A 144,179-nucleotide genomic window follows, 5' to 3' on the forward strand; every position below is an offset into this window, starting at 1 on the left:
ATATCCCTTCGGGCTTTTGTGCCCACAAAAAAAGACAAGAGACTAACAAGAAAGTTAGCACGTTCAGGTGTTTTGTTCTCTCAGTAATACTAGAACAGAGGAGACACCAAGGTCTGACTTCCACTGAATGGCATGGCCCAAATTGTCTTTCTACCCTTTTTGGTATCAGGTACTTTATGTTTTTAATGTATCTTTTATACGCTTTGACCTTTGGTGGCTGTGAGTTGCCAATGACTTAATCCATCCAGCTCTTGTTAATTCCTTTCATCTGCAATCAGGTGACTGTCTATAGAGTGTGGCATGGTTTTGTAGGTCCATCCATCCATTAAAACATCTGGGTATTTTTATTTTTTTTAAAAGGTAAAAAGAGTTAAGTGTTTATTGTTTAGTTTTCTTTTTCGTGGAATTAAAGCTGAAATTGTACAATAATCCACACCTCAAAAGAGGGTCTTAAAACAAAACCCTAAATAAAATAAAAACTCCAAAACAAATAATTACATCTCAAAGTTAGAGAGGGAATTCAAAATTCCAAACAAAACCAAAACAAAGCCAAAACAAACCAAGAGGCTTCTAAATCAGTGTTAGTCAAAATAAAATAAAACCAAAACACAGGACTCTTCAAAAACAACCGAGCTACAAACAGGTTCTAGTAGCGCCTTCAGAACATACAAAAAACATAAGAAAAGTCACAGTCCAGCACAAGCTAATAAAGCTATCCAAATAATCAAACACCCAGCAAGGAGGCAAGCTGTTCACACCAAGGAACCTAGTCACACCTTCTGGTAGGAAGTGGAGAATAGGAGAATAGGGAAGCCTCTTCAGTGATTGATGGAGTCATCAAGGTGAAGTACCAATCAGAGCAGGAGTAGGCCTCAACAAGGAAGTGCCAGGAGTAGAACTGCATCTAGTTCCCTCAGTGGAGACAGCAGGCAGGAACCTACACTTATACAGAAAAAAAGAAACATACAAGGCCACTGGCCGTAACAGATCGGTTCAGAGAATATAAACCCAGCAGAGCTCTTAGATCCAAGGACTCAGGTCAGCTGGTCCAGTCCAGAGTCCAGACTAAACATGGAGAAGCAGCATTTAGCTGTTATGCTGCAAACAAGTGGAACAAACTGCCAGTGGAGATTAAACTTTCACCAAATGGAGACATTTTTAAATCCAGGTTAAAAACATTTCTGTTCTCATGTGTCTATGTGAGAAATGTGTCTTGTTTTTAACTTCATTTAAATTATTTTATTTGTTTCTCTTTATATTCTTTTATGTATATTTAATGCTTCTTGCACTCCCTGCTGCAATGCTTTTATTTAATGTAAAGCACTTTGAATTGTTTTGTACATGAAATGTGCTATACAAATAAATTTGACTTTGACTTTGAGAGATCTTTCTTGATAAACACAAAATTACATAAGAATCTTTCATTGAAACAAAAATCTTATACTCACTTAGAATAAAGACTCAGTACTGATGAGACCATAGATGGTGACCAGGAATGACAGCTGATCAGTGATCAGCTGGCCAGTCTGCGGCACAACTTGTTAGCATAGGACGCACAATACATAACATCCCAGAGGTCCTCGTTTGGTCACATGTGGCCTATGTCGTGCACTAAGAAGAACCCCGGTCCCACCACACCAGTATAGGTTCTGAAAATGGGTCTGACCTCAGACTTAGTGTGTTTCTCTGTAAAGCAAGGGATCTATTTCAAAAAATAAAATAAAATTCCAATCTTCTGAAACACTTGAATGCAATTCTTTTAAAATGTTATTTTCAGGGAGAAAAGACACTGCATATTTATGTCCAACACAAATGCATTTAACAGTTAGCTCTCAGTCATTAAAGTAGTAACAGCATTAGAAAAAATGGATGGAAATTCTGAATTATTTATGTTGTTAATCTGCACTTCTTCACACTTGCACTTTGAATGTAGGCTGTAGCATACAGGCTGAATATGTAAAAGTTATAAGATATATGAAAGACTGTAACAAAAGAATGATCTGTTGTCCATTATTATGCACATGTCATTGGGGCACTGTGACTTGGAAAATTACCAAATGACTCTAATATGATAATGCTGGCTCTGCAGGCTGTCTCCAGCTCTGTATTATTTAAGCCTGCCTGTATAATTGGTGGCATTTTGCGCATTGAGTGTTCTGCTCTAATGACCATGAGGGTAAAATACTGTAAGAAGTCATAAAACTAGACTGGTCATTCCATTGGAACTATTTTCACATGGTATGATCAGGTTGGTTGTTGATATTCGTGTTTTATCTTTACAGGGTTTGACGATAAAAACCTTGCAGATACAATCAAACCTTCCTCTTCATTAATATCCTTGGCATTTAACATAAAATAATTAATCAACATAGAAATGGGAAATATTTTCTATTTCTGAGTTATTCAGAAAATGTGTTTTTTTTCTTCTGACTGCCAGAGAAATCACAACCTAATAAACAGTTTACTGAAAAATGATATCCCTGGAGTGATATCAATTCAATTCAATTCATTTTTATTTATATAGCGCCAAATACAACAAATGTCATCTCAAGGCACTTAGATAGTAAGTCCAATTCAAGCCAATGGGAATTCAATTAATTAATAATAATCATAATTCATAAAATAATCCAATTCGTTCATATAGAGCCAATTCAAAAACAATTTCCTAGCTAAGAAAACCAACAGATTGCACTGAAAACTTCTTGTTTTTCGGTCCAATCTCCCGGCCTGAGCGTGCCTGAGGCGACTGTGGAGAGAAACGACTCCCTTTTAACAGGAAGAAACCTCTGGCAGAACCAGACTCAGGAAGGGTGGCCATCCGCCTCGACCAGCTGGGGTTTGAGAAGACAGAAAGGGGGGGAGGGCCGCGGCGGCGGCGGCGGCGGCACTGTAACACCATTCAAAGGATATCTGTTGGAACAGGGAAACACGAGTTAATGACCACAATAATATCACATATACATAAAGAGAGTAAAGTGAGGAAAGGTGTGACAGATGAGGCCCCCCAGCAGTCTGGGCCTATAGCAGCTTAACTATGGGATGTTTCAGGATCACCTGAGCCATCCCTAACTATAAGCTTTATCAAAAAGGAAAGTTTTAAGCCTGGTCTTAAAAGTGGAAAGGGTGTCTGCTTCCCGGACATTTACTGGCAGCTTATTCCACAAGAGAGGGGCCTGATAACTGAAGGCTCTGCCTCCCAAACTGGCAGCTGGTTCCACAGAGAGGGGCCTGATAACTGAAGGCTCTGCCTCCCATTCTACTTTTAGAAACTCTGGGAACCTCAAGTAAACCTGCAGTTTGGGAACGAAGTGCTCTGTTAGGAAAATATCTTACAATGAGATCTTTAAGATATGATGGAGCTCGGTCATTAAGAGCTTTATATGTAAGGAGAAGAATCTTAAATTCTATTCTGAATTTAACAGGGAGCCAATGAAGAGAAGCTAAAACTGGAGAAATATGATCTCTCCTGTTAGTTCTCATCAAAACTCTGGCTGCAGCATTTTGGATCAGCTGGAGGCTTTTCAGAGAATATGTGGGACAGCCCAATAATAAAGAATTACAGTAGTCCAATCCTGAAGTAACAAATGCATGGAGCAGTTTTTCTGCATCACTCTGAGACAAGATGTTCCTGATTTTAACAATATTACGAAGGTGAAAGAAGGTAGTCCTAGAAACCTGTTTTATATGCGAGTCAAATGATAAGTTCTGGTCAAAAATAACTCCAAGGTTCCTCACAGTAGAACTAGAAGCCAAGGAAATACCATCTAGAGTAACTATATAGCTAGACAATTTCTCCCTGAAACGCTCAGGTCCAAAGATAACGACTTCAGTTTGTCTGAATTTAGAAGCAGACAGTTCTGAGTCATCCAGGTCTTTATGTCTTTAAGACATGCTTGTAGTCTGACCAACCTATTGGGTTCATCTGGTTTTATAGATAAGTACAGCTGGGTATCATCAGCATAGCAATGGAAATTTATGCCATGCTGTCTAATAATGTTACCTAATGGAAGCATGTATAAAGTGAAAAGAATCGGTCCAAGCACAGAACCCTGGGGAACTCCATGACTTACTCTGGTGTGTGAGGAAGATTCTTCATTTACAAGAACAAACTGAAATCTATCAGATAAATATGACTTAAACCAGCCTAATGCAGTTCCTTTAATCCCAATAACATGTTCAAGTCTGTGTAATAAGATACTGTGATCGACCGTATCAAATGCAGCACTGAGATCCAACAGGACAAGCACAGACAAGTCCGCTATCAGAGGCTAAGAGGAGATCATTGGTAACTTTCAGCAGTGCAGTTTCTGTGCTATGATGCACTCTGAATCCTGACTGAAACTCTTCAAACAGATTATTTCTGTGTAAGTGATCACAAAGCTGAGCTGCAACTAGCCTGATAAACCAGCCTAAATGGATTGGATGTCTAATTTAGTCTGGCTCCGATGAATGGATACAACGGAACATTGTTGATGAGCACAACCCGTTGTCTTTCAAACCGTGTCTGTGCCTATAGGCCAACGCTCTGACCCTCTGCCCCGCCCGCGTTGATTCAAAACACATCTCTGCGTTGTGATTGGTTTAGTTGCCATCTGCCAGATTCAGGGCAGTATTTTCAAAATGAAAAGTGGTTCGAAGCCAGACCCAACCGCAGGCAAAACATTTTGCCGTCCAGCAGTTGGCGCTGGTTTTCCAGGCTGAGCTGCAACTATTTTTTCAAGAACTTTAGACATAAAAGGGAGATTGGATATAGGTCTATAATGAGCCAACACTTCTGAATCAAGAGTAGGTTTTTTAAGTAAAGGTTTAATTACAGCAACCTTAAAAGTCTGAGGTACATATCCTGTCAACAAAGACAGATTGATCAAATCCAATATGGAAGTGTCAATTAATGGGAAAACCTCCTTGAACAGTCTGGTTGGGATTGGGTCTAAAACACAAGTTGATGGTTTAGAAGAGACTATTGCTGTTGTTAGTTCAGAGAGATCAACTGGACAGAAGCCGTCTAAATACAAATCAGGTTCTAAAGATACTTCTAAAGCTGCTGTACTTGATGATACATCACTGATAATAGTGGGAAGGACTCCATCAATCTTCTCTCTGATAGAAACAATTTTATTAATAAAGAAGCTCATGAAATCATCACTGCTGAGAGTTAAAGGAATAACTGGCTCAGCAGAGCTCGGACTCTTAGTCAGACTGGCTACAGTGCTGAAAAGAAACCTGGGATTGTTCTTATTCTCTTCTATCAATGATGAATAATAAGCAGTTCTAGCTTTACGAAGGGCTTTCTTATACATTGTTAAACTATCTTTCCAGACTAACTGAGACTCTTCTAAATTAGAGGAACGCCACTGTCTCTCCAGCTTTCTTGCAGTCTGCTTTAAAGCACGCAGCTGTGAATTATACCAAGGAGCCAACCTGTGACCTCTGACTGATTACCTTCCTTTTCAGAGGGGCAACATTGTCCAGTGCTGTACGCATTGAAACTATAGTGCTGTCAACAAGAGAGTCAAGTGCTGCTGGAGTAAAGTTTAGGTAGTCGTCCTCTGTCATATCTGCACATGGCAGTGAAGAAAAGGATGATGGAATTAATTCTTTAAATCTGGTTACAGCATCCTCTGATAGACACCTTCTATACGTACATTTCTTCTCAGAAACTGTATAGTCAAGTAATGTAAACTCAAAGGTTATCAGAAAATGGTCAGATAAGACAGGGTTATGAGGGAACACTGTTAACTGTTCACTCTCAATGCCATAAGTCAGCACAAGATCAAGGGTGTGATTAAGGCAGTGAGTCGGTCTGTGAACACTCTGAGAAAATCCAATAGAGTCTAATATAGAATTAAAGTTCATATTCAGGCTGTCATTTTCAACATCTACATGAATATTAAAGTCACCCACTACAATGACTTTATCTGTACTCAGCACTAACTGGGATAAAAACTCTGAGAATTCAGACAGAAACTCAGAATAAGGGCCAGGTGGACGATACACAACAACAAACACAAGAGGTTTCTGGGATTTCCACTTTGCGTGGGAAAAACTGAGAATCAGAGATTCAAAAGAGCTCAAACTAATCTTGGGTCTGGGACTGATGAGTAACCCTGATCTGAAAATAGCTGCCACTCCTCCTCCTCTGCCTGTGGTTCCAGGAACGTGAAGATTTAAACAGTCAGAGGGAGTTGCTTCATTAATGCTAACATGATGCTAACATGATGCTAACATGATGCTAACATGATCCTCCTGCTGCAGCCAGGTTTCTGTAAGACAAAATATATCAATATGATGATCACAAATCAACTCATTCACTAACAGAGACTTGGAAAGGAGAGATCTGATATTCAGCAAACCACATTTAATAGTTTGATGGTTTTGTTCAGTTAAAGTTTTTGTTTTAATAATTTCTTTTTGCACAAGAGGATTTGCTCCTTTTGTGTTAATCAATATCAATATCAATATCACACATATAGATTTGATCCACTGAATAAAAGTGAAACGTCATGGTCCAATTCAAACTCAATCATATTGAAAATAACTAAGTTGTGGGCTTTTGGACAATTTTGTAAAGGAAAAATTTGGCAATCGAGATAAAGACGGGATACCTGAAAAATACATTGAAATTTTCGTTAAAAATATCAGTGGAAAAATAAAGTACATTGTTGGTCTTTCCACCCTGGCCAAAAATAAATTTGCATTTGCGACTTCCCACCAACCTTTAAATCCTTATTTCAGGCAAAAGTGTCTCAAAGTGGAACACAGTGCTCCATTTACCACTGACACCAATTTCAACTTCCTCCTTCAGCCCTCGGTTTTTTTCTTTGTCTTCTTGTCTTCCTTCTCCTTGATGTTGCTGTCACATGGAATTGCTACATCTATCACTGCTGCCTTCTTCTTTCATTTGTCGACCAGCACAGTGTCCAGTTGGTCAGCCATCACCTGTTTATCAGTCTGGCTCTGGAAGTCCCACAGGTTCTTAGCTGTGTCATTCTCCATTACCTTTGGACTTAGTCATATCTCAAGTAGGCAGGTGGCCTAAGGAGGTCTTGCCAAAGGATCCCTACTGGAGGTAGTACCTTTCATGTAGGGAGAGAGGTCAGTATTTGAACTCCAGTCACCCACATGAAGGGCAGCAATCCTACCATTACACTATCCAGACTAATAGTGTCCAATACATTGTAATCATAATCAAACCAAATACAATTAATTCAATTCAAAATGAGTCCAATTCATTCATACAGAGCCAATTCAAAAACATTTTCCTAGCTAAGTAAACCAACAGATTGCCCCGAAACTTGTCTTCAGTCCAATCTCCCGTCCTGAGCGTGCCTGAGGCAACTGTGGAGAGAAACGACTCCCTTTGAACAGGAAGAAACCTCTGGCAGAACCAGAACCAGGAAGGGTGGCCATCCGCCTCCACCAGCTGGGGTTTGAGAAGACAGAAAAGAGGGGACCGATCCTTCCAGGCTGTTGCTCCCAGGCTTTGGAGCGGTCTTCCGCTCTCTCTACGTTCAATGGAGTCTGTGGACGCCTTCAAAAGGAAACTTAAAGGACAAGATGGTTTTTTTGACATTGGGCCCTTGATTTCACATTATAACATGATGTTCTACTCACCCCTGCTTGTTGTTGGTAATTTGGAGCTGTTCCGAAGATATTCGAGAGGCGTCTGGCTGCTCTCTTGAGATATTCGGCCATGAAACGGTTTCCTATGGGCAACGTTATACAGGCACAAACTATGCTGTTTATAATTTATTACTTACTGTACACTAGCACTGATAACGTGGAGGTGCGTCGCTTACTTAAAAAAATCCAGGTTACTGTAATTTTGAATTTTTGTCGTAAAGTGGGTCTGTGGGCTGTCTGTGGTAGTAGCACGATGATGACGTCAGTAACACTCACTTTACGACAAAAATTAAAAATTACAGTAACCCGGATTTTTTGAAGTAAGCGACGCACCTCCACGTTATCAGTGCTAGTGTACAGTAATTAATAAATTATAAACAGCATAGTTTGTGCCTGTATAACATTGCCCATAGGAAACCGTTTCATGGCCGAATATCTCAAGAGAGCAGCCAGACGCCTCTCGAATATCTTCGGAACAGCTCCAAATTACCAACAACAAGCAGGGGTGAGTAGAACATCATGTTATAATGTGAAATCAAGGGCCCAATGTCAAAAAAACGGTCTTGTCCTTTAAGACCTATTTATTTGTTCAGGTTTTTTGCTTAATTGTCTTGGGGCTGCTATGATTGTTACTGAGTTGCCTTGGCCTTTTAAACTTATACTTGTATGCACTTCCTAACTGTGTATTGTTTCTGTTGTACTGTAAAACGCTTTGTGACCCTGGTCTGTGAAGGGTGCTGTACAAATAAAGCTTACTTACTATGTTGCTGAGGGACTGGGTAGAATAAATAAATCAGAGCTACCAGGAAAGTTGAAGCTGCGGTGTCTGCAGTGTGGATTGTTTCCTAGGTTGATGTGGCCACTGTCTGTATGAGATTCCATTATCTGTTGCAGAAAAATGGAAAGATTAGTTAGCTTTTTATATTAGGAGTAAAAGATGTGGTAGTTAGTAAGGTGGTTCCAAACCCAACCAAGGGGAGGAAATGGAATCCAGGAATGGCAGTTCAGGAGGCAGAAGCAACTCTTAGACATTGTGGGTAATGTGCAAATAGGCCGGAGAGGCTTGGGGCTTGGCCCAGGCAAACCGGTGTGGAGTAGAGCAGGTCCCAAGGAGAAGAGAAAGCTAGTTGTTGAGCAGGTTCATAGACAGGAGAAAATGTTATGGGGTACAAAGACAGTGGCTCAGGCTAAGCAGGGAGGGTGGTTGAATTGGGAAGGTGTAGAGAAGAAAAAGCTTAGTTGGAAAGTGTCAGGGTGGGGTGAATGGAGGACACGGATGCGGACTTTTGCGAAAGGAAAACTGGATTTATTGAACAAAAACAAAGTAACAACACAAGGCCGGATTCAAAAACATAACTATAAAAAACAAACAAAAAGACTTGGCATGGCAAGGAATAAATAAATACTTAGCTTCGTGAAAATGACAAAGAACATGGGAATCAGGTCAGGAATCAAAGGCATGAATGACAAACAAAGATCTGGCAAACTGAGAGGGGAGACTGGAAACTAAATAGGGAGTGAGAGCGATTGGGGAGTGAGTGCAGCTGAGGGAAAAAACACAGGTGAAGTGAGTGAAACTAATGAACTGGTAAGTGACGTGAGGGGAAAAAGCAATGGCAAAAACTAAAAACCAAGACATGAACACAAAAACGTAACCTAAAACATAAAACTAAAAACGAGAGTCCATGGGCGTGACAGAAAGAACTGTGGAGTATGGACGAAAGGAGTATTAGATTTTTGATAGGGGCAACATATGATGTATTGCCAACTCCCCAGAACCTAAAACTCTGGGTAAATGGAGACCCGTAATGCTCGTTATGTTCAGGTACTGCAACTCTAAGGCATATTTTGTCAGGTTGTAAGGTTAGTCTGTCACAAGGCCGGTATACATGGCAACATGACCAAGTATTAAGAAGCTTAGCTGCAGGTATTGAAGATAAACGAAGGCAGGTAAACTTAGGAGGGTCTAAGGTGAAGAGAGTTGCAATTCAGTTTGTTCAAGAGGGGGAGAAAGTTAATAAGACAATAAGGAGGAAAGGCAGCTTGGAGGATGCTTGTGATTGGGAGATGCAGGTAGATTTAGGAAATAAGCTTGTTGTTCTCCAGGAGATAGCCTCTACAAATCTAAGGCCTGATATAGTCTTGTGGTCTAGGAGTAGAAGCTGACTGTTCTTTGGGAGGACTTAGTAGCAGAAGGACTTAGTAGCAGAAGCATATGAAAGGAAAAAGCTTAGATATGTGGAGTTGGGGGCAGAAGCAGAGCAGCGAGGATGGAAGGTTAGAATCTGTCCAGTGGAAGTGGAAGTAGAGGATTTGTTCCAAAGTCTGTTGTCTCATTGTTGAGGGAGCTGGGTGTAAGTGGACAGAGTGTGAGGAAAATAGTGAAAGAGCTGTCAGATGAGGCAGTAAAGTCCAGTCAGTGGATTTGGATTAGAAGAAGCAATAGCAGCTGGGGGCCCAGTAGGGGGAGCACTTAGGGAAAACAGACTCTTGGAAGAAGCAAATAAGAAATTCCTCAGGGTTCTGTGCTTGGACCGATTCTTTTCACTTTATACATGCTTCCATTAGGTAACATTATTAGACAGCATAACATAAATTTCCATTGCTATGCTGATGATACCCAGTTGTACTTATCTATAAAACCAGATGAACCCAATAGATTGGTCAGACTACAAGCATGTCTTAAAGACATAAAGACCTGGATGACTCAGAACTGTCTGCTTCTAAATTCAGACAAAACTGAAGTCGTTATCTTTGGACCTGAGCGCTTCAGGGAGAAATTGTCTAGCTATATAGTTACTCTAGATGGTATTTCATTACGTTCTAGTTCTACAGTGAGGAACCTTGGAGTTATTTTTGACCAGAATTTATCATTTGACTCACATATAAAACAGGTTTCTAGGACTGCCTTCTTTCATCTTCGTAATATTGTTAAAATCAGGAACATCTTGTCTCAGAGTGATGCAGAAAAACTGCTCCATGCATTTGTTACTTCAGGATTGGACTGCTGTAATTCTTTATTATTGGGCTGTCCCACATATTCTCTGAAAAGCCTCCAGCTGATCCAAAATGCTGCAGCCAGAGTTCTGATGAGAACTAGCAGGAGAGATCATATTTCTCCAGTTTTAGCTTCTCTTCATTGGCTCCCTGTTAAAGACCTACAGAAAGGTGATTTTTTTTTGCACAAAACTGAAATAGCAGATCGATTCCTTATATACCATGGATTTGTTTTATGATTTTAAAATAATTTTAGGCCCCTGGATAGTCCTGATTAGGCACAATAAACTATCACCACATTTGACTCGAATTTGGCAAACCGGAAGTAGCAGACGACAGGTGCGTGACGTCTCGAGTGCCAGCTGCTGGAACAACCCCCAACAATCAACAGCAGTTTGCCAGACCTGGACAGCTTCTTCACGGCAAATTTCGATTCGAATATTGTTGATGACAATGAAGAAGACAATGAAGAGCCTGAAGAAGAAACCGAGGAGGGATTGGGGCTAGAACCACAGATTCTCTATTACTACCAGATTCGCAACTCACGGTGCATTTCCGGTTTCCAACGAGGCGATTTTTGTTGCAGTTCCACCCTCTTTCCACGTGGGGCGCTCAATTTTTGGAGACCAGAATGAATGGAGTCCTATGGAGCTATACGCCCTAGCGTGCCCTTATCTCAAGATATAATTTTTTCTCTAGTAATTCGAATGTTGTGTTCGAAAGAGGATGTTTAGAAAATACCCATGGCTGAGTTTTAGATTTTTAGAGCCACTCATTTGCTTAAAAAAAGGATTTTAAGTGTATATGACGTCATACATAGCTTACGACCGGAGATGCCGCTTTAAGCAAAGTCAAATGAAACTGACCGTAACTGCGGAAAAGGTTTGGAAGAGCAGAGGTAACATAAGCGGAAAAAGTCCATCTTAATTCTGTTGTCGCTTGGTATGGAGCCAGCCGTCAAGCGGTGCCTCTGGTCGTAATTCTGGTCGACCAGCTGTCATTAGCACAATGCTAGCGCGTTGTGGACAACAAGAAGCCAACCTGTAAGAAATCAAAGGGATATATGTACTCGTTCAGTAGATTTTTGACTTGAAACCCATGTTGAGCTCTCAGAAACTACATTCAAATCTGAGCGCTCTTGAGGAGACTTAGGTGAAACTGACCATTTGTAGCATCTAGCTCTATTGGGCCCAATTCATTCTGGTCTCCACCGACGCGCCCAGTGGAATTCTGGTGGAACTGCAGCCAAAAAGCCGATACAATGGGGCTTAATAGTAAGTTGCAAGGCTGTTAGATAGGGCTGTGCTAGAACCATACAGGTTCGAGCCAGCCATTGCCAGTGACAGTGGGTCGGAGTCCGAGTCCGAGAGCAGTGGGGACGATGATGGTGATCATGGTGATTTTGGTCGTCTTCAGAATGCCGATTGGTGAGCATACACTGTGTTTGGTCTAGGCCACGAGTCACAAAAGCAGCGTGTAATTGTGCAGCTATTTCCACCGCTGTATACACAGCTGGACTGTTTGGCACCAAAGCAGAAGGAACAAAAAAAGGTCACCGGTAATAAAACATAACAGTCCATTAGGCTGCAACAAAGAGACAGAATCCCATAACGCCCTCCTCTCCATTTCTGATAGATAACACCACTGTTGCTACATTTGCGGCACTGAAACCTTGTCCAAACACAAGTATACTCCCACTCACTTTCGTGCTTGTAAGTTCCCCATGTGTGCCGCGGGACGTCGCTTGGAAATATAAATCAGCCGGAGCCATCCCGCCGTGTTCAGCTCCCTGCGGTGCGGACACTCAGGTGGAGAGTGGAAATCAGCCGGCAGAGCGATCATCAAGAGCCCCGACGATCGCTCTGCCGGCTGATTTCAGGGCAACCATCCCGAGGTGTGTCCGCTCTCCGCCAGGTGGATTCCCCCTGAGCGTCCGCACCGCAGGGAGCTGAACACGGCGGGATGGCTCCGGCTGATTTCACCAGAGAGGAGGCAGGCGAACAGGGAGGCACAGACACAAGTTCCGACCGCGGGTCTCTCTGCTTCCTCTGTCCCCGGTGGTGTGAGCTGCTGAGGGCAACACACGCACCCACAGCACTTCGTACATCTACTCGCAATAAAAACTGCACTGAAACCAACCTTTTATTGCCTTCACCACTCAACAAGCATACTACAATAGCGGCAGCCAGGAAAAACCATGGCACATGTGACGTCGCACGGAAGCCCCGCCCCCAGTCTGGAATTCCAGGAAGGATTTCCAAGCGGCAAATTCAAAATCGCAAATTTCATGCGTTTATGAAATGTTTTGGTGTAGGGTCCAATGATCATTATTGTTCCTCTGTGTATGTATTATCATTATGTATTGGGTGTAGTGTCAGCTTTCTGTAGGCCTTTAAATTCAGAATAGAATTTAAGATTCTTCTCCTTACATATAAAGCTCTTAATGACCGAGCTCCATCATATCTTAAAGATCTCATTGTAAGATATTTTCCTAACAGAGCACTTCGTTCCCAAACTGCAGGTTTACTTGAGGTTCCCAGAGTTTCTAAAAGTAGAATGGGAGGCAGAGCCTTCAGTTATCAGGCCCCTCTCTGTGGAACCAGCTGCCAGTTTGGGAGGCAGAGCCTTCAGTTATCAGGCCCCTCTCTGTGGAACCAGCTGCCAGTTTGGCTTCAGGAAGCAGACACCCTTTCCACTTTTAAGACCAGGCTTAAAACTTTCCTTTCTGATAAAGCTTATAGTTAGGGATGGCTCAGGTGATCCTGAAACATCCCATAGTTAAGCTGCTATAGGCCCAGACTGCTGGGGGGCCTCATCTGTCACACCTTTCCTCACTTTACTCTCCTAATGTGACATTATTGTGGTCATTAACTCGTGTTTCCCTGTTCCAACAGATATCCTTTGAATGGTGTTACAGTGTTTGTTGTCCCCTCTTTTCTGTCCTCTAAAACCCCAGCTGGTGGAGGTGGATGGCCACCCTTCCTGGTTCTGGTTCTGATGGCCACCCTTCCTGGTTCTGGTTCTGCCAGAGGTTTCTTCCTGTTCAAAGGGAGTCGTTTCTCTCCACAGTCGCCTCAGGCACGCTCAGGACGGGAGATTGGACTGAAGAGACGTTTCGGTGCAATCTGTTGGTTTCCTTAGCTAGGAAATCGTTTTTGAATTGGCTCTATATGAATGAATTGGATTATTTTTAAATGAATTATGATTACAATGAATTGAACTCCAATTGGCTTGAATTGGACTATATTATTTAAGTGCCTTGAGATGACATTTGTTGTAATTTGGCGCTTTATAAATACTGAAAATTGAATTGAATTAGATATCAAATAAAGATGTTAATTAAATCTAATTAAACCTGCGAACTAATATTGATGTTTAATGACCATTAAAAAAGTTTATTATCTCATTGCTCCGACTTGATGAGCGTACCTTACATTATGGAAGCTTTTCAATCTTTTTCCTAGTCGCTAATTTTCTTGATGTGGATAGATGGCAGGTTTGCCTTTTTGTGAAGTCATTATAGTCAAGTTACTTAGAAGATATTTGATGTAGGGTTGTGGAATATTAAGACAACAACAGCATATGAGCTCACTGTGCTTGGTTGAATTCTCCCCCCTGGTCTCCAGGGAGTAGGGGTGTGGACGGGGGAGAGCAGACAGACAGCACCTGCCGCCCCTCGGCTGCCCCCCCCCCCCCCCGACCACCGTCGGGCCCACAACAAAAGGAAAGGCAAAGTGCCTCCTTGCGTCTCAAGAGCTGCATCAAGTCTCCCAGAACACTCAGACCATTACCGGAAGTTAGCTGGCTCTACCTTCAATGTAAAAGCTTTTATTTAATGTGAAGGCTAAACTCAATGCATGCATGCATACAATTTGTTAGAAATCTTAAAAATGAATTCAAATGTAAGTAGTAAATGAAATTAAAAAAGTCTACTTAGTGAAGAGTTCAAATAAAATGTTGGAATGAGAATTTTTGGGGAAGTAGCCCGTCTTAGCCGGTGGAAAGAACCACAGAAAGAACCTTGTGTTGCTGCTTTACATGAGAATAAAAAGAATAAAAAATGAATAAGAGTGTCAGTGATGTGGATCATGATGATGCATCATAAGCTCTCATTTGTATTCATAATTTTGCTTTCTGGAGGCCGGATGCTGTTGCTCATTTTCGCCGACCTGACAGTTGTGAGGGCGGACAGAAGGTGCTTGAAAGAAAGGAGGGAGAGGGCGGGAGTACCAGCTTCCCTCAGATTTTTTTTTATCACAGAAGAGGAGAGGAGTGGACAAGGTGTCAAAGCATCCAGCTTCGCCTCCATCATCTGCACCACCCTCCGCGGCTCTGCATCACCGTTGGGACCCGCATCTGAGAAGGTAACCAGCAGCTTCCACCCCTGCTGTCTCCGCAGTAACAGCCGCTGCTGGTGGCTGTTCGGGGCTGTTTTTGAGGTTTCGGGGCTGATGCAGTATCCCGTTTCATGCCCTCTTTGACGCAGTTTCCTCCGCGCTAGGGAGCAGATGCTTTGCTCCGTGTGAGCGGCTGACTCAGGTAAGGTGCTGTGTTTGTTCTGGTCAAAGCTGATTCTCCGAACACAAAAAACTACGCCGATAGTTTGGTGAGACGTTTGTACACCGTTCATGCTCAAAGTGGTGCGCTCCGGGTCCACAGGCCCCCACAGGCCCCCCTAACACCGCAACAACGCGAGGAGATCTGCTGCTCCACATATTGGTCCAGATGTTTTTCAGCTGCATTCAGTCTGTAATCATTCTGAACATGAACTCTGTAAAATAGGTTTCTTAAGGCCAGAATTGTTTCAAATTTCATGCCAATAAAGTTAAAGTGTAAATTGTCTCCATACCAAGAATTTTGATTTTAGTCAATTAAAAGAAAAATAACAGTTTTACACAGTTACACAGTGTAACCGTGTAAAATAGTTATTTTTCTTTTAATGTAGTGTAACTTACACTAAACTGGTTTTGATATATATTTTACAAGAGTTCCACAGTGTTTCAGGGACCACTTCCTCACACTATTGAGAAGGTATTTCAAAGTTGAAGTTTTCTTTCTGTGATTTGCTGTTCTGTTCTGCAACAGATCAGTATGGTATGGTATGTTTTTATTTGAAGATGTTCTGAAGATGCAAAGCTTGAACATGTCTGCTGGCAGATTCAGGGAGGAGGAGCCAAGTTGGTGTGTTGGGTTTCCCAGCAGTCACAGAAAATCATAGTTTTGCATACTTAGGTGAAGTTAGTTTTAAGTTGGATATTCGACAGACATTCGCAAGCCACTCCAACATTTCAAGTGCACCCGTATCGCAGACTTTACAGTAAACACACGGAGAGGACGACTGCAGCGTGTTCCAACTTCCTGTTTTCAAAATAAAAATGTGGGATATTTAAAGCAGAGATAAGGTACTGTGTTTATTAATTTATTGAAAATTATGAACAGATGTAAAATATAAAAATAAAAGGTGTATCTCACGCAGCCAGTGTAGTTACATGAGCCCACATTGGTTTGGAGTCAATTGATCACATGACCTGGAAGCTATTGATCTAAAATGCTAATATTTACATAGAAAAATTAAAAAAAATTATAAACAGATCTAAAATGTAAAAACGTAGAAATAAAATAAATAAAATAAAAAGGGAAAACCTCGGAAAATAACATAGCAAAGGACACACGGATAAAACATGATGAAAAACAAGCAAAAAACATGAAAAATTCGGCTTTCTCGGAGCTGCTTTAAAGGGATAGTTCGCCTCTTCTGACATGAAGCTGTATGATATCCCAAACTAGCAATATCGTGCATGAACTATAGGTTAAGAAATTAACCCCGGTTCTCTGAAACATGAGTTTCATGAGTATGGAACATGCCCCCTGCGCTTGTCCCCAGAAGCAATTTTCCACTACGTCAGTCCTGACTGGCAGAGAGACGTGACGCTCGCTCCTTGGAGGAGGGACTTCCTCCTCCTTATAAGACCGGGGCGTCATGTCGTCTATTCAGTTTGAGCAAAATACACCTCTTCCTCACTCCAGGCAAGGAGGATGATCTGGTGAGATATCTCACTGATGTTTCAGAGAACCGGGCTTAATTTCTTAACCTATAGTTCTCTTTCAACATTCGTTTCGGTATCTCACTATGGGATATAGAGACTCACGTATTGCCAGAAAATCATACCTCAAGGACCAGTCATCAAAATAACCACAGTCACATAGGTAACCCTATATCTGTCGCAGAACCCATGCGCAGAACTGTGTGAGCCAACGTGGGTACCGTAACATCCAATCTGTAAAATCTGGAGAAGGTGTGAGGAGTAGTCCAGCTAGCAGCTGCACATATCTCCCCAATAGAAACACCTTGGAACAATGCCCATGACGCGGCCATCCCACGAGTGGAATGAGCACGCAGCCCTGAGGGGGGTTGAAGCCCCTTGTTCTCATAGGCCAAGGCAATAGCCTCCACAATCTAGTGTGCTTCGTAAGAGGCTTCCCCAAGTGTGGTGCAGCTCATGACACAATTAGCTGTTCTGATTTCCTGAACCGAGCTGTTTTGTTCACATAGGCGCGTAATGCGCACACCGGGCAGAGACTATTCAGACGTTCGTGCTCCTGCGATGAGAAGGGAGGAGGACAAAATGCAGACAGTTCAATAGGGCCATATGGCACTGCCGGGTTAAAAACCTTCGGCACAAACGCAGGGTTAGGCTTCAGTAGAACCTTAGAATCCCCCACTGAAAACCGCATACAAGCCGGGTTCACCGACAGATCATAGATGTCACTCACACTCTTGACCGAAGCCAGTGCCAGTAACAGAGCCGTCTTCAAAGAGAGAAGTCTGAGCTCCACCAGAAGCAGCGGCTCAAAAGGAGGACCCGACAGCGCATCCAGCACCATGGAAAAATCCCATGGAGCAGCCAGATCCTTTGACACCGGTCGAAAGCGCTTGGCCCCTTTCATAAACTGACAAACGAGGGGGTGCTGACCTGCTGTTTTGTCTCCAAAGCCCACGTGAGATGCTGATATAGCGGCTACGTACACCTTGACAGTGGAGAACGCCAAGCCCTTATCCAGCAGCCCCTGCAGGAACGTCAGGGTAACCGGCACAGGGCGCTGAAAAGCCAACACCCCCGCTTTTACGCACCAGTCTTCAAATGCGGGAGCCCGGCGGTGGTCAGATTCAGCCTTTCACAGGTCATGCCCATAGAGCCATGCGTTCCGGATAAGGATGAAAAATCTCCCCGTGAGCCTGCAGGGTGGCCGCAGGTTCTTAAAAAGTCGTAAAAAGTCGTAAATCAATTTTCCTGAAAATAAGACCTTAAAAAGTATTAAATTGTCTTAAATTCAGATTACATGGGTCTTAAATATTTGTGTTTTTTTCTTTTTGCTCTAAAGGAACAGTATTTTTTTTTTTTAATATATTTACTTGATTTTATAAGCCTTTGTTCATGGGACTAAAATGTTCTGTAAATATTGTAATAAATTTAATTTAGGACAGTGATGACATTTTTGTGATCTTTTTGCATGACACACATTTAGTCGATGTTCTTAAACTCAACCGTCATTTTACCATACTGTCCGTGTGTTTACTTGGAAATACTTGGTATTTCCATCGTACGTTTGGTCTTAAATTTCATTTAGAAGTGGTATTAAAAGGTCTTAAAAAGTCTTAAATTTAACTTGTTTATACCCTGGCCTGTGTCAGAAGGTCCCTGCGCAGAGGCAGAGATGGGTGATCATGGGTGACCGCAGGATTAGAGTCAGATGCCTCTCCCGCACCCTGGCGAGAATAGGAGTGATCAGCTCTAATGGAGGAAAAGCATACAGGAGGCCGCGGGGCCACTCGTGCGCCAAAGCATCCAGCCCCATCGGGGCTTTCCGGTCGGTGATGGAGTAGTACAGAGAGCACTGAGCATTCTCCTCTAACGCGTACAGATCCGCTCTCGCCTCGCCGTATCTCTCCCAAATCTGGGCAACCACCTCGCTGTGGAATTTCCAATCCTTGTAGTGAGGGTGGCCCCTGGAGAGTAAATCCACCCCCAGGTTTAACATGCCTGGCACGTGAGTGGCTCTCAGCGACAACAGGTGGAAGCTGCTCCATGTTATCAGTCTGTGTGCCAATTTGTGCAGATGATGCGAGCGCAGCCCGTCCTGTCTGTTGATATACACCATAACCGTGGTATTGTCGGTCCTGACCAGAACATGTTGCCCTCTCAGGAGAGGCAGGAAATGTTTCAGGGCCAGCGGCACAGCCTGCAGCTCCAAGCAGTTTATGTGCCATTTGTTATCCTGCCCTCGTAAGTGGCTCCCCAGCCTGATCGAGAGGCATCCGTGGTAATAACTTTTCTGGCCATGATGGTTCCCATGGCAATCCCTGCTGCAGCACCAGGACGCACGGCATGGAAACTGAAACCTGATGGTGTCCGTGGCGCGACGGGTTCAGCTTAAGTGATGCGACCCACCGGTGAAACGGCCTCATGTGCGGGCGGCCGAGCGGAACCACCGCTAGGGCCGACACCATCAGACCCAGTAGCCTGAGACACATCCTGAACTTTAGCCTCGTCCTTCTGCGAAAAAGTGCCAGACAGGCCTGAAAGGCCTCCACTCTCTCCACTGACAGACGCGCTCTGAATGCGGTCCAGAGACCGATAAACCTGATGTTCTGAGTCGGAATCAGAACACTCTTCTCCCAGTTCACCGCAAAACCCAAGGCGGCCAGATGTGACGTAGGCAGTGTGGCATGAGCCTGGGTTTGTTGCGGGGACTGAGCTGCCAGGAGCCAGTCTTCTATGTACGTAGCCAAGCGCAATCCCCCCTCTCTCAGGGGCGCAATGGACACCTCGGTGCATTTCACAAACAACCTCGGGCTTAGTGAAAAGCCGAACGGGAGCACCAAATACTCGTACGTTATGCCCCGAAAAGCAAATTGGAGATATTTTCTGTGCGGGGGATAAATAGGGATTAGAGACCGACCGATATGGGTTTTTCTAAAGCCGATGCCGATACCGATATTTTTGGGCCGATTTTTAGGGCCGATATGCTATCGTATTATCCTTAATTGGCATGCAAAAAAACATACTAGTGAGAGGAGGCACAACACTTGTAAACTTCACACGATTTATTGAAAATTGAACAACTGTTGAACAACTATTGTTGAAAAAACAACATATGAATTAAATATTAAATAAACAAATACCAACTATAATAATATAGTTACTATATATATATAACTATATATAATCAACATGAAAATAAACATGAAAAAAATATATATTAGTGCTGCAAACACACTAGCAACATAAAAAATGTAAACAAGGAGGTTCAATTTTTACTATTTCAGTTTCACAGGCATGTTTTATGCTTCTCGTTCCTATATGTTAATGAAAAACATTCATTTTATTTAGATTTTATTATCCATAACATATTTATTTTATTAATTATAAATAACATATGTTCTTAATATACATTATATATTCATGTATATAGGCCTAGTAGAAATATTATGTAGGCTATTATATAAAAATGACTGTAGGGCCTACTCATCGATTCATAACAAGAATTAACAAATGTATGACTTCTTGCAGTCTGTTAGTCTATTACTTATCCATTTTAATGTGTTTAACGGAGTGCAAGAAGACTTCCATGATGTGACAACTTCAGATAGTTACTTCAAAATGGCAGGTTATACAGTTTCACTGTGGAACTTCCATGCCTTAACGTTCCTATGTTTGCACATACACTTTCCTATGTTTCAACAATATAAAACTCCATCTCCCAGCATGCTGTGCAGGAAACCGGAAATAGGAACTAGAGAACATCCGTTTGATCGCTCTCAAATTCACAATCAAATCAAGCGATATACATCGCGAAAAACAAATGGACATGGGATGACAATGTTTTAAAACGTTCACTTGTTATTTGTGCGTCCTCTTTTTGTTAACATTTCACTTAGATTGTCCGTTACTTCAGTTTAGATCGTAACATAGCAGTCCCCAGCAGGGCTCTAAATTAACTTTTTTTCTTTACACTTCCAGCCAAAATGGCTAGTGGATATTAATCTTTCTAGCCAAACACACACTCACTAATGGGTCGAAGTGGCTAGTAAGTTTTATTTTCTACCAGCCAAACTGAATTTTCACCAGCATTTGGCCGGTTGGCTGGTGTTAATTTAGAGCCAGCGTTGAGGGGGCTTGCATAGTCGGCGCATTCCCAACGCACTCGTAACCACAATGCTAAGCAACTTTCATTTCTTCTTCAACTCCAATGCAGTTGAAAACAAATGGACATGGGATGACAATGTTATAAAGCATTCACATGTTAGATTAGCATCCTCTTTTTTGTTATATTTCCACTTAGATTATTGTTACTATAGTTTAGAATGTAAACATTGATGCCTTACCTGTTGACAGTCTTGCTCACTCTTGAAACCTCGCGCTGCGTTCCAAGTAGCTGCCCGCAGATGTGCCTGACTTAAAAACGGCGCGGCCAAATAAGAAAATCGGCCGATGCCGATTGATTAAAAAATAGCAAAAATCGGCCGATTAAATCGGCTGGCCGATCGATCGGTCGGTCTCTAATAGGGATGTGAAAGTATGCTTCTCTTAAGTCTATGGACATGAACCAATCCCCCCGGCGCACAAACCGTAACAGAGCCGTGTGCTTCAGCATCCTGAACTTGTCTCATGTATCTGTTCAGAGCGCGCAGGTCCAATGTGGGCCTTCGGGACCAGGAAGTACCTTGAATAGAAACCGTTCTGTCTCTCTTCTGAAGGCACTATCTAGGAAGCTCCTTTGTTCAGCAAGGAGTCTATCTCCTGCTGTAATATGCAAGCTTTGTCCCCCTGCGCCCCTGATTGCAATGCTCTGTTGGGCGGAGTGGACGCGAACTGGAGCCTGTAACCTCTGGTTACGGTCTTTAACACCCAATCTGATGTCACGCACGCATGGCACTGCTGGGCCTGCTCTGCCAGCGGACCTAACAGTGGTCAGTGCACCATGTCGGGCCGGACAGAGGCCGCCTTCCCTCATATCGAGACGTGGAGGTCTTGGCATGGGCTTCCGGCCACTCAAAGCCCAGCTTTGCAGCCGCCCTCCTGCAGACGTCGTGCAGGTCAGTACCGGCGGGCGGGTTTGGGGAGCCGCCAATCGCCTCCTTCCTGGGGGGCCGGTTTTGCAGCCGACGAGGGAGCAAAGGAGTAGTCCATGTCTGAGTCGTCCTCGGACCCCAGGCTGATGGACTCGTCCCCTGAGTCAAAGCACTCCATCACATCCACGATGTCCTCCTCTGCTACCAGCAGGCATGCTCCGGGTACATCATGGACTGACAGCGGGGCGACTCCATCAAGCCGGTCGCACCAGCTTTTGCCTTTGAGGATGGTGTCTCCCCCGGGGCACTCCGTCTCTGACTCCTGTGGTGGGGGGTTGGGTACCCCCAACATAGGATCGGTGGTTGACAGGCTGGCCAGCCGCGCCAGTCTGCTTCGGCGGGTTTTATTTGAAAACCGCACACAGCGCCCGCAAGTTACCAGGGTTGCTAGGGCGGCCTGAGTGTGTTGCAGCCCGAGGCACGCCAAGCAGGTGGAGTGGGTATCCGCCCCAGAAATTTTCTTGCTACACACGCACCCTTTGGTTGCAGGTGTGGACCCCTCCATGGTGAAAAACCAGCGGCTACTGTTTGGGGACAGACTAACTCTCACTGTTGGAAAACAGCTACTGTTTGGGCACAGTCGAGCCGGCTCTCGTAGCTTTGCAGCTGCAGGGGAGCTAACACGTTCACAGTCGGCGACCGAGTTGTGAGCTCACTCTGTGACCAGTTAAGCTAGCGTTAGTCAAAACCTGCGTCCGAGAGTTGCTTTTTGGAGCGAGAAGATGTTTAAGACTGAATAGACCAGGCGTTCCCAACGACCGGGCCCCGGACCGGTACCGGGCCCCGGACCGGTACCGGGCCCCGGACCGGTACCGGGCCGTGGGTCGTTAAGAACCGGGCCGTGAAAACCCATTCAGAAAAAAGAGGGTATAATTGCCATAAATGTACTGCATTGCATTTTGATAATTAGCCTATTACTTTAAAAATCAAACCTCTTCATCACTATTACAAGGCAGATTACTTTATTTTTAATTGTATCGTTATAGCCTATATGTCATGTGTCAATGTAAACATTCTAATTGGAGGAGGTGAGGGTCACATCTGCATGAGAAACGGCCAGCAGCCAAGGACATTTGCCAATTACTCGTTGGTGAAGCTGCAGCAAATAAAGTTGGACACGTTCCTCTCTCCAATAACACCGTTAAAAGGAGAATAGATGAGATGGCGGAGGATGTTGAAAGCCAGCTTTTGGAAAGATTAAACGCATCCAAGTGGTATGCGATTCAAGTTGACGAGTCCACGGACGTGGAAAACAAGGCGGTTTTACTCGTTTATGTCAGATATATCTATCAAGATGACTTGCAGGAGGATTTACTGTACGCCTTGAACCTGCCAACTAAAACTACGGGAGAGCAGATATTTAAGGCCTTGGATGAATACATGTCCGGTAAACTCAGCTGGCTGGAGTGTGTTGGTGTGTGCACCGATGGGGCCGCAGCAATGACCGGCCGCATATCTGGCTTTATCACCTGCGTAAAAGAGAGGGCTCCACACTGCGAAGCCACTCATTGTGTCATTAATCATGAAGCCTTGGCATGTAAGAGACTTTCACCAGAACTCAACCAGGTCATGAAGGACGTAGTTGTTGTTATAAATTACGTCACAACACGTGTGCTGAACACACGTCTGTTCGAACAGCTTTGTGACAGTATGGATGAGGACCACAAACGGCTCCTGCTACACGCGGAGGTCAGGTGGCTGTCCAGGGGCAAGGCTCTCAATCGTGTCTTCCAACTCAGCCGCTGTTGGTATTTCTGTCCGAGAGACACTCCCCGCTTCAAAGACCGCTTCAAAGACCACGACTGGTTGTCCAAACTGTCTTACATGTGTGACATATTTGCGCATTGCAACGAGCTCAACCTGTCACTTCAAGGTAAAACATCCACCGTGTTCAAAGTGGCCGACAAAATTTCAGCTTTTAAAGCAAAACTGGATTCCCGGGCTAAAAGAGTGGAGAAAGGTGTCTGTGACATGTTTCACACATACACGGAGTTTACTTCCGAAACATCATCTCTCTCATCAGCACAAGAGGACAAATTACTGTTAAAAAATGACGGAGGCCTCAAGACTTTATTTACACACAGTTGAGTCTCATCATTTTGGGTTAAAGTTATGGGAGAATTCCCAGGACTCGCTGAAATAGCGCTGAAGACACTGTTGTCTTTTCCGTCCACTTACTTGTGCGAGGCTGGATTTTCCGCTTTGACAGTCACCAAAACAAAGCAGCGCAGCAGACTGAGAACACGCTGCGCATATCACTGACAGACATAACACCACGTTATGATCACCTCGTGTCTGGAAAACAGGCTCAGGGTTCACATTGAGGGTGTGTTAAGTTTTGATGTAAATGTTGTTTAGGTTGCGTCATGTTTCTGTTTTACATGTTAACATGATACTAGTGGTGTGATGTCACGTAACATTCCCCACCGGTCCGTCTGAAATATTACAGCTGCGCTCTGGTCCGTGCAGTCAACAAGGTTGGGAACCCCTGGAATAGACGACATGACGCCCCGGTCTTATAAGGAGGAGGAAGTCCCTCCTCCAAGGAGCGAGCGACACGTCTCTCTGCCAGTCTGGACTGGCGTAGTGGAAAATTGCTTCTGGGGACAAGCGCAGGGGGCATGTCCCATAGTGAGGTACCTCACTCATGTTTCAGAGAACCGGGGTTAATTTCTTAACCTATAGTTCATGCACGATATTGCTAGTATGGGATGTGATACAGCTTCATGTCAAAAGAGGCGAACTATCCCTTTAAAGCAGCTCTGAGAAAGCCTAAGTTTTCGTGTTTTTTCCGTGTGTCCTTTGCTATGTTAAAGGTTTCCCTTTTTATTTTATTTATTTTATTTCTACGTTTTTACATTTTAGATCTATTCATAATTTTTATTAATTTTTCTATATAAATATTAGCATTTTAGCTCAATAGCTTCCAGGTCATGTGATCAATTGACTCCAAATCAGTGTGGGATCATGTAACTACACTGGCTGCATGAGATACACCTTTTAGTTTTTATATTTTACATCTGTTCATAATTTTCAATAACTTTATACACAGTTGCTCATCTCTGCTTTAAATATCCCATTTTTTAAATTCTATTTTATTTTGAAAACAGGAAGTTGGTACATGCTGCAGTAGTCCTCTCCGTGTGTTTACTGTAAAGTCTGCAATACGGGTGCACTTGAAATGTTGGAGTGGCTTGCGAATGTCTGTCGAATATCCAACTTATAACTAACTTCACTGAAGTGTTTTGCATGCCTTTAAGCCCAAGTCTGGCAGCAAACTGTGGTTGGAGCACCAAACATCCAGTTTAACTGTGAAGGGGACAGGGTTAGTGGTTAAGGTCGAAGCATAGATCTCTGCATTGGTTCCTCACAAACACATGTCTACATTTTATAGCTTTTTAACAGTTAACGGCTTAACAGCTGTCAGCTGCTCTTAGTTGTGTTGATGTTCTAGCTGGTCCTTTAGCTTTGCCCTGCTGTGGCTGCTGCACATCCACAGTCTTTAGCTAACTCTGCTGGAACATTAGCCTCAGATAGAGTTTATCCACAGTCTTTAGCTAACTCTGCTGGAACATTAGCCTCAGATAGAGTTCATCCACAGTCTTTAGCTAACTCTGCTGGAACATTAGCCTCCGATAGAGTTTATCCACTGGGCTCTGATATCCTCTGAGGCTGCTGCTGGATGGAAGATGCATGCTCCTCAGTGCAGCTGACAGCAGAACTAGGCCGTAAGGTGAACCTCGAAAACTCCTTCAGAACACCAGGCTTGTTCCACGCTCTCCGTACCAAACACGCTTCAGCTCATAAAAAGATTGAGTTATGTTGAGGTTTAAAAAAAAGTTTCGCCGCTCAGAACGCAGTACTTTTTTAGTTTGCAACGTTTAAAGGAATAACTAGTGCCTGGCAAGGCGTATGTACATATTCGGCAGGCGTAATAACAGTTTGGCTCGCGAGAGGTGCCGCGGTTGAGACGTCATCAGAATGGACGAATCGGATAGCTGGTATGTCAGCTGAGCTGGTAAACAGAAACAGCACCGCAGTAGCAGCGCGATCATCCAGCAGTACCGAAGAAGACGAAATTTCGACCGAAAGATTTGTTACATGCACATATCTTCTGTTAAGCATGAGGAAACACAGAATTTCACCTGCACAATGTGGAATGGAAGGAATCAGAAGGAACAAATAAAGAAGCACTTGCTGAGTTCTTATACGATGCGTGGCCACATGCTGATCTTACAGCAGTGGGAAGAAAGCTCAGCTTGTACATAGCACAGCAACACCAATGTCACTGTGTGACTGTACTGGAAGGTGTGCAGTCTGTTCATGCTGTGGAAGACCTGCAGTGTGACCACGAAGAATGTGACACTGGTGTTTTTGCATGCACAACATGCTGCACAGGAACATAAGACTGTCATTATTAAGAGCCCTGACACTGATGTAGCAGTCATTGCTGTGAGTCTGCAGAAAGTTTTGCCATGCAGCTTGTACTTTTTCACAGGGACGGGCAACAGAACACGCATAATGGACATTACCAAGGTGTCATCAGCCCTCGGAGCCAGTGTGTGTTCAGCCTTGATTGGGATCCATACATTCACTGGGTGTGACTCCACAAGGCAAAAAGAAGACATTTGCTGTGGCATGCGAGAGAGATGTCTACCTGAAGGCTTTCAGAAATCTGGGGACTGAATTTAACTTGGACCACTCTACATTTGCATTACTTTGCAAATATGTATGCCATTTGTACGATCAGCCAACCGCAGAAAACATCAATGAGGCTAGGTACAAAGCTTTCTGTATGGCATCATCAGCCTTGCCAGAATTATCTATCCCCCCAACAAGTGATGCCCTCCACCAGCACTGCAAAAGGGCAAATTATCAGGCTAAAATAATGAGGTCATGTGTAAAGCAAAAGATTGGCGCTCCATCTCCCACTGGACATGGTTGGCATCTGGAAGATGGAAATCTTCAAGTGACATGGATGACAAGAAATCCAGCCCCTGTTTTACATGTCATACACTGTGGTTGCAGAGGGAGTGCCTGTGAGACAAAGAGATGCTCCTGTTTCTCTGCAGGACTCTGTTGTACAGACTTGTGCAGGTGTTCCAGCTGTTCAAACACCACAAAGGAAACAGAGGATAAAGAAGATGACAGCTGCCCTGACACTGACAGTGAGGAATAGTGTGTGTGTGCGCGCATTTTTTTTTTTTTTACCTCTATTCTATTCCTTTTATTATGGTTATATATGTATATAAGTTTATGCCGGTTGATGTAAATGCCAGTTGATGTGTATGGCCTACTTGTTTTGACTTTTTTATGTGTTGCATAGTTATTAGTGAATAAATCAATAAATGAAAACCTGAATGGTCCTTATCATTGATAATTAGAATTATTTCCATTCATTAATAAAAAATGACAACATGAAAAGGTAACCTTATCATCCACTTGCACAATAGTTGTTTGTACTATAAATAAAGCACTGTTTGGAATTAATTTAGCCCACGTTACAAACACGTGGATGGTTATCAATAATTATTGGAATTCCATTAATTGATCAAAATGACAACATGAAAGGTCACTTGCATAATTGTGCTTCGTGCTGTAAATAAAGCACTATTTAGAATTTATTTGGCTCAATTCAGAAATACATGAATGAGCATTATCGTTGATAATTATTATTTTATGTTCACTTTAAAATTATATTTTGCGAGATTCCTTTCTGTAGGTTAGATTTGACAGCACCAGGCAGGTTGTCATTTTTCCAGTTTGTTGTCGTAAATCGGCAACGTGATTGGTTTAGCGCGGTCACGTGGTGTCTTGTGACGTCAAAATCGTCATTCAGCCGAGGAAAATATTTCTTCAGAAAACGTCTCGGTTTAAAAAAAGTACAGGATTCTGTGACACGTAACTTTTTTTATATGTGCAAAATAACTTTGTAATTTTTATCAGCTAACGGGCATGTAGTTCGGAGAGCACGGAGCGAGCCTAAACGAAAACGGGGTTCACCTTACGGCCTAAACATTTCCACCAGAAGCTGGCTTCATCCGTCCAGCAGGGTGGATGTGAGTGGGCGGGGCTTAGCAGAGGAGGTCAAATGAATTTGAGAAGTGATGTAAATTTATACACAGTAACGGGAGCATGATGTTGGAGACACTTTGCGTTGAACACACCATACAAGCTAATTTTCTAAACTTTATCAAGCTGAGATTTTGAATGTAACATAACTTTGTTCGTAAGCTGTTAAACTCACCAGGCCCTTGTGAATCCATCAGCTAAATGGACCAGACTGCATTTATAGTAGGGATGTCCTGATCAGGTTTTTTTGCCCCTGTGTCCGAGTCATTTGATTGTGAGTATCTCCCGATCCGATACTTCTACAGTACATTAAAAAAATGAAGAATAGCGAAGAAACAGATCCAGGATGTCCCTGATTCTTTAAAATGTTCTGCCGTGTTCTGCTTCGCTTTACGGCAGCAAAGGGACGTCATGCTGCATGTTTCTGTGTGGAGCTGAGACGCTCTGACTCTGTACCACCACATTACAGGAAATACTAAGCTGTTATTTTTTCCCATTTGTTTTGAAATATTATAGTTATGATTAAAAAAAAAAAAGAGAATAAATATACATATATAGACAGGCTATATATCTTATCCCTGATCGGGATGAAACGTCCGATTCCGATCGAGTCTGAAACCACGGGATCGGATCGGGGCATGCTTAATTTATAGTGTGCTTTGAGTTGGAGTAAAACAAGAACTTACACTTTTCTCATTTGTAGAAGATCCCTGTGAGTGATTCCAGTGTACTCAACAGCTCTTTGTGCTCTAATAAGAGCTGAGATCACATAGCTCAATCCCTCCATCTGAGAAAGATCTGAGCCTCAGCTCCCTGTCTGCTCTGCTCTGCTCCACACTGTCACATTGATAAGGAGATATAATACTCGCTGGGAGAAGAATTCTTTCTTCTGTTCAGTGAGAGCTGATCTAAGAGACCATCTGCAGGGGGAAGAGAAAGTACTGCAATCTGACATTCCACAGACAAACTTCTATTTCTTTCTCATACTGTTATAAAATTGGGTTCATACATTTTTCCAAAAGCATCAGACACGAGGACAGTTTCTGACTCTGCTCTGTCTGTTTGTTGGGGTATTTTTATGTGAAGACACATTACTGCTGTAGTTTTCTCAGACACCATTCAAACAAAAACAGCTCATTTTTAATTCATAACTAAAAATAAACAAAGTGAAATTGTTTTTGGTTGCACGAAAAAAAGAAATGCCAGATTTTGTTAAATAAAACTTTGGAGCTGAAGTATCTGGGACACTTCAGCTCCAAAGAACTCATTGGTTCATGGAGGCAAATACAGACAATATTTGTGCCAGTTTTGGGTGGAATGTTACCCAAAAAGTGATTTCTATGGTCTGAACAGGTGAAAGTTAATCTGCACTTGAAAGGGTCTGGTTTTCTGTAACCTGCCTCAGCTCTTACTGCGTAGTAAAGGTTGGGTGATACAGATATGTTTTCATTAGTGGTGGGCATAGATTAATTTTTTTAATCTAGATTAATCTCACTGAAATCAATCTAGATTAAAATGGCTCATTCAGAATATGCGTGCTACCCAAGTAATGACTAAAAATCAGTCTTTGAGATCGGGTTTCTTAATACAGGGGGTGCATTAAACCAGGGGCTCATTTCCTGTTTCCAAAACCCATCACTGATTGCTTGAGAAAGCTGTTCTACTTTGATATTTGGTGAAGAAAAAAAAAAAACATGCTCAATAAAATGTACTTGTGTTAAACGGTTTATTCAGTTAAACATGGAAATTAGTACGGTAAGCCTACAAGGTTTACATCAGTAGCTTTTTGTTAATCAGTCCAAGCGCTACTTTTCCTTCTTCCACCAGTCACTTAGGCAGACCAGCTTATTCACATGCATGGCTCCAGCAGTTTCTCTAGCTTCGCCAACTTCTCATATTCGTTGTTGGGAGGGGCAGGTGGTGCTGCTGTTGCGTTGTGTGCAGTGCGTCTCTGTTGCGCCTCACGCGCTTGATCATCTCGAGGGTGGAATTCCATCGTGTTGGAACATCTTGCACGAGCGGCTCCTGAACTTGCCCAAGGGAGGTTTGCTGGACTTTCAGCTCGTCTGCGTTGGCCGGACTGTGTTTGAAATGTCCCACCATTTTACAACACTTGGCAAGTGCAGCAGTGACATTACAATCGCTCTCTGTACAACATGTGCAACACACGGCAGATGCTCGAAGGGCAGTATCCTCCCTGCGGCCACCATATTAGGAGCGCTGTCTGTTCCAACAGAGCAGATTTTGTCAACTATCCCCCACAGATTAGCGACCTCCATAAACTGCCTAGCACAGGCTTCTGCAAAGTGGCATTCTTCTGTTTTCATCACACCTAACGGCAGACAAAGTACAGCCTACACTCGAGCTAAAATATCAAGGTAAAAGTCATCACAGTTTGCTTACCTATTTTGACCCAGTTCCCAACCCAACTTTGAGAATAGATTAACGGCGATATTTTTTATATCGCCCGATAAGACTCTCAAATTATCGCAGCACGTTAACGCCGATAACGGCCCACCGCTAGTTTTCATCAATGTTAGTATTCTTGCAGACCAGTAAATCAGAAGTCTAGTTTCGCTATAGGAGACGGGGGTATTAGCAGTTTGCATTGAGTGCAAGAGTAAAGAATTCACACAACCAACGGGTAAGTATTTACGTGGTATTTTGTATTGGTTTTAGAAAATGAAAGAAAACAAATAAATGAATGAATAAAAATACGCTGTCCTCTAATCAACCCACAGCGACAAAAAAGGTGAAAAATAATGACAAAAACGTCTAACTAGTTTGCTCTTTTGCTCAGAAAAGAAGTGCATGTGCAGCGAAAAGGTAGCATGCAGCTACCTTCACATCGGTCCGGTAGAGAGAGAGAGAAAACCAAAACACGACGCCTGATTGGCTACTGTCAGGGTGTGGTGTTAGGTAGGACACGGATGCGGACTTTCAAAAATAAAGGTTGATTTATTAACAACAAAACAAAGTGCAAACAAAAAGCGCAGTAACGCTGGATTCAAAAGACTTAAATTAGAAAAGGCAAACAAAAGACTTGGCATGAATAAATAAAATAAATACTTAACTTGGGGAAATGACGAGGAACATGGAACAAACAGGTATCGTAGCATGGATGGCAAACAGGGCAGTGTAAAGCAGACGAAGATCCGGCAAACTGAGAGGGGAGACAGGAAACTAAATAGGGAGTGAGAGTGATTGGAGAGTGAGTGCAGCTGAGGGAAAAAACACAGGTGAAGTGAGTGAAACTAATGAACTGAGTGCAGGGAAACTAAGACATGACTAAACTAAACATGGACTGAACACAAAAGCATAACCTAAAACATGAAACTAAAAACGAGTCCCTGGGCGTGACAGCTACGTTGCATCATGTGAACTCCTCATGTCACCTGGATCTTGTACACTTTGAGAAAGGCACATTCACCACACTTGAGATGAAACAAGAAAACACTTTTTTTTCCCCAGATCTAAATAAACATATGTGCATTATGTATTGTACTATTTATTGACATATTTAAGATTTTAATCCTAAATCATATTGATTTATTTCACCAATAAACTGATGACGGTAACCTGGGTTACATTTGCAACACATCCATTTAACAAGTTACAGCCATGAGTGGAAGCACTACAAGTCTTTTTCACCACCTGAAACAGAGGCACAAACTGCAGTATCAAGAGAAACTGCGCGCTGCAGAGCCCCAGCCGCAAGCCGTCCACAACCCGAAAAAGCTCCAGCTCCCAAACAAAGCTCACTGCAAGCTTCATTTTCCCGCAGTGCGCCTTATGAAAAGAAAAGTGACAAGTGAATCAGAATCAGAATCAGAATCAGAAAAGGTTTTATTGCCAAGTAATTTGTACATCACGAGGAATTTGACCTGGTCAGTTTGGTGCCATAAGAACAAAACAAAAAATATAATAATAATAGAATAAAGTAATAAATGTAAAAAAATTAAAAAATATGTGCAAAGTATTTGTAAGAAGAGTGCGTTAATGTAACACACTCTGTAATGACAGCGAGACAGAACGTTAATATAACGTTAATATATAAAGTGTCAGTGGGAATAAGGGGTCATGTCAGTGGGGTACAGCGGGCCTTGTTGGTGAGGCCAACTGCAGAGGGGAAGAAGCTGTTCTTGTGGCGGGAGGTTTTGGTCCTGATGGACCGCAGCCTCCTGCCAGAGGGGAGTGCCTCAAAAAGTTTGTGTCCGGGGTGGGAGGGGTCGGCCACAATCTTACCTGCACGCCTCAGCATCCTGGAGGCGTACAGGTCCTGGAGAGATGGCAGATTGCAGCCAATCACCTTCTCCGCAGAGTGGATGACACGCTGCAGCCTGCCCTTGTCCTTGGCGGTCGCAGCAGCGTACCAGATGGTGATGGATGAGGTGAGGATGGACTCGATGATGGAGGAGTAGAAGTGCACCATCATAGTCTTTGGCAGGTTGAGTTTCTTCAGCTGCCGCAGGAAGTACATCCTCTGTTGGGCTTTCTTGGTGAGGGAGCTGATGTTCAGCTCCCACTTGAGGTCCTGGGAGATGATGCTGCCCAGGAAGCGGAAGGACTCCACAGTGTGGACTGGGGAGTCTGTCAGGGTGATGGGGGTGAGTGGGGCTGGGCTCTACCTGTAGTCCACCACCATCTCCACTGTCTTCACAGCGTTGAGCTCCAGATTGTTCAGCCCACACCAGGTCACCAGATGGTCAATCTCCCACCTGTAGGCGGACTCATCCCCACCAGAGATGAGTCCAATGAGGGTGGTGTCATCCGCGAACTTCAGGAGTTTGACAGACTGGTGACTGGAGGAGCAGCTGTTGGTGTACAGGGAGAAGAGCAGAGGGGAAAGAACACAGCCTTGAGGGGAACCGGTGCTGATGGTCCGGGAGTCTGAGACCTGATTTCCCAGCCTCACGTGCTGCCTCCTGTCAGACAGGAAGTCTGTGATCCACCTGCAGGTGGAGTCAGGCACGTTCAGCTGGGACAGCTTGTCCTGTAGCAGAGCCGGGATGATTGTGTTGAAAGCAGAGCTGAAATCCACAAGGCAAGGCAAGGCAAGGCAAGGCAAGGCAAGGCAAGGCAAGGCAAGGCAAGGCAAGGCAAGGCAAGGCAAGGCAATTTTATTTATAGAGCACAATTCATACACAGGGTAATTCAAAGTGCTTCACAGCTACATAAAATCACAAGAAGGCAATAAAACCATCAAAAAGAAATAAAAAATAAAATAAAGAAATTAAAAACCCATTAAAATAATCATTAATTAATTAAAAAAGCAAAGAGTGCAGATAAAATACTTTCAGGTGTCATATGCACAGCTAAATAGAACTGTTTTCAGCCTGGATTTAAACATTGTCAGAGTTGAGGCCTGTCTCACATCTTCTGGAAGACTGTTCCAGATGTTAGGAGCATAAAACTGAAACGCAGCCTCACCTTGTTTAGTCCTGACTCTGGGCCCCAGCAGGAGACCCCTCCCTGAGGCAGGAGACCCCTCCCTGAGGTTCTCAGAGCCCGAGTTGGTTCATATGGCTCTAACATGTCAGAGATGTACTTTGGCGTTTGACCATGAAGAGACTTGTACACAAGCAGAGCTGTTTTAAAGTCTATTCTCTGAGCGACAGGAAGCCAGTGCAGAGACCTGAGCACTGGACTAATATGGTCGTATTTCCTGGTTCTAGTCAGGACTCGAGCAGCAGCGTTCTGGATGTACTGCAGCTGTCTTACAGCCCGTTTAGAGAGCCCAGTGAGCAGGCCGTTACAGCAGTCTAACCTGCTGGAGACAAACGCATGGATCAGTCTCTCTAAGTCTGCTTTAGACACTATTCCTTTGATTCTGGCAATGTTTTTTAGGTGGTAAAAAGCTGCTGATGTTACTGATTTAATGTGGCTGAGTCCAATATTACCCCGAGATTTCTAACCTGATTATTAAGTTTTAGAGAGAGAGTCTCAAGGTGACTGATAACACTTTCTCTTTGTTTCTGTGGGCCACAGACAATGATTTCAGTTTTGTCTGAGTTTAGCTGGAGAAAATTGTTTTGCATCCACACACTGATCTGTTCCATGCAGTGACACAATGTATCTACAGGCCCGTGTTCTCCTGCCGTCAGTGACACGTAGATCTGAGTGTCATCTGCATAGTTGTGGTAGGACACATTATAGCTGCGTATTAGCTGGCCTAATGGAAGCATGTACAGATTGAACAATACGGGTCCCAGGATTGACCCCTGGGGAACCCCACAGGTCATAGCCATTTGGTCTGAGACACAGTTACCAATTTCAACAAAATATTTTCTGTCCTCCAGATAGGACTTGAACCAGTTTAAAGCACGACCAGAGATTCCCACCCAGTCTTCTAACCTCTGTAATAAGATCACATGGTCAACTGTGTCAAAGGCAGCACTCAGGTCCAGCAGAACTAAGACTGTGACTCTACTTGCATCTGTGTTCAGGCGGATGTCATTTGTCACCTTGATCAGAGCTGTCTCAGTGCTGTGGTGGGGCCTAAAGCCTGATTGGAAAGTATCAAAAGCATTGTTAGACAGGAGAAAGTCACTAAGCTGTTGGTATACAACTTTTTCTAGGACTTTGCCTAAGAATGGCAGGTTTGATATGGGCCGGTAGTTATTCAGTACTGTGGCATCAAGATTGCTCTTCTTTAGAAGAGGCTTAATGACAGCGGTTTTTAAGGCATTTGGAAATGTTCCAGTCTGGAGTGAGATGTTGACTAGATGAGCGAGTTGTGGTAACAAACTGCTCAGCACAGACTTTAGGAATCTAGTGGGCAACTCATCAAGGCAGCACGTTGATGAACTCAGACTGCAGATGGTCTCTTCGACTGTTTTGTCAGTAACAGGTGTGAAATGTGTCAGCTCTAGGTGTCTAGCTGGCTGCAGAGTAGTTATTTGTGTTGTGGAAATTATTGCATTTTTAATGCCTTGAACTTTGTCATTAAAGAATATTGCAAACTCATTACACTTGGATGTAGAAATGAGTTCTAAAGGCAGTGAAACTGGAGGGTTTGTTAATCTGTTTACTGTAGCAAACAGGACACGAGAGTTGTTACTGCAGTTTTTGATGATTTCAGAAAAATAACTCTCCCTTGTTCTACGCAAAGTCTGGTTGAACACACATAGCTTTTCTTTGTAAGTCTCATAATGAACCTGGAGCTTTGACTTGCGCCATTTCCGTTCGGCTCTCCGGCACTCCCTTTTCTGTGCCCTGACCGACTCTTCTTTCCTCCATGGCGCCCTTTGCCTACTTTTAACCATTCTAACCTTGACAGGAGCAATGGTATCCAAAACATTTAAGAGACTTGATGTGTAAGAGTTCAACAGATCATCAACATCGGAACACAGGGTGTTCTCAAACCTAATCATTTCCATAAACTGCGTCCCTGTGCTGTCATTTATGAGTCTTCCCCGAAAAACTGCAGACCCAGCTGCTGATTTGGGTAAAGTAGATAGGTCGAAGAAAACACAGAAATGGTAAATCAGATAAAGCAACATCGACAACATTCACGTTTGAAATAACAACACCCCTTGAAATGAGCACATCTAGAGTGTGCCCTCTGTTGTGGGTGGGCTCAGTCACATGCTGAGTTAGACCAAACATTTCAAGGACAGCAGTGAGCTCTTTAGCTTCCTTGTTATGCGCTACGTCCACATGCACATTCAAGTCCCCTGTTATGACTAAACAGTCAAAAGCAGTGCACACAATTGAAAGTAGTTCAGTAAAATCATCAATAAAACAATTCTGTGGTGGTTTATAAATGGTGATATAAAGTATGTAAGATTGTTTTATCTCCATTTTGAATGACACATACTCAAATGATGAAAAAAACCCAAATGACAGCTTGTGGGTGGGTATATTGTCCCTGAACATGGCACAAACACCCCCACCCCTCTGGTTTTCTCGTGTTTCAGACACAAAATTGAAGTGAGGTGGACTAGACTCAATCAGGACTGCATTAGCTGTGTTTTTGTCGAGCCACGTCTCAGTTAAAAACATAAAATCAAGATTGCGAGAGGAAATAAAACTATTAATTAAGAATGATTTGTTACTTAAAGATCTGACATTGAGTACTGCGTGTTTGAGATTAGTTATAGTTGAACTGGACGCTGTGTTCTTGCAAGGGATATGGATAAGATTTCTCTGATTGGACAGTCTGATTGTCCCTCTCTTCACTCCATCCTTGGACCTCTGGTTGAGATGGTGTTTACCAACACAGAGGCCCTTACCGTCCTAGACAACAGCATTGACGCTGTTGGAAATGACAGCTGTGGGCACCGGTGGTGGGGGCCAAGCTGGGGGGGCTTTGGTTGATGGAGTAGGCTGGGGAGGGATAGGGGCTCGATGATTCTTTGAGGATAGAATTCTTGATCTTGCCATGTTTGGCGTGAGAGGAACCATTTTAATTCCCGATTTCACCAAGCTTTCAAGGTGATCAGGAAATCTCCTGGGTGACGGTGGAGAAGAGAACGATGGTGAAACATCTCTGGAGGGTGTAGATGCAGCAGGTGCACAAACAGGATCCTGGCGTAGGTTCCTGAGGAGTCCAGGTGCTGGAGGATGAAGTGGAGGGCCATGTTGACTGCGTCGTCTACAGACCTGTTGGCTCTGTAGGCGAACTGCAGGGGGTCCAGGAGAGGGTCTGTGATGGCTTTCAGGTGTGAAAGCACAAGGCGCTCAAATGACTTCATCACCACAGAGGTCAGGGCGACGGGTCTGTAGTCATTGAATCCTGTGATCCTTGGCTTTTTGGGGACTGGGATGATGGTGGAGGTCTTGAGGCAGGCTGGTACGTGGCATGTCTCCAGTGAGGTGTTGAAGATGCCTGTGAACACCGGGGACAGCTGATCAGCGCAGTGCTTCAGGGTGGAGGGAGAGACAGAGGCTACGGCTACACGAAAACGAAACAAGGGATTTTTTGAAAATGGGTACGAAAATTATTGCGGCCATACGGCAACGCTGCTGTAAAGACAGGTCCAGACGAAAACGATGAAAAACGATGAAACGATGCAGTACACACGAAACACCTCTAGGTGCGCTGTAAGCCACCCCCACTGGTTACACCAGAACAATAGAAGAAGCAATGCGCATGCGTGTACGCCCCTACTTCTACCAGCGCGAAGCTCACGTTGTTCCTTCAACAATGCCGCTGTAGTTAGCCGTGTCTGCAGCAGTGCTGCTATCAATGTTGTGGGGTCCATGATGATCGCTGTCTGTCCTTGTTGTGTTGTCTTCTTCTTCCGGATTTTGAATGGAAGCCGCTTTTTGTTCTGGTCACTGACGTATGTGTATACGTCACTGCGTTAGCCATGTGGCTATGACGCAGAAACGAATCCGTTTTCGCTGTAACAATGGAAACGAAACGACCCCGTTTTCAAATCTTCCCACTCTGGAACCCGTTCTCAAAAACTATCGTTTTGGGGTAGTGGGAACGCCGGCTCCGTGTGGCCGCGACAGCCAAACGATAAGAAAAAGTATCATTTACAGTGAAAAACGTTTTCGTGTAGCCGTAGCCAGAGTCTGGCCCAGCTGCTTTGCGGGGGTTCTGCCTCTTAAAGAGCTTGTTGACGTCTCTCTCCAGGAAGGAGAGAGTCGTTACTATGGTGGGGGAGATGGGGCTGGTGGGCTGGGGTTGGGGTATGGTGTCACGGGGGATGGTGTCAGGGCTGTCCCATTGTCTCTCGAAACGACAGTAAAACTCGTTCAGGCTGTTGGCAAGGTCAAGATTGTCCAGGGAGTGGGGGGTTTTCGGCTTGTAGTTGGTCAGATGCCTGAGTCCTCTCCAGACAGAAGCAGAGTCGTTGGCTGAGAACTGTTTTTGAATTTTCTCAGAGTACAGGCGTTTAGCTTCTCTCACCCCCTTGCTAAACCTGTACTTGGCCTCTTTGAATCTGCCTCTGTCTCCACTCCTGAACGCCTCCTCCTTCACCAGCCTTAGCTGTCTGAGCTTCGCTGTGAACCAAGGCTTGTCGTTGTTGTACCTCACTGTGGTGCGTGATGGTACACAACTGTCCTCACAGAAACTGATGTAGGACGTGACAGCCTCAGTAAACTCATCCAGACTGTTAGAAGTTTATCACGTTGCTAAAGATATGGTCCCTGTTGCAACTGTGGAACAAGTCGGATTCAAAAAGCTACTGAAAACTATGGACCTGAGATGTGAGCTTCCTATTCGCAACTACTTTGCACGAGAAGCTCTGCCACAAATGTGCACAGAAGTCTGGCACAGCCTTGCTGACCGGCTCGCTAACATGACCCATTTTGCCTTGACCAGTGATATGTGGTCAAGCAGGACATATGAGCCCTACACGAGCGTGACAGTTCACTTCATTGAAGACTGGGAGATGAAAACAGCGCGTCTCCAAACAAGTTCTTTCCCCCAGGATCACACTAGTGAACATATAGCTGAGGCCTTGCAAGACGCAATTCAAGCTGGAAACTCCAAGAAAAGCATCTGGTTGCTATAACAACCGACAACGGAAGCAACATGGTCAAAGCGGTTGAGCTGAATGAGTGGCTGAGGATGCAGTGCTTCGCTCACAGATTACACTTGGCTATTGGTGAGTGCAGTGTTGTAAGAAATCAACAAAAACATTAAAATGGTAGTTTTTTCTTATTTTCCTTTGTGTGTCTGTCTGCAGCTTTGGGATTTATGTTATGTTAAATTAATTGTTAAATAGAAGTTAAATAAATGAATAAAACAAAACTTAAAGTGCTAAAAGTAAAATCACTTACAATACAGAATGGCAGATTTCAGAACCATATTTATTAGATTATTAGATAAGAATTAGTGATGCATTGATGTGGTTACCACTTTAATGTTACAGCTGGTAAAGGTGGTAATTATGACTTTAAAATGCTGGTTAGCCTGTTGATATCATCAAGGTAACAGACATTTAGCTATCATGATAGACTATAGTTTTTTCCATTCATTTGACTTTGCAACTGTTCAACTGAAATAGCCGGTTTCAATAAAACCAATTGTGACATGTCATATTTGGCTTTGACTGAACATTTGCTCTCACTTTGCAGAAAAAATATCGGGATGTATATTGTATATCGATATTCAGCCTAAATATATTGGGATTTGACTCTTGGTCCATATCGCCCAGCCCTAGACATAACAGACTGTGCTTCTGGAGGAAGCTAAGGTCCTTCAGTGTCCTTCTATAAGTCTATAAGGTCCTTCTATAAGTCTGTTGTAGAGAGTTCAATCGTTGCAGCATCTGTCAGGGCAGCAGCACCAGAGACTCAAAGAAGCAGAACAAAAAGATAAAGAAGGCTGGCTCTGTGCTGGGGACTGCTCCGGAGCCCCTGGAGATGGTTGTTAAAAGAAGAACAACAACACTGACCATCCTCTACATAACATGGGTTGTGTTCGAAACCGCATACTACATACTACATACTTCCATACGGCATACTTCCATACAGCATACTTTCATACTACATACTCATCGATTAGCCAGTATGCAGAGCATTTACCCACAATGCATTTCGCTCCTGCCCGAGCCGAAATCAGCCGGCCTGAAGCTGATTTCACTTGAGCTCTAAACTCTGTAAACTTTAGCAACATTTGAAACATTTTCAGGTGAGAAAGTAGTCGTTTATATCCCCAACGTGTTGAAAACCTGACAAAATACCAGCTGTTTACAATTTTGTTCCCACGAAATACTCGTTGCCTTTTATCATAGGGAAAGCCATTACGATACAATTGGTGCTTTTGTTTTAAAAACAGGAAGTGAACCTACCCTCGTTGTAGCTAGCTTGAAACTGCCGTTTTGACAGGAAATGACGATCGGCGACGTCACGTTACGTTGCATCTTGGGTAGTTTCAGTATGAGTAGTAACCTCATGATGCATACCCAACATTTCGGAGAATCTAGTATCCGGGAACTTCTCACTTACTCAAACTCACTTACGAACTCAAAAAGTTAGTAGGAGTAGTAGGAGAAGTAGGAGAAGTATGCGGTTTCGAACATAGCCATAGTGTTGAAACAGAAGAGTGTGTTCAGCCAGAGGCTTCTTCAGTTCTGCTACCATACAGAGAGATGCATGGGGTGCTTCCTGCCAGCAGCAATAAGTGTTTATAATGAAAGCTTGTAATGGTTGCTCAAAAAATAAAGAAAGATAAATAAAGTAGTGTTTCCATTTAATTTATTTTTTCTTATATTGACAAAGAGAGCCAAACTGCTTCATGAAACTTTCCTCCACACATTCCAAAGATCAGTGGGGTTATGGTCCAGACTGTGGTGTTCCATCCAAGTATGAAAATGATTTTCATGCTCCCCGATCCAGCCACACAGTTTGAACGTCGTGAATCGTAACATTTTCATCTTAGATTTTTCTGAACCTCAGCCTGACCAGCTGAAGAAACGATCCAGGTGGTAGTTTTTGTTTAATATGTTTTTGGCCAAGCACAGCATGATCATTTGAATAATTTGAATTGAATAAAGTATTTTTCTATTCTATTTCTATTTCTATTCTATAAGACATTTGCTTCCAGGTTATTGATCAGTGCATGCTGTCTCCAGTAATCTGTTTCATGTGACATTTTAAATTCAACAACGGCTCTCTTGTAAGACAGTTTTTTGTGTGTGTCTGACATGTTTCAGCCACCCTCATATTTGATCTCACTTCATTTCTAACAAAGCGTATACAAGTGGACTGCGCTTCAGAAAATGGTCTTCAGTTTATCCAGACAAGAAGTGGTGAAATGAAATTGTAGACTATTGGTCTCTGACTCCTACAATGAAGGTGCTTTTCTGTGCTGCGATGACATCAGCCACAGTGTGCCTGACGTCATCCAGCTCACTGATGCCACACTCCTCTTGTTAGTGGATGGAACACTAGAATGGATGGTTCAGGAAGCAACTCCTGCAGTTAGCTGGGTACTGTGGCCATTTTCACAGTTCAACATGGGTCAGTATGATTACCCTTTTCCCCTATCTACTTAACAGGAGCTGTTGAACTGACCAGCATGTGGTCAGTCAGTGAATGGCTTAATTACCTACATTGGCTGGTGCCAGGCTCACATTGGAGTGCATATAAGCTGCTCCATATCTTTGCTGGACTTGTTTTTTGTTTTTAGATCTGAACAGGAAGCGTTTTGTTATTTTAGTCTGATTAATCCATTTTTTTATGAAGTACAACCCCAGAGCAGCTTTAAAGGACAAGACGTTTTTTTTTACATTGGGCCCTTGATTTCACATTATAACATGATGTTCTACTCACCCCTGCTTGTTGTTGGTCATTTGGAGCTGTTCCGAAGATATTCGAGAGGCGTCTGGCGGCTCTCTTGAGATATTCGGCCATGAAACGGTTTCCTATGGGCAAGCTTATACAGGCACAAACTATGCTGTTTATAATTTATTAATTACTGTACACTAGCACTGATAACGTGGAGGTGCGTCGCTTACTTAAAAAAATCCGGGTTACTGTAATTTTGATTTTTTGTCGTAAAGTGGGTGTTACTGACGTCATCGTCGTGCTACTACCACAGACAGCCCACAGACCTGCTGCCTATTTATTCATTCGGCTAAAATTCAGTTTGTGCCTGTATAACGTTGCCCATAGGAAACCGTTTCATGGCCGAATATCTCAAGAGAGCAGCCAGACGCCTCTCGAATATCTTCGGAACAGCTCCAAATTACCAACAACAAGCAGGGGTGAGTAGAACATCATGTTATAATGTGAAATCAAGGGCCCAATGTCAAAAAAACGGTCTTGTCCTTTAAAGGCATGACTCATTCCTTAGCTCAATCTAACAGCTACTCAGAACAGGGCCACAAGAAGAGCAAATTGTTGCTTTTGTAAAACAACTCAAACTGATATTACAGGATTTTATCTACCTCCCTTCAGCATGACATAGTGACATGGAATGAGTCTGTGTAACTTGGCCTATGCTGTATCATGGTGTTTCAGCTGTTGGAACCCACTGTGAGCTGTGTAACCACAGACGCGTCCTGTGGCTGATGTGTAGTCAAAATAAAGAAAAAAACTGTCTTTTGCAGAAGTGATGAGGTGTGGAAATCTTCAAAAAGTCTTGATCAAATGAAATTTTTGAGGTTTGACATCTGATGGCCCTGTTCTAAGTAGCTTTTAGCTGAAGCTCAACTGTGGGGGGGCCTGCAGAATCCTCGCTGGCAGGGTACACCCTGGACCCTGGGCTCAGGGCTGGACTGACAGTCTGGCATACCTGGCATTTTCACGGTGGGCCGACGCCCCTCGAGGGCCGGTGATGTTTTTTTATTTTTTTATTATTTTATCGGCAGTGACGGTAATTGCAACACAAAATGCGGCCATTGGTAGAATTTCTCGAAGATATGGGCTAGTCCAATGAAATCTCTCAGCACCTCTTTGGCCCGCCCCTCCCCTCACCGTTGACACAGGTCATCAGGCCTACCATTTGGGCTGAACGGACTAGGAGAGAACAGTCAAAAACCGAAATGGACAAACAACAGAAACGAAAGGGTGGTGCACAGAAGCTGCGAGATTAAAGGCTAAAAAGCCTACAAGCAGCAAAATGTGCGAAGCTTACTGACATGTTTGCAAGTGCTTTCACCACGACCACAGCACCGGGTGCTGGGCCATCAGGTGCAGGGCCAGGGCCGTCAACATCAGCAGCCCCCAGTGCACGAGTGTCTCCGTAGAACAGTGTAGGCAAAACACAGGAAGAAGCTATTGAGGTGGATTCAGAGGTGGAGGAGAAGGAGGAGGAGACAGATGTGACCCAGGGACAGATTGAGGAGGTCAGAATAGCCAGCCCGGTAAGAAGTAGGCTAATGTGAGGCGAAATGTTAGCAGAATGACGACATGTTTTTATAATGGGAGGACTGAGGGCTCTCCGTGTGCGTGGAGACTTAAATGAGGTATTTATAGATAAACGACTGGTAGGCTACATCTTCACTACATCAGTATGGGGGGAATTGATCATGCTGAAATTCTTACTTATTTCATCCAGTCAGGCTGGAACACGAATAAAAAGCCAAGCCTGTTTTTTGCACAACCTTGTTGGTTAGGAGGTGGTCACCGACTGTGGTGTGTGTGTGTGTGTGTGTCTGCGCGTGCGCGTTTCTGTCACAGAGATCATTCAGTCTTTATTTTCAACTAATGCTATAAGTAGATTTACTTTATTTGAAGGTGTAAAAGTGACATGTGCCTGTCATTAGCATTACAGTACTTAAACCATCATTAATGTAGGCAAGGCTATAACGTATCTAGTGCCATTCCATTTTGTAGGCTTATGTAAAGTTGACTGGTGTGCAGATATTGCAAATACCCAATGACATTAATGTTTATGACTCTCTCATGTAGACACCAAAGTGTTCAGTGTTATTTTAGCTTGTGATAACTATATTGTTTGCAGGTGTTACAGGTTACAGTTGCCCATGTAATATTAGTGAAACATTGCTTTGCTGAAATGGATTGGTAGGTAACCGGAGAAATACGAAATTAATATTCCTGCCTCGGTCATTTTCGGTCATTTTCAACCCTCCGCTGTATCAAACACAGACTGAGGAGTTGCCTTTCTGCCAGCAAACTGGAAGTCTTTATGTTGATGGCCACCGAGAAAGATGTTCTTGTGTCCCTTGATGCTGACACAGTGATTGACAGAGTGGCAGAGAAGAGCGATTTAATGAAAAAACTGCTTTTGTAAGGTGAGGAGATTTATTTAAATGAATACATTAGTGTTAGGATTTAATTGCATTTTTCACAGAAAGTGATGAGATTACTTGTGTGATCGTATAACTATTCATGGTGGGCCGCCATGGCCAAAAAATGCCCGGGCGATGTTTTGGTCCCAGTCCAGCCCTGCCTGGGCTCAACTTTCAGGGGGTTAAGAGGACAGGACAATCTGGAAACTACACTGAGGCTACGGCTACACGAAAACGTTTTTCACTGTAAACGATACTTTTTCTTATCGTTTGGCTGTCGCGGCCACACGGAGCCGGCGTTCCCACTACCCCAAAACGATAGTTTTTGAGAACGGGTTCCAGAGTGGGAAGATCTGAGAACGGCCTCGTTTCGTTTCCATTGTTACAGCGAAAACGGATTTGTTTACATCTGCGTCACAGCCACATGGCTAACGCAGTGACGTATACACATACGTCAGTGATCAGAACAAAAAGTGGCTTCCATTCAAAATCCGGAAGAAGAAGACAACACAACAAGGACAGACAGCGATCATCATGGACCCCACAACATTGATAGCAGCACTGCTGCAGACACTGCTAACTACGGCGGCTGTTGAAGGAACAACGTGAACTTCGCGCTGGTAGAAGTAGGGGCGTACACGCATGCGCATTGCTTCTTCTATTGTTCTGGTGTAACCGGTGGGGGTGGCTTACAGCGCACCTAGAGGTGTTTCGTGTGTACTGCATCGTTTTCATCGTTTCCATGAGGACACAGAAGCTTCCCCGTGTGGTCGCAATAATTTTCGTACCCGTTTTCAAAAAAAACCTCGTTTCGTTTTCGTGTAGCCGTAGCCTGAGTTGCATGCATCTGGTCCTCTGTGTATTGTGAAAATGCTAGTGTCAGATCATCACCCCCATTAAATAGCTACACGGGGATCTGAAAAGTTCTTTCAACTTCATTATGGAGCACATGCTTCTTTGTAAGGTCATCTGTTATAAAGTGGGGCTGCAACACAACATCAGTTTCCTAACGTCTTGATGTGCATGTAATCTTGTGTTTTGAGTGTCGATACAAGCTAATTAATTGATTTAGCTCCTTCCTATTGGTGTTTGACGTATGCCATCTTGTCCTGTTTTCTGCACAGGTTCAGATTGGGCGTCTCCTGCTGTTGCCCTGTGAGTGATAAGGCCAGCTTTAGTTTGTGGTCCAGCTGCATCCGTATGATGGAGGCCTTGCTGCGTCTGCTTGTTCTCAGCTCAGTGGCCCTGAAGGTGGCGATAAGTAAGTTTCATTTTTAACACTTGTCTCTAATTAGACTGATTGCTAATAATTAAAGCTATGGTAGGTAATCCTAGAGAGCTAGCAAGAGAGCTAGCAAGAGAGCTAGCAAGATTTGAAAGTGTCCCCTCCTCTAAGCTCCACCCCCCCCTCCCCATTCCGTCAGTGCGTCATCCAAAGCCGGTAGAACCGCATGCGCACACGGAGCAGGGAGCCGGCAGAGGGGGGCGTAGGCAGAAAGCAGAGGCATCTGATTGGTTTTTTGTAGGCGACCAATCCGAGATCAGCGGGACGCTGATCTCGGATTGGTCAGCTTTTTCTCAGTCCTGCAGCTGCCACAGAGGTCTGATTATTTTCGTCCCTTTTTCTAAATACATCTTGTATAGATTTCTCTCAGGACAGACGGACCATTTCACCCAGTATTACAAAATGTGTTTCTGAACAGGATTACCAACCATGCCTTTAATGTCACGAGTAAGTTTAGTTTTAGCTTGGCTAAAGTTTATGGTTTAAGTTTATGAGTAGAACCGGAGTTCAGGCGTTTTGGGATAAAAAGTCTGTCTGTGAATTGACGTCATTTCAACATATCATTTATAGACACGAGACCCATATCAGCTCTGTAAATATCAGTGTATTAATTCATTTTCAGTTTTTTTGTTGCATTCCAAACATCACTAAACTGCCAAACAAGCATTTTGCAGAGCGATCATTGGGTTTAGTTTAGTGGTTATTAAAAGATTATTAACAAATATCCTTGAACAGTTTTGGAACATAACTGGACATAAAAATGCACGCCAAAGTAGACGCACGTGCACACACATACACAGTTTCAGAATTTCACATGATAAGATTTCAGTTTTTAAATGCAGGTCACAGAGAAACACTGTGTCAGTAACTTAATTTGGCTCTGTCTCTAAGAGAACAGCAAAAATGGAAATATGTGAGAAACAGAGAATGCAGAACTCCGAGTTGATCTGAGTTGAATCATACTTATGTCACGTTCATCTAAAAGGGAAATCAGATTGTTCTAGGCCAGGGGTGCCCACACTTTTGGGCTTGCAAGCTACTTTTAAAATGACAAGGTCAAAATGATCTACCTAGATTAAAAAAAAATGCTAAATATATATTTATTTATATATATATATATATATATATATATAAGTATACTTTGTTTACACAATATATTTGGTGTACCTTGCAACACATACAGTTATGCAGTCCATAACAGCATGAACCCTTATGGCACAATACAATTCAATGCATTTAGGGTCACTACTTTACTCTGATGACTTAAACTGATTGGAGGCTTCCAGATGATCATCAGTCATGGTGGAGCTGTATTTGGGCTTAATAATCTTCATGTGAGAAAAGGCTGACTCGCATCAATAAGTGGATGCAGTGAAGGAGGTAGTAGGGCTGGGCGATATGGACCAAAAGTCATATCTCGATATATTTAGGTTGAATATCGATATACGATATATATCCCGATATTTTTTTCCGCAAAGTGAGAGCTGTGATATGAAATGCTCAGTCAAAGTCAAAGCCAAATACGAGTACTTTTATTGAAAACTCACTATAAAATGTAAACACTGTATAACAAAGCTCCGTAAGGTGCACATTTAAATAAAAAAATATCTGAAATAAAATTAGCCTATAAAATAAAATAAGTAAATCTTTTTCTGAGGGCAGCATTTATATATTAAGAGATAACAAAATAAAGTGCTCAGTTTAAGAAAAACGTTTTTAAACATCAGCTTGAGATTACCTGTTTATTTTTGTTAATTTAATAGCTTATCTGAACAGTCTCAACCAGTTGCCAAGCTGTTTTCATCTCCCAGTCTTGCATGAAGTGAACTGTCATATACTGCTCATATAAGGTTCGCACAGGTTCTGCTTGACCACATATCGCTGGTCAACGCAAAATGGGTGACGTTAGCGAGCCGGTCCGCAACGTTCTGCCTGACTTCACTATACATTTGGCAATACTTCTCGTGCAAAATAGTTGCGACTGGGAAGCTCGTATCTCGGGTCCAGCTTTTTAATTAGCTCTTTGAACCCGACCTGTTCCACTGTTGCAACAGGGACCATGTCTTTGGCAATGTGAAAGGACACTTGTCGCTTTTCTTCTCATACGGCACACAGCGGGAAAATGAAGCTTGCAGTGAGCTTTGTTTTGGGGCTGGAGCTTTGTCAGTTTGGGGACGGCTTGTGCCTGTGGCTGCTGCAGCGCGCAGTTTCACACACTCTTCATATTGCGCTTTGTGCCATGTTTTTAAGTGATAAAAAAGATTCGTAGTGCTTCCACCACTGGCTGCAATGTGCTTATGGCACTCCCTACATATAGCTTGGTTTTGTTGCTCGTCTGACAATTTGTATCCGAACCATCTCCAAATGATTGAGCCACTGCTTTTTCTTTTACCAACCAAGGGGCTCTCCTCCGTATGCTCCGCAGGTGTTGTTGCCTTCTCCATGTTTGTTTAAGAGTGCCGGTGTGTTCCTCCCCCTCCCCCCTCTGTGCATGAGAGAGGAGGGGCGGAGCCGGAGCGAGGGAAGCAGTGCAGAGAGCTCTGATCAACGGCTTGCCTGAAGCAAGTATTACAGCGCAAATTTGAACTATATCGATATATGCGATATGGTCTAATTCCATATCTTATTTAAAAATCTATCGATATATCTTAAATATCGATATATCGCCCAGCCCTAGGAGGTAGCACATTTCGTCATGATGAGTAAGTCCATGAGCCCTGGACTTCAGCTGAATGTCAGCCTGTGTTGTCTCATCCCCCACTGCAGGCGAGTTCAGGTGAAACAGTGTTGTAAGAGTGAATCAACCTCAGCATCTTCCCACATGAATGTGGCGACTGGCTCCAGGGAAGCAAAGTCTTCAAAGCGTTTGTCAAACTCTGACAGACAGTTCTCAATCTGCTCTGTGCAGAGATGTGGTGTAGATGTGGGATTCCTTTTTCCTTCCAGGTGATGAAGTCTAGTGGTGAATTTTTCTGTGTGAAGTTCGGGTTATTCCAAATAGGGGTGTATTTGCGGGGGGGTTCATGTGGATTTGAAGATCTTATTGATTTTCCACCAAGCTGTCAGAGCTGTCGAGATTACTGTTTTGTTGAGCGTACTGTGAAGTTTTAAACCTGTGTTGAGAAATGGGAGGCCGGATTTTAAGATGGGTTTCCATTGTGCTTGTTCTAGTTCTGTCCATGATTGAGGCAGTGTTGTGTGATTAATCCATTTATAGATATACTGTAACTGGTTGGCAAGAAAATAAATTTCAAAATTGGGTGCCTCTAGACCGCCTGTTGTTTAACTATTTTGTAATGTTGCGAGTTTGATCCTTGGTTTATTATTTTTCCAATAGAATTTGCGTGTTTAAGAGTCCAGGGATTGAAACCAGTTGGTTGTAGGTTGGGGTTATGTTTGATTTTTTTTTGGCACATTTTCGTGAATAGTGATAGAAAAATTATTCCAGAAATGTTTGAAGAATTCAGCAGGGAGGCCGTCCGGACCAGGTGCTTTATTGTTTGGCATTTGGTTGAGTGCCTTAAAGGGACACTATGTAATAAATTAAGTCATTTATTAGCTCAAATCAACATATTCATTCATAAGTTAGTCCTCATTGGTGTAAAATGATCTCTGTCAAAAATCTCACTTATCCTCCTGAGTGAAGAATAACTTGTCTGTATCTACATAGAGCGGGCAAGCTCTATGGAGGCTGCCATGTCCTTCCGGTCTATGAAAAACGACGAAGTGCCGAGAGGGACATCAATCAATTATACTTTATTAATCCCCAAGGGGAAATTCCAGACATAAAGCACTTCGAATCGCGATTTCTCCGCCAGGCCTGCAAGCGGAAATGACGTCATTGTGACGTCATTTCCGCCGAATGGCTTATTACTGGCGCTAATGCTAAATAGATTTTATCTGGTAAGTGATCCCACTAATAATGCATTGATTGTTTCCAAACTTCTGCCGTAGTACACATAGGCTCTTAACTCACAAAACGAGGCATTAGAAAGTTTGTAAGTTTACCGGGAGTTTATTTACCGCTGCTAATGCTGCTTAATGCTAACGCTGCTAATGCTAACGCTGCGTCGACGTCACTTCTGGTAACTCCCGGAATATGACTAATTGCATTGTTTGCACACCAAAGGCTATGTCAACTTATGTTATCTGACATGTAATATGTCATCTGTATTCATAGTGTTGTTGTATGTGTGTTATGTAATCCTTTGTACTGTGTGTCTTGATGTCTTTTTGTTTGTATGGACCTTGAGTCTGAAGCTATAGCTTCTTGAATCTTGACACATTCTGCTTGCCGTAGTTCAAGAAGTTGCAACGCACATTTGAAAACGTGAGGCGCTAGAGAGCAAATTCATTCGACTTTGCAAAATAAAATTGCACCACTAGATGGGGGAAGAAATTACATAGTGTCCCTTTAAAGTATTCATCTTGTGTGAGGGTTAGGGTTGGGCTTGTCCAGGATATTTGCTTGATCAATTTTGATTTTAGGAAGGTTGAGAATGTCTAAGAAATAATCAATTTCCGATACATCTATTTCATGATCATGTTCATGTATATTTTACTGTAAAACAATTTAAAAGTGTTGTTGATGTCTTGGGCTGAGAACATTGGCCTCCCTGTTGAATCCCTAACTACAAATATTATAGTTCTTTCTTTGTTGCGTTTTAGTTGGTTTGCCAGATACTTCCCATTTTTATTGTTATATTCAAATTTATCATGTCTTAATCTTTCTATTATAAATTAAGTATTTTGAAGACAAAGACAAAAACAAAACAAAAACAGATGAAAAGAAACAGTACACATGAGTCCAAGACACGCAACCAATGATGAAGACACAATGAAGTTAAAAACAGCATAAATAACTACTAGAATAAATGGAGAGAGAGCAGAAGGGGAGTCAACACATACAACAGTCAACAAGGGAATGTTGTAGTTTCTGTTTAAACATATGGAGTGATGGGAAAGCTGAAAGCTTAAGGGAATTTTAAAGGGAGTTCCTATCATTTTCTACAGCAAAACGAAAGGAATTCTGTCCGAAGACAGTGCAGGCTTTTGGAATAGATAGAGTAATGAAATCATTGGACCTCAGGTGGTAGTTATTATGGGAAAGGTGCAAGAGGTTGGAGAGGCATTAAGGTGTTTTGCCCAGAAGAGTCTTGAAGATAAATAGAAACCAATGATGAAGTTGCCTGGTGTGGAGGGAGGGCCAGCCTATCAGTTTATGCACATTACAATGATGGGTGGAAAAGGGTGCACCAGTGGCAAAACGGATAGCTGAGTGGTGGAGAGCATCCAGGCAGTTAAGGGCACACTTGGAAGCCATTTTATAGACTACATCCCCATAATCAAACAGAGGGAGTATGGTCATCTTCACCAGAGTATGTTTGGCAGAGTGTGTGAATGAAGCCTTATTATGGTAAAGGAACCCCAATCTGGCCTTAACCCTTTAGGCGCCAGGTTTTTTTTTTAAAAAGACTAGATTTTGACATCTAATTTTCAAAAGGCTGTGGCTTCTAAATGGTTAGAGATAGAGACAAAGTGTAAATGAGAAACATATTGGGAATGACCTGAATTTCATGTAGGTTGTAAATTTTCCTATCTAATTTGCATATTATGACGTCATATGGTGGCGGCCATTTTGGAATTCGATAATTCTCAGGAAATAAATGATATTGTTGATAGTGTTGAACTTTTTTCATCATATCCACCCCTCCATCCATCTGTTATGTTATCCACATATCAAATGGACAAGCAAACAGTGAATTGTAAGCCAAATGTTGCAAATTATAACCATTATTATACCACAAAACTCATATAAACAGGAGGCGTTTTTCAGAAGCAGAGGCCTTATCTGTGCCCATCTATCCAGATTACAGTTTGTAGTTCTTTAGAGTGTGGAACCTCTCATGGCAAGGCACAGCACACAGACAGTTGGCACAATATTGAGAATCACCCTAAGTGTATGTGGGGAATAATTTACTAATCTAATTTGCATACTTTGACACCAGATAGTGGCGGCCAACTTTCAAGATTGATATTTTGAATGGATGTTGAAATTGTTTAGACAGATTATTCCCTGTCCCTTTGTTATGCTAACCACATAACAAATGGACAGGAAAACAGTATAATAAAACTAAGAATTGTACATTTTGACTACTGCTGTGCCATATAGTAGCAAACACATGTAAACACCAAGAGGGACAGAAAATCGAGAGGTTGTGATTCAGTCTGAATTTCTCTATCACCACGATAGCCAATTGCCTCATCAAAGGGTTTTATCCATTCCTGTAAAACTTCCTCATCTCTCAAAAAGACCCAGTCACCATTACCAGCCCTGTTTAGCCTCCCCCTGCTGCCTCTCCCACGGGCACTCCGGCCACGTTCATTCCTCTCACCCCCTCTCCCATTGAGCAACGCTTCATCTTCGCTACTTTCCGCCCTATTCAGACCCCTGCGGCCAATCCGACACCCACCAGCCCTTCTACGGACACTAAGCCCCCGTTTACCCCTGCTTGTGTTGGGCAAAGAGTTGGAAAATGTAGTGTTTTGTGCTTTGGAGACATTGGTGCGTTGCACAGCCGCAGCATTGACGCGCAGTAAAGCACCATGGCTAGCACGGTAGGCTAGAAAGAATTGACACTCACGCTGGTCCCAGCGCCACTCTCACCTACACTGTTTCCACCATTCCCACCAGCCCCCTACGAATACCAACACTCCTAGTAGCCTTTCCAATTTTCCTCGCTTTGCCCAGCACCGCCATTGCCATGCAAAGACGCACCAGCGAGCTCACTAGTTGCCCGACCGTCATCTCCAAAAGAAAAATTTTCCCCTTCTGAATCAGAATCGGCGAATAGGAAACCCATCACATCACTATAAGTAAACTTTTTCCCAGTCATCATTTATTTATTTTGTCTCTAACTCTTGTAATCCAGCAATACCGCTTCAGCAATCAAGATCCGTGGCACACTTTCTCCGTTTTTTTCTCCTACTACTTGGAATGGACTTCCTCGAACATTTTACATTACAGTGTGACGTATTCCGACCCAAAGTATAAGTTGGGGATGTCTGCCAACTAGTGGACGGGAGTATAAGGCAAATTTGACACTCTGCTTGGCTCTATCGTCTGTTAAAGTCAACACCGCTCCTTGTCGCAATATTGCGACTTTGGCGCTTAAAGGGTTAACTTTGGTCTGCAAGTTATTGATGTGAGAAAGAAAGTGAGTGGTCCAGCCAGAGACCAAGGTATTTGTAGGAGTTGACAAACTCCAGTTCTGAGCAGTCAGGACAGGGGATCTTGGGGGGGCAGGTTACACTGTTTTTCCGACTGAATAACATACATTTAGTCTTCTTTGAGTTGAGACGCAGATGAAGGTTGTGAAAGGACTTCTCGATAGAAGCAAGGCTGAGTTGGAGGGTGGATGCGGAAGAATGGATTGAAGAGCCAGATGAGTTAATGATGGTATCATCAGCATAGAGATGTATCTGGGAGGCACCGATAGCCTTGGCTAAATCCTTTATGTAGATGGAAAACAAGGTTGGGCCCAAGGTGGAACCTTGAGGCACACCCTTGGAGATGTAAAGTGGATCTGACACAACATTTTCTGACTTCAATATTATGGTCTACTGAGTCGAAGGCCTCGGCCAGATCTATGAAGGCAGCTATGCAGACTTGTTTACTGTCCATGGTGGTGATGATGTCATCAAGGACCTTCAGGGTAGCAGTGATGCATCTATTACTATAAGATTATAACTTATGAGATTCTATTACCAGCTGAACCTGAAACATAATTATTGTAGTACTTTTCCATGGGAAGATCAAACCACCTTTCTTACTTAAGTCCAGGTGGTGACTTTTATATTTTTGGCAAGGCAGTGATGCCGTCCCATTAATGGATTTTGTGGTATTTCTATCGAAATTACAAAATAAATATGTCTTCACTTTTAAATTAATTAATTAATTAATGATTATTTTTCTTTTTATTTATTTATTTATTTTTTTAAATGATTGCCTTCTTGTGATTTCTGTAAAGCACTTTGAATTGCCTTGTGTACGAATTGTGCTCTACAAATAAAATTGCCTTGCCTTATAACCCAGATGACCCAGTTTTCCACCAGTACTTAAATGCAAATCTCTGAAGCTTCCGGAGGTGTGAAAAGAGTCTCAAAAACCCTCATGCTGATCTATAGGTAAATGTAGCTTTGTGCATGCGTATTGAACGATTTGTGTGTTCAGATGCTTTTGTAATGCCAGAGGTTTCTTCCTGTTCAAAGGGAGTCGTTTCTCTCCACAGTCGCCTCAGGCACGCTCAGGCCGGGAGATTGGACCGAAAAAGAAAAAGTTTTCAGTGCAATCTGTTGGTTTCCTTAGCTAGGAAATTGTTTTTGAATTGGCTCTATATGAACAAATTGGATTATTTTATGAATAAATGATTACAATTAATTGAATTCCAATTGGCTTGAATTGGACTTTATTATCTAAGTGCCTTGAGATGACATTTGTTGTATTTGGCGCTATATAAATAAAAATAAATTGAATTGAATTGAATTAATGTATGCTTTATTCCCATTTACACTAAACTATATAAAGAGCTGATTGCTATTTATTTTAAAAGTCTACCAACCAAGCCAGTGAAGCTATAGTTTTTTTCTCAATTTCAGCTCCTTTATTATTTAATATTTTGTTTTACATTGGGGTTTGAATCCCTAATTGCACTGACTGAACCAGTTACACTTGTTATACTTTTATGATAAAGATTGTTTTACTGGTGCACAATTGTTAAATAAACAAGTAATTCAGTACATTTATATCTGTTTATTTGTTTTTTAAAAAATAGGAAAGAAATGTTTAAAGCGATACTCTGGAATTTTCAACATTGGACCTCATTTCCGAGTCAACCAGAGTGTAAGAAATGTGTACAGATGTTTTTTTTGTTTTTTTTTTAAATTCCATGCAGCCCTTGTGAAACCACTGGTCGCTGTTGCTAAGCTAGCGCAAGTGATCGACTTTTGGTAGCCTGCCACAAGAAAACAGTCTTGCCCAATTCAATAAACACTCAAAGCACATCAATTATTATGTCAGGCAGTGGATGTAAAGGTTTGTGGTGATAGAGTAATGTTTGAAATAAAACTGACCTTGCATTACATGGATTTTTATCATATGAGGGACTAGTTTATAGTGGTCAGCGGAATTGTACCTTACTCTCGGCAGTTGTGATGTAACTAACTCAGCTGCTAGTTCCAAACTAGTTCTGCTGCGTTTGGATCGAGCGAGTTTGCTGCGAGCGGATTATAAACCAACATCCAACAACGTGGCAACATGGTAAACCAGTGTGCCTTTGCTAATTGCAACAATAGAGCCCATAGATGGGTTCCGAAAAGTTTCCATTATTTTCCAATAAAAGATCCGGAAAGAACAAAACTCTGGCTCCTAGCTGCACGATTAGACATACAAACTCCGATGGAGACGCTGCGTATCCGGGTCACATTATTATAAGTGCACATTATAATAGTTACACTGTGGACTATTAGTTATTATAGCTTACACGGTACGTTTTTTCATTCAACCAATAGATAACAAATCTCAACAAAATTTTGTTTTGGTAACTTACCGCAATGACAACTGGCCATTGGGTCCAGCAGGTCTGGGTCGTTTTTTTCAGTTTATCTTATCGACTGAGAAGAATGTTTCTAGCACTCCGCGGTTGAGATGTGGTAAGAAGTCCTGGTGCTCCGTTATGCACACATCTCGAGATGTGCTATGGCCAGACAAATCTAGACTATGGAACGATGTATCAAGCTCCAGCTCTTCCATCTGTGGGATAACTAAGTCCCACTCTCGGCAGCAAAAGCATTCTTCCTCCGTCTCCATTGCTTTGCAATTTCGGCACCGACACCACCAATCCCCGGTTATTCTAGCTGCGGCTGTCTGCTACAGACGCGCTCTCTCGTTCGGCCCTCTCTCGTTCCATCTCTCTCAACTCTTCCTCAGTATATTCCGGCTCGTACAGGTATGCTTCATTGGAAAAATTAAATGGCTCGTCCTCGTCATCAAAAGCTCGTCATCCGAACATTGCCATTCTTTGATCAAGTTTTTGTATGCTCAAGTAGTTGTGACAGCATCATTCTTCACAAAACAAACTATTGGCAGCGAGAGCCGGTAAGATTGGTGCTAGATATGGCTGCGGGTAATAACATATAATTGTAAGGTTGGTTTTACTCCCTAAATCTCTCTATCAACGTAGATATTTGCATCGATAGCCTGGCAAGACAATTGATGTGCTTTGAGTGTTTATTGAATTGGGCAAGACTGTTTTCTTGTGGCAGGCTACCAAAAGTCGATCACTTGCGCTAGCTTAGCAACAGCGACCAGTGGTTTCACAAGGGCTGCATGGAATTTTAAAAAAAAAACAAAAAAAACATCTGTACACATTTCTTACACTCTGGTTGACTCGGAAATGAGGTCCAATGTCGAAAATTCCGGAGTATCGCTTTAAGTCAAGTCTGATGTTGCCTCTTTTCCACGCAATGAAACTTCCCGTTTGTTACCATAATTCTGCGCTGTTTTTCTGTATCGGATCGGTATCGGACGATAATAAACCTCAGATATTGGTATCGGAGGAGAAAAAAGCGGATCGTGCATCCCTAATTTATAATGAGTGGAATAGTTTTGTTAATTAGAACTGAGACCCCTTGTTCTAGAGTTGTTAGGGTTAGTTCATACTTCATACTAAATCATACTAGGTATTTTTCTGAGGATTTTAGTTTGTGTTGTTCAGATGGGCAGAGGTGGGTCTCTTTTAATTGATAAATATCTGCCTGCAGTTTGGTTAAGTGATTAAGAACCTTCGTCCTTTTTGCCTGAGCTTATGCCTCAAATATTTAAGCTAACAAACTTAATTTGACTTATTTCTTTTTCTTAATTAGGAAAAATAAAAGATGATCAACACTTGAGTAATACTGATTCTGATTTAAGTTATATTTCATTATTGTAATCCTAAGTGATACAAAAGATAGACCAAAATATATTGGAAATAAGTTCACAGACAAATAGAGACAGACAGAAAACAGAAACCGGTGAGACACACAGACTGACAAACATGGGGACAGACAATAGACAGATACACGTGAGCTCATGTTTAGCGGAGGTGGACGTTGTTAAGCCAGGTGGTCACGTTTGCCATCTACGTAGAGTTTGTCCACAGTTTGTCCACAGTTTTCCTTCCTGAATGAAACGTTTCCGGATTGGGTACAGCAGCTTTCGTCTGTCCTGTATTTCTCTTGGGAATTGGTCATTTAGACCAAAGTGGGTGCCACGATGGGTCTCGGTCTGGTGCCGTCTGTTTTGAGATTGCCGATTCGGTGAACACGATGAAAAGTGATCTGTTTGTTTTTTGGGGGGCGGTAGTTTGAGGTGTGTTTTAGGGATCTCCCGAGTCAGAGTCCAAGTCATTTGATTTTGAGTATCTGCCGATACCGAGTCCCGATCCGATACTTCTACAGTACATTAAAAAAAATGAAGAACGGCGAAGAAACAGATCCTGGATGTCCCTGATTCTTTATTTTATTCACCTTATTTTATCATTTAACACTTATAAACAGAGCACTTCTGTGAGGTAGCGTGAACAACAAAAAGTAATCGAGTAATAAACAAATTCTTCACGTTGTAGTTTAGTGCAACAATGTCGGATATAAAAACGAGCAGCTGCTCAACCTGAAATACCTGCAGGCATGGAAACAAATAAGCAAATAAAAGTGCCACAGTGTTCTAAAGTAAGGCAGTAATGTGCTTTAACTGCACTCCTAATTCTTCCTCCCCTCCTCTGGCTTCACAGAAGGAAATGTACCTTTTTCTGTCATCAAGGATGTTAGCCATGTCTTTGCCACCTCTTGAAATCCCAAGTTTGCATATCTCACAGTTTGCAATTGCAACGTTTTTGTCCTCCACTTTAAAATCCCTCCACACCGCGGACATTCGGCCCCCAGCTTCTAGCTGCTGCCGTGTTCTGCTTCGCTTTACGACAGCAAAGTGACGTCATGCCGCATGTTTCTGTGTTTCTGTGTTTCTGTGTGGAGGTGAGACCAGAGACATGATGATGATTATTATAGTTGGGGATATACACCTTCCTCAGTGGAAATAAATGTAATCTGGAGGCATTGGAGACCCATCCAAGATGGCGGCCGCGCTGATTCGTCAGCTCCAACAGGCAGCGTCGGCCTATGAGGCGTCTACGTATATTATGTCTATGGTTGAGACGCTCTGACTCTGTACCACATAACAGGAAATACTAAGCTGTTATTTTGTCCCATTTGTTTTGAAATATTATAGTTCTGATAAAAAATAAATAATGAGAATAAATATACATTAAAACTGCGAGCAGTGATATCGACCCTCGCAGCCAAGCGCCACTCCGGCCTTGCGACCGCCTGAGTGCCGGCACTGCCGCCCCGACATGGTCATCAACGCTGTCACGCGTCTCTTGCACCCGTCTCTTGCACCCGTCCACCGGGCGGAGCGTGCGACGAATTTCCCAAATCGCCTTCAGTGCACGACAGTACGACACCAGTGGCACGTGTTCAAAGTTGGAGCGATATCTCACCTTCCAGACAGGAGTTACCGTCACTTCCTGTTTTGTAGGGGCGGGGTTTAGTGACGTCAGAAATGTACCACGCCAACGTGTCAAGCGCCGCTCCGTAATGATGCACAAAAAATATGGTGCAGATCGGATGACGTCTCAAGGAGAAATAGCTGTTTAAATGATATAGGGGGCGCAGTGGAGTCACACTTCAATATAATCCTATTGGACTCTTTAGAGGTTAACAAAGGTCATTCATATCTAGTTTGGTGCAAATCGGATGATGCATGTGAGATTTAGAGCCGAACGTATGCAAACGGCGAGGGATTGGAATTTTGCCATTAAGCCACGCCCACACTATTTTGTAGGTCCTGACAAGACGCACAGGTGTGCTGAGTTTCATGATTGTCGGTGAAAGCATGGCTTGGGGCTGATTTTCTAGATGTTCTAGGGGGCGCTGTGGAGGCATTAGGCCACGCCCATCAAATATTGGACTGCACACCTGTTGGGGGGTGGATTAGGATCGATCCCAGTGAGTTTGGTGCATCTCGGCTCAAAACTGTAGAATTTAGAGCCAAACGTATGGTAACGGCGCGTTGTCTGACTTCGCCACGCCGTCAGAGCCACGCCTTCAACTGAAAACTGTTGGCGCTTTAAAGCAAGTGAGACCAACTTGTTATCTGTATTCTGACACAAGATCATGTTGATTAGGTGAAGGGGGCCAGAGATGGAGCTTTCCAAGTAAAAAAAGTGACTTCCTGTTCTGAGGGGGCGGAGCTTATATGACGTCAGCATATGACCACATAGGATCGTCGGGCATCCAACATGGATGACTCTTACCAAGTTTGGTGCAGATTGAACTTTTTACGTGAAAGTTATAGCGTTTCGTTTACACTGGCGAGTACGCTGAGTTCGCCGCTTGGCCAAGCCCCCTAAACATGCTCAAAAACTCAAGATTTCTGATAACTTTTGTTCCCCCATCCCTTAACTGCATACCGACCAAAGATGAAGTCCGTAGCTCAAAATCCCTGGGGCATGAAAGTTTTTATACGAGGTGTGTAAATCTGAAAAATGGCCAAAATTTGCCCTTTGACCCAAAATGGCCGCCTCCTTGTACGTTTTAGAGCATACCTCCAAGAGACTTTTGTTCTTGATTTGAGGCGATCTACATACATACCGAGTTTCAGATCTCTACGATGTACGGTTCGGACTATCTCACGTTAGGTGGCGCTGTAGAGCAGTTTGGCGACGCCCACTTTCGACTCCATTGAAATCGTGGAGAAGAAAAAGAATCATAGCGAAGAAGAATAATAGTGAAATCCTTCAGATACAATAGGGCTTTGCAGCGCTTACCTGCTCAGGCCTAATAATGTAGAAGCTAAGCCAATGCTTTAAAGCTGCAGTCTGCAGGATTTGTTGTTGTCATACGTAAAGTCCTACTTTTTGGCATTTTAAGAGTTTACATGATCTATCAGAACGCTTGAAGTTGAAAACGGTGACCTCCGTAGTCGCAAAATGCAAGAAATGCTTATTTTTTAACCGAAAAATAAAAAGTTATTCAACTTCCTGTCCCGCCCCATCAAAACACATGAGAACTCGTGCACGTCTACGTGCACACCAGATGCGCCCACACGACTCCTCATTCATCAACTCACCTGTCATTTGCGATCATGGAAAACACAGTAAGTAGACTAGCCCGTAATGAAGTTCAATAGTCCAGATAAATAAGCGTGGGGACAGCCTACCTTGTATCGCGCGTGCACAATCGGTGATTGACAGGCAGCAGAGCCCAGCTCGTAAACCTGATTGGTTACCTTTTACCGGTCCGGTCTGCAATTTTGTAAACAAACCTGCTGGCTTTGGAGGGACCTAGCGGGACATATAGGGGACCTAGAGAACTCATTTTTTTTGTATTGGGGTATTTAATGTACTACTTTCAGAATCCCCGGACAGTTCCAGGCATTATGCTTGAAAAAGAGTTGCAGACTGCAGCTTTAAGCCACTGAGGTATTTCGATATTAAAACCTAGTTGACGCGCTTGGACCATACCATCACGGATGAATAAGAATCCTGTTGTGTTTGAGTTTTGATGCAAACAACTCCATTTAATTTGCATCTCATGCTCTAAATCACATATCTCATGGTTACATCCGCACGGAGCACAAAGTGATGCTGCACAGCGGTCAAAGACTGTTTGTTATTCCGGAAACACCTGACGAGCCCCCAAAGATACATGCAATATATAGGCTAACCCGCCAATCACAATCCGACAATTACACACAACAATTAATATAGATCTGCTCTTACACATAATTTACATTTAAGCATTTTGGATCAGCTGGAGGCTTTTCAGAGAATCTGTGGGAGAGCCCAATAATACAGAATTACAGTAGTCCAATCCTGAAGTAACAAATGCATGGAGCAGTTTTTCTGCATCACTCTGAGACAAGATGTTCCTGATTTGAACAATATTACGAAGGTGAAGGAAGGCAGTCCTAGAAACCTGTTGATAGCTGAAGAGCTGTGACTGAAGAGGATATTTCTGTTTTTTTCTTAAAATCCCAAAACAACAAGTCAGATGCCTCAACAAAGGCCTCTCTTATGAATGATTTCTCGTCATGCTTAATGACGTTCACCCAGAACAAGCCTTCGTGGCTGCCTTTGCTTTTGAGTTCAGCTTTGTGAAAAAGGACTGCTGTCCGATTAACCGCCATTTTAGTTCCCTCACCTTTCTCTTTCTCAGCTCGCCTCTCAGAGGGAAGTCATTATTGTAGTTTTTATTAGTAGTACGAACAGTCACGTTTCCCTTCTTTGGAATAGCAGTAATAGACTAAGAGATCAGACAAACACACTTTGAATGTGACATGAAAAAAGCACTCCTTCCTTTCCACATGGAAGTGGTAAGTTTTTGGTTTCTTGCTTGGTCCAGCTCTCCCACTCATTTTTTATATCCCTTCTTTACTAGATATAAATTGGCAGGCTAACTATAACTAGGTCACTTGCTCGGTGACCTCTGTGTTAGAAGAAGAAGAGATCTTGTATGTGCGCCGTTAGCCCTTCAAGTGCAATTCATTTTATCACTGTTAATAAAAGCTGACCTGTGCATTTTGGACTTCTGCAGAAGTGTGTCATGAAGCCCTCACAGGCTGCTTTATGTCTACTGCTCTGTAAGACTGTGTTGCTCCTTCTCAGCCATGAGTGCAGACATGCTGAGAGAAAGTGGAAAAAGGACCTGCTCCAACCGTCACAGATCCCTGCTGTAATGCTGACCTTGCTGTGGCATCTCCTGCACTCTGATCATTTCATGAAATTTTTCATGGAAAATCTTCTGCTCTCAGACTCTCATCCCAGGCTGAAACAGACCCATCTGTACCCCCCCTCCCTGCATCACTGTCAGGCGTAAGTGGAGGCCTGGGTGTGCCGATTACTGGCATCACAGACTGGCTCTTGGGATGTGCATCATCACTTTGCTTTAGCTGGTGTGTGAGGCTGAGCGATTCAATTCAATTTCAATTCATTTTTATTTATATAGCGCCAAATACAACAAATGTCATCTCAAGGCACTTAGATAATAAAGTCCAAATCAAGCCAATTGGAATTAAATTCATTGTAATCATAATTATTCATAAAATAATCCAATTCGTTCATATAGAGCCAATTCAAAAACAATTTCCTAGCTAAGGAAACCAACAGATTGCACTGAAAACTTTTTCGGTCCAATCTCCCGGCCTGAGCGTGCCTGAGGCGACTGTGGAGAGAAACGACTCCCTTTTAACAGGAAGAAACCTCTGGCAGAACCAGACTCAGGAAGGGTGGCCATCCGCCTCCACCAGCTGGGGTTTGAGAAGACAGAAAAGAGGGGGAGGGGGGCACTGTAACACCATTCAAAGGATATCTGTTGGAACAGGGAAACACGAGTTAATGACCACAATAATGTCACATATACATAAAGAGGGTAAAGTGAGGAAAGGTGTGACAGATGAGGCCCCCCAGCAGTCTAGGCCTATAGCAGCTTAACTATGGGATGTTTCAGGATCACCTGAGCCATCCCTAACTATAAGCTTTATCAGAAAGGAAAGTTTTAAGCCTGGTCTTAAAAGTGGAAAGGGTGTCTGCTTCCCGGACATTAACTGGCAGCTTATTCCACAAGAGAGGGGCCTGATAACTGAAGGCTCTGCCTCCCAAACTGGCAGCTGGTTCCACAGAGAGGGGCCTGATAACTGAAGGCTCTGCCTCCCAAACTGGCAGCTGGTTCCACAGAGAAGGGCCTGATAACTGAAGGCTCTGCCTCCCATTCTACTTTTAGAAACTCTGGGAACCTCAAGTAAACCTGCAGTTTGGGAACAAAGTGCTCTGTTAGGAAAATATCTTATAATGAGATCTTTAAGATATGATGGAGCTCGGTCATTAAGAGCTTTATATGTAAGGAGAAGAATCTTAAATTCTATTCTGAATTTAACAGGGAGCCAATGAAGAGAAGCTAAAACTGGAGAAATATGATCTCTGCTGTTAGTTCTCATCAAAACTCTGGCTGCAGCATTTTGGATCAGCTGAAGGCTTTTCAGAGAATATGTGGGACAGCCCAATAATAAAGAATTACAGCAGTCCAATCTTGAAGTAACAAATGCATGGAGCAGTTTTTCTGCATCACTCTGAGAGAAGATGTTCCTGATTTTAACAATATTACGAAGATGAAAGAAGGCAGTCCTAGAAACCTGTTTTATATGCGAGTCAAATGATAAGTTCTGGTCAAAAATAACTCCAAGGTTCCTCACTCTAGAACTAAAGGCCAAGGAAATACCATCTAGAGTAACTATATAGCTAGACAATTTCTCCCTGAAACGCTCAGGTCCAAAGATAACGACTTCAGTTTGTCTGAATTTAGAAGCAGACAGTTCTGAGTCATCCAGGTCTTTATGTCTTTAAGACATGCTTGTAGTCTGACCAACCTATTGGGTTCATCTGGTTTTATAGATAAGTACAGCTGAGTATCATCAGCATAGCAATGGAAATTTATGCCATGCTGTCTAATAATGTTACCTAATGGAAGCATGTATAAAGTGAAAAGAATCGGTCCAAGCACAGAACCCTGAGGAACTCCATGACTTACTCTGGTGTGTGAGGAAGATTCTTCATTTACAAGAACAAACTGAAATCTATCAGATAAATATGACTTAAACCAGCCTAATGCAGTTCCTTTAATCCCAATAGCGATAGCAACTAGATATAGTGGGCTCGCCTCCACTCACAGCATGGGCTCTGGAACCAAATTCGTAGTGAGGGGCTGGACTATCTAATACTCCAGAATTGCCCAGAGGGAGAGGCGTGGAACGGGTGTGGGGAGACTCAGGAGCCCCTGGTTGAGCACTTCAGTGTTGGAGTTCCCTCGCTGCAGCTGCACGTTGCAGGAGGGAAAGTTCTGACTGGTTTCTGCGCCCCTAACAGCAGCTGAGATTACCTTAACATCCTTTTAGATCACCGCATTCTGTTTTCTTCCTTTATTTTCGTTATTATCTGTTACTGCTCTCTACTGTGTTGTTTTATTGATATTATGGTTGATCTTAGTTATTACTTAGTTTTAGTTAGCATTAGTTTTATTGGATTTTATTTTTTTAGTTATTTGCTTTATCTGACATTACAGCGCTTTGGTCAACATTGTTGCTTTAAATGTGCTCTATAGATGAAATTAACTTGACTACTTGACTGGACTTGTCCAGATAACAGTGGGCTCGCTGAAGCAGGTAGATGATGGCATCTTCACCATCAACCCCAGGATGGGGTTGATGGGGAAGCAAACTAACAGTCTCTGCAGGACTTCCATGATGTGGGATGTCAGGCAACTGGTCTGCAGGCAATGTGGACAGATGGATGAGCTTTTTTAGGTACTGAAACAAGGAAGGATGTCTTCCACAGCATTGCAACTATCTCATGGCTCAGGCTAAGGTTAGGAGGTAGAGGAGGATCCTATTACCCCATCAGTCCCACAAAGCTGTTCTAAACAGGCCTTCAGGACCCTAGTTCAGTCTCCTCAGCAGATGACTGGAGATAGACAGGCTGGAGGGAGAGGCTGCGGCTCTCTCCAGAGTTCCATCAGTCTGATTCCATGTCTTCTTTAAGGCTGTGATCTTTTTAATCTCTGGCCTCACAAGTTTGTTTTTCTCTCATATTTCTTATTTCTCTTATTTATATCTGGACACGTCCTTACTCTTTCTTTACACTCCTCAATAAACTTTCTGTATACCAGTGGCGGCTGCTGACTTTTAAAACAGGGGAAGCCCATATTACGCTTGGCTAAAAGCATGTCAACTACATTTGGTGTTGCTAACTGCTTAGCTGCGAGCATAGCCACCATTGTGACAAAACTACTAGCTAACACGACAAACAAATGCACAACAGGAATATGATTGACAAAACTTCTAAACAACAAGGATGTGTTTCTTATATACAGTGTAATATTTACAAAAGTGTATGTGTGTGAGGATGGAAATGGAAACGATGGGAAATGAGTGAAACTCCGACAGCACTTTCACAGACAACCAGTCTCTTTCGTATCCGCTTTGGGACTGAAGTTCCAGCGTGCTTCTCCCCGCTTAAAAATTCGGCTGCCACAACATCTCTCATGATGGACAAACGCTAACTCCAATCATCACGACACAGCCCCTCATATTGACACGCCCACGTCTAATCTACCCCCAGAGACGCCGAGCTTCCTCGGAAGTGATGAGTTTTTGTCGATTTAGCCAATGATGACCTAGAATTGTAGAAAAAAACTCGACTCTCCCGCCCCCCCCTGAGGCCGGGCAGCCCTCGGCTCGGAAGCCTGGCTGTTAGTGGAAATCATAACATGATTTCCTCAGTGAACGGCGGCGATTTCAGAACAATTCACTTCATTAAGCTACAGGACAACATGTTGTAGTTATGAAAGTAAATGCAGTATTGGGCATATCTTGTGTTTTGTGAATAACTGTTTTATCGTCAATTTAACATTGAAGATGTAGCAATTTCGCCAGAGAATGAGAGAGGCTGTCCGGCTTCCCGTGTTGTCTCTGAATAGCCGCGGCTGCTGTATACCTTCCTGAAGACTTTCTTCCTCATGTTAGCAACTTTTTCAGGTCACTGGTAATCCAGGACTTATCATTCGGGTAGCACCACACTCTCCTTGTGGCTATGATAGTCTGTCACACACTTAATCATGACTCCATGTGGCTCACAGAGTGCTTTCCAGTCAGTTACCTAATAACACACTTTCAGAGTTTATTCAGGTTCCTGAGACCACAAAGTCTTTTTGATCACAGGTTGCAGCTGAACATTGGGCTCCATGCAAGAACCGTTCGTACGCACAGATTTGTTCTTAAATCGTCCGTACGAATGATTTAAGAGAATTTGCGCATTCACCAATCTTTTCGTATTTTACGTTTTCTTTCAGGTACGAACAGAATTCACGAGTGATCCAGAGCTGTCGTAGGAGTTTCGTAAAATAGTCCGCTGTTATTCTAATCAAGTTTGCTTGACTAATGGATTGTATATTTAATTACTTTGAAGCAAACATAAATATATACAATATATACCCCAAAATGATGCTGAAATTATTCTGTTTGACTTGAATTACGCACAAATTGAAGGTTCATTTGACTCTGTATATAACAAGGTCAATGGGAAGCGTAACCAGCGGCTGATTTTCTACTTTTGGATGCCTTAGTGCGTCAGGCTCTTGAAGAGAGCGTGTAGATATCCATGTGGAGACAGACGAATGGCTGACATCGCGATTAAGATCACCAAGGACTGTGCTGCTGCATATATGCAGCTTGCTAGAGCCACAACTCCAGAGAGAAACACGCCGATCAAACCCAGTTCCACCACACGTCCAGGTCCTCACCACCCTTGGATTTTTGGCCACTGGAACCTTTCAGAGGGAGATTGGAGACAGATCGGGGGTGTCCAATTCCTCTGTGAGTCGTGCGCTCCCCTTGGTCATCAAAGCTCTCATCAGTTTATCACCCATGGTACATCAGATTCCCATACAGCGCTGTCCAACAAGTACAAATTAAGAGGGACTTTCATGCCGTGGCTGGACTGCCAATCATAATCGGAGCAATGCACACATATACGCATCAAAGCACCCGTGCTGTTGTGCAGCGCACTGAGCTGAAGTTCAGGTGGGTGTGTCTCCATACAGTGGGGGCAAACTGCTCTATAGCCCAGAGAAGGCATGCCAGATTTGCACAATATTGCCATGAACGAGGCCCAGGCAGAAGGTGTGGTGCCAGAAGACCCCCTCATTAACCCCCCCATCAAAGTGCCATCATGATGAGGCAACAACTGATTGCACGGCTTTAGTTGCAGTCATCGAGCGCCTGGCCATGGCGAGACGTTTTTTTTTAAAGCCATTTTCATATCAAACCATTTCTTTTTTATTTCGGTGACATTACGAACTACAGGTGAAAATAAACAGCACTCGTAATTGCTTCCCATTTCTTCACTTTAGCAGGTCCCGTAATTCCACTGCTGACTCTGCTAAAAATGACAGATTTTCCTTTCTGGATCTCTGAAAGCAGAACTTCAATCTCAGAGCCCCTAAAGTTGTTCTTTTTGTGCCTTGATGACATTCTCATGACTCAACACTTCCTGGCACAGCAGAGAGGAAGCACAGCCTTATATGGTATTATTTTGGGCGTGGAGTATGCAAATTTACTATCCTCGTGCACGTGCAATTATATACGCACAGGTGGGATTCACCATTTACGCAGGTCGTTTACACACTTTTTCCGAAGATAAGAGCGTTTGTTGAATCTGACGTGGCGTGTTCGTACGAGACCTTCTTACGAAAAAAGTAAGAGAAATTTAGAATAAAAATACGAAAATGTTCTTGCATGAGGCCCAATGAGTGTATAAATGGAGGTGAGGACCCCTTTGTGGTCGGATTTTAGAGGTAATAGCTGATAATAGAGGACAGGCAGAGGAGCTGCTTCCATTAGAATGAATCCAATGTTTATTTTATCTGGTGGAGCAATTGATGAACTATTGGAGAGTTGGACTAGCAAAATGAGAGACGTGTTTTAAATCTCCAGAGATCGTCATGAATGTGTTGGGGTATTGTGTTTGTTTGTGTAGCTTATGACGTCACACACAGTTTTTGCAGCAGTGAAGAATAAGGTATACACCGCTACTAAAATAACACAGGTCTACTCTTTCAGTAGATAATATGGACGCAAACAATTGGATGTCCCAGGTGGCGAGATACCCCTTTTTCTCAAAAACATACAGGATTACACCATATGTTGTTAACAAGTTCAACAAAAACTTCTCCTTTAGTCTTACTGCTCAGTCGGTTTGTACAATCAGAAAGCTAGCTAGAAAGGCATCCTGTTGCTTTGTCTCAGTGAAACAAATGATCGCTTTCACAACATTCCTGCTGTCTCTGTCACCACTCAAAGATTGTCCATTTTATTTGCCAAGGAGCTCAAGTTCCCCATGATGATTGAGGACAGAAACGGTCTAAACTTCCTCCACTTTCTCTGCGTGTTGCTCCAACCCTAAACCCACAACGTGTCCTCTTCAGTTTGTGTGGTTTGTGGTCCTATTCCAGGTTTTAGTGGGCATGGTAACTCATCATAACAGATGTAAAAAAGGCTCGTATGTACTGGCAGAAATCCCTTTTGCTGGAGAATTTTCTATTTCAAACTGAAGAAATAGCAATTGAGGAAGTTGTACAGAAATACACCAACATGAATAAAGTTTTAACTTCCCTGTTTTAATTCTAAGCATCTTTTTGAAACAGTTACAGTTGTAATTTAATTCAATTTAATTGGTTGCACAGATATCTGCTAGGAGATGGACATCAGAAAAATAGAAATAAATGGGAAAATAAAGTAGATCTTGTGTGCGACGAAGGAAAAATTAGTTAGTTTGATATTAACAAGTTACAATAGATCAGCTCAGAAGTAAGAAATATAATCAGAACAGTTTGTGGGCTAAATGGGAGACAGGAGCTAAAACAGTCTTTTTCAGACACAGGCTGAGTTGAGCAACTTTATAAACGACTAATATAAGCTTTTTTTAACCATAAATCAGCCAGAGATAAAAAAAAAAAAAAAAGAATATATATATACCTGGTGGTGTTCCTCATGTAGTATGTCTTCTTTGAAATGTGGTTTCCAGGTGGAGATGTGTGTGTGTCAGGTCATGACAGTGGGCCTGTGTTTGAAGATCAGCCAAGCAGTTTAATATACCCAGAGGGTCTGACTGAAGGCAAGGTGACCCTCAGCTGCCAGGCCAGAGCCAGTCCAGCTGCGTCCTACAGGTGGGTAACATACAAACACACACACACACACACACACACACACACACACACACACACACACACACACACACACACACACACACACAGATCCTGCATGAGTCACTTGGACTCTGATAGAACTCCAGGCGTACCACAGTGATCATCAACAGCTTGATCGTGAAAGAGGTAACGAAGTTTCTCGGTTCAAGTCTCAACTGAGGCTTTCCTGTGTGAACTTTGCATGTTCTCCTGGTGCATGTGCGGATTGTCTTCGGGTACTCCAGCTTCCTATCACCATCCAGAAATATGCATGTTAACTGTTGACTCTTGGTTGATTGTAGGGGTGCGTGTGCATGTTTTTTTCTGTTGTTTTTTGTTTGTTTGTGTTTGGTTTTTTTCTTCTGTTTGTCTCTGTGTTGGCCCTGTGATGAACTAGTAACCTGTCCAGGCTGTACCCTGTGTCATACCTGATAATAGCTGGGATAGGCTCCAGCCCACCCGCAGCCCTGAATAGGATAAACAGGGTAAGGAAAATGCACAGTTGTGTTGAAGAGTTTTTACTGTTTGGTGGCAGGGATCAGACGAGAAGTTGCATGAAAATACTACACACAGGATATTGCACAGCTTAGTGAGGTTTTAGGTATGAAGACCTTATAAACCTTGTATTGACTTTTTAAAGCCCATGTTTGCTGCACTATGAATGTTTGTTGTAGATGGATAACTAAACTAAATTAAATCAAAATATAATAAAATTCAGTTGATGACCATTTTGGAAAGCTGAAGTGTAGCAGAGAGGAAGGTGTGGTAGAAACCTTCAGAGGTCTCCATCAGTGGGTTGGGGTGCTGTTTCTGTAACTTAGCAACAGCTCAGCTGATGATGTCACACACAGCGTCAGCAGGTAACTCAGGTGAACTCTCTCAGCAGACAACATGGACAGAAGCTCACAGCCAGCAGTTCAACATCTGGGGTGCAGAGACGCTCCTTCTCAGGGACATGTCCAGGATTACAGCATCTGCTGTTAACCAGCTCTGTGATCCTCCTCCCTTCCTGTTACCGCTCTGTCTGCAGTCTCTGTCTGCCCGGATAGTCTTAAAGATGAGCAGAGAGCTGTTAGAGCTGTCCCTGCAGCCAGGTCCAGGATTACAGCATCTGTTGTTAACCAGCTCTGTGATCCTCCTCCTTTCCTGTTACCGCTCTGTCTGCAGTCTCTGTCTGCCCGGATAGTCTTAAAGCTGAGCAGAAAGCTGTTAGAGCTGTTCCTGCAGCCAGGAACAAAACAAATAATATTGCCTGATATTCCTGCTATATCTTTGTCAGGGATCAAAGCTTGTCCATTGTCGGGTCTTATTCCAATACTTAGACTTTGAAAAGGTCAAAAAGCTGCTCCGACATAGAATAGAAAATAGAATATAAAAATACTTTATTCATACATACATACATACAACCTTCCTGTTACCATGGTTCAGCATAATAAAAGATGTAAAAAAAAAGTGCCATAGTTATCAGCAGAAATCATTCCAGCATCAAATTACTCAGCTATCCTTTATTTTTTCTGTATGCTGAAGGCAATTCATTTATCTTACCCTGGACATGCATCTTCACACTCACTCTGAGAGTCAGTTTACCATCGTGCATGTTTAAACTAGTGTAGAGAGATGTCTCAAGATCAGTATTTCACCAAAAAAAGCTCATTAGAATATCTTATAAAGATGCAAAAACACATTGGGCCTCATGCAAGAAGCGTTCGTACGCACAGATTTGTTCTTAAGTCATCCGTACGAGTGATTTAAGAGAATTTGCACATTCACCAATCTTTTCCTTTTTTACATTTTCTTTCAGGTACGAACAGAATTTACGAGTGATCCAGAGCTGTCGTAGGAGTTTCGTAAAATAGTCCGCTGTTTTTCAAATCAAGTTTGCTTGACTAATGGATTGTATATTTAATTACTTTGAAGCAAACATAAATAAATATATATATTATATCCCATAATTATGCTGACATTATTCTGTTTGACTTAAATTATGCACTAATTGAAGGTTAATTTGACTCTGGATATAACAAGGTTAATGGGAAGCAATTTAGATTGCCAAGGACTGTGCTGGAGCCACAACTCCAGAGAGAAACACGCCGATCAAACCCAATTCCACCACACGTCCAGGTCCTCACCACCCTTGGATTTTTGGCCACAGGAACCTTTCAGAGGGAGATTGGAGACAGATCGGGGGTGTCCCAGTCCTCTGTGAGTCGTGCGCCCCCCCTTGGTCATCAAAGCTCTCATCAGTTTATCACCCATGGTACATCAGATTCTCATACACCGCTGTCCCACAAGTACAAATTAAGAGGGACTTTCATGCCGTGGCTGGACTGCCAATCATAATCGGAGCAATGCACACATATACGCATCAAAGCACTCGTGAGCTGAAGGCCAGGTGGGTGTGTCTCCATACATCTGGGGGGCAAACTGCTCTATGAACGAGGGTCTCCTACTACCTGAACCAGCCCAGGAAGACCAGAAGGTGTGGTTCCAGAAGACCCCCCTCATGGACCACCCCATCAAAGAGCCATCATGATGAGGCAACAACTGATTGCACGGCTTTAGTTGCAGTCATCGAGCGCCTGGCCATGGCGAGACGTTTTTTTTTTAAAGCCATTTTCATATCAAACCATTTCTTCTTTTATTTCGGTGACATTTCGAACTACAGGTGACACAGAATTAACAGCACTCGTAATAACTTCCCATTTCTTGGCTTTAGCAGGTCCTGTAATTCCACTGCTGACTCTGCTAAAAATGACAGATTTTCCTTTCTGGATCTCTGAAAGCAGAACTTCAGTCTCAGAGCCCCTAAAGTTGTTCTTTTTGCGCCTTGATGCCATTCTCATGACTCAACACTTCCTGGCACAGGAGAGAGGAAGCACAGCCTTATATGGTATAATTTAGGGCGCGGAGTATGCAAATTTACTATCCTCGTGCACGTGCACTTAAATACGCACGGGTGGCATTCACCATTTACGCAGGTCGTTTACACACTTTTTCCGAAGTTAAGAGCGTTTGTTGAATCTGACGTGGCGTGTTCGTATGAGACCTTCTTACCAAAAAAGTGAGAGAAATTTAGAATAAAAATACGAAAATGTTCTTGCATGAGGCCCATTGTGTCCACAGCTACTGCAGCAGGCTGCCACTGGTGTGTTACCACTGTAGAACGATTGTAGAAAGTAATCTTCTGCCATCAAATTAAACACGAGTATGTCATTTTCAACAGTTCCAGCATTTGATGTTCTGTTTGTGCATCAAAAATACAGAAGAGTTTCAGAGATCTGAAAATCATCTTTTGGAAAGACCTGGAAAGATTCTGGCAGTCAGCTGAACAAAGACTTTCCTGTTATCCACATTGTCTTTGGTAGAGGACACGTTGCTCTCATCTAATTCGCTGGCTACCCCTCTCTCTTAATCACATTTTAACTACTGATTTTATCTGATTCTATCTATTGTTCTTATTTCTTTCTTTTTTGTTTAAAATTTAAATCATGCTTTTTATTTCTACTGTTTTAATGTATCTGTAAAGCACTTTGAATCACCTTGTAGTTGAATTGTGTTAATAATAAACTTGCCTTGCCTTGCCGTGCCTCTCTCTTCTGTCTCTGTCACTCTCTTTTCTTATCTTGCTTTGCCACATCTCTTTGGCAATTATAAGGTGAAGAAAGGTTAATAAATTTAAATGTGTTCCCTAACTGATGTTTGAGCCTCCCTTTTAGTCAACCATGAGTTTCTGTGGAGGACACTTTACCTGCACAGAAACAACAGATCACAGTTTGTCCAGTTGTTCCTGATATCCCTGCAGGGCTGATGTTTCCAAATGCTAACAGGTATTTACAGTATAAATGGATGCCGCTTTCTGTTGGATCTATAAATTCCAGCTGATCATTTTCAAATGGCTCCATGAAGCCAGTGGGATGGCGTTCACAGACACAACTGGTGACATAAAGCATTAAACAGCAGGAAAGTGAGAGCAGCACTGAGCTCATGTTCTTCCTCTGCTGCTTCGACTTCACATTAAAGTTGGAGCTCAGTTTTTATTGATCTCTCTTGGATCAGACTGCCCTGGTCCTGGATTTCTAAACATGGTGGTTTTTGTTGGTCTGGTTGGACTTTATAACACTGCTCCCAGCTCCCAACATAGAAAAGCAGTATTTTGCTCTGGCCCTGCGATGAATTGCTGCTACTATAGTAGCAGCTTGTAAGTGCTGAAGCCAGAACTTGGTGGGAAATCCCCCTCAGACAGACAGACTCCGCCTCGGGCACATGAAGTCTTGTATTTCTGTTACATTATTGTTACCTTTCCTGACTTTTGTCTTGCAGGTGGCTTTTGAATGGCACTGAGGTCCCATTGGGTTCGGACCGGTACACTCTCGTGGCCGGCACCCTGGTGATCAGCAGCCCTGAGTCTATTCGAGACACAGGATCATACCAGTGTCTGGCCATCAACCGCTGTGGCACTATCATCAGCAGAGCAGCTAATCTCAAATTCGGCTGTGAGTGAGAACACTCCTTTGACTCACTGAAACTGCCTGTGTGGCTCCCTCTAGAGTTGGTTAACAATGATTTGCCATGATTTTGAGAAAAGCTTCAGATCTTCTCATTTAAGATTGTCTCATTTTCTTATTTCTCCAGACCTCTATGACTTCTCTCCAGACAGCAGGAGTCCACAGACAGCATATGAGGGTGTAGGCACGTTTTTGGCTTGCCAACCCCCTCCACATTACCCAGGTACCCACTACTACACATCCTGTACATTTAAAACAATGTTGCCTTGTTTATGGTAGATGAGAAAAACAACTATTTACTATGAAAATTATGTCCAAAAGTTTTCTCTCAGAACTGATGGTCAAAGTTTCATGCAGTAAATGAGCAGGAAGCAGGAAACTAGCTGAAGTATTAACCTGCTCTGGAAGAAGAGGAAATGAGTCTTTTTTTTTCTCCCTTCCCTGGCTGTAACTGTTCATACTGAGATCTGAGAACTGACAGAAGGGCAATGTCTTCAACCTAAGCAAGTCCTGATAAAACTACTATGCAACGATTTTTGTCTTCCCAGCTCTGTCGTACCGGTGGTTAATCAACGAGTTTCCCAACTTCATCAGAAAAGACGACGGACGCTGGTTTGTGTCGCAGATCACAGGGAACCTGTATGTGGCCAAAGCAGAGCTAAACGATACTGGGAACTACTTCTGCTTCACCACCATTAATCTGGACATCAGCACCAAAAGCACCTTCAGCAAGCCAATCCCACTCACTGTACTACCAGATGGTATGATGTCTTTCATAACCTTCTAACTGATAACTGTTGCAGGGTTAGAGGTGGAGTGGGACTGATAAGAAAAGAGAACCTCCTCAATTCTCCATATGTAGACAGTGGAGGTAGAGCATGACTGCAAAGTGCCATCTTAACCTGCAGGCAGCAATTCATACTTCTAGGATTATTACCAAGAACAGCTTGCTGGTAGGAAGGGCTCGGCCCCAAATGACAGACCCTGCAGTTTGTAAATAGAAATGATAGAATAATACTTTATTCATCCTCCCAATGGGGGAAATTCAAATTAGTCAAGTAGCTCAAAAAAATTATAAATATTTACAATGATTGTATATTAACAACAACAACAATAATAACAATATGAATAAAAATACTACTACTACTAATAATAATAATGAATTACTAAATAAATAAAGTCTCAGGAAGAAGAGACGGCTCTGGCCCCTCCTGTACACTGCGTCTATGTTGGCAGACCACTCCAGTTTATTATCCAGCACCACCCCCAGGTATTTGCAGGTCTGAACAGTCTCTATCTCCCCTCCATCAATGCAGACTGACTGGTATGGGGTTTTAGATCTCCTGAAGTCCACCATCAGCTCTTTGGTCTTGGTGGTGTTCAGGAGCAAACAGTTCTTTTTGCTCCAGTCAGTAAAGGCCTCCACAAGGTCCCTGTACTCCTTCTCCCGTCCACCGCGCACACATGCCACAACAGCCGTATCATCAGAATACTTCTGAATGTGGCAGGACTCTGAGTTGTACCTGAAGTCTGATGTGTACAGGGTGAAAAGAAAAGGAGCCAAAACAGTACCCTGTGGAGCCCCAGTACTGCATTCCAGTGTTCCAGAAACACATTTCCCCATCCTGACATACTGTGGTCTGGCAGACAGATCTATAATCCATGATGTCAGGGAGGGGGCCACACCCATACCGAGCAGCTTGTCTTTCAGTATGGGAGGCCGTATGGTGTTGAAGGCACTGGAGAAGTCAAAGAACATGACTCTCACATATGAACCAGGCACATCCAGATAAGCATATGCCCGATGCAACATGTACAGAATCGCGTCTTCCACTCCTATGTGTTTCTGGTAGGCAAACTGGAGGGGGTCAAGAGCCTCAGCAACCTGCAATCTGATGCGACGAACAAGAAGTCTCTCCAAGGTCTTCATGATATGAGATGTCAGAGCCACCGGTCTGTAGTCATTCAGCTCCACCGGTTGCCCTAATTTGCGCACTGGTATGAGACAAGAAGTTTTCCACAGCACCGGGACTTTTTCCATCTGAATGCTCATATTGAAGAGCCTCTGAAGAGGGACTGCTAGTTGGCCAGCACAGTCCCTCAGAAGCCTTGGACAGACTCCATCTGGGCCTGCAGCCCTCCCTGACTTAAGTCTCCTGAGCTCAGCTCCAACCTCCTCTACAGTTAGACACAGAGGTTGTAGCGGAGGGATGGCGACAGGAGTGATGTTGCTATCAACCATAGAGATGGGGGTGGGGGTGCAGCTGGACAGAGGAGGGCTAGTGGTGGGAGTTGCTGCAGAGGTGGAGGTGCAGTCAGGCGAAGGAACAAAATATAAATAAAAAACAGATCGATATAAACGATGAAAAAAATTGAGAGCTACACAGACTTGCTGCCGATAAGGCCGGCGCATAGCAACCAAGAAGACCATTTCAACAGTGCATACCTCAAATACGATCACTATTATACTATTACAACCCCCAGTTTGGAGAAAATTGTGATGGTGTAGAAAATGAATGACAAGAAAAAAAAATCCCAATTCTTGCATCATAACATGCATAACAGCATAGAAAATGATTAAAAAACGATCATTTTCACAGAAAAAAGCTCAGCTGTTCATAGCAACTGCAACAGGCTGCCACTAGTGTGGTGTCATGTTAGAGCATATGAAATGAAGGTGAGAGGAAAAAAGCACGATTTATCTTTGGTTCAGTGTCTGTAAATGAAAGAATCACTGCTTTCTTTCATTTTCATTTCTCAGGCCATCTCTGCTTTTCCAGATTTGGAGCTGTAAAATGACTGTAGTGACCTATTAAAGGTCTTGTGCCTGCGAAACAGTGACACTGCAAAAGTATTCACTAAATTGCTGTTTTTGATCAGTTTTATCTGAATTGTGTTGCTTGTGTTGCACTGCAAATAACTGAATAAGCCACCATGCTCAGGTCCCCCAGCAGAACAAGAGGAGGTGTTTGGGGAGGTCTGGGATCTGTGCTCACACTGCTCTGAGCCAACATTCTTCATGTAGCAAAAAATGAATGCAGGTCATTTTTGAGTAGTGTCTGTGGAGCAATGCTGTTGAATCCCTGTGGACCTGAGGATTTTTTCTCTGGATACATATTGTATTAAATGCAGCCCACTGAAGAAGAGAAGGCAGAATGTGGAAAATAGATCTTCAGTATCACATCAGCATGATATATCAGCAACTCGCTCTCTGAGTAGTTAGCACATGCATTGGCCATTGAAATACACAGATTGATCATCAACTCATTTTTGCTTTTTTTTTTTTTTTTCATTTCAGCAAATCCCAGGAAGTCCTCTCCAAGCATTAAAGTGCGCTTCTCAGCAGAGACCTATGGCCTAGCTGGACATAATGTCCTGTTAGAGTGTTTTGCTTATGGACAGTAAGTTTACGCCTCAGAGACAGTAGCATGAAGTTATTTTGTGTTGTGTCATATACAGACTAAAGAAGGTCCTGATCTTTGCTATAGAACAGCCTTTATTTAAGAAAAAAACCTCCAAACTTTACCGTCGGACTTTGGAACTGCTGTTCCACATCTTCTGTCTTTATTGAACTTTAACCTTCAACTTGTGTATTTTCCCTCTTATAGTCCAGTCCCAAAAATTCGATGGAGGAAGGTGGATGGTCTAATGCCATCTAAAGCAGGCACCTCTCCATCAGGTCCCACCCTCTCACTGCCAGATCTCTCTTTTGATGACGAGGGTATTTATGAGTGTGAGGCCTACAACTCAGAAGGCAGTGACACATACCAGGGTCGCATTAGTGTGCAAGGTGAGAAAAAACTTTCCTGTTTTTTGTGGTATCTACCCACTTCCTTAATCAAATTTTTTTGATGCCATCTTTTCATTTTTGTCCCTCTTTTTTTCTCCTCTACACCTGCAGCTCAGCCGGACTGGCTGCAAGTGATGAGTGATTCAGAGGTGGAGATCAGCTCAGAACTTCACTGGAGCTGTTTGGCTGCTGGAAAACCCCGACCGTCTGTACGCTGGCTACGTAACGGTCAGCCACTCAGCACACAGGTAACAACAATGCTCTTACTCAGTGATACTCACTATTTTTTTCCCAAGAGCCACATTGGCAGCAAAATCAAAGGAAGAGCCACTTTTACCACAACATACTAAAGTCCCCTTTTGCAAATATGCATTTCTACATATAAAACATTCCACAAAAAAAGAAACAACACAGCCAATACATTTTCAATTAAGACCACATTCACCTTAATACTGGGATGAGCGGAAGCTGGCGTGCATGTCCTCGACTTTCTTCATGTTGTATTTGTAGTTTGTTGTTGTAATCATAGTGAGACATTTAAGATGGGCATGGTTTTTGTGCTGGTTTTTGCCCTTTTTTAATTAAAAACTGATCCATTGTGCCTGCATCTCATGCTGGCTAAAGGAGCTAGCGTGCACTACGGTCAAGTGTGATGGTGGGTTAAGCGGGCTGCGTTGCCAGGTTTAACAGAGCCCCCTTTAGGAAACACCATTAAGCCTTAAATAATACTTAATAAAAATACTTAATACTACAAAAACGCAAACTTAATGAAAATACCTAATACTGTGCAGTATTCATTGTATGTTATTTGAAAAAATGTATTGTTATTGTTGTTGTTATAAGCTACTATGCGAGTGCGAGCCGCCAATTAGAGCTTGAGGAGCCGCATGTGGCTCGCGAGCCGCGCAATGAGTATCTCTGCTCTTACTGAACTATATAAACCTACCGGACACTTAAGTATCGTTAGAATATTGGTCCTGGCACATTCTGATGATGTAACTCTTGTGGATTCTGCCTGTTGACCCCGTGTATGCGTGGGTTCTCAGCGGGGTACTCCGGAGCGTACCTGTGTGGCCCTGTGATGGACTGGCGACCTGTCCAGGGTGTGCCCTGCCTCTCAGCCAATGACAGCTGGGATAGGCTCCCTGTGAGCCTGAGTTGGATTAAGCGGGTATAGAAAATGGATGGATGGAAAATGAATTGATTTAGTCATCCATCAAGATTAAAAAGAAGTAGGAGTGGAGAATTTAGTGAGGCCTAGTTACAAAGTCAGACTGCAGCAAGATAAATACCCTCCCTTATCCTGCACTTCCATGTTTGTTGGAGAATCTCCTGTGCACAGGAGAGGTTCTCTTCAGGCCCTGTGGTTTGTCTGCTCTCTGCTACTAGGAATTGAACTTTTTAGCAGACTTCTTGGCCTGAACACATGGCAAGTTTTATTGATGAATTTTCTGAATTATTTTCTGTTACTTCCACTGATTTTAACCATTTTATCTTGACCGGGGATTTTAACATTCACATAGATAATATGACGGATGGTACTGCCAAAGAATTTTCTTCTGTGCTGGACATGTTTGGTTTGTGGCAACATGTAACAGAACCAACCCACCTTCGAGGTCACATTCTGGACCTGCTCATTTCTAAAGATGTTGATATTTCTTCTGTTGTTGTTATTGATTTGGCCTTGTCTGACCATATTTGTATTTTATTCGATTTATTGATCACTCAGAATGTTCAAACAACCAGCTTCTCAGTTAAGAAGAGGAACATTAATGAGAAAACAAGTGCTCAGTTTAGGGAGGCCATAGCTATGTTACCAACAATGAGCGCAGAGTCGGTTGAAGGAATGCTGGATCATTTCAACTAGATCTGACTTTCAGCAGCCACATCAAAGCTGTCACCAAGGCAGCTTTTTACCATCTCAGAAACATCAACAGAATTAAAGGTTTCCTCTCCCAAAAAGACCAGGAGAAACTCATCCATGCATTCATCTCCAGTAGACTCGATTACTGTAATGCTCTTTTAACTGGACTTCCCAAAAAGAGCATTAAACATCTGCAGCTCATCCAGAACGCTGCTGCTGGAGTTTTAACCCGGACTAAGAGATCTGAACACATCACAGCAGCTTTAAAATCTTTACTCTGGCTTCCAGTCAGTCACAGAATAGATTTTAAAAGCCTGCTGATGGTTTACAAATCCCAGAACGGTTTAGGCCCAAAATCCATCTGTGATATGTTCAGAGAATATAAACCCAGCAGAGCTCTTAGATCCAAGGACTCAGGTCAGCTGGTCCAGTCCAGAGTCCAGACTAAACATGGAGAAGCAGCATTTAGCTGTTATGCTGCAAACAAGTGGAACAAACTGCCAGTGGAGATTAAACTTTCACCAAATGGAGACATTTTTAAATCCAGGTTAAAAACATTTCTGTTCTCATGTGTCTATGCAGGAAATCTGCACGCTATCTTTGAACTTATCTGGACTGTTTCTTGTTTTTAAATTGATTTGATTTATTTTATTTGTTTCTCTTTATATTCTTTTATTTATTTTAATGCTTCTTGCACTCCCTGCTGCAATGCTTTTATTTTATGTAAAGCACTTTGAACTGTTTGTACATGAAATGTGCTATACAAATAAATTTGACTTTGACTACTGTAGAGATGTGATGGTGCAACACAGGGGACCCATGCCATATGTAGATAGAAAGCACTATAGTTTGTGCCTTCATGTGATGTTGAACTGATGAAACCATATTTCTGAATATTATGTGTCAGATGTTGCTTCATATTTTAACTTGTTCAGGTGGTGAGTAACTCTTTGTTCTGCATAGGTTCATGGTCAATTTACAGATCAAGTTTGTCTGGTTTGGTTACTCAGTTTGGCTGATGGTCAATACAGCTCTTTACTAAATATTTTGCTTTGCGTCACACATCCTTTGTGCTTCCATTCATCCTCTTCCCTCTCTCTTTATTTGCTACCTTCCCATGGTTCTTCTTCCGGGGGATGTTCAGGACCGGGTGGTGGTGAATGGGGTTCATCTTAAAATTAGTAACTTGGCCCTGGAGGATTCTGGGATGTACCAGTGTGTAGCTGAAAACAAGCATGGCACAATCTACTCTTCTGCTGAGCTAAGAGTCCAAGGTAGGAGGACGCTTTCCCTGCAACACCTCCTTTAATTCAGTGCTGCCACATCAGAGAATCTGTTCAATGCTCATTTCAATTAGAAAAGCACAGTTAATGATGGCTCATATTTACTCAAGTTAAAGGTTAAGATGGTAAGATACTATCTTACCTTAAATTACCAGCATTCTGACTTCCCCCATACTTCATTTTGCTTCTTCCTTCTAGTTCAAGCTCCAGATTTTAGGCTGAATCCAGTAAGGAAACTGATCCCAGCTGCTAGAGGGGGGCAGGTGATGATCGAGTGTCGCCCTCGAGCTGCCCCAAAGCCCAGCCTGTTCTGGAGCCGTGGGACGGAGCTGCTCACTAACAGCAGCAGGTAGCCCAGCACTTACCAGTGGATTAAGACTGCTGCACTGTCCATCATTCAGACTCATTCCATTCATTTAGCTGATGCTCATAAGAGAAGATTACATTGGAGGCAATGTGGAGTTCAAGGGGCTCTTTGAAGTGTGAACTGAAGAAAGTTTGGATTAAATCAGCAACTAAACAAAGGCTATCAGGCAGACTGAGGTATTTCTGCTAGTTTGAATTATGATGTGAGTGGTGGTGGGTGAAGATCACATGGTGATATGACCATTTATGTGGTGACATCACACATGAAAAAATGAATGAGGGGCAAAATGTTGTCCCCGTGTTTCTTCAGAAAGAATGGATAATGGTCCCTTTTTTACATTGCCTGTTTTCATTTCTTTCAATTGTTCCATATTTTTTACATTTCAAGTATTCTTAAGAAGAGAATGGTTAAGGTTTGGTGGAGTATGATTGTGGCCAATATTCAGCTTGCTGCAATGGCCTGTTCAGCAACAAAGATGGCATGATCCATCTGATGTTGGATGGACTTTGCCCTGAAACCGACAGGATCAGCCTGAAACATCCAGTAGGCAGCAGCCTAATTCCATAGCAGGCCATTCATTATTCACAAGGTCACTGTGTTTGGCCAGTCTGGTGGTGAAAAGTCATTGAGGAGGCAATAGTTTCAGACTTTTTCTCATGTGAAAGGTTATGATAAAGGCTGGTTGATACATTTCTTAAGAAAAAAATTGTGCTCAATCAAAGATGGCAAAGATAGGGTGATATTTTTTTCTAAATGCTTATTTTATTATTTCACTGATATTAAAGGCAGACAAATAGCAAAAACATTTAGTATCATTTATTGGCTACCCACCAATTTATCATTTTAACATTGGTACGGGGATCAGCCCACAGTTTCACAATGACTGTACTGGCTTCAACCTCAAGCTGTGATAGGTGCTCCTTGGTGGACCTTTGAGTCCACTCCAGTGATTTATGTTGCCCATGTTAGGTTTATAGAATAGCTGAATATGGAATACGGAGCTGAATTTATCTGTATTTCCTTTTAATCTGTCTGTTCTGAAGTCCATTGTACTTGTAGTGTTTTACTTAAGATCCATCTTTTTAAACAGAGGTAATGAAAGATGGAGGCTGAAGCTCTGAAATGCTGTCTCAGAAACCTGAGGGGTTTATCATTATTGGGGACCTTACTATCCAGGAGATCACCATCAGTCAGAGCAGTCACACACACACCTTTTGACTTTTTTTTGAGGGAGATCAGTTGACATGGCACTGTTTTGGATTACTGTACGTGTTGCTGATGATTTCATCAGATTCTGTGTAACCATCTCAGTGCTTGTGTGTGTCAGCTGAAAGAACAAAGTTTAGGTTAAACCAGGGGCGGAGCAGTGATTTTAAATGTGGGGGTGTTCCAGGGGTGGCACATGAGCACCACATCAAGCCCATAGACTGTATATAAAAAGGTCAAGCCTCACAATAGAGGTACGGGATCATAATTTACACCTTTTTAATCACAAAATGTAACATTTAATCACTATCACGGAGTTATCACCGTGGAATTACTGTAGGCTACAAAGTTACTGAAAAAAACTCTGCACTTCATGGCTTGATTGAAAACTCTTGAATAGATATAATTGCCCTGAGCCCACCATAGATCGCCAAAAGAGTAAGCTTCTGATCACTATGTTTCCTGATGCGTGGCTTGCGGGTGTGTGTGTGTGTGGGGGGGGGTATATCTCCCCAGCAGGACATACGCATCCCCCTCTTTACATTAACAATCTGGGCAAAGTGAGGCTCCACTTCTATAAAGTGGAGATGCATTTAGCTGCCTTTGAATACTCTGACCTGGGGGTGGTAGCCTGGCTCCTTGTGTCTGCCCACACTGACTTGCCTGGGCTGCTTCAGGTTGGGGGCTGCCAGGGCTGCTGGTTTCATGGCTGGGGTCTGTCTGGGCCTGATCTGGGTCTGACTTGTGCTTCTTTACAAAGAAGTCTTTTCATTGTTATCTGTCCCTACACAAAATAAGACAGCCTGGTTAAACCTCAATATTGTGTTAATCTTAAACTATTTGTCTCCATTCTTGTGCTTTAACTTACTTTAAAATAAATTACCAGCCCAGCTGCTATAAAATTAAACTAGATCATGTAGGTTAGTCAGTTTAAGTAGCTTGGCTAAAGTTGTACTTTTAGACCTTTATAATAACAAACAAGCTTATACATTAAATCAATATTCACCATTGAAATTAATGGAAATGACGATGGGCCTGTTCTGCATTTTCACAAATCAAAATAAGGTTTCAGAAATCCCAGACGAGGTTTTAATGAATCCACAGTGTTTTTTAAATAATTTTATCCAGATTTGAGCAGTGTAACTATTGTAGTTACTAGGGGTGGGACGATATGCTTTGGTCACGATTCGATTGTATCACGATTCTTGATAATTGCGATTCTACAAGTATTGCGATTCGATATAATCAGTAATTGCAATTTTCTTCCTCCTTAAAAAACAAACAAGTTGAATCATACACTTCTAGAATGAATGTCGTTCCCATAAACAATTCACATCAGTCTGTGTCAGTCAGTCCAGCAGCTGACATTTATTTCAACTGAGACAGAGACTCTCTGAAAAGAGCCGAACTTCCCATCGCTACCTCCGACTGGCACGTAAGTCTCACAATGTAGTTCATCTCTTAATATGAAATTTCCCGGGCCGGCGGCCGGGTTGCGGATAACAGTCTGTGATTGGGTGAATGTCCGTTCAGTTTGACCAATGCCTTTTCGTGCAGCGTAAGGGGGCTGAGGTGCGCTCCATTTTGTATGTTGGTGCACTACGAGGGTGGGCAAACGGGTTTACCTTTGGAAAATGTGGGGGGGATGAAATCACCTTGCTGTAAAAGTGGGGTTGTCGAAACACCCCTACGGGTGCGACGCCCCTGGGTTAAACTCTCTCCGGGACAGAATGAATGAAGGTTAATAATAAGGATCCTGCTGTGTTCACTGCTGTTTGTATGTGCTCAGTGTCTGCTGCATGTCTGTCTCTTATCTTTCTGCAGAAAGGACCCTGAGGACCCTTTTCTAATTGAACTTTGAACTTTTTCTGTAGAAAACTGTCCCCACTCAGTACAGCTGGTTCTGTTTTGCCTGGGTTCTGTAGTCCTTGTACTAGTCACCCATCATAGTTAGAACTGAGATGTGATTGCAAACATTTAGAGCTAAATCTAACAAACAGCAAATGGCAATACAATCAGATTTGGATTAGCAGGATAAATATCTAAACTGGTTCTTTTTCAGCGAAGCATAAAGTGACACAGCTGCATACTGATCAGAACATCTGGACCAGAGCCAGCTTCAGGAGGATAACCCCAGCTGTAATTAACTGAGAATAAAGCCAAATAATGCTGGTTGGCTTCACTGCTGCGTGTCATACACTCAGTGGACTGATGAACAGTTTACTAACCCTTTGTATGTATGTGGAGGCTGTTCCAAACATGCCTCTTTGACCACCTCACACCCCCCACTCACTGTGGAGAGGATGGAAACAGTCTCCAGACATACACGGTGCAACATTACACACAACTACTGCTGTGGCTAATGTGCTGCAGGCCTGAAATGCAGAAATGGATGTGTACAGCATTAATGAGACAAAACACGAGGTATCTTTGCTTCGTACTGGCTGCAATGAAGTGAATGTCAAAGAAATCATATACCTCACAATATAATCCTAATCCTCCAAGAGGAGGAGAATGAATGTGCAGTGAGATGCATCTGGAGCAGATGGGCCAAGGTTCCAGCATGCAGACAATACATTTACCTTCACATTGTACTGCATACCAATACATGCCTGCCACAAGACAGACAGACAGGCAGAGGGTGGACACCTGCAATGCTCAGAATATATCTGAAGCAAAGGTCTGAATGTTGGACTGGACTGCATGGCCTGTTATGCTGGAAGTCTTTCTTTCATTGAGTTGGTGGCCTTACTCGTGTGTCTGTGACCCTGCTCTCTTGTGTCCTCTCAGAGTCACAGTGACCCCAGACGGCATGCTGTGGATCCACAACATCAGCAGGGCAGATGAGGGGAAGTACACCTGCTTTGCTGAAAACTACCTGGGCAAAGCCAACAGCACCGGACACCTGTCTGTCAGAGGTACCTCACACACACACTGATGCAGAACAGCCGCTGTCACATGGACAACGCAAAGTAGCAAACCACAGCATTAAGCAAACAGTCCAAATCTAGGTCTTCTTTTTAGCTGTGTGTTGATGTACGAGACCTCAATTGTTCTAACTCTAAGAACCACAAGAGGAATTTGAAAGTTCCAGGTTATTGAAAATGTACTAAATGACAAACCACAGCAAGCTCAGTAAATCAGTGGCACACGTCGAGTTATCTGACAGAACTTTGTTCTACATATGTTTAATGAGAAGTTGTTCAACTTAAATTGTTAAAATACAATAACTACCATCAATTAGACCAACTTGCTCTGGTAAGCCATCAACCATCCAAATTCTTCCTGATTTCTTTAGGATTTTTCTGTCCATCATTTTTTAAATATTTGCATTTTCACCGCCATAACATGCGATCCAATCTTACTTCTCCTTAATGATGATTCACAGCTGCAGAGAAGTGAGAAACAGCGCAAACTGTTGTTGAGCTGCCAAAAAGCTTCTAGTACAAAGATGGTTACCACCTCCTGATCTTAGCACGAGGAAATGGTTAATGTACTTTCATGACATAGGGTTACTTGAACTATCTACGGCCCGGATGAATAAAGCCAGAGCCTCCACTCTGGAGATGTGGTCGGATAAAGCAGTGTTTCCCAACCTTTTTTGGCCTGAGTACCCCCTGAGCCTTCTTGTCACACCACGAGTACCCCCTCACACATACAACGCGTACGATGATTCTCCAAAAGTAGAGCAACACAGTGGTTATTACATGAAAATCATTTTATTTAATATCCTTAACTTGAACATAAAATTCTCAGGCTTTCTCTCTCTTTTTTTTAACCTCAGTTGAATTCAACATAAGATTAAAAAACATTTTCTTGAAATGTAAATAATAAACCAAAATAGTATAAATACTAAATCAAAATAATCTTCCTTTGTTATCTAACTTAAACAAGTAACATTTCTCTTTTTTTTAAGAATACATTAACAGGCCTAATTTATGTAACATTCATCACAAAACTGGAGTCTCCTTCATAAACAGTCCTCCATAAAAGTGTGACGCCTTAATAAAAAAAAAAACTCCCCATGCGCCTCGTACCCCCTGCAGTACCTCCGCGTACCACTAGGGGTACGCGTACCACAGTTTGGGAACCACTGGAAGGAGAAAGCTCTCAGGTTGTGAGCAGAGGAACACCACACACTACAACATACAGCTGACACTTGGTGATGCCCCTCACCTTGGAGGGGAGGGAGGGCTTATGTTTATCTTTATAAAAACTATATGTATGTAACTGCAACGGCTCAATAAAAAAAAGTCTTTGCATTTTCTGAGAGTGATGTGAGCAGAAAGACAGCGTCTAACAGAGGCTGGATATTCCAGCTAAATTTCGGATTTTTGTCTTTGTTAAGTTTCAAATTTAAAGGAACATTCTCCTGAAAAATCGAGCCGCTCTCCAGCTAGCTTTCATCGGAAGTTTTTCTACTCTTGCAGATGCCACGAAGATTACACTAGCTCCCTCCAACGCCGACATCAATCAGGGGGAGAATGTCACGCTGCAGTGTCACGCCTCCCACGACCCCACCATGGACCTGACTTTCACCTGGGCCCTCAATGGGGTCCTGCTGGACCTGGAAACCTCTGCAGGACCGTACCACAGGGTGCAGGGGGTGAGTGCTGTTCTTTGGATGCCTCCTAATGTTCAGCCCTGAATATAGAACATTTCTACTGCACTGCAGTGTGTTCTACAGCAGGCAGATGGTTTGGTTCCATCACTGTTGAGCTCTGTCTTTTAGTTCCATCAGTGCTTCCAAACATCAGACAGCAAATAAAAGCACTTCAGCAGTTTTTCTAATCAGTGGTGTTTTTCTTCATCCACTGAGGTAGATAAATCAGAGTTTATGGTTTCATCTTTGCTTTTTGCTCCCTCCAACAGATCAAACAATTGATTGGTGTTTGTTCTAAAAGCAGTAAAGCAATTTTCCGTAATCCACAGTGGTGGAAAGAACAAACAGGATTTGAGTATTTTTTCCTTAGTGTGATCAAGATGGTGAAGACTTTAGTCAAAAGAGAGGATCACGGTGGAAGGGGTTGAACTACCAGAAGCAGGGGGTCACATGATGTCAGCAAAGTGAGCCACGCCTTTAATTAGACTTCCATGAATTCATCTCAACATCTCATCCTTATGAACGTCTGGCACCAAATGTAAGGAGACAAAAAGGACATTCTGTCTGCAACTGATGAAGGTACACAAGCTGGCCACCAGGCTGAGTCTGACCCGGGGGTCCTGATGGCTGACAGTGGGTCAGCAGCTGTGTGAGACCACGGCCACACCACAAGATCTGAGCATCGTTGAACTGGAAAAACTGTAATGGACATTTTGGGTATGTTAGAGAATTACTGCACCAGACATTTCTCTAACAGTCCTCAACATTTCCCAATCAATCTTCCATGGCAGTGATAAGTGTGTGAAGGGCTTTCCTTCAGGAGACTCACTTGGAGAATTGGAGATTTTAGACCATGACGAGTCGAGCAGGTGTTTGTTCCCTCATATTCTTCCTTTAAAAGGAGTCTGGCCTTTATGGCTATTTAAAATGTCTCAATTTGATCTTTACAATGTCTAAAAGAAAATGTCTTTTTGGGTTGAGACTGTTATTTCCATCTCAACAAACTTCCTCCCGTCCCTCCTTAGTTGGCATCGCTGTTGGATCATTTCATTCCTCCATCTCTCAAAAGCCAGTTAGTGTTGATGAAAAACATTTCAACAAAGCAAAGACAGCAGAAAAAACCCAATGTGTCTAATCCCTGCACGCAATCAAAAGTTTCTATAATCTGTTCTGTCTCGACTTCTTAACAGTCATCAAGTACAAATACTTTAAAGAAGCTCCTGCACACGAGCATTAAAGGTGTCCCAAACTACTCTTTTGACTCCGCTGACGTGTGCTTTTGCGAACTTCAGGCCAGTGGTAGCTCTAATTGTTGCCCACAGGCTGCCTCCTCAGAGGTTGGGCTGCAGCAGAACTTTTCCATGAGTTAGATGGTCAGAACATGGGGTCTGCTCCCAGTGGAATGATGGTAGACGTGTTAGGGCTGGTGTGCCAGCTCTCTGACTTACTCTGCACTTTTTTTAGTTGCTTAAGAATTTCCTTTCTAAATCCCAAACCGCCAAAACCTCAAGTTTGCGTTGACACCAGAGTCCTGACAGGGGATATTTGGGGTTTCTTCTTCTTCTCCTGTGGTTTAAAGCGTACAGCCAGCTGCACAGGAATGTTTTCATGCTGCAAACTGCTATAAGTTTGCTTGAAAAGTTCCAAAGTTAAAGGCGTCTGTTCTGAAGATATAAAGACTGATCTGATGTCTTCAACATTGAACTTCATGTTGCCTCACATTGTTATGTTTAGATTTGAATTTCCTGACAGTTTTGTATGTACTGTTATCCATGTACAGTGCCTTGTGAAAGTATTCGGCCCCCTTGAACTTTTCAACCTTTTGCCACGTTTCAGGCTTCAAACATAAAGATGTAAAATTAAAATTTTTTGTGAAGAATCAACAACAAGTGGGACACAATCGTGAAGTGGAATGAAATTTATTGGATGTGTCAAACTTTTTTAACAAATAAAAAACTGAAAAGGGGGGCGTGCAATATTATTCGGCCCCCTTGCGTTAATACTTTGTAGCGCCACCTTTTGCTGCAAGTCGCTTGGGGTATGTCTATCAGTTTGGCACATCAGAGACTGAAATTCTTGCCCATTCTTCTTGCTGTACAGCTGGAGCTCAGTGAGGTTGGATGGAGAGCGTTTGTGAACAGCAGTCTTCAGCTCTTTCCACAGATTCTCGATTGGATTCAGGTCTGGACTTTGACTTGGCCATTCCAACACCTGGATACGTTTATTTGGGAACCATTCCATTGTAGATTTGGCTTTATGTTTTGGATCATTGTCTTGTCTTGAGATAAATCTCTGTCCCAGTCTCAGGTCTCTTGCAGACTCCAACAGGTTTTCTTCCAGAATGGTCCTGTATTTGGCCCCATCCGTCTTCCCATCAACTTTGACCATCTTCCCTGTCCCTGCTGATGAAAAGTAGGCCCAAACCATGATGCTGCCACCACCATGTTTGACAGTGGGGATGGTGTGGTCAGGGTGATGAGCTGTGTTGCTTTTACGCCAAACATATCGTTTTGCATTGTGGCCAAACAGTTGGATTTTGGTTTCATCTGACCAGAGCACCTTCTTCCACATGTTTGGGATTTGAGAAATGGCTTTCTTCTTGCCACTCTTCCATAAAGGCCAGATTTGTGCAGTGTACGACTGATTGTTGTCCTATGGACAGACTCCCACCTCAGCTGTAGAGTGATCATGGGCCTCTTGGCTGCATCTCTGATCAGTCTTCTCCTTGTTCCAGATGAAAGTTTAGAGGGACGGCCGGGTCTTGGTAGATTTGCAGTGGTCTGATACTCCTTCCATTTCAATATGATTGCTTGCACAGTGCTCCTTGGGATGTTTAAAGCTTGGGAAATCTTTTTGTATCCAAATCCGGCTTTAAACTTCTCCACAACCGTATCTGGGACCTGCCTGGTGTGTTCCTTGGTCTTCATGATGCCAGAGAGTTTCTATTATGAGGAGAGAGAAAGCTGGCGGCTTTTTCCGGGTGGTACTGCACTCTAGGGCGGCGCCAACGAAGCAGTGCAGAGCAGTCAGAATGAATGTGGTACTATGAGATCCACCTTAGATGCAGCCATTGCTTTGGATAGAATTTTTTTATATTTTTTCATTTTAATTTTCCTAAAGGCAGGATAAATTATCCTTTCAAACGGCACTTGGTTTGATTTTTTAGACTCACTAGATTTGTTTAAAATACACATTTATTGTCAGTATTGCATCCCGAGTGACGTCACGCATGTGGCATCACTTTACGGCATGGTCAGTCCTAGCGCTGAGCTAGCAGAGAGGTGTTAGCTCAAATAGTTACAGATTTCAGCACAGCCCTTTTACATACTCTCTGACTGGCCTCTGGTTTAGCTTTGGTTGTTGTTAGCGGCACCAAGTTAGCACTCTGGCACAGTGGACGAGTGCCGTAAAGCAGCCGGTCGTAATCAGCCGTGCGTTCTTCAGATTCCGTTAGCTAGATGCTAGCGGAGACTGACTCGCAAATGCCAGACCTGTAAGAAAACAGAAAGCTATAACTCCCAGGTTATTGTACTTTCGATATAAATCCACATCCAAATCACAGTAATATTTTCAGGTTTCAGCCGCTAGCGGGGACATTTTTTGAGTTATTAGCGCCAGCCCTATGGCCAATGATCATTCTGCACTCGCTCGCCAGCGCCCCCAGAGAAAATCAACTGAACTGCAGCCAAATTTTGTATAATGGGGTGAATAGGAAGCGAAACGGCTGTCTGTAAAAGGGCTGTGATGATGCTCTCTGCGCTTTGAACAGAACCCTGAGACTATCACAGAGCAGGTGCATTTATACGGAGACTTGATTACACACAGGTGGATTCTGTTTATCATCATCAGTCATTTGGGACAACATTGGATCATTCAGAGATCCTCACTGAACTTCTGGAGTGAGTTTGCTGCACTGAAAGTAAAGGGGCCGAATAATGTTGCACGCCCCACTTTTCAGTTTTTTATTTGTTAAAAAAGTTTGACACATCCAATAAATTTCATTCCACTTCAAAACTGTGTCCCACTTGTTGTTGATTCTTCACAACAAATTAAAATTTTATATCTTTATGTTTGAAGCCTGAAATGTGGCAAAAGGTTGAAAAGTTCAAGGGGGCCGAATACTTTCGCAAGGCACTGTATATCAGCACATGAAAACTTTGATGCATCGCGCCCAAACCCAGATATTTCCACGTTCATCACTGAGTCGCTCTCCTCTCTCCCGGAGAGATGTGAGCATCACCGGTGGAGTCGGCACACATCGGAAACTAGCTCCATGTTGTGCTGAAGATGTGGACACAATGTGGGACCCAGTGTGCTGCAGCAACCTCCACACAAACATGTGAACGAGGAAACATGTTCCACTGGTGAATCCGCTGTGCCATTAAAGATTCTGACCAAGGTTGTCTTCCTAATTCAAATGGATCCGTCTGTGGAGCCTGCAGGATTCATCATCGCTCTCCTTTCTTTATTAAACAGATGATGTAGACTCACCTGTATGTGTTTGCTTGAGAACTAACTCAAAGTGACTGATTGATAACCATGAAAGGAAACAATTTAGAGTTGTATCACCAAAGGGACATGTTGAACAGAGTATGTTTCAGGGTGGAAGGTTGAGTCCATGTTGCTGCTCCTCCCTGTTAGTTGAATGAAACCTATCTGGCATACTCTTCATGTTCTGTCAGTGAAACTGTCCAACAGTGTCCACCTCTTCTGTCCCCCACAGAAGGAAATCATTGGTGACTTGTTGGTCGTGAATGTTGAGCTGAGTCAGGCGGGGATGTTCACCTGCACCGCTCAGACTGTCGTGGACAGCGCTTCTGCTTCAGCTAAACTGGTTGTTCGAGGTAAGAACCATCACGCGGGTGTTCTCACAAGTGTTGCATTTACAGTTGCCAGAGTCATAAAGGGGGAATCTTGAATGAGCATCTGTAACAGAATCCAGCTTTTCTGCGATCAGTGGGACTTCCAGCAGCAGATTCTGGGGAAGCAGTTTTTCCGAAATAAAAGGGAAGTGAGTGAGCTTTGTCTTATTCTGTGCAGTGTTAACCAGAGCTACAGACTGATTCAGAGTTCCGTCACGCTTTGATGTCGCGTGTCACGTGGTTCATGTGAGCCTCCGGAGTTCCAAACGTCCCAGCGCTGTCAGTCAGTCTGAACGGGTCTTAGCAGGACGGAGCACAAAAACAGTCACTTTGACACAACGACGCAATTTTCGGTAAATATTGACCAATAATGTGCATTGATCACTTCACTGACGATGTGTTTTATCAACATTTTTCTTTTTTGGAACGGCAGAGACACATTTATCACCGTTTTAAATCTTAGAGGGTATCCCTGCATGCTAGCAGAGGACAGCTACCTCGTCCTCCTTTATAATTCATCATGCCAGTGGTCCAGCTTACCTTCAGATCTACATCCTCCAACAGAGCCTGACGTTACTGTCTGTTCCCAGGACTTACTCCTGTTGTCCCAAACACTCCATCTGTAGAAGATGTCATTCAGTCTGTCTGTTCTCTCTGGTGTCAGATGGACAATGAGCTGAATGGCAAAGCTGAGCTGAATAAATTGTTTTAAAGAAGCTTTAAATGACTTGGAGGGAAATATGTGGCTGTAGATGCTTTGACTGATGAGCCGGGATCAGTTCTTCTTTTCTGTAGAAGACCTAATTATTCTATATTTCTCATGTGAACTGAATACATGCATCTGTAACCCTGTTTACTGGCTTCAAGACAGAAAACTACTGTAAAATATGAATTAATTGATTAAAATATTAATCTAAACTTTTTTTCTGGTTAAAACCATATTAAATGACAAAATAAATGTGTCAGACAAACAGATTTAAACCAAACATTTCATTATAAAATGTCATCATGGAAAATGTAAAACAAGCCTTAATAAAGAAGTTATTTTACTGCTATTTATACTGTTGGGTAGATTAATCTGCAACAATGAACTGTATTTGATCAAATTCAAGGGTTTGGACATTGTAGAAATGTGCTGAAGCCCTAATAAGGGTTGATCCATGACAGCAGCGACCACCACATCTGCTGACCTCCCTGACAACAACAACAGAGAAATTCATAAATTCATTATCACAGCTGCAAAGTCATGCTGAAAAAAACTTACTTACTTAATTAAAGACCAGGCAGCTAATGCCTCAAAATGCCAAAAATGTTGTAATTTAAAGCAATACAATGTAACTTCTCAAAAAGCCCATTATGGAGCTCCCCCTACAGGCTGTTCCGAGAGCAACTCTATTTTATTAACTTACCAGTAATTGTTCTTGACGAGTAATTTCATCAATTTACCAGAGAAAATACTTCAGAAATACCAAAATGTATTAAATGTATTATTACTATAGGCATATGATAGTATTTTGGTAATGTTTTAAAACCTAACAATCAAAACAACTTTACACAATGTCACCTGACAATAAAAAGTTAACGGACTTCAGTGAAATGATCACGTTAATTACCTCACGTTAGCCTGTTACCAAGCTTTCAGTTAGGTCCCTAAATCCATTCCATTTTTAACATCAACACCGACATTTCATGCTAACCAAATGTAAAAATAACGATGTCTAAGAGTATACTTCTGATAGCTTATGCTTAAAAATGTAAAAAACGTTTAAAATGCTGTTATTTCATGAACTTACCAGTAATTGTTCTTGACGAGCAATTGAGATCAACGGAGCTGCGTCTCTTGTTTGGAACTATTGGCGTCTCCGTGACCCACGTGACTTCTGCATTCCTTCCTTTCTATAGAAGTGTGTGGGAATTTCCATTGCTATGCTGATGATACTCAGTTGTACTTATCTATGAAACCAGATGAACCCAATAGGTTGGTCAGACTACAAGCATGTCTTAAAGACATAAAGACCTGGATGACTCAGAACTGTCTGCTTCTAAATTCAGACAAAACTGAAGTCGTTATCTTTGGACCTGAGCGCTTCAGGGAGAAATTGTCTAGCTATATAGTTACTCTAGATGGTATTTCCTTGGCTTCTAGTTCTACAGTGAGGAACCTTGGAGTTATTTTTGACCAGAACTTATCATTTGACTCGCATATAAAACAGGTTTCTAGGACTGCCTTCTTTCACCTTCGTAATATTGTTAAAATCAGGAACATCTTGTCTCAGAGTGATGCAGAAAAACTGCTCCATCCATTTGTTACTTCAGGATTGGACTGCTGTAATTCTTTATTATTGGGCTGTCCCACATATTCTCTGAAAAGCCTTCAGTTGATCCAAAATGCTGCAGCCAGAGTTCTGATGAGAACTAACAGGAGAGATCATATTTCTCCAGTTTTAGCTTCTCTTCATTGGCTCCCTGTTAAATTCAGAATAGAATTTAAGATTCTTCTCCTTACATATAAAGCTCTTAATGACCGAGCTCCATCATATCTTAAAGATCTCATTGTAAGATATTTTCCTAACAGAGCACTTCGTTCCCAAACTGCAGGTTTACTTGAGGTTCCCAGAGTTTCTAAAAGTAGAATGGGAGGCAGAGCCTTCAGTTATCAGGCCCCTCTCTGTGGAACCAGCTGCCAGTTTGGGAGGCAGAGCCTTCAGTTATCAGGCCCCTCTCTGTGGAACCAGCTGCCAGTTTGGGAGGCAGAGCCTTCAGTTATCAGGTCCCTCTCTGTGGAACCAGCTGCCAGTTTGGGAGGCAGAGCCTTCAGTTATCAGGCCCCTCTCTTGTGGAATAAGCTGCCAGTAAATGTCCGGGAAGCAGACACCCTTTCCACTTTTAAGACCAGGCTTAAAACTTTCCTTTTTGATAAAGCTTATAGTTAGGGATGGCTCAGGTGATCCTGAAACATCCCATAGTTAAAGGGGAACTGCGGTATTTTCAACATTAAGCCTCTTTTCTGAGTCGTCTGCAATGTTTTAGAACCCCCCTCACCGCTTTTTTGATGTTTACTGCTGTCTCCGGTATTTGCCTAATTTTGATTCATCTCAACCTGCTTCAGAATGACAAGTCATATGCATGTCCAAAAAGGTCCGTAAAAGCACAATAAACGTCCGTTTTCAAAATTATCAACTCACCGGAGTGGTTACTGGTGTGCACTGGTAATCCATATCAAATTTTGTTGCGAAAAGTTGCTTCTGTCGTGTTTTATTTGGGAGCTCGTTCATGCTCGCACTATTTTATTAGCGGTGGCGGAGTAATATCAACGAACATCCAGTACAAAATCCCCCCCCCCCCCTCCTTTCTGTCTTCTCAAACCCCAGCTGGTCGAGGCGGATGGCCACCCTTCCTGAGTCTGGTTCTGCCATAGTCTGGGCGAAAGCCGACTGCTGACTCTGTCAAACAGTCTGGGAAAACCCAAGAGGAATCCGTTTCCATGGAGGGCGGGACCTTACCCAGCAACTTAAATTCATTGGAGTAACGGAGTTCCCTTAACCAATCATAATGTTTAGAAATGACGTTGGTTATGCGCCGAGGTTCATGCTTACTCTCGCGAGGCTCTAGCTCACGAATCACGCTTCCCACATCCGCTTTCATTATACCGGTACCATTTGATAAATCAAACTTTTCCCAAAGCCAGTTGGAAGGAGAGCTACGACATCCTTGCCACTAACAAAATTGACGAGGCATTCCTCTTGCCCTCGTTTTAATTGTGTAATGATCTCCAGAGTTGAGACAACTTCATGGATAGCTTCTAGCGTTCTTCCGTCGCCATGTTTATTTCCGCTGCGGTTGAACTACAATTATATGGACTACAATGGACTCCGCGCGTGAGTTCTGCGTCACCACTCGCAACTGTTTGCTGATTGGCAAAACACTGAGCGAACCGAGGTAGGGGGATTTGGCCAGACTATGTGCGGAGCCAAAATCTTTGGGCGGAAGTACGTAGGATGGCGTCGCCAGGCTAGTTCTGCCAGAGGTTTCTTCCTGTTCAAAGGGAGTCGTTTCTCTCCACAGTCGCCTCAGGCACGCTCAGGCCGGGAGATTGGACCGAAAAACAAAAAGTTTTCAGTGCAATCTGTTGGTTTCCTTAGCTAGGAAATTGTTTTTGAATTGGCTCTATATTTTTCAATTCATTTTTATTTATTTAGCGCCAAATACAACAAATGTCATCTCAAGGCACTTAGATAATAAAGTCCAATTCAAGCCAATTGGAATTCAATTAATTGTAATCATAATTATTCATAAAATAATCCAATTCGCTCATATAGAGCCAATTCAAAAACAATGGGATCCAGCAGTATGGGCCTATAGCAGCTTAACTATGGGATGTTTCAGGATCACCTGAGCCATCCCTAACTATAAGCTTTATCAGAAAGGAAAGTTTTAAGCCTGGTCTTAAAAGTGGAAAGAGTGTCTGCTTCCTGAAGCCAAACTGGCAGCTGGTTCCACAGAGAGGGGCCTGATAACTGAAGGCTCTGCCTCCCATTCTACTTTTAGAAACTCTGGGAACCTCAAGTAAACCTGCAGTTTGGGAACGAAGTGCTCTGTTAGGAAAATATCTTACAATGAGATCTTTAAGATATGATGGAGCTCGGTCATTAAGAGCTTTATATGTAAGGAGAAGAATCTTAAATTCTATTCTGAATTTAACAGGGAGCCAATGAAGAGAAGCTAAAACTGGAGAAATATGATCTCTCCTGTTAGTTCTCATCAGAACTCTGGCTGCAGCATTTTGGATCAGCTGAAGGCTTTTCAGAGAATATGTGGGACAGCCCAATAATAAAGAATTACAGCAGTCCAATCCTGAAGTAACAAATGGATGGAGCAGTTTTTCTGCATCACTCTGAGACAAGATGTTCCTGATTTTAACAATATTACGAAGGTGAAAGAAGGCAGTCCTAGAAACCTGTTTTATATGCGAGTCAAATGATAAATTCTGGTCAAAAATAACTCCAAGGTTCCTCACTGTAGAACTAGAAGCCAAGGAAATACCATCTAGAGTAACTATATAGCTAGACAATTTCTCCCTGAAACGCTCAGGTCCAAAGATAACGACTTCAGTTTGTCTGAATTTAGAAGCAGACAGTTCTGAGTCATCCAGGTCTTTATGTCTTTAAGACATGCTTGTAGTCTGACCAACCTATTGGGTTCATCTGGTTTTATAGATAAGTACAGCTGAGTATCATCAGCATAGCAATGGAAATTTATGCCATGCTGTCTAATAATGTTACCTAATGGAAGCATGTATAAAGTGAAAAGAATCGGTCCAAGCACAGAACCCTGGGGAACTCCATGACTTACTCTGGTGTGTGAGGAAGATTCTTCATTTACAAGAACAAACTAAAATCTATCAGATAAATATGACTTAAACCAGCCTAATGCAGTTCCTTTAATCCCAATAACATGTTCAAGTCTGTGTAATAAGATACTGTGATCGACCGTATCAAATGCAGCACTGAGATCCAACAGGACAAGCACAGACACAAGTCCGCTATCAGAGGCTAAGAGGAGATCATTGGTAACTTTCAGCAGTGCAGTTTCTGTGCTATGATGCACTCTGAATCCTGACTGAAACTCTTCAAACAGATTATTTCTGTGTAAGTGATCACAAAGCTGAGCTGCAACTATTTTTTCAAGAACTTTAGACATAAAAGGGAGATTGGATATAGGTCTATAATGAGCCAACACTTCTGAATCAAGAGTAGGTTTTTTAAGTAAAGGTTTAATTACAGCAACCTTAAAAGTCTGAGGTACATATCCTGTCAACAAAGACAGATTGATCAAATCCAATATGGAAGTGTCAATTAATGGGAAAACCTCCTTGAACAGTCTGGTTGGGATTGGGTCTAAAACACAAGTTGATGGTTTACAAGAGACTATTGCTGTTGTTAGTTCAGAGAGATCAACTGGGCAGAAGCCGTCTGAATACAAATCAGGTTCTAAAGATACTTCTAAAGCTGCTGTACTTGATGATACATCACTGATAATAGTGGGAAGGACTCCATCAATCTTCTCTCTGATGGAAACAATTTTATTGATAAAGAAGCTCATGAAATCATCACTGCTGAGAGTTAAAGGAATAACTGGCTCAGCAGAGCTCGGACTCTTAGTCAGACTGGCTACAGCACTGAAGAGAAACCTGGGATTATTCTTATTCTCTTCTATCAATGATGAATAATAAGCAGTTCTAGCTTTACGAAGGGCTTTCTTATACATTGTTAAACTATCTTTCCAGACTAACTGAGACTCTTCTAAATTAGAGGAACGCCACTGTCTCTCCAGCTTTCTTGCAGTCTGCTTTAAAGCACGCAGCTGTGAATTACACCAAGGAGCCAACCTCTTCTGACTGATTACCTTCCTTTTCAGAGGGGCAACATTGTCCAGTGCTGTACGCATTGAAACTATAGTGCTGTCAACAAGAGAGTCAAGTGCTGCTGGAGTAAAGTTTAGGTAGTCGTCCTCTGTCATATCTGCACATGGCAGTGAAGAAAAGGATGATGGAATTAACTCTTTAAATCTGGTTACAGCATCCTCTGATAGACACCTTCTATACGTAAATTTCTTCTCAGAAACTGTATAGTCAAGTAATGTAAACTCAAAGGTTATCAGAAAATGGTCAGATAAGACAGAGTTATGAGGGAACACTGTTAACTGTTCACTCTCAATGCCATAAGTCAGCACAAGATCACAAGGGTGTGATTAAGGCAGTGAGTCGGTCTGTGAACACTCTGAGAAAATCCAATAGAGTCCAATATAGAATTAAAGTTCATATTCAGGCTGTCATTTTCAACATCTACATGAATATTAAAGTCACCCACTACAATGACTTTATCTGTATTCAGCACTAACTGGGATAAAAACTCTGAGAATTCAGACAGAAACTCAGAATAAGGGCCAGGTGGACGATACACAACAACAAACACAAGAGGTTTCTGGGATTTCCACTTTGCGTGGGAAAAACTGAGAATCAGAGATTCAAAAGAGCTCAAACTAATCTTGGGTCTGGGACTGATTAGTAACCCTGATCTGAAAATAGCTGCCACTCCTCCTCCTCTGCCTGTGGTTCCAGGAACGTGAACATTTAAACAGTCAGAGGGAGTTGCTTCATTAATGCTAACATGATGCTAACATGATGCTAACATGATGCTAACATGATCCTCCTGCTGCAGCCAGGTTTCTGTAAGACAAAATATATCAATATGATGATCACACATCAACTCATTCACTAACAGAGACTTGGAAAGGAGAGATCTGATATTCAGCAAACCAAATTTAATAGTTTGATGTTTTTGTTCAGTTAAAGTTTTTGTTTTAATAATTTCTTTTTGCACAAGAGGATTTGCTCCTTTTGTGTTAATTGATTGGGTGGTTAGCAGCAGGTGGGAAGCTGCAGAGAAGTGTGTAAGACTACAACTCTGCATCCTGCTCTGAGCCCTGGGTTGTCATGTTTTAGGGTGGCAAATAAATTCGTCCATATTTCTAGAAATGAGAGCTGCTCCTTCCAAAGTGGGATGGATGCCGTCTCTCCTCATCAGACCAGGTTTTCTCCAGAAAGATTGCCAATTATCTATGTAGCCCACGTTGTTTGCTGGACACCATCTAGACAACCAGCGATTGTAGGACGACATGCGGCTAAACATGTCATCACTGGTCAGATTTGGCAGGGGTCCAGAGAAAACTACGGAGTCCCACATTGTTTTGGCAAAATTACACACCGATGCAACATTAATTTTAGTGACCTCCGATTGGCGTAACCGGGTGTCATTAACGCCGACGTGAATAACTATTTTACCGTATTTACGTTTATCCTTAGCCAGCAGTTTTAAATAGGATTCTACGTCGCCCGCTCTGGCCCCTGGAATGCATTTGACTATGGCCGCTGGTGTCTCTAATGCCACGTTTCTGACTATAGAGCTGCCAGTTACCAGGGTTTTGTCCTCAGCGGGTGTGTCGCTGAGTGGGGAAAATCTGTTTGAAGCGTGAACAGGTCGATGGTGAACAACGGGCTTGACTTTAGAGCTATGCCTCTTCCTGACAGTCACCCAGCCACGTTGTAATCCTGGCTGCTCAGGTTCTGCTAGGGGGAGGCTAATTGAGCTAGTTATGTTAGGTGGCTCCGCACTGGCTAAAGGGACCTGGCTCGCTATCGGGTGATTTTCAACAGTGCAGAGCCATATGAACGAATTGGATTATTTTATGAATAATTATGATTACAATGAATTGAATTCCAATTGGCTTGAATTGGACTTTATTATCTAAGTGCCTTGAGATGACATTTGTTGTATTTGGCGCTATATAAATAAAAATGAATTGAATTGAATTGAATTGGGAGTGTCGCCACTCTTTTTGCACCACTCTGGTGTTAACAGGCCAGCTCTGATGGCCATGCGCTGTCTGATGGTCTGACCGCAGCCCTTCAGGCACTCACTGTCAGCTCCACCACTCACACTTGCTGCTTTGTTTGTATGGTCTGGTTTCAATTTACATGCATTTATGAATTTTTGCTATTGAAAGTTATATGGAAGGAAAGGTGTAGTAGAGAAGGCAGATGCACAGGCTCTGTACGATGTGGAAAGGATGGGAGTTTGAACACAGGCTGTATATGTTGTGGAAGGTCTTGCTTTGCATCCCCCTCTGATACAGCAGTCAGTTTTTCAACTGGGATCATTTTAGCAATCGGTTGTTAAGTGTTCAAACAAAGGTTTTGTTTGAGTTTTTAGAATGAGTAAAAGTGTCCCGATCATCAGATTACTCAAAAATATCCTTCTATCCCATAGATGACCCTTTTACCAACAGCTTGTACACTGAACTGCAGCTGCGTGCTCCCTCTGCTGTGCCACAGAAACTGAATTACTGAGCATTTACTTCACACTAACCTCTCTCTGTTGTGTCCAGGCCCACCCGGACCTCCTGGAGGTTTACTGGTGAAGAACGTGGCTCAGACATCATTGGAGCTCAGGTGGAGTCGTGGCTACGATAACCACAGTCCCATCGGCAAATACGTCATAATGGGCCGATCGTCTCTGTCATCAGAGTGGAGGAAGATGAGGACACGTGAGTGTGTGTGTGTGTGTGTGTGTGTGTGTGTGTCTGTCTGTTACACAAGTTATAGGTAGCTAAAAACAGTCACATTGTGGGGACCAAATCATTGTGGCCTTGGAGTGTCTTCTGGGGGGAAGGAACCTTGGTTTGTTGTGTATCTTATGCATAAGGTATGGTATGATATGTATATGCATAAGGTATGGTATGATATGTATATGCATATACCTCCATATTGGAGAGTTCAGACTTAGTTTGAGGGTTTAGGTTAAAACTCATTTTTTGGTTGAAAGGTTGACTTCCTTCAGAAAAGGCTACTAAAGGAGAGCGACTGGTTCCCTCCCTGTACGTAACCATGTATCCCCTCTCTGTGCCCCAGAGCCAGAGAACATCGAAGGGAATGCAGAGTCTGCTCGTGTCATTGGTCTGATGCCCTGGATGGATTATGAATTCCGGGTTATTGCCAGCAACATTTTGGGCAGTGGAGAGCCCAGCATGCCCTCCCACATCATCCGCACACAACAAGCAGGTGAGATGTCACAAGTAGTGTCTCTCAGAAACTGATTAGATAAGAAGATTAACATAGATACTATACATATCTATATACATATATATATATATATATATATATATATATATTTCATTTTTGTGTTGTATATTCTGCCTGCAGCTCCCACTGTGGCCCCGAGTGGGCTTAGTGGAGGAGGGGGAGATCGCAATGAACTGATTGTTACCTGGGCGGTGAGTGTGTGTGTGCTGTCTGTGTACACAGCTTATTACAGCTTATTACAGTTTATTACATGTTATCACATCTTATTACATCTTATTACAGTTTATTACAGCTTATTACAGCTTATTACATCTTAATACATCTTATTACAGTTTATTACAGTTTATTACAGCTTATTACATCTTAATACATCTTATTACAGTTTATTACAGCTTATTACAGTTTATTACATGTTATCACATCTTATTACATCTTATTACAGTTTATTACAGCGTATTACATCTTAATACATCTTATTACAGTTTATTACAGCTTATTACATATTATTACAGTTTATTACAGCTTATTATAGTTTATTATAGTTTATTATAGCTTATTATAGTTTATTATAGTTTATTATAGTTTATTACAGCTTATTACATCTTATTACAGTTTATTACAACTTATTACATCTTATTACAGCTCATTATAGTTTATTATAGTTTATTACAGCTTATTACAGCATGCTGCTCACTAACAGCTATTATTGTGTCTGGACTACTACTTAATGAAGGTTAGATAAAGACTATTTTGAGTTTCTCTTCAGTCTTTATGTTGTAGTGTTTCCAGGATTCTCACCTCAGTCCTTGCTCTCCTTTCTTTTTTCTCATGTGATGCTCGTGCGGGACACACATTTAAAAAGAGTGACCAAAGCCGCAGAGACAACAGTGTCCCAGCCGTCGAGCCATCACATCAGCTCTTTAACAATGATGTCCCTCATTTAGAACAAAGACAAACTGGCTGCTACACCTCAAATGAAAAGTAGTGTCACTTGATTAATCTGCATGTAGCATTTCCAGATCGTTCCATGTTGGAGAAAGCGTTAGCTTAAAGTGCAATCAGCAGAAAGAAGCCAGCAGGGCTGCAGCAGCTCCTCTCTGCACTCTTCTCTGAGAACATGGCAGTAAGCTCATCCCAGCATCATGGAGAGCTGTAGGCTCTCTCTGTGCTGCCTCTGGACATCACCATCACATGATATTATGGGATGGATTTAAAAGCAAACACCTATGGAGCCTGAAACTTACTGTGTAAACTGTGTACTAACTAACTTTTCCCCCAAAAATAAGTCAAACAGACTGAGTATTATTACCCAAGATTCTAATTGCGCGTTTCCACCAGCTCGCTTCGGCTCGCTTGCGTGTTTCCACTAGCACGCAGTACCTGCAACCCGGTAGACTTTGGTATCACCTCAGCCCTGGTTCCAAGTGAGTCGAAGCGTTACTAAAACGTGACGTCAGCCGACTGCCTTCCACTGATTGGCCGATGAGTGTCGTCACTGGAAGCGTCATAACCGCGCGACGACCGACTAGAATGTAAATAAATACAAGACTCAAGACAAGACTCCAAATTTTACTGCTTCAGTTTGTACTGCTAGGAGATGGCTTCGCAGAGGAAATCCACTCCTTGGTCAGTCGAGGAGGTCCGGACGCTCGGCGCCGTGTAAATGACGTCACGGAGGTTTCGCGCAGCCGTGTTACGACGACCCCACCCACGTCGAGGAGGCACGAAGTGATACTCGGTTGTAATGGAAACACACCCAAACCAAGCCGTGCCAAGCTAGTGGAAATGCGTTATAAGTGGCAGTAATAAGTCTCATTAGCCCCTTTCACACTGAGGAAGAACCCGCGTTTAATTCGCGAATTTAGCGTGTCCGCTGTTCCTTTCACACTGCCGACCCGGGCTGGCGTGTCAACTCGACTCGGCATTCGACCCGCGTCGGACCCTAGTCTTTTTGCCGAGCCGAGTTTGATGTGAAAGCAATTGACGCGGGATGGGATGGGCGTGGCGTGGCGTGACGTGAGGAGTTTAAAAGACAGAATGGACAGCTGATTCAGAACAACAGCGACAGCTGAGGACAAGTTTCACTTCAAGTTTTACTCTGTTTTACATCAAGTTGGAGACATTTTTGAAGATGGCCAACTGGGGAGACAAGCAGGTCCGCGAGCTCCTCAGCCTCCGAGCAGAGGACGTTATTTACCGCCACATGTCGGGGCGGTGAAAGATGGACCTCTGCTGGAAGGGTTGGCGAGAAAGATGAGAGAGCGCGGTTTCCCACGCAGCAAGACGCAGGTGACCAACAAACTGAAAGCCATGAGGAAAAAGTTAATGCGGTTAATGACCACAACGGCAGGAGTGGCAGAGGGCGCAGTGTTTCCCACGGATGTGAAGTCAATGTGTGGTGGTGGGCCGGGGGGGGGTTGGGTGTAAAAAATTAAAATTCTTCAAAATAATTCCTTCGTTAATAATTGGTCACACAAAACTTTATTAAGGGGGTTATAACACAGACTAAATAGACCACATAGAACCCATTTCAGAATTTTTTTCCAGAATACCACCCCCCACTGTCAGAGATCTGTAATGTGACATATATGTCACATTGGGACTTAAGAACCTGGATCATTTCTCCATCAAGGAAAATTATGGGGGACGTAAGGATGTGTGACACCTGTGTCACGGTGGGTGACACAGGTGCGGCTTATCTGCAGATTTTCACATCTTCATTGTAAACAAATGAATAACATAGCTAATTACACTGGTGGGACTGTTCAGCTCTGTTTCAGACTGATACCTCCGGTTCAGGCTGCTCCTCATCCTCAACACGCACTTCTCTTTTTCAATCGCGGAAAATATTTTTCAATACTCATCTGGATGAATGAAGCAGCAAACATTCAGTGTAAGAGTTTAAAAAAACTACTTTATTTGATTCACAGCTGCTAGTGTTTAGACCTCGACAACCCAACTACATATTTTTTTTACGGCAAACTTGCAACTAGTTAACTTTATAAAGAAGGCGTAATCGCTTGCTATGGGTCGGGACGGGACGGGACGGGACAACATTGTATTCAAAATATAAAATATTTTTATAGGACTTTTTAATGTGTGATTTTATAAAGGTGCACGTGATACCAACCTTTCGTGAATTCTTTCGGTTGAGCTAATCTACGCGACGCTGAGACTAGCAAGCTTCCACGCTTCCAGGGAAGCACGGAGGGGAGGGGCTGTGTGTGTGTGTGTGTGTGTGTGCGTAGGCTATGTGAGAGAGACGCGTGACTGAGACAGACGGAGGGAGAGCAGGGAAAGGAAATGCAGCTTAACGAATACGAGTATTTTTTAAATAGCGTTAAAAAAAAAATAAAACATAACGAAACGCAATATGTGGCGGCCGGTGTTTAATCTGTGGCGCACCGCCACGAATTAGTCTGTGTGTGGGAAACACTGGGGCGATTGGACTGGCCATATTTTGACATGTGCCACGCCATCTGGGGAGGAAGCCACTCTGTATTTCACCCTACCTCCGACGCATGGCTTGTGCTTACGTCATTGTACACGCCCAGTATTTTATGTGTTTCGTGTGACGCTCTGCCACTGGGCCACGCCCCCTGAACTCGGCTTCAGGCGACACGGGTCACCTAATACGCCAAGCTTTCACATTGCTCGACGCGGGTCGAAGTGGCAATTTGGACCCGCGATGGTAGCGGGTCTCAGTGTGAAAGGGGCTACTGTTTGTCTTGGACTTTTCCGGACAGGCATGTTAGTGTCTCTGGGTGGGTCACTGCTGGCTAATTGCTGGAGCGCAGCATTTCTCACCTTTCCTTGTTCTTTTCACTCAAACCCTTTGAAATGTGAGATGAACCCACGTGACTTATTTACTGAAACATAAAGCTGTCTGCTTGGAATGATCATGTGTGTGCTAATGGAATCAACCATTGAGCATCATTCAGACCTCCAGCTGTTGAAAACCAGATGATTGGAACTCGGGGGTCCACTTTGGGCACACCCCTGACTGTCTGTTTCCTGTTTATCCTTTTTCAATTTGAATGTACGAACTTACAAGTGAAGCCACCCTTTTGGAAGTGTTTGCATAAAGAGCTTAAAAAGTGGATCCCACAATGAAAGGGGCCTGATGCAAACACACTGGGAAGTTTGAGCCCACCTCACTTATCTGTGCTGACATGCTCCTTTTGCCCTGAATCCTTCAGCCCATGGCCCGAGAGTACCAGAATGGTGATGGCTTTGGCTACATCTTGGCATTCAGGAAGAAAGACACATCCTCATGGTTGGAGGTGAGAATACCACACGTGGAATCCTCTCGATACGTCTACTACAACCAAAGCCTGACACCATACAGTCCCTTCGAAGTAAAGATCAAAGCTTTCAACCGCAGAGGAGAAGGTCCATTCAGCCAGACTGCAGCGGTGCACTCAGCTGAAGAAGGTGAGTCACTGGGATGTTTCCCTCTTTACCCTCTTTGTTTTTCTGCTACAGAGCCCAGCTGAGTCGGCAGTTTGTCAGCACTTCCTGAGGCAGCTCATGAAAAGTTAAAGGTCACAGTGTACAGAAGTGTAACATGTTTTCATGACATTCTTCTGTAGAGTGTAAGGCTCTGCGGGCGCTACGTGGGCTTCACAGGCAGATGTGTAAAATACTGTAGAATACTGTAGAATACTGTAGGATACTGTAGAATACTGTAGAATACTGTAGAATACTGTAGAATACTGTAGGATACTGTAGGATACTGTAGGATACTGTAGAATACTGTAGAATACTGTAGAATACTCGGCTGCACCTGTGAGGCAGCAGTGAGCTGATTCTGTCACTTTAAGCTGCCTCAGCTGATTGTTTCTTTACACCAGTCAGCACCAACATGGCTGTCAGCTCTTCTCTGTGAGCATACTGATAGGTGGTGGTGGTTAGCACCGTGTTGACAGCAGAGGGTTCCTGCTTTGCATCCCAGCTGGTTCTTTCTGTGTGGACTGTACATGTGTGGCTTCCTCCCCGCCCAAAAACATGCATGTCAGGCTAACTGGTGACTCTACATTGACCCGAGGAGTAGGGTGAGGGTGCATGGATGGATGCTCTGAAATGGTCTCCACCCACAGTGTTTTCTCTCACCACTAGAGGGCAGCCAACCCTTTCAGGCCACAGCCACAGAGGCGCTCACACTGGAATGAGCACGATTGTAAAGATTTGTACAGCAATGCCAGTGTTCACTGTGAAGTTTGTTTCGCTGTGACTGTGTCCTCACAGAGCCAACAGTGGGACCTCCCAACATCAACGCCACAGCACTGTCTGCCTTTGAGATCCAGGTGTCGTGGGAGCCCGTCCGGCAGCTCAGCGCCAACGGTATCCTCAGAGGATATGAGGTGATGACCTGCATCAGCACACATCTGGGCGTTTCTTCAGCAGCATAGACTGCAACTGTGGAAAACAGGTTATCTGGACAGAGCACAAAGATGGAGGAAAAACCAAAGGACAGCATGTTCTTCAGAATCAGCATTAAAGCAGGATGAAATACTGAATCTGTTTTTCTGGGTCTGTTAAATATCTAACACCCAAGTAAGATGATCAACGAATAGCAAAATGAGCTCTTGTGTGGTTTTCTGGGGGTCGATGGGGTTTCAGCTGAACTGATTTATTCCTTTGGCCTTCTCGTGGAGGTGATACTGTGTGTGCTGTGTGCAGGATGTGAGGAGGCCTATCAATCTCAAGGCATCTTGTGTCACGTGTGTCCTCAGATCCGATACTGGCGGCAGCACGAGCGGGAAGCAGCGGCGGACCGAGTGAGGACAGCGGGGCTGGAAGCCACAGCCAGGGTCTCTGGCCTTCGACCCAGCACTCGATATCATGTTGCGGTTCTGGCATATAACAGCGCCGGCACTGGGCCGCCCTCACCACGCACCACTGTGACCACCAGGAAACCACGTACGCTTCCAGCACTCACTGCACACAGCTGAGAAACACTTAGCGTTTGTACTGTAAAGCATTTCTCTGTCCCCTCACATGGAGGCTGTTAGCTTTGGCTCACTCCCTGACCCAGTGGGTCGTTACGCTTAGATTAGGTTGTGATGTCAAGACCTCACTAATATCGTAGAGATAAAACTTTCAATAAGGAATACTCTCTCTTTAATCTGCTCGAACCTCCAAACACTCCCACAGGGTGGTGCTGTGCCTCACCCAACTGGGGTGAGGCACAGATCTACAGAGGGTTAGGTATTAGGAGTTTATAACTCAGTGGCTCCCCTCCTACGTGACTTTCCAGTTCAGAACTGTTCGGTCACCATGGAGTGTGGTATAGGTGCCAGGGGGGTGCACTGTCCTCAGGACCCGGCTGGTTGCTGCTGGGTGTGCTGGAATGGTCTTGGAGTAACTCAGGAGGCCGTGGGAAACTCCGTGCGTTTTTGAGTTATGTTTCAAGTGGGTGCAATAGACACAGGGTCCATATCGGTGTGTGTTATGTGATGCAAAAGAAGGGAGAGCAGAAGAGAAATTATTCAATTTTTTAAAAAGTATTAAACATTAATGTTATTTTTTCAAAATGTGTAATGTGAGTCCCGGTCATGGTTAGGCGTGCAGTCCTGTGACACAGCCTAGACCTGTTACCTTAGAGTTTAGAGAAAGGGAAAGGTTATATACATGATGATCAATGGGATTATGAAATTATAAAAAAATATAATTTTTCAAAATGTGGCTTGTATCCGGACTTATGGTTAGGCATAAAGTCCTGTGATCCAGCATGTTCCTGTGACTTTAGGGTTAGAGTTTAGTGAAAGGGAAAGGTTATATACATGATAATTAATGGGATTATGAATTTATTAAAAAGTATAAATTAAAGATTCATTTTTCAAAATGTGGCTCATACCTGGACTTATGGTTAGGCATACAGTCCTGTGATCCAGCATGTTCCTGTTACCTTAGGGTTCAGTGAAAGGGAAAGGTTATATATATACACACAATTCTGGTTGAAGTTATTGACTTATTAAACAGTTGACTCAATAAACTGGAAGCCTCTGGGTCCTGTGTCAAAAGTGGAAAAGTGTCCAAGTTGTCATCATTTTTCCTAAAAGCTTTTTAATCTGATACCTTTATGCCAGTCATTTCCATAATGTTGTGGCCGAACCAGTCGCTAAGGTCATTCCTGTGGGGTAATCCTATCATAAGAACATAGAAACCAGCAGCCAGTTATCTTACAGGACTGTGAGCATGCAAACTGAAAAAGCGATTGATCCCTCTTCATAAATTTGGAATTTGAAATTTGGAATATTGTGGCCTATTGTTGAGGTTTTGTAACGCTGTTAGCCTGGAGATGCCAGCTGCATTTCCACTCTACCAGGAAGCTAAGCTAGTTTTTCTTAAACAATTTCAGGACTAATTCATCAGTGGTGAACCACAACATCAGCAGGCGTTTCAGCTGTTTATCACCATACGCCCTCCTTTGTGGCAGCCCCTTAGGTGATCAGGTCTAAAGGATAGTTCTGTGTCCAATTTGGTGATAAAACGTTTATCTTTAAGCTTGCCCTGAATTCGGTTTTATACTGTTCAGTTTCTGTTATTTTGTCTTTGTTCAAAAATGGCGGACCTGTTGTTCTGCTTTTGTTCAAAATGGCGGACCTGTTGTTTCAAACAAAGGGCTCCTCCATGTGGTGACTCTGTTTCTGTGAATCAAAGGCCTGTTGTTTTTCAAACCCGTTGTAAAGGCCTTGTAACCAGAGTAAAATTATACTTTCAAAAACCTTGTACAGTCCAGCTCTTGTTTTTTCCATCAAAAATCTTCAAATGTAAATCTTATAGTTTGTGTGTACTTACCAGTTTGGTGGAATGGGAGGGTCTGTTTGTTTGTCCTGGTTGAAAGATTTTGGAGGGAAAAAGAAATCCATCCACTTGCACTGTTGGGTTAGGGTTAGGGTTAGGTTAGGTTAGGTTAGGTTAGGTTAGGTTAGGTTAGGGTTAGGGTTAGAGTTAAGGTTAGGTTAGGGTTAGGGTTAGGGGTAGGGTAAGGTAGGGTAGGGTTGGGGTTGGGGTTGGGGTTGGGGTTGGGGTTAAGGTTAGGGGTAGGGTAGGGTTAGGGTTGGGGTTGGGGTTAAGGTTAGGGGTAGGGTAGGGTTAGGGTTGGGGTTGGGGTTAGGGTTAGGTTTAGGGTAGGGTAGGTTAGGGTTAGGGTTAGGGTTAGGGTTGGGGTTAGGGTTAGGGTTAGGGTTAAAGCATCAGTTGTCCTGTAGTCTGAGCTGAAGCTTCAGGGACCCTGCACAGACTCCATGCCACCGGCAGGCTTAGACTTGCTGAACAAGCGTGATGAGGAGGCGGGTTTTCTGAAATACAGACGGTAATGAAGAAGTGAAGTGAGTTGAGGTGTCAGTGTCAGTCTTAGCTCAGGAGGGAAGGCAGCTTTCCTTTTCACGAGATTTCCACCACACAGAGTTGGTGTATGAAACAGCTGAGGGTGCTTCTGCTTTCTGTGGGATAATGGTGAGAAACGGCAAGAAGAAGAACACAGTTGAAGCTGTACAGCTGAGAAGCAGCAGCCTTTTTTACCCTGGAACAATAAAAGTACACAGCTGTACAAATGTCACCGCAGTGTTCTGGGCTCACTGAGGTGAATGAAATCATGCTTCATTAATCCTGAATGGGGAATGTTAGAGATGGAGATCCTCCGAGTTAAATGAGCCGGGCCTCCCCCTCTGCTGTGGGACGTGTTCAGCACACACTGTAAAGCACAACTTTATTGATGAGACATGTATTTTTTATGTAGCTAATCACTGTGTGTGAATGCGTCTTGTGTACTGTAGCGGCTTTATTTCAATGCTTTTCTTGTCATATCATTCCCTTATTTCAAGTGAGCAACTCAATCCACATGCTTTCCTTTTTCTGTCATCAGTTTAGAATATTTCTCTTTCTGCTATGTTTCCCTTTTGTTTCTTCTTTTGATGTCTGTGTTTTCATTTCAGCTCCCAATCGTCCTCCAGCCAACATCTCATGGAAGACTCAAGGCTCCTTAGTAACAGTGAGGTGGGACCGTGTGACGGCCATGCACAATGAGTCAGCTGTACTGGGATACAAAGTGAGTACTATCAGATGCCCCGTGGACACGTGAGGCCTCCCCCCCCTTGCTGCTGCTGCTGCGTGTGTGTGTTGTGTCCGTGTCTGTGTGTGCGCGCGTGTGTGTGTGTGTGTGTGTGTGTGTGTGTGTGCGCGTGTGTCTGTGTGTGTGTGTGTGTGTGTGTATCTGTGTGTGTGTGTGTGTGTGTGTGTGTGTGTGTGTGTGTGTGTGTGTGTCTGTGTGTCTGTGTGTGTGTGTCTGTGTGTGTGTGTGTGTGTGTGTGTGTGTGTGTGCCACTCCTGGAGTTCATGTGGGCCCTGCCGTCTGACTGATCTGCATCTGTAAAACTTGGACCCTGCCTGGCTCCTTTCATGTCCCCGCTGTGCTTGTGTACTGACATTGCTGATGTGTCACATGATTATGACTTATTAACTGTCCATGAGAGATAGGAGAATGAACAAAGGCCGTAAAAAGATCAAAGGTCATGTTTATGGGGCTTGTACCAGCCTCTGCATGAGGACAACATGGTCATAAAATAGAAGTGACTTCCAGCAGTTATGTAAAAATTGGATGAACCAGTTCTGGCCTCACCTGTGATTTGTGTGTCAGGTTCTGTACAAACGTGAAGAGCAGACAGACCTGAAGTTTCTGGACAAGACAAAGACGTCTGTGACCCTGCCGCTGCCTGAAGATAACGGCTATGTGGTGTTGGAGGTCCGCTCATGGGGCGAGGGCGGAGACGGGCCGGCTCATGAGATCATTGTGTCCCGGGACTCAGGTGAGAGGCCCAGAGTTTGCTCTGTGGGACTGAGAGCTTTGAAGCTGAGAGGGAAGCAGCAGTCACTGAGGTGGGACAACATTCAAATGAAATGAAAATAATCTTTTTTAGAAAGCGTGATGAAGAAAGTGAGTCAGCGAACAGGAGCAAAGTGTCCCAGCTGCTCAGAGCCCCCTACCTGCCGAGCTGTGTTACTGCCGTTTCTGTTTCCCTGCACCTCATATCAGTCTTACCCACAAAGAGAGAATATTGATGCCACTATTTGTACAAGCTGCACCCAACTCCTCTATAGTGCCAAGAACTTAGCTCAGGACTGTAGGAGCTGCATAGTTTCTGCATAAAGGATTTCTGTTTGGAGCAGAAAGACTTTTCCATCAAATGAAAGTCCCTGCCCAGGTGGTTGCACAGATCCAACGGTCCATGTGCAGTGGTGTGACACCAGCGGCCATAGTCAAATGCATTCCAGGGGCCAGAGCGGGCGACATAGAATCCTATTTAAAACTGCTGGCTAAGGATAAACGTAAATACGGTAAAATAGTTATTCACGTCGGCGTTAATGACACCCAATCGGAGGTCACTAAAATTAATGTTGCATCGGTGTGTAATTTTGCCAAAACAATGTGGGACTCCGTAGTTTTCTCTGGACCCCTGCCAAATCTGACCAGTGATGACATGTTTAGCCGCATGTCGTCCTACAATCGCTGGTTGTCTAGATGGTGTCCAGCAAACAACGTGGGCTACATAGATAACTGGCAATCTTTCTGGAGAAAACCTGGTCTGATGAGGAGAGACGGCATCCATCCCACTTTGGAAGGAGCAGCTCTCATTTCTAGAAATATGGACGAATTTATTTGCCACCCTAAAACATGACAACCCAGGGCTCAGACCAGGATGCAGAGTTGTAGTCTTACACACTTCTCTGCAGCTTCCCACCTACTGCTACCCACCCAATCAATTAACACAAAAGGAGCAAATCCTCTTGTGCAAAAAGAAATTATTAAAACAAAAACTTTAACTGAACAAAAACATCAAACTATTAAATGTGGTTTGCTGAATATCAGATATCTCCTTTCGAAGTCTCTGTTAGTGAATGAGTTGATTTGTGATCATCATATTGATATATTTAGTCTTACAGAAACCTGGCTGCAGCAGGAGGATCATGTTAGCATCATGTTAGCATCATGTTAGCATCATGTTAGCATCATGTTAGCATCATGTTAGCATTAATGAATCAACTCCCTCTGACTGTTTAAATGTTCACGTTCCTGGAACCACAGGCAGAGGAGGAGGAGTGGCAGCTATCTTCAGATCAGGGTTACTAATCAGTCCCAGACCCAAGATTAGTTTGAGCTCTTTTGAATCTCAGATTCTCAGTTTTTCCCTTGCAAAGTGGAAATCCCAGAAACCTCTTGTGTTTGTTGTTGTGTATCGTCCACCTGGCCCTTATTCTGAGTTTCTGTCTGAATTCTCAGAGTTTTTATCCCAGTTAGTGCTGAGTACAGATAAAGTCATTGTAGTGGGTGACTTTAATATTCATGTAGATGTTGAAAATGATAGCCTGAATATGAACTTTAATTCTATATTGGACTCTATTGGATTTTCTCAGAGTGTACACAGACCGACTCACTGCCTTAATCACACCCTTGATCTTGTGCTGACTTATGGCATTGAGAGTGAACAGTTAACAGTGTTACCTCATAACCCTGTCTTATCTGACCATTTTCTGATAACCTTTGAGTTTACATTACTTGACTATACAGTTTCTGAGAAGAAATTTATGTATAGAAGGTGTTTATCAGAGGATGCTGTAACCAGATTTAAAGAATTAATTCCATCATCCTTTTCTTCACTGCCATGTGCAGATATGACAGAGGACGACTACCTAAACTTTACTCCAGCAGCACTTGACTCTCTTGTTGACAGCACTATAGTTTCAATGCGTACAGCACTGGACAATGTTGCCCCTCTGAAAAGGAAGGTAATCAGTCAGAAGAGGTTGGCTCCTTGGTATAATTCACAGCTGCGTGCTTTAAAGCAGACTGCAAGAAAGCTGGAGAGACAGTGGCGTTCCTCTAATTTAGAAGAGTCTCAGTTAGTCTGGAAAGATAGTTTAACAATGTATAAGAAAGCCCTTCGTAAAGCTAGAACTGCTTATTATTCATCATTGATAGAAGAGAATAAGAATAATCCCAGGTTTCTCTTCAGCACTGTAGCCAGTCTGACTAAGAGTCCGAGCTCTGCTGAGCCAGTTATTCCTTTAACTCTCAGCAGTGATGATTTCATGAGCTTCTTTATTAATAAAATTGTTTCTATCAGAGAGAAGATTGATGGAGTCCTTCCCACTATTATCAGTGATGTATCATCAAGTACAGCAGCTTTAGAAGTATCTTTAGAACCTGATTTGTATTTAGACGGCTTCTGCCCAGTTGATCTCTCTGAACTAACAACAGCAATAGTCTCTTCTAAACCATCAACTTGTGTTTTAGACCCAATCCCAACCAGACTGTTCAAGGAGGTTTTCCCATTAATTGACACTTCCATATTGGATTTGATCAATCTGTCTTTGTTGACAGGATATGTACCTCAGACTTTTAAGGTTGCTGTAATTAAACCTTTACTTAAAAAACCTACTCTTGATTCAGAAGTGTTGGCTCATTATAGACCTATATCCAATCTCCCTTTTATGTCTAAAGTTCTTGAAAAAATAGTTGCAGCTCAGCTTTGTGATCACTTACACAGAAATAATCTGTTTGAAGAGTTTCAGTCAGGATTCAGAGTGCATCATAGCACAGAAACTGCACTGCTGAAAGTTCCCAATGATCTCCTCTTAGCCTCTGATAGCGGACTTGTGTCTGTGCTTGTCCTGTTGGATCTCAGTGCTGCAATTGATACGGTCGATCACAGTATCTTATTACACAGACTTGAACATGTTATTGGGATTAAAGGAACTGCATTAGGCTGGTTTAAGTCATATTTATCTGATAGATTTCAGTTTGTTCTTGTAAATGAAGAATCTTCCTCACACACCAGAGTAAGTCATGGAGTTCCCCAGGGTTCTGTGCTTGGACCGATTCTTTTCACTTTATACATGCTTCCATTAGGTAACATTATTAGACAGCATGGCATAAATTTCCATTGCTATGCTGATGATACTCAGCTGTACTTATCTATAAAACCAGATGAACCCAATAGGTTGGTCAGACTACAAGCATGTCTTAAAGACATAAAGACCTGGATGACTCAGAACTGTCTGCTTCTAAATTCAGACAAAACTGAAGTCGTTATCTTTGGACCTGAGCGCTTCAGGGAGAAATTGTCTAGCTATATAGTTACTCTAGATGGTATTTCCTTGGCTTCTAGTTCTACAGTGAGGGACCTTGGAGTTATTTTTGACCAGAATTTATCATTTGACTCGCATATAAAACAGGTTTCTAGGACTGCCTTCTTTCACCTTCGTAATATTGTTAAAATCAGGAACATCTTGTCTCAGAGTGATGCAGAAAAACTGCTCCATGCATTTGTTACTTCAGGATTGGACTGCTGTAATTCTTTATTATTGGGCTGTCCCACATATTCTCTGAAAAGCCTTCAGCTGATCCAAAATGCTGCAGCCAGAGTTCTGATGAGAACTAACAGGAGAGATCATATTTCTCCAGTTTTAGCTTCTCTTCATTGGCTCCCTGTTAAATTCAGAATAGAATTTAAGATTCTTCTCCTTACATATAAAGCTCTTAATGACCGAGCTCCATCATATCTTAAAGATCTCATCGTAAGATATTTTCCTAACAGAGCACTTCGTTCCCAAACTGCAGGTTTACTTGAGGTTCCCAGAGTTTCTAAAAGTAGAATGGGAGGCAGAGCCTTCAGTTATCAGGCCCCTCTCTGTGGAACCAGCTGCCAGTTTGGGAGGCAGAGCCTTCAGTTATCAGGCCCCTCTCTGTGGAACCAGCTGCCAGTTTGGGAGGCAGAGCCTTCAGTTATCAGGCCCCTCTCTGTGGAATAAGCTGCCAGTAAATGTCCGGGAAGCAGACACCCTTTCCACTTTTAAGACCAGGCTTAAAACTTTCCTTTCTGATAAAGCTTATAGTTAGGGATGGCTCAGGTGATCCTGAAACATCCCATAGTTAAGCTGCTATAGGCCTAGACTGCTGGGGGGCCTCATCTGTCACACCTTTCCTCACTTTACTCTCTTTATGTATATGTGATATTATTGTGGTCATTAACTCGTGTTTCCCTGTTCCAACAGATATCCTTTGAATGGTGTTACAGTGCCGCCGCGGCCCCCTCCCCCCTCCCCCCCCTTCTGTCCTCTCAAACCCCAGCTGGTGGAGGCGGATGGCCACCCTTCCTGAGTCTGGTTCTGCCAGAGGTTTCTTCCTGTTAAAAGGGAGTCGTTTCTCTCCACAGTCGCCTCAGGCACGCTCAGGCTGGGAGATTGGACCGAAAAACAAAAAGTTTTCAGTGCAATCTGTTGGTTTTCTTAGCTAGGAAATTGTTTTTGAATTGGCTCTATATGAACGAATTGGATTATTTTATGAATTATGATTATTATTAATTAATTGAATTCCAATTGGCTTGAATTGGACTTACTATCTAAGTGCCTTGAGATGACATTTGTTGTATTTGGCGCTATATAAATAAAAATGAATTGAATTGAATTGAAATGTCACCTAAAACATGTTCCATCCGGGCGGGGCTGTTCACCTGTGAGCTGCGGGGGGGGGGGGGGGGGGGGTGTTTGCACATGCCCACTGTTAGATGATCTTCTGATTCAAGGTCATCACAATGAAATATGTCACCCAATAAAGAAAGTAGTTAGATGATTAGAATCATCCCAATCTTCACCTAAGCATAACAGTCACTTCCTTTACCCATGATGCAGTGCTACATTGGTTTGGTTAAAGTGCCTCTGATTTGTGGGTGGTCTGGCTGAACATCCTCCTGTCTGACTCTGATCCAGACACAGAAAGAAAGGAGCAGCTGATGTAGCCAGGCATGTTAGCTCTGCTTAAAGTGTTTAAAGGACAGAATAACTTTCCATCCAGCTAAGACTCAGGAAAAGCCCTGAGCTGCTGTCAGTTCTCTGTATGACAGGGTTTCACTTTAAAGACAAGAACTCAAACCTGTGTGTTTGGTACCCACAACAAAATTCTGCTGCCGTTCCACCTGACTTTGCAGAATGCTAACTTTATTTTCTTTCTCCCAGATTGTGCTCTCAGCTCAAAGAATGAATGAATTTTAGATTGAAATCTGATGCAAGTGATGAGCAACCCCATGTGCTGATGTTTTGGGCCGCAGCTCCGGTTCTGTCAGCACCTGGGCAGCTCTTAGCGTTAGCTCTTAGCTCTTAGCGTTAGCATTGTGTGACGTTGAGTTGTGTGTCTCCCAGGAACTGGTATGATGGTGCAGAAGGACGCCTCCTCCACCCTGCCCACGCATCCGGCCCACCTCCTGTGTGGCGTGGCGCTGCTCGCTCGTGTCCTGCTGTCAGATCTGTGATCTCAGGCGGACCCCAGGCGGACCCCAGGCGGACCCCAGGCTGACCCCAGGCTGACCCGTGTCATCCCGGGCTCTGGGTCAAGGTGGGGTGGGGTGGGTTTTAGTGGAGGGATTGGGATGGGGGGGGGGTTTCTTTGATGATAACAGAGTGGGTCTCTGAAATGAATGGGTTGAAGGATGTATTGTGTGTGTGTGTACAGCCTGTAGCATAAGCCTGCCTTACGGGGACCAGACCTCACGCTGCATCTGCCACTCGTCCCGTGGAAGTCGCTGTGGGTGCTGCACCTGCATTGGTAAAATGCATTTTTCACTCTCTGAACTCCAAGTCAAGCCATGACAGTTTTCTGAAGTCTCCTGGATGTGCAGCAGGTCTCGGAGCAGCACATGCTGCCGTGCAGATGTCTTTTTCCAGCTGCTAAACACGCCTTCCGGCGTCCTGAGTCTTTTGGAAGCAGGATTTGAGATTTCTTCCTCAGTTTTGTGTTATAGCCGAAGTTGGAAGCAGCTGTTACAAACCAGCTCTGACATCACTCCTTTTTATTGTGTAACTCTTGTTGATTGGACTCTGAGTGACAGGAGAGAGATCTGATGAGTGTGTGTCAAACACAAACCGTTGGAAGCATCAGACTTTGTCCGGCCGCTGAGTGTTAAATGCTTTAGCAGATGTGACGGCTTTATTTTAAAGTACACAGTGATGACACAAAAGGCTCAGCTCTGTTCAACAGAAGATGTGATGAAGCCCTAAGCTCTGTAGTATTCTGTCTGTTTCATGTTTGTGACACTTTGAAGTGGTTTGTGTTTTACAGCTGTGCACCCCACAGTCTGCAGCATTCCTGTTTGTCTCATTTCGCTCACCTGCCCAGTGGAGGCCGTCCTCATCCGCTGGTGTTGTGTCTTATAATGTGAACACCGACTGGAGTCACTCTCAGATTTCCAACGCCCACTAACATTCATGTGCTTGCTTGTGTTTTTGCCTCATCAGCTGTAATATAGCAAAGACCAGGTCATTGGTCCAAATGAATGTTTACTCTTTGACTTGTTCTGTCAGCAGTGTAAAAGTGCTTCTGATTCATGCTGATAAGCTGAATGGCAGCGAGAGATTACCTGTCATACATCACCCTGTTGTAATGCTGTCAGAATGCATCCGCTCTTATGTAACGTGTCTGATTCTGTTCTGTTAACATGGAGAAGGTGACCTCTGGTGACCTCCGGTGAGTTGTGGTGTGTGCTTGGATCTGCTGTTGGTCAGCTGGTCCAAGTTAGTCTCCACATGCGTACAAGGTGTATTTCTGTTTCTGCTCTGATTGTCTGTCTTTATTTCTTTGAACTAAAAACTGAGCAGATGTTTTGTTGCATTGTCTCTCTCTCATCTGGGGAAAATGGAACACGTGGTTTTGGTTTTCTGGGTGCAAACAGTGCATCACCTTTGCAGCCTTCATAGAGCTGAATAAGGAGCCAGACTGAGGCGGCCATAATGGTGGATGCTTTAGGTCTCAACTGATTTCATGTGATCGTCATCTTTTCCTGCTTTGAGCATGAATGCATGCATCATTGCTTGGCTGCAATGACATCATGGTAACTCAACAATCAGGCAGTGTCAGTTAGGGGTGGGAGAAATGTCCGATTCTTAGATGCGTCGCTATTCGGACGTGGACGATTCTGAATCGATTCACAAAGGTCCAAATTTCCATCATTTAAATAAAGTAATACAGACGGTTCTAAAATGCAGAACTAAGAAGCGCGGTCATCTCTGGGACACTGGGGGGGGCGCACCAGGAGCCCACCCGCCACACGGAGGAAAACAAACCGCAGCTTCCCGCCTCGCCGTGAGATCCGAACAGCCACGAGCCACAGAGCCACGTTATTATGACGTTTTCACGGTGCAGTGCAGGGAAATGATCCTCCGTGAACCCGTCTTTTATTTTCTACATCTGCTGTGACGGAGCCGGTGGAAGCACCGTCATTGGTTAGAACGCAAACGCATCAGCGCCGCTGCTGCTGCCGGCTGGAGCGCAGACGCAACACACGCATCTGCTGGAATTCAGGGGTTAACTCCATTCCACCCGACGTAACTTTCCAGTTTGGACTCATTTCCATTAATTCAATAAAATGTAATGGAAATGAATTCAACTCTTGTTTCAAATTACAAATCACCGTTTTACAAAATTGCAAGTTATGAATGCTTATTCAGTGAGACAAAAAGAAATGTTGTGCATCAATCTACATACATTACAGACCCATCAATAATGGTTTTAGAATCGAATCGTAGCCCCTGAATCGTAATGAATCGTGAGGTGCCCAAAGATTCCCACCCCTAGTGTCAACCCCCTTATTGCAGCCTGTTGTGGATTACAATAGTTTAGGCTGCTGGCCTGAAGTAAAACACAATACAGCACATACATGGCAAAGCTGTGGTTCAGCTGGGTTTAGTGAAATATGATGGCTTTGGTTTTAAAAAAGATGAAGGCTGGTGAACATCTGGTTAAAGGTTCGTGTTTTGTTGAGACATTCATCCACACTGTGCTCTTCTACGATCAACTAGAAGACTTTTCCAGGACCAAATTCATATGAAAAACACTGAATATATCCATTAGATCCACCTTCACCTCCATATTCCTGATATCTGATCACATGGCAACATTTTTCACATTCAAGAAAACATTTAAAAAAAACAGCAAAACCTTTAGAAAGACTTGAAATGAAGGTTTAAGGCTTCTTCTGAATTATTTATTTCTATTTAATAAATGGTATATTTCTGTTGGATTTGAACATTGTTATGGTATTTTCCTTCTTATTTTTTAGGTGGACATAAATCCAGGTTAAAAACATATCTGTTCTCATGTGTCTATGCATGAAATCTGCACGATATTTTTTAATTTATCTGGACTGTTGCTTGTTTTTAAATTCATTTAAATGATTTTATTTGTTTCTCTTTATATTCTTTTATGTATTTTTAATGCTTCTTCCACTCCCTGCTGCAATGCTTTTATTTTATGTAAAGCACTTATATATAAATAAACTTGATTTGATTTGACAAATGATAAACTATTTGATTCTATATTCATATATTTTATCAGAAAAATAAAAAGTTGTGTTTTTATTTATTTATTTATTTATTTATTTTAGCAAGTTGGGGTATTTTCAGTAAAGCTTCAGTTTTCTCTCTTGTCATTGTGAGTTTTGCAGTTATTCTGCATGTAATTGTACCTGCTAGCATGAATGCTTACATGTTCTTTGATCAGATCAAATTGTTTCAGTGTGACCTGGACACCAACACTGAGCGTGGGCCACCCGTTGGTCCATCAGTACCATCTTACTTTTAGTGTCTCTTCTTGGTCCAGATTCTGGAGCACCGCTGTCAGCCTTCACAAGCATATTTCTTCCAGGCCTGAATTGAAAGGACTGCCATTGATGTGGAACACATTAAACAGAACCACTTCCTGTTGTTACTCTGTACAGTGTTTTCTGATCCGCTCACCGTGTCTGGGCACCAGTCGCTCACTGTCCCGGCTCAACATTGATGCACACTGGTGGACTCATCGCTTTCATCTCTCATCGATTGTTCCAGATTATGTTGTCTTTGGGATTTCCCATCGTGTGATTGAATGAATGAAATAATAAGGGTTCTACTTGTAAATACATTTCAAATAAACACATTTGAATTAGATTATAGTTTAATGTGTATTTACTCAATTTTTAATTCTGTCCTCCGACAATCAGCAGCCCACAATGAAGCAAAAAGATGCTTTGGAATTTTGCCATCAGTTACAGACACGAGTTCGATCAGAGTACGATTTCAAGTGACTGTAAAGCTTTGAGTGTATCATTCCATGCTAACATGAGAACAATGACGGTGCTAACATGCTGGCACAAGTGAAAAATAAATGGGCAAAGTACCTTATATTTTAGCACACTGGAGGGTACCTGCAGTCAGACTAATCCTTAGTAAACTTCAAGTGTGGTTACGATCAGTGTCCTGGCTCCAAGGTCAGCTTTGGCCAGATTCCTCAGGGAAGCTGCCAGCTCAGTACATTTAAGCTTTACTGCCATTCATTATTACCTATCTGTATCGTCTGACTCCTTTATAGCGGTACAGTTTGCATTAATTACACTTATCACTGCAGTCAATCTGATACTGTGACTGATTTCCCAGGAAATGTCATTCATCAATGCTTTCGGCCAGTCATTCCTTAAAGTGAGGTTATTAAGCACGTCACACTGAGCTCTTATCAGCTGCACTTTGCCACCTTCTATTAGTCATTAATGAACATTATATAAATATGATCCAAGCATAGTGAGCTCTTGACTTTGCTACTGCTCTTCTGGAAGAAAGGTAATGAGATAATGTTTGGAGTGCTGGCTGGATATTAGAATTAGGACTTACATTAGTGATTATACAGACTAACTTCCACTTTTTAATAATCAGTTATGCAGCATACATACGAGTAGTATCTTAAAATTGCATGTTTTTACAGTTCTATGCTTCGTGTTGGCAGGTTTATGAAAGCTTTTTAAGCTGTTTGCTTTTCTTTCTTGTGTTTGGTGAATAATGTCATGATTTCTGGTCATTCGAGGTTTCCCATCTGCAGCTGGGAAGTGGTTGGAACTCCAAACAAGAAAATGGCAAAACTCCTAACAGGTGAGCAGGTTGTGTAAGCATCCCTAGGCAAGACACACTTAGAAAGACACTACGCACTGTTTATGAAAGGAGCCCCCCATGTCTTTAGGGAGCAAGTGTGAGTGATGCTGATGTTCCGAATCCAAGGAGGAGCAGTGACTAGCATGAAGTTGGGGGAGAGGCTTGGACTCCTGCAGAGTCTGAGCAGAGACGACAGGTGGCGAACACTTCAGATGAGACTCCTGTGGTAGATTGTCTCGTAGCAGAGAAGAAGCCCACTGAAGCAGAGTTGTGAATTTAAAAATGACGGTTTGGGGGGATGGGAGTGACCGAGCGGGGAAATGTCTTCCTTATTAAAGTTTCGATATCACAGGCACATTTATCATGACATGGTGACAGTTTGTGAGGAAGGTTCAGGCTTCCTTAGTGCTGTATTTAATACATATCCATGGTTTTAGTTGTTCTATTGTACGAGTATGTAAAGAAACAGCAGCTCGTGCTGGGGGCTCCAGTGAGGGGCAGATTTGGAGCAGAGCATTTCCATCTCGTTTGCTTGTTGCTGTGAGCGCCTGCTGACTGTCCCCTCTGTTCTTTTCATGGACATTTCAGAATGACTTGTGTTCATGTTTGATTGTTTGTTTTTTCAGCTGTGAGTGTTCTGCTCATCCTGCACATGGGTAGGTATCTGCTTTTAACATCAGACTCTTCTTCTCATCATGCTCACATCTCTGAAAGAATACAGAATGTTTGTGACTTTCCCTCCATCTGCCCGCAGCTTCGTCCAGTAGGCTTGTGTGTCACATGACCAACTGGGCCCAGTACAGACCCAGCATTGCCAAATTTACCCCAGACAACATCGACCCCTTCCTGTGCACCCACGTCATCTACGCTCTGTCCACCATAAACAGCTTCAACCAAATCATCCCCATTGAGTGGAACGATGAGCAGCAGTATGGCAGCCTCAACGGCCTCAAGAATGTGTGAGTTTCCATGGTGACCAATGATCAGCTGCTCACATCCAGTACTCAGCTTTTCCAATGTTTCTTACCTACATCAAGAGGGGAGAAATGCGAATACATTTCCAAGCATCTTCCACCTCAGAAAGGAGTCAGAGCAGGCCTAAAGGCAGGGAGGATAGGTGGAGGCACATTTTCAGTCATGGCATCATGCAAAATCTACTGAGCAGCATTTCATCACATTTAGTGGAAAAGTGCAGCATGTGCAAAACAGAGCAACCTAGATCCTGTGCCCATCAAGGTGGTGGCCCTGATGAGAGACTGCTCTCACCGTGCACTTTCACAGAAATCCACAACCTCTGGAAATTGGCTGTGACATACAGTGTGTTGAAATTGGACTTTGCCACCACACACTCAGTGTCTAAAGATAATAAGTTAACGACTTTGCTGAGGTAGACAAATGGCTTTTCTTTTCATGAATTTCATGAATCCAGATGCCCTCAGTCAACTGTGCAACATAAAAGCCCTCTGGGATCCATTTTCTGAGGGCATTGACAAAGCCAAAAGCCTTATTCAATTGTATAAGTTCCATTCCCCTTACTTTTGTTGTCATTTAAGTCACTTTGTGGTAAGATTCCAGTTAAAACAGGGCTCTGAAATCTGAACTGTGTTTGGGTCAGGCAGAAAAGTATTTGGCTAGGTTTCAGAAGAACTATGCGTTGGGCAGCCTGACGGACGCATAGACAACCTTTCCAGAGAAAAAGCAAAACATAGCACCCTATCTTCAATGGAGCTGAAGCTCGTCACACACTTTTTGGGACCAACTCTGCACATGTACAATCATGACAGCACATCTTTTAGTCATGCTGATACAGAGATTCTTTCATATAAATGAATGTGTTTCTCATGATCTATAAAAGCCTGTATTTCTGTGAGGATGCTTTATATAGCATTTGTAGAAGTAAAGCTCATTTCATATTTCTGCGAGTAAACAGTAAATGGACAAGAGGAAGAGATGTAACACTGCTATGAGTACACAAAATTCTGGTGTGGATTATGTTCAGAAACAACATTTTTCAGTGAATGAACATTTGGGAACTGAGTCAGTAGGTGGTGGATTAGAGTCCAGCCCTCCAACTGCAACTCAGGCAGAGAAGGACCTTTGCTTTGGAGAGACACTGCCAAAACAGAAGCCAATGGGCTGAACAGAACTATTCTATAGCTGTCCTGACTGGCATACTTTGGTTTACTATACTTAGTTATCAGCATTGCAGTGAATATTCATATTTGATGCATTTTTTTTTATTTTTTTTATTTGGTTTATTTAGTCAGGGACCATGTGCAAAGTACATTAATGACAAAAGTAAAAAGATGACCTGCACCAGATTGTAGCTTAGCAGCTAATTTCCATCTGCAGTCCCTGGGCAGGTTAGAAACATAAAATACAATAAAATAGAAGCAGTCACTCAGGCAAAGACCACACACACACACACATACACACACAACATAAAAAGATTATCATATGCAACTGCTCAGCAAAATGTCAAGACAGTCATGTGCAAATCTATTAGTGGTGACAAGACTGATTACATAAAAGCCATTGCTTCACTTCACGTGAAAAGTGAAAAATTTCAGTTGGAGAAAAAGACATCAAAGCATTTCTGATATAGCACATGTGTTAATGCAATGTTTTCTTTTTTATCATGTTAGAAAACATGATGCTGCCACAAAATGTTTCTATTAGAGATCTTTATTGTTCAGCAGTATCAAGACACAAAATATTCAAAGTTTTTTTCAAGGGCACAGATCTGTGAGCAATGTGGGCAATGTTAATACAAAGTAAATACAGCAGAATGTACCAAATTATTGGAAGAACAAGCAAGGAGAATATGTAATATTTCCAGTGTAAAAGATTACATGTAACACTTCCCATCCAGCTAGAATCCAACTCCAGTCAGAGGCCGACGTTATTTTGGGGTAAAAGTTCTCAGAATCAGAAACACTGCCTACATATTTCCTTTGGAAAGGATAAGACACTCATCTTGTTTTGTTGTTCTTATTCTTATTTGTTGTTGTTCTACCCATAGCAAGGATGAATTAGGTGTAAGAAACCAGCCAATGATAACTATGCATTTCCAGCAAACTGGTGAAGTGTTCGCGGCAGAGGTTTGTCGTTGGCCTGAGTTTGACGGTACATTTAGCGTGCTTTAATCATTGGACTCTGTGTCTCTGCTGCCAGTAATCCTGCACTGAAGACTCTGCTGTCTGTTGGAGGCACTGTGAATGGAGTGAGCCCGTAAGTTCCAGTTTAACATCAGTTCTCATTATTTTCTGCACACATTCAATGCTGAAATCTAAAAAAAACTTCCTCCATCATTACTCTTTTTATTTCCCCACTTCCATCAGATTTATTGCCATGGTTGCCAAACCTGAGACTCGAGCTGCCTTCATCAGGTCTGCCATAAGTTACCTGCGCACCCATAACTTTGATGGCCTGAACCTGGCCTGGGAATACCCTGGACAGAATGGCAGCCCACAGGAGGACAAGGAGAGGTTCACTCTGCTGGTCACGGTAAGCATGCTCCTTACTGGCATCTCAGTCCGTCAGTGAGCTTCATGGCAACCTGCCTAAAAGTTACAGTTTCCCTCTTAGCCAACTATTCTGTTGCAAAAGTTTGTTTATGGTAAAATGAGGCGATCCAGCTGAAGATGATACAGTCTTTCAGTCCAATGATGTCAGTGACGTCATGACAGACCTTCAGAAAACTGCCAACACAACTCCAGTTTCCTGTTGAAATAAAAATATTTTTAATGATACTATTAGTTTTAAGATTAAAAACCATAGCACTTTTTTCGAATTGTTACTTTTGTAATTGTTAGCACTTTTCTAAATTGTACAACTGGACAAACTGTTGTGAGTTACACCCTTATTATAGCCCTCTGAAAGGCACAAGAGTGTAGAAGATGTAACACTTGTATTTGGTTAAGAGAAGAAATACTACCAAATGACAAAAAGGCTGAAGCAATATGAAGGACTGGCGACCTCTCCAGGTGTACCCCACCTCTCACCCAATGACAGCTGGGATAGGCTTCAGGCCCCCAGCAACTCTGAGTAGAGTGAAGAGGGTGTAGAAAATGGATGGTTTATGAGATATTATTTACTGCAGAACTTTTATCATCAGCAATTAACTGACAATTATTGGTCAGAAGTAGTCTTTGCCTATGGCTACAGCTGCTGGCAGGAAGGACATCCTGTGTTGTTCTATGTTGAAGAAGCCTCTAGCTGAACACACTCTTTCACTCTGCTGCTGCCCCAACAGATGGTTGCCCCCTAATCCTAACCCAACAGAAGTATCTACAACAGACTTATAGAAGATATGAAACATCTTGGTGCACACATTGAAGGACCTTAGCTTCCAAAGTACAGTCTGTTATGTCCCCTCTTGTAAAAAAAAAGCCTCAATGTTGCATCTCCAGTCCACTCTGCTGTCCAGGTAAACCCCAGATATCTGTAGTCCTCCACCACCTCCACCTCTATACCTTGGGTGGAGACAGTGTTTGGCTTACTCCTGGTCCTCCTAAAATCCAGGTAGTCAACAATCCAGGTGGTTGGGAGGCATCCACCTGTATTTTCTGCAGCTTCTTGCATAACAGTGCAGGCTGTACTGTATTAAAAGCACTGGAGAAATCAAAGAACATGATCCTCACTGTGCTGCCGGCTCGTCCAGATGAAAGTGGGCTCACTGAAGCAGATAGATGATGGATCATTAACACCAACTCAGGATGATAAGCAAACTGTAGTGGGTCCTGAAAGGGGTTCACTGGCCTACTGAGGTGAGCCAATAAAGCCAATATCAGCTTCTGCAGGACTTTCATGATGTGGGATGTCAGGGCATCTGGTCTGATGTCACTGAGATTTTTCTAGGTACTGGAACAAGGCAGAAAGTCTTCCACAGCACTGGAACTTTCTCCTGACTCAGGCTAAGGTTGAAGAGGTGCTGTAGACTCCCACATAGCTGCTCTGCACAGGTCTTCAGGACCCTGGGGCCTTCTCGAACCTGCAGCCTTGTTCTGGTTCAGTCTCCTCTGTCTAAGTGTGTCTTGTTGTGAGGGAGATGTTGGTGAGGATGTGTTAACAGGGGTGGAGCAGTGATTTTAAATGTGGGGGTGTTCCAGGGGTGGCACATGAGCACCACATCAAGCCCATAGACACGACGCTGAAGTTGGCATCCGATTCAGGAATTAAATGGATGGGCATAAAGGGCCATTTCACTGCATTTTTGCATTTTGATCGCCCTAAACTAGGTCCTGTATGGAAACAACAATGCTCAAATCTGGATAGAATTATTCTAAAGAGGGTACAGAGTCTTTAAAACACATTGTATGTTGGTGCACTACGAGGGTGGGCAAACCGTTAATATGGGGCAAACGGGTTTACCTATGGAAAATGTGGTGGGGGGGTGAAATCATCTTGCTGTAAAAGTGGGGGTGTCGAAACACCCCCATCCCCCACGGGTGCGACGCCCATGTTTATTAACATTATATAAACATCATATATCTTATTTACTGTACATCCTGGGGATGGGCATTTTAATTTTAATTCAGGTGGACTAATCAAGCCAATGAAAGTCGATTAGTCGTGACATCATCATGAAGCTAACATTAATCACCAAAGCAGTTAGTTGGTCCTGAATTTTGCTGTCACACAAGCGTCAACATGCTACAACCAAATCAGTCATTTTTTGGAGTATTTCTTCTGTCTGGTCAACATTTTGTGACCATTTAGTAAGTGAGTCCACATCGCGCTTAAAGGACCGCGGTAAGCTAGCTTCATCCCACATAATGTGCATTTGACTTTGTTATCCAGTTGAGTGAAATGTCGCCATGCTTCGCTTTTTTTTTGTTGGCGTTGCTGACATCTGCTCCAGTCTGTTGATCCGCTATGGGTGCAAACGTCCGCAGAAACAGCGCCATGAGCATTAATTCCGCGTTGATAAAAACAGAATCGTGAATGTGAGGAGCTTTTGTCTGTTATTTGAACAGGAGCTGTCCAAGGCCTTTGAGGAAGATGCTAAAGACAACAGGAAGACGCAGCTGCTGCTTTCCCTCAATGCTGCTTCATTGCCGTCAACCATTCAGAAAGCATACGAGGTCAACAAGATTGCACCGTAAGTTTGATTTCACTGGAGTCAGTGAATGACTTTGTGCTAATGTGTCTCCTTCCTTTCATTAGTCACAGGTTTAATCACGTTCAGTTCAATTCAATTCCATTCCACTCCATTCAATAATACTTAATTAATCCACAAAAGGAAATTATATTGCTACAGTAGATTACTATTAAAGATATACTATCTTTATAGATACATGACAAAATACGATGAAATTAGATCAAATAAAAATCAGCTGACAAAATCTTATGAAGCAAAGAGAAGTATGATTTAAACCTTCAGAGGTCTCCATCAGTGGTGCTGTTTCTGTAGCTTAGCAACAACTGAGCTGATGATGTCACACACAGCGTCAGCAGGTAACTCAAGTGAACTCTCTCATTGGACAATATGGACAGAAGCTCACAGCCAGCAGTTCAACATCTGGGGTGCAGAGACACTCCTTCTCAGGGACATGTCCAGGATTACAGCATCTGTTGTTAACCAGCTCTGTGACCCTCCTCCTTTCCTGTTACCGCTCTGTCTGCAGTCTCTGTCTGCCCATACAGTTTTACAACTTTTAAAAACAAATTTCCTACTCCGAGGAAAAATGTGAAGAAAATGCATGGAAATTTGAAGCATAAACTACCAATTTATAAACCGTTGATTTCATTGTATCTGTTTATAATGATATCAGTCTATTTGTGGAGGCATGGCATTTATATGTGATAAAAGACTTCTGCGCAGATCACATATTCGTTTCCCTGCTGCAAGTAGATATTCTGTACAACCCAGTGAAGAATTTGACCATTTCTGATTAACCAAAAATGTTCTGTATTTTATATCTTACCAGTTACTTTGACTTCATCAACATGATGACTTATGACTTTCATGGGCACTGGGAGGATGCTACTGGGCACAACAGCCCACTGTACCAGAGCTCGGTGGACTCTGGCTCACATCTCCATTACAACATAGTAAGTAGCAAAGCAACACTTCTGAACTGTACGCCACTCTGTTATGAGTTCATTTGACTGTTTTCTCTAGGTAGCTACATCTCCGTGAGATGGCAGACTTCACTTTTATCTTCAAATAGAGAGGTTTGATTAAAACAACCTCTAATATGGTTGCCAACCACTTAACGTAGCCATGTGTGCTCCACATTACACATTCCTCTGTCTCATGGGCCCCCACATCCAAACCTATCAAATGTGATTCCTACAACTCCAAATGCGTTCCTCTCGACCGGCGCACAGCAACTCCCAGAGGACTTTATTGGCTGCAATAGTTTTGGAACTTTACTGCCACATGTTTGAAGCATGAACATCACTTTTATGCAATCTATGCAGGGCTGCCTCTCATTCAACCATAGTGTGCCCATTATCACACCATTATTCCACTCCACACACATATTTCATCCTTCTGCAACAGCCCAGAATTGTGAAGAGTGTTGACAATCATTGACATCCAATCCCCTCTCAGGGAGGTAGGATTATGTACAAAACTTCTAACTATCAGGACTGCTCTCTCTAGCTGCAGACTGCTGTATGTTCCTTCTGTGGCAGTGTCCATGCAAAAGATTCCCGTCACAACAACTCCACCATACCAGCTAACCATGACAAGCAGGGCATCTTGACACACCCACTCAGTTAAAGGCCTTACTGCTACCCTTCCAAATCACCTATAAAGAGGTTACTGACCTCATATTAAGCCAGTTTAGACACAGTTTCCATCCAAGAGCAGAAATAATCTTTGTCACTCTCTGTTTTTGCCACAATCTCAAGTCTGCTCTTTCAGAGCAGGATAATTGTCATCTTATTGGTTTAATAGATCAAAGACAAATGTATATGTGGCCCATTAAACAATCCAACTTTCCTACTTTTCATCAGCCTCATAAACATAGCTACTGGCAAAATACCCTGGTATATGGGTTATCTCCTCACAGTGTATGTATACAGTCATGATCAGCGCCTTTCCATCTCAAAACTTCTCCAGTTTCACTGCTATATGCAATCGCTGATCACTCTATCATCCATTTGGCAGGCTGTGGTCTATGGCAAGAAAAAAAAACTTTGCCTGCACTCACAATCATGACTAACTTGACATGATATATATATATATATATATATATATATATATATATATATATATATATATATATATATATATATATATATATGTTACATATATTATATAATATGTTAATATGAAAAATATCATTTGAAGTGTGAAGCTGAAATTTTTCCCCTTTGGTCCTCTTTGTCCTTTTACCTAGAACTCTTCTGTGTCTCACTGGCTATCTCTGGGAGCACCAGCTGAGAAATTGCTGCTGGGTTTCCCCACCTATGGAAGAACCTACCGTCTTACCACTGCAGCTAGTGGCCTGGGAGCACCATCCAATGGCCCTGCAGATGCTGGACCCTACACTCGCACTGCAGGTTTCTGGGCTTACTATGAGGTAAAGCTTCATCGTAAAAACCTTTAATGTGCTTTAATGTTTAATGTTGAAAGTCAGTGATTTACTACAGATTTAGCAAAATCATTGTCAAGACTTAAGACCACAAGAAAAAATGTCAAAAAGGTGTCGAAATAAAGATTTAAGAAGGTAAATACTAAATCCAACTCTGTGCGTTTCTCTGTTACCAGATCTGTGACTTCACCAACAGCGCAACTGTTTCATGGATCTCTGAACAAGAGGTTCCATATGCCACCTATGGCAGTGCTTGGGTGGGCTATGATGACAAACGCAGCTATTCTTCCAAGGTAACCAGGAGCTCCAATTCTGTCTGCCTATACATGTAAAGTTCTCTGCTCTTGGTTTATTCCATAGACTTGTAGCTTCTAATGTGTTAGCTCTCACTGAGACCTGGATTGAGCCTGAAAACAATGCTACCCCAGCTGCACTTTCAACCAACTCTTTATATGTGTCTGACTCTTTACATGTGTCGCACATTCTCCCACACCTCTCGTACATCTGGGAGAGGTGGTGGAACGGGCCTGCTCATTTCCAACAAATGGAAATACAACCAACTGCTACCTAATGCTAAATACAATACCTTTGAATACCGTGCCATCTTGGTAACTGCACCAGTCAAAATCTTCATGCTTGTCGTATATCGCCCACCAGGACAACTCGGTGACTTTCTAGATGAACTAGGGACCTTGCTCTCTTCCATCCCTGAGCATGACTGTCCCATAATGGTCCTTGTTGACATTCAAAGTATAAAGATACATTCAAAGTATCCTGGCTTGGTCACACTTCTGCAGCGCACCACCTCGCCACAGGGGTCCCCCAAGGCTCAGTATTGGGACCTCTTCTCTTTGCCATATACAACACCTCATTGGGCCAGATCATCCGATCACATGACTTCTCATACCAATGCTATGCTAACCTCCAACTAAACCTCTCTAAATACACCACAGCATCTGCATCCAGACTGAATCCCTATCTCTTGCTCCATCAAAGGTAGCTAGAAACTTGGGGGTCATGATTGATGACTAACTAACCTTTAAAGATCATGTTGCCTCCGTTGCTCGATCGTGCTGCTTCGCATTGCTGAACATCAGAAAGATCAGGCCGTACCTAACCCAACGCACCACCCAGCTGCTGGTGCAGGCCATGCTCATCTCCCGCCTTGACTACTGCAACGCTCTCCTAACTGGTCTCCTAACTGGTCTCCTAACTGGTCTCCTAACTGGTCTCCTAACTGCACTCCTAACTGGTCTCCTAACTGCTCTCCTAACTGCTCTCCTAACTGCTCTCCTAACTGCACTCCTAACTGCTCTCCTAACTGCTCTCCTAACTGCTCTCCTAACTGGTCTCCTAACTGGTCTCCTAACTGGTCTCCTAACTGCACTCCTAACTGCTCTCCTAACTGCTCTCCTAACTGCTCTCCTAACTGCTCTCCTAACTGCTCTCCTAACTGCTCTCCTAACTGCTCTCCTAACTGCTCTCCCAGCCTGTGCTGTGAAACCTCTGCAGATGGTCCAGAACGCGGCGGCGCGTCTGGTCTTCGATCAGCCTAAAAGAGCACACGTCACCCCTCTGTCCATTGAGCTCCACTGGCTGCCCTTAGCCGCCTGCATCTAATTTAGGTCCCTGATGTTAGCCTACAGAGTCCTTAATGGAATGGCTCCCATCTGCTTGAATGCTCTTGTAAAGGCTTATGTCACAACTCGGTCACTCCGGTCGTCACAGGAATGTCGTCTAGCGATGCCTACACCACGCTGAAGACAATCCAGACTCTTTACATGTGTCGTTCCACGATGGTGGAATGACCTGCCGAGCGCTACCAGAACATCCCTGAATATCTTCAAGAAACTCTTGACCCAGCTCTTCAGAGAGCATCTCCAATTTTAGCACTGATCCTGTACTTCCCTTTATGCCTGCTCTCTATCTCTACACTGTCACCTCTGACACCTCTTACAGTCTGACTTGTGGTTTCCTTCTATGTAGCGTATTGTTAGCTTTGACATTTGCTGTAATGTTGTATCGTCATTTGTAAGTCGCTTGAGATAAAAGCGTCTGCCGAATGCATAAACATGATAATAATAGTCATTTTGTTACTGATTTGGCTGTCCTGTAGGTACAGTGGATGACTGCTAACCACTTGGGCGGTGCTCATGTGTGGACTCTGGACATGGATGACTTTAGTGGGTCCTTTTGCTCAGAAGGCGCTTATCCTCTCATAAACCATCTCAGGATGTCAATGGGTAAATATTTCAGTTCTACAACTTTCCTTTCTTATTTAACTGACCCATTAATATTGGTCACAAACACCTGAAAACAAATTGGATGTTTTACTTTTGCCATTTGTTGTCATGAGTTAGAAAATATTAGTTTAATCTCAGTTTATTCAGACTTTTTTCATGTTTGATTATTAAGGTTTCGCTCCAAAGCCTACTACCACTCCACGTCCCACCACCACCAGGGATCCCATTGCTGACTTTTGCCGTGGCCGCCCTGATGGGCTCTATGAGAACGTAGCTGATAAGACCACCTACTTCCAGTGCTACCTGGGTAATACCTATCTGCACCGTTGCCAGCCCGGCCTCATCTACTGGGATTCCTGCAAGTGCTGCAACTGGCCCTGAGCCAAAGAAGCATGAAGCATACGCAGCCAGACCATCAACATATATGGCAGTAAAGAATGTGTCAATAAAATCATGTTGTCATATTTTTCATGTTGTCTTCTTTCACTGATTAAATTCATGTTTGCTGAAATACAAGAGGAACAAAAAATGAACCAAGAAAAGGAAAAAGCTATTTGTGACTGGTGAATGATTTCTGAACCAAAGTACAGGCATGCAAACTTGCCACCTTTCGGCGAAATTCGCCGTTTTGAAATCAAAATGGGTCATTCTTCTGAATCGCGTAGATCCGAGGAGAAAAAAAAAATGGGGGGGGGGGGGGGGGGGGGGTGAGCATGTCAACTAGCGAGTGCAACTGTGAACCTCAAAACTACACTAGACCTATCACCGCTCTCTTCTCTTGACAACAAATGACTGACAAGAGTGGCGTGTGAGAGAAGCACTATCACCAATCAGAAGTGAGGAGGGCGAACATTTTGCCCATTTGAGGAGGTCGTTTCATTCGTCGTGAGTTTATCAATGCAGAGTCCGGAGAGCTCTGCCACAGGTCGTATTTGAGAGTGCGACCCCCATCCCCTCGCTGTTCGCCCACACCCCCGTTGATGATGACAGCCTACAGGTGCACTCGTGTTCATCCAGTATGATGCACCATCAATCGAAGTTAAAAGGGGCACAATGTAGGATTACGTAGTGCTCGTGGCATGCATGTCTCAAAACTTACACTGTCATGAAAAAATGCCGTTTAACTAAGCTTGCCGCGAGAATGTTTTTCATGTTAGAGTGCCAGCTGTCGATACAAATTTGTCTCTGGCGGTACGTCAAGTGAATTGCTGATATAAGTTTTTCCCGTGGAGCTCGTTTGGCTCAGCATGCCAAAAGTTCACTTTCGTGGTTTAATGACAGCGGACCGTGAAAGTGGTCGGGAGAGTCATCGTTCAGGCTAAGCATAGGCTGTCTTGGGGCAGTAATTAAAGCTGCAGTCTGCAACTCTTTTTCAAGCATAATGCCTGGAACTGTCCGGGGATTCTGAAAGTAGTACATTAAATACCCCAATACAAAAAAAAAAGAGTTCTCTAGGTCCCCTATATGTCCCGCTAGGTCCCTCCAAAGCCAGCAGGTTTGTTTACAAAATTGCAGACCGGACCGGTAAAAGGTAACCAATCAGGTTACGAGCTGGGCTCTGCTGCCTGTCAATCACCGATTGTGCACGCGCGATACAAGGTAGGCTCGTCCCCACGCTTATTTATCTGGACTATTGAACTTCATTACGGGCTAGTCTACTTACTGTGTCTTCCATGATCGCAAATGACAGGTGAGTTGATGAATGAGGAGTCGTGTAGGCGCATCTGGCGTGCACGTAGACGTGCACGAGTTCTCATGTGTTTTGAAGGGGCGGGACAGGAAGTTGAATAACTTTTTATTTTTCGGTTAAAAAATAAGCATTTCTTGCATTTTGCGACTACGGAGGTCACCGTTTTCAACTTCAAGCGTTCTGATAGATCATGTAAACTCTTAAAATGCCAAAAAGTAGGACTTTACGTATGACAACAACAAATCTTGCAGACTGCAGCTTTAATTAAACGTTTAATCCTACATACTTGTAGTATCCCTTTAAGGACCATGGGACTAACTTTTTCGTTAAATTTAATGTAATTAAATGTATGATACTACAGTTAAATGCTTTTGAAGACCTGTGATGTTATATATCAAACACATAATAGTACAGTAAATGCAATTGATAGGCCTACTGTACCTATAAATTCATCTTTTATGCTGCACAGCTGTTCTCTACTTAATGCAAATGGGACATACTGTATATTTTATAATATATATTTTGTATAATTTACAACTTAATGCGTCTCTTGTTTCCGCTTTTCCGCGCGTGCCGTGTGTCCGTGTACCCTTGTCACCTTTTTCACCCCTGACCAGTTTGCATGCCTGAAAGTAAACAAAATCTAATTATTATAAATCACGATAAACAATATGTCTCATTACTTGTATTCTCAGCTCTTGTTTAACAGAGTGTAAAGTCTCTTCATATTTTGAATATATTTTGAACGTTCAATTGCACAAATGCATTTCATACTGTGAAACCTACAAAAGTTCCAAATTAGTGTAATGCATTATCAGGTATATGAATTCAGAATGTACCAATGACTAGATTGGTTTTATTTAGATAAAGATAAATTCTCTTTTATCTTAATGCTCTTTTTATTTGTTGCAGCTGAGCATTTTTTGAAAAACTTTTTTTTCACAATGTGTATATGATATTGTGGCTCCAATGTCTGAGTGTCTGCTATTACTGACTGACATAATGCATGCATAAGGTATTTCATTAAGTCCTCAATGCTAGCAGCAGAGAACATCGCATCTGAGCAGATGTTGATTTGGATGTATTCTGCTAAATGAGCTGCAAACACTGATCTAAACATTTTAAAGAATGCATTGAATGGCCAAAATATGGGATGCCATTTCAATATTACTCCATTATTTTTGCTTTACATTAAGCATGGTGTAACAATTTGCACGAGTAGACTTCAATGTTTTTATTAAGATTACTTGGAATAGTTGTTAAAGTCTAACCAACATTTCTAAATACTGCCAATTAGCTGCTTATAAAAATTCAGTTATATAAGGTCTTAATTCAGCAGCTTAAAATGCAGCGAGGAGAGTGGACATGTATCCCACCCAATCTCCATCAATTTCTTAAATCAGCCCAGTCTCACCATAAAATCTGTAGTAAGTACTTATGTCCTCTTTGCCAAAAGATTTTTTTACCATCAGTGGTGGTAAATTTGATGGTACCCAATCCCTGGACTGTTATTTTCTGTAAATGTGTGCAGACCTAACCATGTACATTCATTTTAACACCGATTCTGCACTTTTAAAGGCAAACCCTAACCACTCGCATGTTGAGAGCCCAGTAGAAAAGAACTATGAGTGGAATTTAGTTTTATTTTTCATTTAATGTAGTGTAAACTTACCTGGGTGCCTTGTGGTTGGTGTAACCGTTACATATTTCCCTGGGTGAAATTCCCAGGGTGGCGTTGTCGCATTTCCTACCTGGCCTGTCTCAGTGCTAGTTCCTCAGTTCCTCCTCCTCTTGCCACATAAGCTCATGTTTACTTTTTAATTGTCATTATGTTTAAAATTTTTAGGGGAAACAAATGAAATTGGTGGAGTGGGAGCCCTGTTCCATGTGGTAAGTGGGATGTATCTTAATTTTATTCTTTCATCTCAAAGATAACCAAAGAATGAGTATTCATCAAATTCAAATCATATGACAATACTACCAGTAACAAATGAGTATATGTGCAACACTTTTCTAACCCTAACCCTGAATTGTTGAATGCACATGTGATCATGATCAGATATATATCATCATGATATAGATCATGATAGATATATTATTATCTATGATCAAAATATTATCTTTTGCTTTTTGTGAACACAAGTTCCAAAAAATGTCAAATGAACAGAGTAAAGCATATAAGAATGCTCATATGTAACTACACACAATAAAATCGTTGTTCCTTCATGTTAGCTTAAAGTCCTTTGTATTGTCCTAATCGGGTTGCTGTGCCTCAGCCGCTGGCGCATGCGCCACGCTGATATAGTGTGGCTACATCTAAAAAATAAAATAAAAATATATATGTATATTTTAAACTTTATTAACAATGATGTGCCCACTGCGCCACACCCCAGCAGAGTTGGGGGATGGATGTGTGTGCTGTGAGAGTGTGTGTGGATGTGTGTTTATTTTTTTATTTTATTTTCCTTATCTGATTTATGGGGTGACTGGGTCTGGGTCTTGCTGTCCTCTGGCCTGCTTGTGCTGTTCCTGATGGGGGGGGGGGGTGCTTGGCCAGGGGCACTGGGGCATGCGCTGGCCCACTGTGCTTGGCTGTCTGGGCCGCCTGGCCCTCTCGGGCGGGGCTTCTGCCGGGGGGTTTGGTGGTGCTCGGGCTCGCGGGGACCGGTTCCAGCGCACCGCCCATGTCTGGGTGGCGGGGGGCCTGGTGGGGCTGTTGGGCTGTCGCCTCTGGTCACCAGGGGGACTCTGCCCTATGCTTGTGGGGGCTCTGTCCGGGGGCTTCCTCTGCAGTCTTCTGGGTGGATGCGCGGTTGTTCCTGCGGTGGGCTTCCCGGGTTCTGTGCTCCTTGGGGGCTGTTGGTGGGCTGCGTCCTGGGTCCACAGTTGTATCATATGTGATTGCTGCTGCTTGTTTGTTTGTTTGTCTGTGTGTTTGTTTGTTTGTTTGTTTGTGTGTTTGTTCTCTGCTTGTCTGCTTCCAGGTGCTCCTTGTGCCTCTAAGGCTGGATTCCCCACAAAAGCCGTGGATTGTCTTCAGTTTTGTTTCACAGGTGTAGCAGCTGGTTGTCTGATTTTTCATTGTTTTCTATGTTTGTTTCTTCCTATTTCTGTTCCTTTTTTTCCCTTCTTTGCTCTCCCTCTCTCTCTGTCCCCCGGTCCGGTTCGGCACTATCACGTGTTAAGTATTGTAACAAAAATGAATAAATAAATAAATAAGCAGCTGATGGGCGTCAAGGGGAGCTTTACATTCATAAAGCTTCCCTTGGCATAGCAAATGGCATAAACGCTATTCAGATTACTTCCGACGGGCTCACCACCCGTTGGAGGGGCCATGGGGGTCGGGTGCAGTGTGAGCTGGGTGGCAGCCGAAGGCGGGGACCTTGGCGGTCTGATCCTCGGCTACTGAAGCTGGCTCTTGGGACGTGGAACGTCACCTCTCTGCTGGGGAAGGAGCCTGAGCTGGTGCGCGAGGCTGAGCGGTTCCGGCTAGATATAGTCGGAATCACCTCGACGCATGTCTTGGGCTCCGGAACCAGCCTCCTCGAGAGGGGTTGGACTCTTTTCCACTCTGGAATTGCCCGCGGTGAGAGGCGTAGAGCAGGTGTGGGCATACTTATCGCCCCCCGGCTGTGCGCCTGTACATTGGGGTTTACCCCGGTAGACGAGAGGGTAGCCTCCCTCCGCCTTAGGGTGGGGGGACGGGTCCTGACTGTTGTTAGTGCTTACCCAGATAGCATGCGGATGTGGGCCACTTGAGGCAACGATCCGGCACTGTAGGCATTCTTCTGGCCCGGACAAAACAGATGTGAGCCTAAAGTGGCCCACAAATGAAGAAACATACTTGGCCCACCTTTGTTGAAACATATTTGGGCCAGTTTTGGCCGAAATACGGCAAGTGAGCATCAAGTAATCCGGATGTGAGCCTAAAGTGGCCCACATATAAAGAAACACACTTGGCCCACCTTTGTTGAAAGATGGCCAGTTTTGGCCGAAATATGGCAAATAAGAAAAGAGTAATCCGGATGTGAACCTAAAGTGGCCCAGATATAAACTTGGCCCACCATTGTTGAAACTATGGGTAAAAGTGGGTTTACTGTGAGCTGGGCAAACCCACTCTTATTCCACAAAAAAACTGCAAGTTTTACCCGAAGAGCAGTTAGACTGTTGTTTTTTTTTTTCACTACCACGCCCCCTTGGTGTGATTTGTTCCAAATTTGCGGGGGAGTTTGGAACACGACCGTTAACATTTGAATCGGTCAACGCCACTCTGATTGGCTGAGGCAGCACTTCATCGTGACCCAGCTACCTTGCAGAAGAAACTGGCCGCATTCAGCCTGCTGGGATCCACAGAAAAGTTGAAGGTAAGTTCGGCTCAGCTTATTTAATTTTATGTGTGAGATGTGTTAGCTTTGTTTCTCTTAAACTATACAAAGCTGCTGTGTCTACAAGTGGCATTGTACCTCTTCAGATAGGGTTAGCTGAAATTGGCTATAGTTGAAATGTAATTACTTTTCAAAACGACCATAGTGCTGTAAGCTATGCTGCGACCAAAATACAGCCACGAGTGAGGTTGATGCCATTTTTCAAAAAGAAACACTGCTTGTTCTATGTTCATTAGTATGAGTCTGAAGTTGTTCTCAGACCGCTGGGACTGGAGGGTTTGCTTTCTTTTGTTTTTGCGACCGAGGACTTTCGTTGTGTTAGCTTAGCATGCTATGTTATTGATGCACATGTACGGGAACTTTTTTTCTGTTCGGTTATGATTAAGCAATATCGAAACCTTATCAAAAAACAATCCGATTGAACTGTAACTGTACAGAGATGTTGAGGACTGTTCTAAAGTAAGGGGTGTATGGTTTGTACATCTGTGGGTAACAAAACTCCTCATGCACAGCAAAAATGAAGCTCAGTTGGGACACCTCGGGTGAAAAATAAAGAAACCACAGTACACTGATTTAACTTACTGAAATTGATTATTTAGTCTAAATATTTTCTCTAAAACTGTGGTACTAATACTGCCTTTTTTTCTCTTTTTTCCCCCTGAGATTCAGATTCTACTTTGAGTGTCATCGGTGGGGTCGACATTAAAGATGCGGTCTGGAGAATCATGAGATACTGCTGGCCAAGCAGCTCAACTGGCGGGGCGTAAATGGAACACAGCCACAGCCTCCAAATAAAAGATGTCATTACTGGTAAGTGTTAATTGTGTTATATTTCATTGTGATGCGTTTTATGAATGGGTTAGGGTTTTCCTATTCTTTCATGATTCTGAGTAGTTGCTAGGGGTGCTGAAATTAATCATAATCGCTTTATCAATATGTGGATGATTATGCATCAGTGTGGTAGCAGACAATATTCTATTCTGTTGCAATATAATGGCATTGATTGTTGATTAATCAATCAGTTCATCAGGTGAAGGGCAGTTTTCCTCCAATTTTAGTAATGGGCTGGTCATGGGCATGGCTAAACTGTTTTCAAACTACATTCATCATTGCTGCCCAGCTATGGGCAGGCTATGCCATGCATTTCTCACCATTGTGTGTAATCTGTCAAAAACTTTACTGTTTTCTCAATTTTTAGGAACGGTCAGAAACAACCAACTAACGGCCACTGCCACTGACCAGGAGGTGGAGGCCTACATAAAAAGGTGGCTTCATCTCGCCGGAGACCGGGATGGTGGGAGGAGAGAAGGAGTTCATCACAGCACACACGTAAGTCAGCTACGATACTTATTTTGCAAAATGTGATGCTGTTCAACAGCAGAAATCAAGATGAAGCTGCCAGCATGTGTGCGGGGTGTGTGCAGCTCCTGAGTTTAATTTCAATATCTTCCAAAATATCAAAAGCAAAAAAATCACCTCTAACATAAACATGAGTTATTACTGTAACTTAAATGTTGAGGTTAAATGTGAAGTTTGTCTGAGTGTTTGAAGCTGCTTTACTCCAGTTCACATTGCCTGTTACCCAACTTTCATTGTCTGAACAGAATGAGGTTGAGCAAGCAGGTATTGGGTTTAGCTTCAGATTATTTGTAATTAAAAACAGACTAGGTTTTGTAAGGCATCAACACAATATTATAACTTTATATCATTTCACACAGCCTTTTTTTATCCTGATGAGGTTTTGTGTTTTGCACTTCACTGCCACCATATACTGAATATACTTTACTGAATCAACTAAATTTGTTCTTTTGTGTATTTCTTAAAGGGACGGAGGACGGATTTGGATTTTTGTAGGTCGCCAACTCTTTTTCTTTTCTTTTTTTTGCCATTATGTTTTAAAATAAAATAAAAATCACACCCACTTCTCGTGTTTGGTCATTTCTTCAGTTTCCTCATCTTGGACCCCAAGATGAGTCCCACTGCATGCCACCATTCAAACGGTATCTGGCATGTAGCCACAAATTGAGACCATTCTGTGTCATATTTGACATACTATTTTATCATGGTTGTGACTCCCCAAATGTGCAGGTTAGTCAAGGTTATAGTGTGTAAACCAGTTCTGGCCAGAATTAAAGTGTACAGTGGCCCACATCCGGTTGAGTGCTGGTTTATTTTGGCTGACATCTGGCATTGTGATGGCTTGGTTGTGGCCCACTTCTGGCAAACGTGAGCGGACCGCCCAAGTGCCATCATTCCATGCTGTATGTGGGCCGGATGAACATGTCAGGTGTGGGCCGGATACGGGCCAAAAGAGTTTTGTACAGTGGCCCACATCCGGTTGAGTGCTGGTTCATTTGGGCTGATTTTGGCTGACATCTGGCATTGTGATGGCTTGGTTGTGGCCCACTTCTGGCAAACGTGAGCGGACCGCCCAAGTGCCATCATTCCATACCGTATGTGGGCCGGATGAACATGTCAGGTATGGGCCGGATACGGGCCAAAAGAGTCTTGCTATCTGGGTATGCACCGAACGGCAGTTCAGAGTACCCACCCTTTTTGGAGTCCCTGGAGGAGGCCCCCCCAATCTGAATCAGAGTGGTGTTTTGTTGTTGGACTTCTGTGCTCGTCATGGACTGTCCATAACGAACACCATGTTCAGGCATAAGGGTGTCCATATGTGCACTTGGCACCAGGACACCCTAGGCCGCAGCTCGATGATCGACTTTGTGGTCGTATCGTCGGACTTATGGCCGTATGTCCTGGACACTCGGGTGAAGAGAGGGGCGGAGCTGTCAACTGATCACCACCTGGTGGTGAGTTGGCTCCACTGGTGGGGGAGGAAGCCGGTCAGACCTGGCAGGCCCAAATGTATTGTGAGGGTCTGTTGGGAACAGCTGGCGGAATCCCCTGTAAGGAGGAGTTTCAACTCCCACCTCCGGCAGAGCTTCAGCCACGTCCCGGGGGAGGTGGGGGACATTGGCCTCGGCGGTTGCTGAGGCAAAAACTTGGGCTTGGGAGGAGTTCGGGGAGGCCATGGAGAATGATTTCCGGACGGCCTCGAAGAGTTTCTGGTCCATCATCCGGCGGCTCAGGGGGGGAAAGCGGTGCACCGTCAACACCGTGTATGGTGAGGGCGGGGCTCTGCTGACCTCAACTAGGGACGTCGTGAGTCGGTGGGGGGAATACTTCGAGGGCCTCCTCAATCCTACCGACATGCCTTCCGATGAGGAAGCAGAGTTGGGGGGCTGAGGTTGCCGAGGTGGTCAAAAAACTCCTCGGTGGCAAGGCCCCGGGGGTGGATGAGGTTCGTCCCGAGTTCCTCAAGGCTCTGGATGTTGTAGGGCTTGGTTGACACGCCTCTGCAGCATCGCCTGGACATCGGGGGCAGTGCCTCTGGACTGGCAGATCGGGGTGGTGGTCCCCCTCTTTAAAAAGGGGGACCAGAGGGTGTGTTCCAACTATAGGGGGATCACACTCCTCAGCCTCCCTGGTAAGGTCTATTCGGGGGTACTGGAGAGGAGGATCCGCCGGATAGTCGAATCTCGGATTCAGGAGATGCAGTGTGGTTTTCGTCCTGGCCGTGGAACAGTGGACCAGCTCTATACTCTCAGCAGGATCCTGGAGGGAGCATGGGAGTTCGCCCAAACGGTCTACATGTGTTTTGTGGACTTGGAGAAGGCGTTTAACCGTGTCCCTCGGGGACTCTTGTGGGGGGTGCTCCGGGAGTATGGAGTGCCGGACTCCTTGATATGGGCTGTTTGGTCCCTGTATGACCGGTGTCAGAGTTTGGTCCGCATTGCCGGCAGTAAGTCGGACATGTTTCCTGTGAGGGTTGGACTCCGTCAGGGCTGCCCTTTGTCACCGATTCTGTTCAGAATTTTTATGGACAGAATTTCTAGGCGCAGCCAGGGCGTCGAGGGGGTCCGTTTTGGCGACCTCAGAATCGGGTCTCTGCTCTTTGCGGATGACGTGGTTCTGTTGGCGTCGTCGGGCCGTGACCTTCAGCTCTCACTGGAGCGGTTCGCAGCCGAGTGTGAAGCGGCTGGGATGAGAATCAGCGCCTCCAAATCTGAGATCATGGTCCTCGGCCGGAAAAGGGTGGAATGCTCTCTCCGGGGTCGGGAATGAGATCCTTCCCCAAGTGTAGGAGTTGAAGTATCTCGGGGTCTTGTTCACGAGTGAGGGACGAATGGAACAGGAGATTGACAGACGGATTGGTGCGGCGTCTGCAGTGATGCGGGCTCTGCACCGGCCCGTCGTGGTGAAGAAGGAGCTGAGCCAGAAGGCCAAGCTCTCGATTTACCGGTCAGTCTATGTTCCTACCCTCACCTATGGTCACGAGCTGTGGGTAGTGACCGAAAGAACGAGATCGCGAATACAAGCGGCCGAAATGAGTTTCCTCCGCAGGGTGTCTGGGCTCTCCCTTAGAGATAGGGTGAGAAGCTCGGTCATCCGGGAGGGGCTCGGAGTAGAACCGCTGCTCCTCCGCATCCAGAGGAGTCAGATGAGGTGGCTCGGGCATCTGGTTAGGATGCCTCCTGGACGCCTCCCCGGTGAGGTGTTCCGGGCCCGTCCCACTGGGAGGAGGCCCCGGGGAAGACCCAGGACACGTTGGAGAGACTATGTCTCTCTGCTGGCCTGGGAACGCCTCGGGGTCCCCCCAGAAGAGCTGGAGGAAGTGGCCGGGGACAGGGACGTCTGGGTCTCTTTGCTCAAGCTGCTGCCCCCGCGACCCGATCCCCAGACCAGCGGAAGATGATGGATGGATGGATGAATGGATGGATGGATGGATGGATGGATGGATGGATGGTATTCAGATTACAATTCTGCTGCGATAATGCTGGACAGGACAAGGGATTAAAAAATATATATATAACAAAAAATATAAAAGTATAAATGTACAAAGAGTATAGAAACATCATGCATAAAAAATGCATCTCTGTAAAGAAAAACATTCATTCAATAATTTTTTTTCCAAAACAAAGTTTGTTTTCAAAGTCTTTGGCATTTCTAGACCATTGATGTTGGTGCTGTATTGATATAGTTCCCACAAAAAAAGTGTCAAATTTGGTTTGCTGTCCTTTTGTGGATATGAAATTGACCTAAAAATAAAACAAAGTTGTACAAAGAAAATGAAATCCTTTTCCATTTGGTTATTTTCAAAGTAAAGAAAAATGTTCTTTGCAAATGTACTGAATGTCCAGTTTTCTTTTCAATAAAATTTTGTACATTCAACCAAAACATTTGACAATATAAACAGTAAAAAAATAAAGGTGCAATAGATTCATCATACAAGCCACAGAAATCACAAGAGTACTCAATATCAAGTTTAAATCTTTCTCATGTTTTTTTGCTGGATATATTTTGTGTATAATTGTGAAAGATACTTCCTTGATCTTATTGTTGAGACAGAATTTATTACTGATCAACCAATTTTTTGTTTCCATTCCACATCTCTATAAAGAGATTTCCAAAAAAATGAGCAGAAGGAATAGTTACATTTACCAAAAATAATCATTTAAATTATTTTATTTGTTTCTCTTTATATTCTTTTATGTATTTTAATGCTTCTTCCCCTCCCTGCTGCAATGCTTTTATTTTATGTAAAGTACTTTGAATTGTTTGTACATGAAATGTGCTATACAAATAAATTTGATTTGATTTGATTTGAAAAGATTTTATAATGTATTCATTTGTACATTTGTTAGTTTGTTCCCAGAAAAATATTGTTGATAGGAGCCATCATATAAAGATCAGATATAGAGCCAAAAATAAGCTGCAATGCATTCCTCGGGATAGCATTAAAGATTATATCTGTCATGGACAGTGGTGGAGCGAGGCGTGGATAAGGAGGACCCAAATCCAGATTTTCCGAAAAACAAAAACTTGATTTATTTCCAAGAGAACCGGATTACAAAACTAAACTGTGACAAAACAAAACATGACTAATGACTATGGCAAAACAAAAGACTTGACTTACAGTGACAATCATGGATATAAGGTGAGGATCTGATACCTGGGAAACCTGGAAACTAAATACTGAAGGAGTGACAGGTGAGTGCAGCTGAGGGGAAAAACACATGTGGGAAGCTGATGGCAAAACCAAATACTAAACATGGACTTGAAAACTAACATAACTAAGCCATGAAAGAAACCTAAAACATGACAAGACTGTAAAACATAAGAGGCACTAAAAACATAACCAAAACTCACAGACATAACAATATCATATTCTTTTGGAGTAACTACTGTACCAAATTTAGAAATAGATTCTTCAGAAAGTAACAGTTGACCATCAGTTTTCATGAGTTGTGATTCTAAAATAATACCATTATTGATCCAGTTTTTGTAATACCCATCCATCCATCCATCCATCCATTATCTTCCGCTGGATCGGGTAGCGGGGGCAGCAGCTTAAGCAAAGAGACCCAGACGTCCCTGTCCCCGGCCACTTCCTCCAGCTCTTCTTGGGGGACCCCGAGGCGTTCCCAGGCCAGCCGAGAGACATAGTCTCTCCAACGTGTCCTGGGTCTTCCCCGGGGCCTCCTCCCAGTGGGACGGGCCCGGAACACCTCACCGGGGAGGCGTCCAGGAGGCATTCTCACCAGATGCCCGAGCCACCTCTTCTGACTCCTCTTGATGCGGGGGAGCAGCGGTTCTACTCCGAGCCCCTCCCGGATGACCGAGCTTCTCACCCTATTTCTAAGGGAGAGCCCAGACACCCTGCGGAGGAAACTCATTTCGGCCGCTTGTATTCGCGATCTCGTTCTTTCGGTCACTACCCACAGCTCGTGACCATAGGTGAGGGTAGGAACATAGATTGACCGGTAAATCGAGAGCTTCGCCTTCTGGCTCAGCTCCTTCTTCACCATGACGGGCCGGTGCAGAGCCCGCATCACTGCAGACGCCGCACCAATCCGTCTGTCAATCTCCTGTTCCATTCGTCCCTCACTCGTGAACAAGACCCCGAGATACTTGAACTCCTCCACTTGGGGAAGGATCTCATTCCCGACCCCGGAGAGAGCATTCCACCCTTTTCCGGCCGAAGACCATGGTCTCAGACTTGGAGGTGCTGATGGTCATCCCAGCCGCTTCACACTCGGCTGCGAACCGCTCCAGTGAGAGCTGGAGGTCACGGCCTGACGACGCCAACAGAACCAAATCGTCCGCAAAAAGCAGAGACCCGATTCTGAGGTCGCCAAACCGGACCCCCTCAACGCCCTGGCTGCGCCTAGAAATTCTGTCCATAAAAATTATGAACAGAATCGGTGACAAAGGGCAGCCCTAACGGAGTCCAACCCTCACAGGAAACATGTCCGACTTACTGCCGGCAATGCGGACCAAACTCTGACACCGGTCATACAGAGACCGAACAGCCCATATCAAGGAGTCCGGCACTCCATACTCCCGGAGCACCCCCCACAAGAGTCCCCGAGGGACACGGTCGAACCCCATCTCCAAGTCCACAAAACACATGTAGACCGGTTGGGCGAACTCCCATGCTCCCTCCAGGATCCTGCGGAGGGTATAGAGCTGGTCCACTGTTCCACGGCCAGGACGAAAACCACACTGCACCTCCTGA

General features: G+C 43.3%; 2 protein-coding genes and 1 pseudogene across 3 annotated transcripts; 2 read left to right on the forward strand and 1 right to left on the reverse strand.

Annotated features, from left to right (window-relative positions):
- Positions 1–11,925: 11,925 nt before the first annotated feature.
- LOC142377035 (uncharacterized) lies at positions 11,926–18,660 on the reverse strand (annotated as a pseudogene).
- LOC142377620 (contactin-2-like) lies at positions 14,838–115,179 on the forward strand. Of its 2 annotated transcripts, none has more exons than XM_075461916.1 (23): positions 14,838–14,984; positions 44,610–44,746; positions 67,501–67,642; positions 71,981–72,153; positions 72,293–72,388; positions 72,714–72,926; positions 75,464–75,566; positions 75,774–75,955; positions 76,067–76,203; positions 78,964–79,093; positions 79,301–79,451; positions 83,466–83,593; positions 85,106–85,281; positions 90,002–90,122; positions 99,087–99,245; positions 99,610–99,759; positions 99,901–99,971; positions 103,980–104,214; positions 105,028–105,143; positions 105,516–105,702; positions 108,723–108,835; positions 109,424–109,592; positions 114,982–115,179. In XM_075461916.1, the coding sequence occupies exons 2-23, from the start codon at positions 44,686–44,688 to the stop codon at positions 115,089–115,091; spliced, it is 3,123 nt and encodes a 1,040-aa protein (XP_075318031.1). In that variant the 5' UTR covers positions 14,838–14,984; positions 44,610–44,685; the 3' UTR covers positions 115,092–115,179. The 2 variants fall into 2 exon arrangements, with proteins under 2 accessions (XP_075318031.1, XP_075318032.1); XM_075461917.1 differs by lacking the exon at positions 14,838–14,984 and adding an exon at positions 14,991–15,159.
- A 4,532-nt stretch (positions 115,180–119,711) lies between these two features.
- chia.1 (chitinase, acidic.1) lies at positions 119,712–130,942 on the forward strand. The gene is made up of 11 exons (XM_075462295.1): positions 119,712–119,730; positions 120,357–120,386; positions 120,485–120,689; positions 122,905–122,961; positions 123,072–123,237; positions 125,709–125,833; positions 126,663–126,786; positions 128,085–128,267; positions 128,456–128,572; positions 130,396–130,522; positions 130,695–130,942. The coding sequence occupies exons 1-11, from the start codon at positions 119,712–119,714 to the stop codon at positions 130,901–130,903; spliced, it is 1,362 nt and encodes a 453-aa protein (XP_075318410.1). The 3' UTR covers positions 130,904–130,942.
- The last annotated feature ends 13,237 nt before the right edge of the window (positions 130,943–144,179 follow it).

Source organism: Odontesthes bonariensis, chromosome 3 (assembly GCF_027942865.1).
Source record: "Odontesthes bonariensis isolate fOdoBon6 chromosome 3, fOdoBon6.hap1, whole genome shotgun sequence".
Classification (NCBI taxonomy): Eukaryota; Metazoa; Chordata; class Actinopteri; order Atheriniformes; family Atherinopsidae; genus Odontesthes; species Odontesthes bonariensis.

Bases quoted from the DNA above. Each gene is read 5' to 3' on its own strand.
- LOC142377620 (XM_075461916.1), top strand. From the start codon at position 44,686: ATGATGGAGGCCTTGCTGCGTCTGCTTGTTCTCAGCTCAGTGGCCCTG. The intron at 75,956-76,066 runs GTGAGAAAAAAC...CTACACCTGCAG, and splicing joins GGGTCGCATTAGTGTGCAAG to CTCAGCCGGACTGGCTGCAA. The intron at 105,144-105,515 runs GTGATGACCTGC...GTGTGTCCTCAG, and splicing joins GTATCCTCAGAGGATATGAG to ATCCGATACTGGCGGCAGCA.
- chia.1 (XM_075462295.1), top strand. The intron at 128,268-128,455 runs GTAAAGCTTCAT...CTCTGTTACCAG, and splicing joins GTTTCTGGGCTTACTATGAG to ATCTGTGACTTCACCAACAG. The intron at 130,523-130,694 runs GTAAATATTTCA...TTGATTATTAAG, and splicing joins CCATCTCAGGATGTCAATGG to GTTTCGCTCCAAAGCCTACT.